The 144,179-nt window shown below is 42.8% G+C and overlaps 5 protein-coding genes across 14 annotated transcripts in view; 3 read left to right on the top strand and 2 right to left on the bottom strand.

The window, feature by feature from the left end:
- LOC120032057 overlaps positions 1–932 on the top strand; it is a 2,896-nt gene extending 1,964 nt beyond the window's left edge. For all 3 annotated transcript variants that reach the window (XM_038978000.1, XM_038977998.1, XM_038977999.1), the window contains exons 5-6: positions 1–116; positions 604–932. The exon at positions 1–116 is cut by the window's left edge and continues 133 nt beyond it. In XM_038978000.1, coding sequence (XP_038833928.1) covers positions 1–116; positions 604–698 — 211 coding nt within the window. In that variant the 3' untranslated portion in view covers positions 699–932. The remainder of the gene's footprint in view (positions 117–603) is intronic.
- A 4,946-nt stretch (positions 933–5,878) lies between these two features.
- Positions 5,879–11,445, bottom strand: LOC120031917 (RNA polymerase II-associated protein 3-like). Of its 7 annotated transcripts, none has more exons than XM_038977772.1 (17): positions 11,374–11,445; positions 10,761–10,916; positions 10,520–10,663; positions 10,234–10,353; positions 9,680–9,807; positions 9,469–9,590; positions 9,258–9,328; positions 9,057–9,173; positions 8,745–8,872; positions 8,532–8,653; positions 8,302–8,372; positions 8,108–8,200; positions 7,772–8,001; positions 7,448–7,637; positions 6,980–7,077; positions 6,790–6,890; positions 5,879–6,685 (listed from the first exon to the last, which is right to left on the bottom strand). In XM_038977772.1, exons 2-17 carry the CDS (start codon positions 10,908–10,910, stop codon positions 6,600–6,602), a joined length of 1,971 nt encoding a protein of 656 aa, XP_038833700.1. In that variant the 5' UTR covers positions 10,911–10,916; positions 11,374–11,445; the 3' UTR covers positions 5,879–6,599. The 7 variants fall into 7 exon arrangements, with proteins under 7 accessions (XP_038833700.1, XP_038833699.1, XP_038833698.1 ...); XM_038977771.1 differs by having other exon boundaries at positions 11,339–11,416; XM_038977770.1 differs by having other exon boundaries at positions 11,282–11,415.
- A 2,574-nt stretch (positions 11,446–14,019) lies between these two features.
- LOC120032003 (mitochondrial inner membrane protease ATP23 homolog) lies at positions 14,020–21,518 on the top strand. 2 transcript variants are annotated; one of them, XM_038977909.1, is made up of 6 exons: positions 14,020–14,256; positions 14,510–14,555; positions 19,980–20,061; positions 20,170–20,307; positions 20,419–20,502; positions 20,785–21,518. In XM_038977909.1, exons 1-6 carry the CDS (start codon positions 14,106–14,108, stop codon positions 20,986–20,988), a joined length of 705 nt encoding a protein of 234 aa, XP_038833837.1. In that variant the 5' UTR covers positions 14,020–14,105; the 3' UTR covers positions 20,989–21,518. The 2 variants fall into 2 exon arrangements, with proteins under 2 accessions (XP_038833837.1, XP_038833838.1); XM_038977910.1 differs by lacking the exon at positions 19,980–20,061 and having other exon boundaries at positions 14,104–14,256.
- A 32,767-nt stretch (positions 21,519–54,285) lies between these two features.
- Positions 54,286–75,093, bottom strand: LOC120031898 (leucine-rich repeats and immunoglobulin-like domains protein 3). Its single transcript, XM_038977726.1, has 19 exons — positions 74,636–75,093; positions 70,952–71,023; positions 70,758–70,832; positions 64,385–64,519; positions 64,070–64,213; positions 63,576–63,719; positions 63,157–63,300; positions 62,109–62,252; positions 60,427–60,507; positions 60,181–60,252; positions 59,508–59,579; positions 59,096–59,259; positions 58,249–58,587; positions 57,045–57,326; positions 56,392–56,850; positions 55,939–56,100; positions 55,610–55,750; positions 55,198–55,470; positions 54,286–55,030 (listed from the first exon to the last, which is right to left on the bottom strand). Exons 1-19 carry the CDS (start codon positions 74,836–74,838, stop codon positions 54,765–54,767), a joined length of 3,372 nt encoding a protein of 1,123 aa, XP_038833654.1. The 5' UTR covers positions 74,839–75,093; the 3' UTR covers positions 54,286–54,764.
- Positions 75,094–111,874: 36,781 nt separating this feature from the next.
- On the top strand, positions 111,875–122,403 carry LOC120032291 (monocarboxylate transporter 2-like). Its single transcript, XM_038978307.1, has 4 exons — positions 111,875–112,095; positions 120,380–120,523; positions 120,844–121,653; positions 122,129–122,403. Exons 1-4 carry the CDS (start codon positions 111,879–111,881, stop codon positions 122,401–122,403), a joined length of 1,446 nt encoding a protein of 481 aa, XP_038834235.1. The 5' UTR covers positions 111,875–111,878.
- Positions 122,404–144,179: the final 21,776 nt, after the last annotated feature.

Below are 144,179 nucleotides of genomic sequence, written 5' to 3'. Positions count from 1 at the left end.
CAATGAGATGGAGATGACGGTTGAGCGACATGTAAAGTCAGAGAAGATTAAGTGCTACGCTCAGAATACGGTCTCAAAGAATTTTGACTTGGTAACCAAGACCGTACGGGTGGAAGGTACAGCACAAATCTCATGATTATATATTTGAGTAACTACAGTCATAAAAAAAATATGTCAGACAAATCAAATCCAAATCAAATGTATTTATAAAACCCTTTTTACATCAGCAGATGCCACAAAGTGCTATACAGAAACCCAGCCTAAAACTCCAAACAGCAAGCAATGCAAATGTAGAAGCATGGTGGCTAGGAAAAAACTCACTAGAAAGGCAGAAACCTACTGTAGGAAGAAGCCTAGGGAGGAACCAGGCTCTGAGGGGTGGCCAGTCCTCTTCTAGCTGTGCCAGGTGGAGATTATAAGAGTACATGGCCATTAAGGCCAGATTGTTCTTCAAGATGTTCAAACATTCATAGATGACCAGCAGGTTCAAATAATAATCACAGTGGTTGTACAGGATGCAGCAGGTCAGCACCTCAGGAGTAAATGTCAGTTGACTATTTGGTGTTCCTTTTGTAATGTTTTTGTTGTTGTTGTGTGTTACAGATGATGGAAAATCCATGGCCACACAGGCTAAACAGACTATAGACCTGCTACTGTTTGCCTTTACACTTTCACTCTACACTGTAATATCACCATGATCCAGGAGAGGGCAGTTTTGTACAAGGCAGTAAACTGTTCTCCACATGCACATTGAATAATTTGAAAACATGTCAGCATTATTACAAACAGTGCCTTCCATATCAGGATGTTAACCATATTTGCTGATGATAAGTGAAGTGGAAAGGCTTGGCTGAATCTTTCAATGTGTGCAAGCATCATCACGTGTATACCCTATTTGGATTAAATATTTAATAAAGACAAATTTACATTAATTTAGTAGCATGTCTTTTTTGCAATGTGTAACTTTTTTCCAGACTTAAGATGGAGTTGAAACCTGCAAGCATGCCATCTTCATGGAAGGCACAGACTTTGAAGTAATGTATTTTAAATGGCGTGCTGATGTGGACAGGCTCAAGACAGGCCAGGTCCAGCTCAACACGCCAATTAAAATACATTACTTCAAAGTCTGTGCCGTTGGGGGGAAAAAATATGTAATATAGATCTTGTTTGCTAAAATAATTTACACTCCCAATATTTATCTAGAAACTGCAAAACTGCAATAAAATACATGAAAACTGTTTTAGAAATGTTTTGTGTTTTCTCTCAAATAAGTTCTGAAACAATTATCTTAATCAATTACCATCATAGTGAATTAAATATTTGAAATGTGAAATAGTTCCGTATTGTTAGTTGAAGTGCTATTTTCACATATCGTCTGACTGATGATTAGCATTAACTTCACAACAGATGAGGGGCCCACCCTGCATCTACATGTACATTTTGATCTTGAATGTAATCAACATGCGTAAATATTAAAACACACTTGATGATGGAGTGCGATTAGTCCGCTTTTGATTATCACTGATTATATATCAGAAGTTTCTTTTATGGTACATAAGAACAATCAATGTTCCAGAGAGGCAATGGTATCACCTATACACACACCCTCTCTATCTTTTCAAGTTTTTCCATGCATAACCCTTTTATCATCTTGAATTATAGTTACATTGGTTATGATCAAAGTGAAATAATGCGTTTTAAATGTTAAAATAATAAGTGTCCTTTACTAATATAAATATTATACCAACAACCTCTGTATCTACATAAGAGCTATTCTACATAATAGGATAAACAGATTAAAACATGTTTGCACACTTTCTTTTGTCTGTAACCTTCACCTGTCTGAATGGATGAGAAGCAAACAAAGTGAATGCTCCCTAGCTCAGGGACATGTCACTTGGCAGTAACAAAAGGCTCAACCGCAGCAGATAAATGCCTATGAACACAAGAAACTAGCACGCACGCCCTTACCAGAACACAATGCCGTGAAGCTGATTACCCACATAAAGGTCCAAACACTAGCGGCGCTTTGCTGGCACTGTTGGATAATGTCTTGTTTTTGAATTGGTTCCTGATAAGATTGTCAGACAGTTCTTTTTCGGAGGTATAAGGGGAGGACAGCTCTTGTGTGGACATTTCAGCCACTTAGTCGCCCGGATCTCGGCAGCAGAACCATGGTTCTCCTCTGCACATTTAGTCTGCCTCTGCTGCTCACCTGCCTGGCAGGTAAGATACCACATTCAGCTGAATCTGTTAGTGTTGAGGTCAAATCTACTTCAAGTCAGGAATGACATTTTCTCATGCAAAATTGTAATGTAAAAAAAAATCTGAATTTTTCTGAATTGTCAAAGTAGCGAATAAGAAATAGTTTTGTAATGAAAATCCAAATGTTTTAAACAGAGAAGTGCCTGCATGTAACGTGTATCTAGGGCCTAGGCCATATAAATGTGTTATTAATGCTTTATAAGATAGTTCATGTAAAGTGAACCATTGTGATGGCATGGGATTCTTTGACTTTCTGTGTTTCTGTAGGAACACTTGCCAGTGAGAGAGAGCAGGGCAGGACATCGGAGGAAACCACACCATGTAAGATACATTAGGTTTCTGGCATCATTTCTAAGTATACAAAATAAATGTATGCCAAAAGGCTATATGCATTAATCACCCATTGTTTATCCTTACACTAACATTATAACATTACGGTGAACAATAAAACATGTAAATCCACTTCGTCCTAATTTTTGCACATTATATTTATGACTCAGGGGCTTGTTTTCCGTTTTGTTAGATGGGCCGTCCTTTGTGGAGATCAGTGGGGTGAACACAGTGACGGTGGAGGTTCCCTATGGCTTCCAGTGTTCAGCCAATTGCTTCCCAATTTGCACCTTCACCTGGACCAGAGGAGGGCTCACCACCCAGGGCCCAGAGCTCAACCTCCAGCTGAAGGAGCAGGTTCCTCCACAGGTCCTGATCTGTATGGCTATAAACCCCACCACTGGGAAGTCAGTGACGGTCAGCAAAACAGTCAACGTGACGTGTAGGCTACTTATAATCAGTTTTTATCAATCTAAACAAATATATAGAAATCATACTATGCCAACAGATGTTATGCTTTTGTGTCTCTGTACTGCACATCCAAAGCTTGTGGAGCTCTGTTCTACACTCTCCAACCTAATTCAACCGACAATTATTATACGACAATTATTTATTTTCTAGCTGGACCGTCCAATATAAAGATCACAGGTCCTGATATACTGTCCAGTGGAGTGACGTCCAACTTTTCCTGCTCTGCTGATTGCTACCCGTCCTGCTCCTACACCTGGACAATTAGTTCTGAAGCGCAAAGCACAGTGACCACCAAATATGGTCAAACCATCTCTGTCACACCTGACTCCTGGGAGATTGCAGAGGAATTGATCTGTGATGCTCAGGACACTGTCTCACTCCTCTACATCTCAACCTATGTCACACCTTACGTGGCCCGTGAGTGGAATTTTTGTCCTTTTTTTTCAACTTTGGAGTGGTCCATTGATTATACAGCTGTTTATACAGCCATTGGATAATTATTACTATATTATGTTAATCATATATTCCGTGTACACTGAATTTTTAGAAAGTTCTAAGAGTTTATAATCAATTAAACACATAATCAAGTGTTTACTTCCACCTCTTCCCAGGTGGACCGGGGGCCATTTTGATCACGGGTGCCAGCTCAGTGACAGTAGGAGACACTTACAACTTTGTGTGCTTTGTTGACTGCACCCCGTCCTGTAACTTTACCTGGACATTCAATGGAAAGATCTTCAATGGCGACGAGATCCAGTTGCCCATCTTCCATAAGGGCGATAAGCCCATGGTTGGCAGTAAACTGGTGGTTACTGTTGATGAGTACAGGCACAATGAGGTACTGACGTGTGAGGCCAAGAATGTTGCCTCAGGGGTCACTGCTGTTAGCAGCAAGATCCTGAGCGTCACTGGTAAGTCATAGTTTTTGTGACAAAAGATTTGTCACAAGTCAATATTTAGAATCAGATGTTTAGAGGTGAAAGCCCACCATTTTGTAAAAGCCAACTCAAAGTATTTAACTTGGTATCTCTCTGAAAATAAAATGTTCCTCGTTCTTTCTGTCCTCTTCACCTCTTTTCCACTCCCGTCTTCCAGATCCAATCTCTGTACAGCCGGTGTCCAAGGACAAGCCCTTGGCACACCAGCCCTTCTCACTGCAGTGTGTGGGCTCTCAGAATCCAGCCTCCATTTTGTGGTTAAAAAATGGCCTCCCTGTAGCTGTGTCCGGCAGGGTCAGTCTCTCCCCCAACAATATCACTATGTCTTTTAGTCCTCTGCTCCAGTCTGATGGTGGGCTGTACCAATGCATCGTTTCTCAGGGGGGAGCACCCATCAAAGGGGTTGGGTACCAACTGAATGTAAATTGTGAGTATGCAGAGAAAAATTCTGTTTATACAGCCATTTTTGCTCACCATACACCAGTATTTCAAGAAAGATCATAAAAGAGATCCAGTTAGTATGTATATATATATATGTGTGTTTACAAGCTAATCATAAAGACATTTCATGACATTTTCCAGATGGACCACTTCAAGCTGTTATCATCCAATCTGGCAAAGGCCCAGTAGGTAAAGTCCTGTATCTCCTGCCTGGATCAAAGACAGCCCTTCAGTGTTCGTCCCTGTGCTACCCCACCTGTACCTACACCTGGATATACAAGGGGAGGCTGGCAGAGATGAACGCCTCCTTCTCCCTCACACCTGAGACCACCATGGACGGAGGACCCCTCAGCTGTGTGGCTTACAACTCAGTGACCAATGACAACAGCACTGCCAATACCTCAGTTGTGTTACTTGGTGAGCAACAGTTAGATTGTATTTGTCAAAACATATTTCTATGCAGACCTTGAAACTGAGTGGTCTTGTCACTGTCGTATGAAGCATAAAAAGAGGTAGTGCAGAACGAACAAGCCATTCTAGGTCTAATGTTGACCTTTCAGATGGACCATCTAACACGACCATCTCAGGACCAGGTGCCCTAGAGGTAGGGGTCACGGCCAGCTTCAAGTGTATTGCCCAGTGCTCTCCCTCTTGCAGCTACACCTGGAGTGTATATGGTCGGACCATGCACGGCAGCGTGGTCGATATAACCATCAACCGTTACGTGGCCACTGAGTCTTTCAGCTGCGAGGCACACAACACGATCACCGGGAAGACAGCCACAGCCAATGAGACACTCAGTGTCACAGGTATGGTCACTACTATGATCCATCAATTTAATTGTTGGTCTTATAACACTTCCTACTACTCTATTCAACTGGGGACGGCGTCTTCGGTAATAATTGTCATGCAACCGGTCAGTTATTGCCATAATTGTCATTTTAGTAGAAAAATGTTTTGAGCTTGTAATGTATCATTATGCACGTTTGAAAATTAGCTACAACAAATCTAGTGAATACAACACAGCTTTGGTGAAACCCGCATCTCAATAATAGTTGACCGCTTGGAACTTTTGAAAATGAAGCTTCTCTCGACCGTGCCGTCCTGCTCGTAAAATGATTACCAACTTCACCCAGTTCATGAAAAACTGCTATTGGGTAAACTATTAACTGAGAAAAAAGTTGAATCCCCTGTGCTAAAATATAGGTATTAAGACAATTGACACTTTGCTTATAGTTCACGGTTATTCTCCATAATTGTCAGTTACACGCAAATACAATTATTGTGCCAGCCCTACATCATGTGTAGTAGACATGCCACAAAGTTCAGTCAGCTATTAACATTTTTCCCCTTATTCCCAAAGATTCTCACTGGTGTGGATGTTGAGAACAGTCAAGACAAGAATTCCATTCAATGGCGGTGGGGCAACAATGCAATCTAACAGTGTCTTTATTATCTTGTACTGCTGTCTGGAAAACGTGTGCTTTGTTAATGCAGTTTGACAGACTTCCTGTCATTTGTTTATTTTCCACATATTGTGTATACTTTGCCAACCTTAGTCCATGTGTAGATGACACCAAAAACCTATATTTTACAGTTAACATGTGAAAACACTATTTGCTGAAAAGTATCTTCTCTGTAATCTGCACTTTCAGTGATCATCAATAAAGATTGTCAATTTATTAAGTATTCACTCATTTACTGCAATTCATGTCTTGGAGATGTACGGTCCTGGACAGAAGAATTGAAAATAACAAAAATGTTTTGCCTTTATTCATATTTCAGTTCTCATGGCTTTCTAAGAGTGGCAGATGCATATTTGAACTATTACCCATATGGTTCTGTTGGGCCGCAGTCAGATAGAACATTCTTGTTTTGGCCATGCATAGTAACTACTGCTCTCATATAAGGATGAAACTTATACATGTTGAGCCATAGGAGAAAAATTAAAATAAAACAGTATTACATCAAATGTTACAGACCTTCCAACACGGCAGCCGAAATTAAGTGATGCATTGTTGCGTACACACAGCAATGTTTCGATTAGTAACAAGTACAGGAGCATTGAAAAACTCCTTCAATCGACCGCTTGCTGAAGTAAAAAACAATTTTGCTCTCCGTGGTGATGTCCATTTTTAGGGTTCTGCACTCACGTCACACTCCATACTTCTTTTGCAGGGCTCCTACTGAAGCGTCCTCAAGTCCAGCTTGACGAAGAAAGTCAAACAATTCTTGTAGAACTAGAAATAATAAAAAAGGTTGCCGTTATCAATGTCAAATATTAATTTTGCATTGGGGTTAAATAATGTAACAAACTGTGCCAGATCAACAACCAAATCAGTACCTTTCTTCTCAGGGTTGGACATGAACATGACAGCCATGTCGAACCGCCTCACACCGGCCAGATTCCTGAGGATCTCCAGCATGACAGGTGGCTCTTCATTCCTTAATTTGATAAGGACAATGTGACAACAGTCACATTTCTTGTAAGAGCCATAACATTCGTAATGGCATGGTATTTGTACAGTACTCACTTGATGTAGAAGCTTTGTAACGTCCTTAGAATCTGATTGAGCATGTCTGGTTCAAGAGAGCTCTGGAAGATCTTTGCGTAAGCCTGAGGCTGGATTTGCTAAAACAACACAAACATCAGTCCTTGGTGGCATCTACATGTTTTTCTCAGCAGAAAAGACAAATCTCGTTGTATGATTTGTTAACTGTACAAATAGAACCCCAAACAAGAGATGAGGTCTCTGTTGAAGAATAGATGATCACAATAAGACAGGCATCCAAGATAAAATATAGCCTATTAGGTCACATCATTAGCAACCATTTTGTATAGGCTATAACTAAAATGTTAAATAAAAAAGGACATTAATAACCCATATTGTTTATTTATTTTCCCCTTTGAACTTTAACTATTTGCACATATGACATTTGAAATGTCTATTCTTTTGGATGTGTAATATTATGTTTTCATCATATTTTAATTCCACACCCACCTTCAAATACTTGTAGATAACTTCAGGGCCATTTCCAATCTTCCTTAGGTCTGCCTCTAGCTGGAAGCTGTTGGTGGGGGCAGGAGGTATGAGCTCAGTTGAGGGTGTAGCAGGCGGTTCTGTCGGTTCACTGACAGTTGCCTCCCTGTGCTGCTGTGTCTGTGCTCTCACAGCATACCCCTCAGGCCCTCTGAAATAAGAAAACAGCCTCAGTGGGGCTATTGTCAAAAGCCTAACTGTTGACAAAAGTTCTATTCAAAACTAACTAAAAACATGCATCAACAAAATCCTCAAGCCGTTCGGCAATTAAACAATATCTCTTACTTGACAGGGGAATGTGAGGGGACGTTTGATGTTTCTTCAATCTTCAGGATCTTAGCACTGGGGGAGGTAGAGGGGGGTGAGGCCTGACCCTCTCTCATGGTGTCTGCAATGGAGGTGGTCTTCTGGGGCCTAACACGGGGGGCTGTGGTTGAAGTCAACACAGCCGAGGACTCCTCCTGGACCAGGATCTTTCCACAAACCTCTTCAATGTCCACTCTACTCAATGGCTTCTGGGATAAGGAAATCCAATAGGAACATTGTCGTGTGTCAATCTTTCAAGCCAAGTTTAGAAACAGCCTACCAAAAATATTTTCCTGTTTTATCTGAGTGACTCACGGTTGACTGCAGGTGAGGTGGTTTGTTAATTGGCTGTACTGTTCTCCGCTGTGCATGCTCTTCTGTTGCCAGCAGACCACTGGTGCCCATGTCCTAAGAGCAGAGACAGGCTATGTCAATGATTTGTCAACAAAGACAACAGGTGTAAGAACATTAACACAAAAACCATAGTGAGCATGGAACCACATACGTACAATTGCAATCTTCTTCATCTCATGAAATGCCTGCTTGTTTCCTGGTTCCAGCTTCAGGACCTCCTCAAAATCTACAATAAAAATACATGACATAATAAACAGTTCCATGACTACTGCTACCATTCACACAAAGACTTCAACCTGCTCAAGGTAGTTACATAGAAACATGCCTAGCCTATACAAAATGGTTGCTAATGACCTACTAATAAGATAAACTGTATCTACTGTACCTTCTTTAGCTTGTTTGAGCAGTCCCAGAGCAGCCCTGGCTGTCCCTCTGCGGGCAAAGGCCTTTGAATAGGTGCCATCCAGGGCTATTGCTTTACTGCCGTCCTCCTCAGCCTCTTTATATCTAAGGAGAGAATTAAGCTTAATCAATGCACAGCTTTGACAGAATTTACACTTATCCAATACTCTCTTATCCTGCCTTCCCTGCTGCTTACCTCTGCAGCTTTAAGTAAGCCATGGCCCGGTTGGCAGGCAGGAGGACGTTGGTGCTGTCCGCTTTCATGCCCTTGGTGTAGTACTCTACTGCTGCCTCATACTTCCCCTCTTTGAAGTATGCATTCCCCTGAAAGAGTCAAGGTTTAGTGTCGTGGTAACGATTTAGAAAGCAATGCACTTAAAAACAGGCAAATAGCATGCTGTAGTACACCTGTGGTATGTCTTCTGCACTGCAGTGTCTGAGTCACTGGTACCCAATACGTAGCGGGCCTACTCAAACATCAAAAGGTAAGTGTAGCTGGTGGCTCTACCCTGTCTTTCTGCACCACCGCCTCCTGTCTCCTCTGCTGTTCCTCCATGAGCTGCTGTTGCTTGACATCCACCGCAGCCTCTGGGCTTTCTGCCTTTCCACCCAGTTTAGCAATGACCTACCGATAAAGGAGAGGTTAGAGTGGATCAGGGAGGGGGATACAGAGGTACAGTAATAGATCCAACACCAGATAATGTCTCACCTCTTTGCATTTCATCACTTCATTCTGTGCCTCCAGGTTTCCAGGATCCAGCTTGAGAACCATTACATAATCTAGTTATGTAGAGGAAGGAAGCACAAATTGTTTTTAAGTGACCTATTATAAGATAATACTCCATATAAAAACTATACATCCTCTGCTGGCATTCTACCCATTTGAAAACGTGTGTTGTTGTGTTACTATTACTCCTCACCTTCTAGGGCAGATTCATAATTTTGCAGGGCGAATCGAGACGCTCCTCTTCGTGCAAATGCTTTGAAGTAGTTACTGTCCAGAGCGATGGACAAGTTGCAGTCAGACTCGGCAACAGCAAACCTGACGGACAGAGAAATATGAATTCTCACATTAATGTTGTCATTTAAAATGTTATATATATATTGCTTATTTCCTTACATGTTGCTTACTTTTTGAGTCTGAAGAAGCAGGCAGCTCGGTTTGTAGGCAGAACAGGGTTATAAGGGTCTGCACCCATGCCTCTGGTGTAACACTCAATGGCATCATCATACTTCCCTTCTTTGAACAGCTGACTACCCTGAAAAACAATTGTCAAACTCAGTACAGCAAATATAAGATTTTGCAATCTATACATACAATAAAGTAGTAACATTTACTGACTACAGGTGACTGCTGACTGAGTATTATTGACTACTACCATCAATGACTGGTGATAGTTGCTAACGAGGCCCCGATGGTGGTATACTGTATGGGTAATTGTCTAGGATTTCAGAGGCAACTTTCTAGTCCTACAGACATCTAAATCACAGCATACTGCAAACAAATGCCCAGTTTGCAAGTCTGTTCCTTGAATTGACCTTCAAATGGTGGTCATTGTGTCATCATAATAATAATAAGTCATATTTTAAAATGACAACATTTACATGAGAAATCATATTTCGGTATGCCTGTCAGGTTTGCTGTGGCTGAGTCTGACTACAATACTATAAGTGTGAAGCCATACTTTCTCCTTCTCAGCAAGCACCTTGTCTTGGTCAGTAGCCGGAACCCCAGAATCCTCAGACTCAGAGTCATTGGACTCAGCAGCACTGTCCTCTTTATCCATGGACTCCAATACCTTGTCCTACCAGAAGACAAAAAAACATCCCAAAAAATGTTTAGTGTAACAGCAAGCAGTACATTCTGTTTAGCAGGGTGCACTGCTGCCATTCAGTTTAAAACCATAGACTTAGTTTAAACTCACTATTGAAATCAAACGAGAAACAGGCAAGATCCACCTAATCTATTACCACATCAAATTTGTCCCATGACTGATAGTCATGAGACTTTATCCTGCGTGCTTGTTTTGGTTCAGTCTTTGCATTGTTGTCTGATGCCTTCTTTTTCTCCCTCTTCTTTTTGTAGCCCTTGTTTCGCACTGGTGGGAGGCTTTTCTAAGGCAGGAATACATAGGTCAGGATCTTTCTAACATAGCTAGAGAGTTGAGATTGTGCTAAATATAAAATATACAAATTTTCAAGTGTTACATACTTGAGACTCGCCAACGCTCCCAGTTCTTAGTTGCTCATCCTTCCTCTTTATGTCAGTTTCCCAGCTGTCAAGATCTTTCATGAAGTTATGCAGGTCCTCTGCATTTTGTCGCATTTGCAGTTGGAGTTCAATGGATTTGTTTTCAGACATGCCTACCTGTCAAATACATTGAATATACTAGGTTGACAAAACAGGAGATAGGATCACTTTCATATGCAAGTCAGCTAGCTATATATCTAGTCAACGGGGACAAATAAACAATAAAAACACTAACTTAGTTAGCTAACAGTCAGTTATTTATTGACGTTAATCAAACTGTGGCGCTAGTAACATCACGCTACTGTTGACTAACTACTATAACATCAAGGAGCTAGCTACAGTTGAGTAATTAGCTAGTCACGGCTGTCTCGCAAAAGCAGCAATTTATAGCTGGTAGCTAGCTAGTTGCCTAAGCTAACGCAACGCTTTTAACGAGTTTCGACCTGCATATAAGAGCTGATTACATTATAATATTTGAGTACCTGTCCCTTGCGTCCCAAATTGATTGTAATTTATCAGTTTAAGTTTAAGAGGCTTACTAGTATTTAATGTTAGCTACAAACTATCACCATACTGTCGTTTTCTGTTTGTGTTCGGCGCCATGACATCATGTCTTCTTCTTCGACGACGAGGTTTAACGGCGGTTGGCATCCAATAAATGTTGCATTACTGCCACCTACTAGACTGGAGTACTCCCCTAAACTTTGCTTAAAAAATTTACACTACACTCACAAAAAAATAAAACCACGCTACTCCAGTATTTAAATCTATTTAGTCCTTCCTCAGGCCAACAACCTGAAAGGATTGGACACCACCACGTAACACACCCTGTAACTCTTCTGATGTCAAGTCTCGCACACCCAAATACCTCTCTGCAGCTGCCACCAGAACCTACATTTTCTACGACTTACGTTCCATCCCTGCAGTACAGTTGATAACCATTGATATAAATGCAACACATCTAAATCATACAGAATAATATATCACTTGTTGGCCTATCCCTCTGTACTGGTACAGATCTACTACTCACACCACTCATCTCAGGATCTGTCCCCCTTGACCAATCTTCCTCTACTTTCTTTACTGCCTCAGCATATGACAACTTCTCCACTACTCTAAACCTGGAAACCTAAACCTGTCTTTCTCGCACGGGAAATTTCTGATCCACAGCCCCATGGGCACCCCTACAATTAACGCATACCACTACATTCCCCAATGCTACACATTCCTTTGTCTCATGCTCTTCTGCACACTTCTCACACTTAGGAACCTCCCTTCTACACACTGCTGCCACATTTTTACTTATTTTTATTTCATCTTTATTTAACCAGGTAGGCGACCTGGTAGTTCTCATTTACAAGTGCGACCTGGCCAAGATAAAGTAAAGTAGAGCGACAAAAACAACAGAGTTACATATAAACAAACGTACAGTCAAAAACACAAAAGAAAATAAAAATAGAAAGATTTATGTACATTGTGTGCAAATGTAGAAGAGGAGGTAGGCAATAAATAGGCAGAGGTGAAAAATAATTTGCATGCCCATAAGCTTGACACCGGTAACAACATAATGCATTTGGCACAAAAGCTAGTACAGGATAACGTATATATCCTAACATCACTGTCGGGCAAAGACTCAAAATCAGAACTCAAAATAACAGACAATGACTTCTATTTAAACCACTCACGACACCCTGTCTGTGTCGCACCAAACGACGAGCATCACAAACATCGGGAATCTTCCCCTTCAGCTGGTCAACTTTTACATTTACTGCTACTCCAGCAATCACTCCTTTCAATGGCACCCATTTCTTGAGAGCAAAACAATTTGCATGTCTTGCCCCTGTAACGGATGTGAAATGGCTAGCTAGTTAGCGGGTACGCGCTAATAGCGTTTCAATCAGTTACGTCACTTGCTCTGAAACCTAGAAGTAGTGGTTCCCCTTGCTCTGCAAGGGCCGCGGCTTTTGTGGAGCGATGGGTAACGATGCTTCGTGGGTGACTGTTGTTGATGTGTGCAGAGGGTCCCTGATTCGCGCCCGAGGTCGGGGCGAGTGGACGTACTAAAGTTATACTGTTACACCCCCATTCCTTTTAACGCGGAGCGCCTTCTCCCTCTGACCAGCAGAAACAAACAATTATCACAAGACAACTTCTGGTTACCTTCACCGATTCCACAGCACTCAACTCTGTTTTCACCCACCCTGAAACCACAAATGGATCAGCGAAAAGGCAAGGGTCCCCCTTTCCCAAGAACTTCACTCCTACTGTCAGACTCATCTTTATCCTGACCCTCGGTGCAAGCCTCGGCTCCGAGAACTTCAGCTCTGATACTTCAACCTCATTCACTTCCATTTCTCCTCAGCTTACTCTGCTTACACTTTCTACCATTCTTCTTTAACAAACCATCTCCCTTTTCCCCACCATTTTTAACTATCTCTCTCTCTCTCAGTATTCCAAGTATACATCTCCTTGTGATAATACTGCACTTCTCCTGACATACATATTGTTCTTGCCTTCTCAAGGGACGCCATTTAACCGGCTGTCACAATCTCCATACAATCAGCACGAACCCCTCGGGATGTAGTGCTCAATTTATAAAGCGGCTGCTTCATCTTGAGGTTCTTCTTCATCAAAAGCTACCGCGACGCTTTTCCATTTCAAATAAGCGCGCTCTTCCAACCACCATCTCGCTTCATCCGACTCTCCCTTTGACAGCATCTCCCAGCAGCCTTTGCGTTTTCTTCTACACCGAACGTGCACGCAGTCAATGTCACTTGCCAATGCATGGAGTGATGTGTTTCAATAAACCTTGTTCGTAATTATATTAGAAAAAGCTAATGTATTTTCTGTAACTAGCTTGCTACAATGTTGTTGCAGACATTAATTTAATCTTTCACCTCTGGCTTACAAGGTCAATTTAGTTTATACTGGATATTCTGTTTTCTCTTGTCAATGGCTATTGATCCAAGCGTGCCTTGACTATGAAAATGGTATATTCTGAATCAGCATGGGTGCATAGAAAAAAGGTGTGGATTCTTCTCCATACATCTCTCATATATATATATATATATATATATATATATATATATATATATATATATATTATTATTAAAAAAACAGTATATCATAGTCATGACACACCGTGTAAGAGCTATTGATGATTGAAATACGAATATCCAATATTAAACTAAGTTGACCTCGGTCTGGTTTACCACGTGATTTGAAAAACAGAGAACGACCTCTCGTTGCTAGGCTGTGCTTGTTCCTAGAAACAAAAGTAGCTATTTTAGAAACAATTTTCATGCAATGGGTCAAACTGAACAGCAAGAAGATGACTATGGATATAACCTATTCCCGGAGAGGAATTCGGGAAAGTTCCAAAAGAGATCGATAGCAGAAAGCTTGTTCACTTTCAATCACAAATGTCAGGTCATGCTACAATTCGCAATGGAAACAAGTAAGCTAACAGGCTAGCAAGCTGATATGTCTGTCATCCTCAAATTATATCGCATGGCAATAGTTAGCTAGATGACCGTGTAACCATTGATGCCATGTTTACATTTGTCATATACGTCATAGCCATGTTTCTAGCTAGCCAACTAGCTAGCTATCGTTGAACAGTAAAGAGACTGTCATGAGTAAGCCAGACACCTGATTGCTGTCAAGGTGCATAACCGATTAGGCCTAATCTCATTCTATATCCCTTTCAGGTCCATATGCAAAGCTTCTCCTTGGAGCCATGAAAAGCTCAGGATGGTAAGTGTCAGCCAGCCACTATCCTCAACAATCACAACTCAACACAGCTGTCAGCTGCCATAATTCTTCTTCTTCCTCCTATCAGTTACCTGCAGACTATAGACACCGTAATGCGTATTGCTGCCTTTCTCAGGCTGGAGAGTGAAAACACACTTCATTATATAAATAGCCTAGGTGCAAACCGATGGAATAAAGAAACCACAACAGCTTCCTTTCTATTTTGCTCCGCCTGTCATTTGAGCCCAAAATAGTTACAAGCGAAAATGTGGTTACACCCAATTTAGTCAGCTCACAGAAAAATATCCTCCTATCCTCAGAATACTGTCTGCTATAACAGAACATGTGTCACAGTAGTACAGTCTCTACCTCCCCACATTCCTCACACTTGCTATCTGAGTGTTTCTCCACTAACAATAACACACTTCCCAATCCAAAATGCCCCAACCTCAGCCTCGTCACCAGAACCCCATCCCTCCTTTCCCTCCCCAGATACCTACTGCCCTTCCTCTTACACAGCCCTTCCTCAGACAAAAACTTCCTACCCCGCTCCTCTCTCTCATACTCACGTTGCCACTCCTGGTCAACACCTCTGCTATGATGCTCCTACATTCCATCCCCCCTAATGGGACCACCACCTCTCCCTCCTGAATGCGGCCTTTGCCACCATATCGGCTGCCTCATTTCCCCCTACCCCAACATGAGTTGGGACCCACAGAAAACCTACCTTGCAGCCTTTCTGCCCCACCTTATAAAGAGCCATCATCAGCTCTATTATCAGGTCTGGGCGTGCCTTTGACTTCCCTTCTCTCAGCGCAACCAGGCTGGCAGCAGAGTCTGAACACAAAATGACAGTTTTAGGCCCCACTTCTTCCACCCATCCCAATGCTCACACTAGTGCTAGCATTTCAGCAGAGAAGACTGAAACTCCATCAGACAGCTGCCCCCCCTGATGTATCTGAAACCGGGAACATGTATCCCAAACTCTGCTCTCCCACTGCCTGGTTTCTTTGATCCATCTGTGAATAAGTGTAAGTAGGGACCCCCAGGCCCACGGCAGATGGGCCTCAACCACCGGAGAAGGCTCTCTACAGTCCTTATTACATCAAGAATGGTCATGTCAACATCAGGCTCTGGCAACAGCCTCCGAGGAACACACAGCCAGCAGACAGGGACCCCCACTTCCAGACCTCCCATTCCTGCACTTGGGTCAGATAGCTTGGCCTACCTCTTCTCACTCCAGTTCCCTCTCCCAATTCCCATGCCTCTCCCAACAGACACCTTGCAGGGTGAGATGATACATTCCCCTGCACTTTCATCCCCATAGCGCATGGCCAGCTTAGCTAGTTGTAGCCTCAACGGAACCTCCTCCATTTCAGTCAACAACGCAGGGATAGGGGTAGTTTGAAATGCCCCACAGCACAACCGCAGCGCAATTGCCTGTACCACATCTGTAGTGTTGTAGCTGCCGCCGACCCAAATGCCATAGTCCCATAGTCCAGCACTGAGCAGATCATTGCTTGGTAAATCATTTGTATGGAGCTTATGTCTGCTCCCCAAGATATCCCGGACAGGCACCATATTATATTAATAACTTTACCACACCTTTCAAAAAAAATAATTCCCCACATGGATCCTCTAGGTCAGGGGTGTCAAACTCATTCCACGGAGGGCCTAGTGTCTGCAGGTTTTTGGTTTTTCCTTTCAATAAAGCCCTAGACAACCAGGTGTGGGGAGTTCCTAACTAATTAGTGATGTTAATTCATCAATCAAGTACAAGGGAGGAGCGAAAACCCGCAGACACTCGGCCCCCCGTGGAATGAGTTTGACACCTGTGCTCTAGGTCATTCACTTCCAACCAAACCTCCATGAATTTGAATGCATTGACCCGTTCCAGCAGTCAACCACACATTTCAAGCCCTGGCACCACCTTCTTTCTTTTAAATCCCAAAATTACAAACTTGGTCTTTGCTGCTTAAATTCTAAATCCCCACTTATCTGCCCAATCCACCACCTTTTCCATTGCCTCTTGCACCTTCTGGACCACAAACAGGATATTCCTTCCTCTTTTCCAGAGCGCCCCATAATCGGAAAACAGGGAAAGGCCAAACCCAGGCCCAACATCCTGGAACATGGCATTCACCATTTATGTTAAACAAAACTGGACTAATTACACTTACCTGCGGTGTCCCATTCTCTATCCCCACTAACTCAGAATAAGCTCCACCAACTTCGACCTGTGTGGTCCGGTTCTTGAAGAAATCCTGGATCCAATTAAACAGCAACCACTCACCCCAGCAGAATATAGCTCCAGCAGCAGTCCCCCTTTACAGAGCATGTCGTATGCCATTTCAATGTCCAGAAACAACACCACCACTCCCTCCTTGTTGGCCAGCGCCTTCTTTATATCACAGTCCAGTACTAGCACTGAGTCCATAGTACACCGTCCTAACCTAAAACTACTCTGGTACGAGGAAAACATACATTTACTCTCAAACATATGTACTAATCTGTCTGTGACCATTCTTTCCATTACTTAACACAGTACAGAGGTCAACGCTATAGGTCTGTATGAACCCGGGTGTGATGCTTCTTTTCACGGTTTTACAATTGGTACCACTAAGGCATGTTTCCACAGTGCTGGTAACGCCCCTTCTCATACTGTATTCATTAACGCCAGTACCTCCTCCAGTACCAAATCATCCAGGTGTTTAAGTTGCTCATAGCATAGCCCATCCAATCCCGGGGCTGTGTTTCCTCCTTGTATCACCCGGTGCAGCTCATTCATTGCAAAAAACACGTTACTCGGGTCTAGCTGCCATAATGCTCGGGTCTAGCTGCCATGACACTGATTTATTGTACACTGAACAAAAATATAAACGCAACATGTAACAATTTCAGATTTTGCTGAGTTACAGGAAATCAGTCAATTTAAATGCATTCATTAAGCCCTAATCTACAAATTTCACATGACCGGGAATACAGATATGCATGCATCTGTTGGTCACAGATACCTTTAAAAAAAAGGTAGGGACGTGGATCAGAAAACCAGTCAGTATCTGGTGTGACCACCATTTGCCTCATGAGGCGCGACACATCTCCTTTGCATAGAGTTGATCAGGCTGTATATTGTGGCCTGTGGAATGTTGTCCGACTCCTCTTCAATGGCTGTGCGAAGTTGCTGGATATAGGCGAGAACTGGAGCACGCTTTTGTACATGTCGATCCAGAGCATTCCAAACATGCTCAATGGGCATCATGTCTGGTGAGTATGCAGGCCGTGGAAGAACTAGGACATTTTCAGCTTCCAGGAATTGTGTACAGATCCTTGCGACACAGGCCATGCATTATCATGCTGAAACATGAGGTGATGGCAGCGGATTAATTGCTTGACAATGGGCCTCAGAATCTCGTCATGGTATCTCTGTGCATTCAAATTGCCATCGATAAAATGCAATTGTGTTCATTGTCTGTAGTTTATGCCTGCCCATACCATAACCCCACTGACACCATGGGGCACTCTGTTCACAACGTTGACATCATCAGCAAACCACACGGCACTACACACGCTGTCTGCCATCTGCCCAGGAACAGCTGAAGCTGGGATTCATCTGTGAAGAACACACTTCTCCAGCGTGCCAGTGACCATCGAGGTGAGCATTTACCCATTGAAGTCAGTTATGACGATGAACTTCAAAACCCTAATGAGGACGACGAGCACACAGATGAGCTTCCCTGAGATGGTTTTTGACAGTTTGTGCAGAAATTCTTCGGTTGTGCAAAACCCATGTTTCGTCAGCTGTCCAGGTGGCTGGTCTCTGACGATCCCGCAGGTGAAGAAGCCGGATGTGGAGGGCCTGGGCTGGTGTGTTTACACATGATCTGTGGTTGTGAGGCCAGTTGGACGTACTGCCAAATTCTCTAAAATGATGTTTGAGGCGACTTATGGTAGAGAAATTAAAATTGTATTCTCTGGCAACAGCTCTGGTTGACATTCCTGCAGTCAACATGCCAATTGCACGCTCCCTCAACTTGAGACATCTGTGGCATTGTATTTTGTGACAAAACTGCACATTTTAGTGGCCTTTTATTGTCCCCAACACAAGGTGCACCTGTGTAATGATCATGCTGTTTAATCAGCTTCTTGATATGCCACACCTGTAAGATGGATGGATTTTCACTAGTGCTCACTAACAGGGATGTAAACAAACACCTTCCTAATATTGAGTTGCACCCCCTTTTGCCCTCAGTACAGCCTCAATTAGTCGGCGCATGGACTCCACAAAGGTGTCAAGTGTTCCACAGGGATGCTGGCCCATGTTGACTTCCAATTCTTCCCAAAGTCGTCAAGTTGGCTGGATATCCTTTGGGTGGTGGACCATTGTTAATACACACGGAAACTGTTGAGCTTGAGAAACCCAGCAGCGTTGCAGTTCTTGACCCAATCAAACCGATGTGCCTGGCTCTTACTATCAAAGGCACTTAATTATTTTTTTGCACATTCACCCTCTGAATGGCACACATACACAATCCATGTCTCCTCCCATTCATCTACACCAATGGTATTCAAACTTTTTCAGCGGGACCCCGTTTTTTTTCGCCAGAATTTCTGAGGACCCCATTTTCCCCCCAAGAAAATTCTGATTTTTTTACATTAACAAATAACCTTAAATTCATTGCATTTTCATCTCTTACCAAAATAAACCAATAAATATATTTACTCTGTAAAATGTCCCATACAATAATCTGTACTCTTAATGTTTTATATAAATTATTTATTTTTAATTGGCGACGCCAGTGCAGTTCCCTAGTGGGGTTGCGACCCCGATTTTGAATCCCACTGATCTACACTGACGTGGATTTAGTGACATCAAAAAGGGATCATAGCTTTCACCTGGTCAGTTTGTCATGGAAAGAGCAGGTGTTCCTAATGTTTTTTTCTCTTTCTATTGTGTTATTGACTGTACGCTTGTTTATTCCATGTGTAACTCTGTGTTGTTGTTTGTGTCGCACTGCTTTGTTTTATCTTGGCCAGGTCGCAGTTGTAAACGAGAACTTGTTCTCAACTAGCTTACCTGGTTAAATAAAGGTGAACTAAAAATGTTTTGTACACTCACTGTAGGTATTACAGGGGTGTCAAACTAATTCTACGGAGGGCCAAGTGCCTGTTTTTTAGTTTTTTTCCTTTCGATTAAGACCTAGACAACCAGGTGAGGGGAGTTCCTTACTAATTACTGACCTTAATTCATCAGTCATGTACAGGGGTGGAGCGAAAACCTGCAGACAGTCTGCCCTCTGTGGAATGAGTTTGACACGTGATGTAATAGATATATCATGCAGGGGGTTTCTTCTTCTTTTTCTTCCATGCTAATGTACATTTGACATCATTATTATTACCCCTTTGTCAAGTATTATTTTGTCTCTTCAGTGCAGTGTACAAAGATAGACATTTCTCCTGTGAAGACTGTGATGGGACTGTCAGTGGTGGTTTTGATGCAACATCATCACAAGTAAGAAAGCTAGAACCGTTACCTTTGTGTACAGGTTCACATGCTACACTGTGTACTTTGTATCTCATCTGTAAGATACCAATTGTCTTTCCCCCTTCCCATTTCTAGATTGTTTTGTGTCAGAATAATATTCACCAGCAGTCCCACATGAACCGAGTGGTTACACATGAGCTCATCCATGCCTTTGACCACTGCCGGGCGCATGTGGATTGGTTTAACAACTTCAAGCACTTGGCCTGCTCAGAGGTGAGACCAAGAGTTGAACGTGCATGTCATGGGGAAATGAATTGTGTTTGTGCTCAGTTTTAATTGTGTTTTAAAGGAAGTCATGTTAATTGTTCAGCTCTTATTTTTCAGATTCGAGCAGCCAATCTCAGTGGGGATTGCTCTTTCCACAATGAAGTATCCAGGTTCAACTTTGGCCTCAAGAAGCACCATCAGGTAATATCTGGAGATCATGTGAATTCACTCCAAACAAAATTATTCTTACTTGTATGTATTTCAGTCAACTAGTATCCTTCATGGTATAGCATAACATGATTTTTCCCATCCCGTGAATTGGTATGTCTGAATTGACAACCGGTTTAGTTGAAACTGTAGTACAATGTAATGGCAAGTATAGCACTGCCTTTTTCAGGGCTTAGCGATTAACAAGAAGTGCTTATGATGGCCAATATTCACTTGAAGAATTCCCTACTTAACCCATTCACTACTACCTATCAGGAATGTGTTCGTGGACGTGCCTTGCGCTCCATCCTTGCTGTTAGGAAGGTGAGCCGAGAGGAGGCAGAGAAAGTGGTGGACGAGGTATTCGACACCTGCTTCAATGACCACGCCCCTTTCGGCCGCATCCCACATGACAAGAAGGACGCCAAGTTTGCCAACAGAGATTTTGAGAACCGAGATCGGTATTACGCAAACCTTTAATGTGTTATTACGTGTACAATTACGTGTAATTTCCATGGGTGCTATTGTGAGGATCCTTTCATAAACCTGGGCAACCTACCACTGCCCTCAGCAGAATGGCTGTGTCAAAAATGGTATGAAATTACCTCCTGAAGGGAAATATTCAGAGTTCTTTCTCTCTGTCATTTAAGTCAAAGGATATAATAAATTATATGTTTTTATGGCACACTTTTGTGGACTCTAATGCTATAACTAAAGAATGTGATGGAGTGGTTTCCTTTTGGACATTGATAAATGTGGCCCAAATATTTTTTGGTCGTCCTTTTTGAGCGGTTCCAAAGTTGGTGTTTGTGAAGGGTATATGATGCCTGTAAAAGTTATTTCAAGACTGAAAGGTGGGGACACATTTCCAAGGGGGACTGTCCACCCCTCTACTCAGCCATGTGGACATACAATGACTGAGAACTGGGAGTTCACTGTAAATAGATTTTATTGTACTGTACTGAATAAGTCAACTTGTTGAAATAAATATTTGATTATTATGAAAATGATATTGAGCCTTGATTATTATCGCATTTATGAATTGACAAAGAAGTTTTAAAAAACGAATTCTACGAAGTGCTCAGTTAATACCCAAGTTACATTAAACAGACACAGCATTCCCTGAGGACAGTATGAAATCTAAATAAGCATGTTTCCTGTTATCAAGAAGCATGCATTAATCCATGTCAGCATCATTCCTTTATCCATCAGATGAGCAAATCATTTATCCATCAGATGAGCAAATCATGTATCCATCAGATGAGCGAATCATTTATCCATCAGATGAGCAAATCATTTATCCATCAGATGAGCAAATCATGTATCCATCAGATGAGCGAATCATTTATCCATCAGATGAGCAAATCATTTCTTGAACAAGTTGGACAAGTGATGTTACTTCTCAAGACCATATAGTGCCTTCTGAAAGTATACACACCCTTTGACTTTTTATACATTTTGTTGTGTTCCAAAGTGGGATTAAAATATCAAAAATAAAACATCTTCATTACATATGTATTTATTAACCCCCTGAGTCAATACATGTTAGAATCACCTTAAGCAGCGATGAAAGCTGTGAGTCTTTCTGGGTGAAAGACGCTGCATGTTCAATCTGACATCTGCATTGGCCGTGCAGCATTTATGGTGATATGGCTTCCGCAGAAATCATGGCATTCATACTTCTTGCGCTTCGCCGAGCAGCTCAGAGCTGTTGTAAAGGAAGTGCGTTTGTGTCCAGTGTCTGTTGGAAAGCTGACGGTACCAGATTCTCCTCTTGGGTTTTGCCTCTTAGCTTTATTCAGTTTTCTTCATTTATTTATTTTTTACTCCCAAATCCTTGCAGATGACAAGTATGCCCATAACACGATGCAGCCCCCACCATGCTTGAGAATATGAAGAGTGGTACTCAGTGATGTGTTGTGTTGGATTTGCCCCAAACATAACACTTTGTATTCAGGACATACATTTTTATGAAATTCACTGAGGAGGCTGGTCCTCACCTTCCTCCTCTGCGGAGCCTCCACTGATTCTCACCTATATTTTAAGGTACACTGTTGCCCTCTGAATGTCAGTGCAGCTGAGGCCTCTCTTTCTCAGTGTGTGGGGGGAAAACAAAAAACGTATTCCCTAGACACATGATGGCAAACACTACCTCTACATCTTATAAACTTCCTCTGTAAAATATAACTGGGGACATTTTTATAGGACATTAGCATTTTGAGAATCCGTTGTCCTTCTTTGGATTAATGAGGAACGGTTACGCGGGAATTAGCCCCATAATCTTCCCCCACCATTTGCTGCATATGGTGACTCTCAGGCTATCGCAAAGAGTCCAGACCTCGACTACGACATTTGAATTGTAATTAGGAATAGTGTGGTGAAAGTTACACTGTACTTGTCTTTAATGTACACTCCACCAACAGGCACTACAGAGGGCATACATCTTACACGGGATCAAACAGCAAGAGGAGTTAGTTGAATAAGACAAAGAAAAGAAGATTAGGTTCATTTGAGTAGTTTGCAAATAATTGCGCCCTCATAGGCAAGCAGGGGATTAGTGTTAACTGCATAATAACTAGTAAACAACAGCAGTTAGAGGATATTAGCCAAAGGACTATGGGAATACCACACAAGAAAATATACTGGCATTCATATAAAACAATACAATTACTTGTAGAATTATTAATTTAACTATGTTAATTGCCATATTGAACAACACTGTGCTTTGTGACATTATCCTTTTCTCCCCCATACATACACCTGAGTATGTGGATTTATGACTTTTATACTTGTTTGAATGGCTGGTGTAATCTAATTCAATAGGTCCTTCCTTTATGGTATTTTCCCCAAATCTGCCTCATGTAAAACAACTTTAGCAACATGATTTTGGAATTGGAACTGACTGACTTGGTTCACACAGGACCAAGCAGTTGACTCCTGTACATATTGGGTGATTTCCCACATCTCAGTTGAAGTGCAGAACCAATGCCGAATATATAAACGCTCCGCACATCTGCATGCTCAATTTTGATCCTTGCATTCAAGACCTATGACACATCAGGAGTCATCTTATCTGTAGTACCATCATTGTCCTTAGGATGGCAGTCTTGATGTACCAAACTTCAGGCTACAGTGGTCGATTAGACTCCATAAAGAAGACAGAAGAAAGTGCAATCACAGTTTTAGTGATACAGATGATTTAATCCATTTCAATGAGCCCTGGTTCAGGTGAATGCCAGGCCTTTGTAGGGTAAAATAGAGCATAGTGATTAAGTTACCACTGAGAGAATGACTTATCTCATTACTCCATCCATTTAAACGGGCAGCTCCCACTGAGTTCTAATTAGAATTTTCCAGCATCATTTAAGTCCCCTGCCTTCTCTAATCTACTCTAGGACAACACATTAACCCAGACCTCACTGATGAACTAATGTGTTTAATTTGAATAATTCCAGATTTAGTTGTGAGGAGTAACACTATCAACATGAACTTGTGTTTGGTATAATGTTTTTGGAATTCATCTTTAAACTTGAAAAACAGAAGGAATCCGGTTTGTGCCAAAATTCCACAAATAGGTTCCCAGCATTTTGAAAGCATGGCTCGTTAGTAATGTTGCCACTGGATTGTTCTTGACTTTTTTTGGCAGGGACAGCCCTGGGTATATGCTTTGTGCCACGGTACAGTTTTGAAGAGGCAGGTGTGAAACCAAGCTTATTACGCCACGACTGGAGCAGGTACTCGTTCTAATTGGATGGCTCTTCCAGTCCAGAGAGTGAGCTAAGTAGCATGCTGAAGTGTAATACACTGAAGTGTAAACATGAAACATGGGTAAAAACCAGCTGGAGAGAGACTAGTCCAGTAGAATTTACAGTATATGGATCTTGCCAATGTTATCTGTCTTTCAAAACACCCTGGCATGTGTCCACCATTATGTTAAAGGTGTATTTTAGCCAATTATTGCCTGTTTCTCCATATCTGTTGTGTATGGTGATTACCATAACAATTTAAAAGACACTACATTCTCACACTTTTTTCGGATGTTAAATGAGGTTTCATTTAAGCCCAAATTAAGAGTTCTGAGGAGTGATATAAAAGGTTAGGTCATTTGTTTTGCTAAGATGGTCATGCACTGCCCCATCTGCCTCACTCTTGGGTAATGCTATAACAAAAGAAAAATATTGGGTCCATCAGTGCCTGTTCTTTAGCCTGAAGTGGACAATGACTTTCAGCTTATTGAGGACAAGGTTGCTTCTCTAAAGATGGATTCCCGAATCATTTAATGTCCTTGTTAACCACTCAATACATCAAAATAATAATAACCATGATGCACTAAAACTAAACAAATATCAGCTGGTTTACTACCGCCTTTAAGGATGTTAAATGATCACTTATGTTATTAATGATAAAATTGAAATATGTGTGATATGTAGGCATACTGTAAATTAAGAAGTGCCCACATTGTGGCATTATGGGTATTAATATGATTAGGAAAACTGTTATCAGCTCACTCTGACGAAATTGAAACGACTAGCTATCATTATAATTCACAGCACAAAGCCACCTCAGGCTAAACATCTAACCTGACGATTAACTTGCCCAGCAGGTAACTGCTGTAAGAGGTGCTCAGCATGGCGGTTGGAAATCAATTAATTATGTGTGTAGGGAATTTAATTAAGAAGGTGTTTATAGGTTGGCACAGACCCAATGGCCATCATCATCTTCTTTATATATATTTTAAAATGTAATGGATTGGTACTGAGTCTCGGGCTAGTTTTAAAGGCGAACTGCACATATTAGCAAATCAATTACCTGGCTAAACAGTTCTTATGTGAACACATAGTTGACTCAAAATACTGTGATCAATTTATAATTTAAAACACCTATATATTCAACCTCCCCCACAGAAAAATGTGTTCATTACCATGCTTCTGCAATGAATGATCCAATGAAACACTGTAGGCTTAATATTCTTGCGAAACGATTTTAATGAGTGAAATATATAATTAGGCTAGTCCCCTCTCAATTTAGTGTCCCTACTTTGACTTGATCACTATGAAGTCATCACTGTATCTACATCACCACAGTATAATAAACGTGTAACTGTGTAACATATTCAACAACAATTGTTTAAATCTCTGCTCTCAGACATACATAGCATGTAAGGTCAGGGCAGAACAACAGGTGGTTTAGTGATACGAAGCATCTTAACACTGCACCTCATTGTGTCTGCTAGATGACAGAGATGAAACGAATGTTCATAAATGACTCTTGGCAGATTGTTAGCATTCATGGCAGAAATGCTCGACAAGTTCTTCAGCGGTAATTAATGTCTGCTGGCATTTGAATCTTAATTTTCCACTAATGATATGCATGGTATTAATTAAGTGTTTAGCATAACAACCATTGGACAATGTCTTGGGGGAAGAGCAGGGGGGCTGCTTTTACTCTCTGTGAGCCATGTGCTCATTAATTAATACTTTCAGCTAACTCCAATAACCTTAACAAACTTTCCTCCACAAACATAGTGTTTTTGTCATTAATATTGGCTAATTCATTAATATTCCCTTTCCATGAATCCAGAGGCAGATTTGATGTGCCTCACTCCTCCACCTTGAGGCAACACTCAAGCACATAATTGCAAAACAACACAGTTTGGCCTCGAATTACTGATGTATTGATTAAAATACATTTGAATTAAAGCAAGGTTTTTCAAGCATCAATGAAGATGGAATTTTGTTCATCATTATGTGTATGTGTGCAGTGTCAAAAGGAAGACGATGATTCAATCCATGTACGTTCAAGGCAAGGGGAAATGACTCAATGCCTTTTCATATTTAACAAATGTTCAAATATAGACATCAACAGCAGGAGCAAGAATTAGGTAGAGTTACAGTGGGGGAAGGGGAGTGTAATCCATATTTACTATGTAGACTAATATGCCACAAGGATCAACATTCTGAGAAACTGAGAGAAACTGAGAAAAAGATAATCAGCGTTTGCTCCCCTCTGCTGTGCACAACATGACTGTCCCAGAGCTCCACTGAGGAGGCATTGCACCCCAGTAACCACCACAGCCCACGGCTCTGCTTTGTCTCACTGCTCTGAGAGGGAGGGAGAGATCCCCCCCTGTTACTGGGAGGCAATTAGTTTGAAGTTTGTGCAGCAGAGCCTTTGCATACACTTGACTCTGAAACAGTGAAGAAAACTTTCTCCCTGATCCCGCTGTGTAGTGTCTGTGAGTAAGATGCAAGACAAGAAAGTCACTATGACCATGGCTTTGATAGCCTGAGGTCAGAGCTTACTCTAGTGGCTATGATGTGAAATATCTTGAAACATACTGTCAATATGAAGGCCAAACCTACCATCAAACGTGATATAACATAACAGTATGGTGGTGTTAAACTCTCTATGACGTTGAGCTCTTTGTCAGTCTCTGCTCCAAGGACACAGAGGAGAATCACTCCATTCTTCTAGCTATCGCTCCATTTGCAAGACAGCGGTCGGCCTTCTCTGCGCCACAGTGGCCAGGGGCGTTACACATCATTGAAGGGAGGAGCAGGACTCAGATTGCCTTGAGGTGGTGGACAGATCTCTCTCGTGAGCCAATTTAGAGTGACCTTGAGTTGTCCCCTGCGTTTGGAAGTCTTGATAAGTGTCCCCTCAATCTGGGGGCTTTGTCACACCCCTGTGCGTGTGGTCCTGCAGCAATGAGAAGGAAGTGAACCCAAACAACTCTGACCAACAGGGATTTACCTTGACTTCACTGAGCCGCAGAGCTAGGGAAACAGTTAAGAACAGATTTGATGCCTTTCACTGAAAATGTTCAGCACTTTGTTGAGGGAAAATGGATTCTAAAACACATACTGCCTAGCACACAGTTACAGTAGGAATGTGTTCTATTTTGATGAAAGGTCAAACATTTGATCAATTTAGGATCAGAAGTGTACTTAGCTACTACTAAGGTGATTAGAGAGACTACAAGAAGTGGTGGATGAAAAACCCTCAGAATTATCTTTGAGCAATCCATAGAATGGAACTCTCCTGTCTACGTCAACATTATTGATTTTGAAAAGGTGTTTCACAGTATAGACCGAGAGATGCTGAGGAAGCGTATGGCACACTATGGATTCCCATCCAAATTCAGGATATCATTAAGCACACCTATCAAGGAACGCAGTGTCAAGTCCATCATGAGGGAAGTCCATCAGAAAAGTTCAAAGTTCTTACCGGGGTTCGGCAGAGCTGCCTGCTCTGTCCCTTCCTCTTCCATCTTTGCGTCGACTGGATCTTGAAACAAACAACCAACAATAACCAAAACCCGTATTCAGAGGAGCCTGACCGAGCAGCTAGAGGATCTCTGCTGATGATTTGGCACTATTAGCACACACTCACAAGCAGATACAACACGACTCTCATACTGTAGAAACAATAGCAGCTATGCTTGGACTTAAAATCAACCCCCCGAAAATAAAAGTCGTGAGGATCAACAATAAAGACAATGCACCAATAACCATGGAAACAACCACCTAGAGGAGGTAGTCAGATTAACCTACCTAGGTAGTGTGATAACTGTGGATGGAGGAAGATGTGAAATAAATCATTGGTAAAGCAAGAATAGCATTCAACACTACATTTCTTTTTAAATGTAACCTTTATTTAACTAGGCAAGTCGGTTAAGAACAAATTATTATTTACAATGACGGCCTACCAAAAGGAAAAAGGCCTCCTGCGGTGATGGGATTAAAACATTTATTTTTTAAATAAAATATAAATATAGGACAAAACACACATCACGACAAGATAGACAACACAACACTACATAAAGAGAGACATAAGACAACAACATAGCAAGGCAGCAACACATGACAACACAGCATGGTAGAAACACAACACAACAACAACATGGTAGCAACACAACATGGTAGCAGCACAAAACATGGTACAAACATTACTGGGCACAGACAACACCACAAAGGGCAAGAAAGTAGAGACGACAATACATCACGGAAAGCAGCCACAAGTGTCAGTAAGAGTGTCCATGAGAGTGTCCATGATTGAGTCTTTGAATGAAGAGATTGAGATAAAACTGTCCAGTTTGAGTATTTGTTGCAGCTCTTTCCAGTCGCTAGTTGCAGCGAACTGAAAAGACGAGTGACCCAGGGATGTGTGTGCTTTGGGGACCTTTAAACACTGTTATTGCATCCATGCAACTTATTGTGAAACTTGTTAAGCAAATGTTTACTAATGAACGTATTTAAACTTGCCATAACAAAGGCGTTGAATAGTTATTAAGACATTTCAGATTTTAACAGAGTATGACTGGCAGAACGGGTGTTATGTGGAGGATGAGGGCTGCAGTAGAAATCTCAGATAGGGGGGAGTGAGGCCTAAGAGGGTTTTATAAATAAGCATCAACCAGTGGGTCTTGCGACGGGTATACAGAGATGACCAGTTTACAGAGGAGTATAGAGTACAGTGATGCGTCCTATAAGGAGCATTGGTGTCAAATCTGATGGCCGAATGGTAAAGAACATCTAGCCACTCGAGAACACCCTTACCTGCCGATTTATAAATTATGTCTCCGCAATCTAGCATGGGTGGATGGTCATCTGAATCGGGGTTAGTTTGGCAGCTGGGGTGAAAGAGGAGCAATTACGATAGAGGAAACCAAGTCTAGATTTAGCTTTAGCCTGCAGCTTTGATATGTGCTGAGAGAAGGACAGTGTACTGTCTAGCCATACTCCCAAGTACTTGTTTGAGGTGACTACCTCAAGCTCTAAACCCTCAGAGGTAGTAATCACACCTGTGGGGGAGAGGGGCATTCTTCTTACCAAACCACATGACCTTTGTTTTGGAGATGTTCAGAACAACTTCTTAGCGCTAATGCCCAACGTAAACGGACATTTTCTCTGGCCCAGATCGTAGAATATGCATATAATTTACAGATTAGGATAGAAAACACTCCAAAGTTTCCAAAACTGTCAAAATATTGTCTGTGAGTATAACAATACTTATTCTGCAGGCGAAAACGTGAGAAAATGTAACCCGGAAGTGATATATTTTTTTTTAAATATGTGTTTCCTGGCCCGTCTATCCTCCATTTAAAGTCGTATCAACCAGATTCCTTTTCCAATGGCTTCCTCAGGCTGTGACCAGGCTTTAGACATAGTTTCAGGCTTTTATTTTGAAAAATGAGTGAGATGTTTCATAAGTAGTCAGGTGTCCTCTGAATGTTTCCTGCGCGCGAGAGAGGGGCTCCCCATTTTCCTTTTCTCTCTTAAAGAATAGGTTATGGTCCGGTTGAAATATTATCGATTACGTTTGTTAAAAACAACCTGAGGATTGATTATAAAAAACATTTGACATGTTTCTACGACCATTACGGATACTTTTTGGAATTTGTCGAACGGAACACAGCTTTGGTTTTCTCATCATAATGCGCAACCCAAATGGCGTTTTTTTGTGATAAAAGTAATATTTATTGAACAAAAAGAACATTTGTTGTGTAACTGGGAGTCTCGTGAGTGGAAACATCTGAAGATTATCAAAGGTAAGCGATTAATTTTATTGCTTTTCTGACTTTCGTGACCAAGCTAACCAAGCTAATATAAGGCTAGCTGTTGTAGCATCGAAAGCTACACTCACAAAAGCTTGGATTTCTTTCGCTGTAAAGTATATTTTCAAAATCTGACACGATAGGTGGATTAACAACAAGCTAAGCTGTGTTTTGGTATATTTCACTTGTGATTGCATGATTATAAATATTTTTAGTAATATTTTTTAATCTGATACGTTTGGAAATTTTCATCTTCCTTTCAGGACCGGAACGAGGCTGTAGTTTTCTCAACATAACGCGCAACCCAAATGGCGTTTTTTGTTATAAAAGTAATATTTATCGAACAAAAAAAACATTTATTGTGTAACTGGGAGTCTCGTGAGTGCAAACATCCGAAGATTATCTAAGGTAAGCGATTAATTTTATTGCTTTTCTGACTTTCGTGACCATGCTAATTTGGGGCTAGCTGTTGTAGCATTGAAAGCTACACTCACAAAAGCTTGGATTTCTTTCGCTGTAAAATATATTTTCAAAATCTGACACGATAGGTGGATTAACAACAAGCTAAGCTGTGTTTTGGTATATTTCACTTGTGATTGCATGATTATAAATATTTTTTGTAATATTTTTGCATTTGACGCCCTGCAATTCTTGCGGTTGTTTAGGAAAGTGATCCCGTAAAAAGAATCCGTATCGCAGAGAAGTTAAGGGTAGAGAAAGCTTGTTGGACACTAAGAAAGCTTTGTTGTAGAACATTTAACACAAATTCCGGGGAGGGGCCAGCTGAGTATAAGACTGTATCATCTGCATATAAATGGATGAGAGAGATTCCTACTGCCTGAGCTATGATGTTGATGTAAATGGAGAAGAGCGTGGGGCCTAGGATTGAGCCTCGGGGTACTCCCTTGGTGACAGGCAGTGGCTGAGACAGCAGATGTTCTGACTTTATACACTGCACTCTTCGAGAGAGGTAGTTAGCAAACCATGCCAAAGACCCCTCAGAGACACCAATACTCCTTAGCTGGCCTACAAGATTGGAATGGTCTACCGTATCAAAAGCTTTGGCCAAGTCAATAAAAATAGCTGCACAACATTGCTTAGAGTCAAGAGCAATGGTGACATCCTTGAGGACCTTTAAGGTTGCAGTGAGACATCCATAACCTGAGCGGAAACCAGATTGCATACCAGAGAGAATACTATAGACATCAAGAAAGACAGTCAGTTGATTATTGACACGTTTTCCCAACACTTTTGATAAACAGGGCAAAATAGAAATAGGCCTATTTTTTAAATTTTTTAATTTCACCTTTATTTAACCAGGTAGGCTAGTTGAGAACAAGTTCTCATTTACAACTGCGACCTGGCCAAGATAAAGCATAGCAGTGTGAACAGACAACAACACAGAGTTACACATGGAGTAAACAATAAACAAGTCAATAACACAGTAGGGGAAAAAAAAAAAAAAGATTCTATATACATTGTGTGCAAAAGGCATGAGGAGGTAGGCAATAAATAGGCCATAGGAGCGAATAATTACAATTTAGCAGATTAACACTGGAGTGATAAATCATCAGATGATCATGTGCAAGTAGAGATACTGGTGTGCAAAAGAGCAGAAAAGTAAATAAATAAAAACAGTAAGGGGATGAGGTAGTTAAATTGGGTGGGCTGTTTAAAGATGGACTATGTACAGCTGCAGCGATCGGTTAGCTGCTCAGATAGCAGATGTTTAAAGTTGGTGAGGGAAATAAAAGTCTCCAACTTCAGCGATTTTTGCAATTCGTTCCAGTCACAGGCAGCAGAGAACTAGAAGGAAAGGCGGCCAAATGAGGTGTTGGCTTTTGGGATGATCAGTGAGATATACCTGCTGGAGTGCGTGCTACGGGTGGGTGTTGTTATCGTGACCAGTGAACTGAGATAAGGCGGAGCTTTACCTAGCATGGACTTATAAATGACCTGGAGCCAGTGGGTCTGGCGACGAATATGCAGCGAGGGCCAGCCGACTAGAGCATACAGGTCGCAGTGGTGGGTGGTATAAGGTGTTTTAGTAACAAAACGGATGGCACTATGATAAACTGCATCTAGTTTGCTGAGTAGAGTATTGGAAGCTATTTTGTAGATGACATTGCCGAAGTCGAGGATCAGTAGGATAGTCAGTTTTACTAGGGTAAGTTTGGCGGCGTGAGTGAAGGAGGCTTTGTTGCGAAATAGAAAGCCGATTCTTGATTTGATTTTGGATTGGAGATGTTTAATATGAGTCTGGAAGGAGAGTTTACAGTCTAGCCAGACACCTAGGTATTTATAGATGTCCACATATTCTAGGTCGGAACCGTCCAGGGTGGTGATGCTAGTCGGGCGGGCGGGTGCAGGCAGCGAACGGTTGAAAAGCATGCATTTGGTTTTACTAGCGTTTAAGAGCAGTTGGAGGCCACGGAAGGAGTATTGTATGGCATTGAAGCTCGTTTGGAGGTTAGATAGCACAGTGTCCAAGGAAGGGCCAGAAGTATACAGAATGGTGTCGTCTGCGTAGAGGTGGATCAGGGAATCGCCCGCAGCAAGAGCAACATCAACACAGTTAGGATCAGCTTGATCTCCCCCTTTAAATAAAGGACGAACCGTGGCTGCCTTCTAAGAAATGGGAACCTCCCCAGAAAGGAGAGACAGGTTAAAAAGGTCAGAGATAGGCTTGGCGATGATAGGGGCAGCAACCTTAAAGAAGAAAGGGTCTAAACCATCTGACCCAGATGTTTATTTTGGGCCAAGTTTCAGGAGCTCCTTTAGCACCTCGGACTCAGTGACTGCCTGCAGGGAGAAACTTTGTAGCGGGGCAGGAGAAAAAGAGGGAGAAGCATCGGGGATAGTTGCATTAGAAGGGGTGGGAGATGAGGAAATGTTGAATGAGCAAGGAGGCATGGCTGAGTCAAATAGGAATCCTGACTTAATGAAGTGGTGATTAAAGAGCTCAGCCATGTGCTTCTTGTCAGTAACAAACACATCATCAACTTTAAGGGACACGGGCAGCTGTGAGGAGGAGGGTTTATTCTCCAGGTCTTTACCCGTTTTACAGAACTTCTTGGGGTTAGACCCACAGAGAACAAGAACTGCTTGTTAAAGTAACTAACTTTGGCCTTCCAGATAGCCTGAGAGCACTTATTTCTAATTTGCCTAAACGAGAGCCAGTCAGCCTGAGTATGCGTGTGCCGAGCCTTTCGCCAAATGCAATTCTTGAGGTGGAGTAACTGTCACGCCCTGGCAATAGAGGCTTTTATTCTCTATTTTGGTTAGGCCAGGGTGTGACTAGGGTGGGAATTCTAGTTTCTTTATTTCTATGTTTTCTATTTCTTTGTGTTTGGCCGGGTGTGGTTCTCAGAGGCAGCTGTCTATCGTTGTCTCTGATTGAGAACCATACTTAGGTACCGTAATTTCCGGACTATAAGCCGCTACCTTTTTACCACGCTATGAACCTCGCGGTTTATACAATGACGCGGCTAATTTATGATAATTTTTTTTCACAAGATTCACGCCGCCAAAAAACTGAGCACCGTCACATAATGTGACATAAATCGAGCGCGCTCAAACTTCCCATCATTCTGATTACGGTAGTCATTTTGTCATCCTCATCATGGCAAAGACACGGAGAAATGCATATGATGCAGCTTTCAAGTTGAAGGCGGTCGATCTGGCTGTTGGAAAAGGAAATAGAGCTGCTGCACGGGAGCTTGGCCTTAATGAGTCGATGATAAGAGTTTGGAAACAGCAGCGCGAGGAACTGACTCATTGCAAAAAGACAACAAAAGCCTTCAGTGAAGAAAAGCAGATGGCCCGAACTAGAAAATGAGCTTGAAGACTGGGTCAACACACAGAGAGCAGACGGCCGAGGTGTTTCAACTGTGCAGATCCGACTGAAAGCCAAAACAATCGCCACCGCAATGAAGTTTGACTTTCTTGGTAGGCTACTGTTTACTGCTATTTTTTAAATTTTTGTTACAAGCCGTGTTTCGTTAAAGCCTATTTATTTTGTTACAAGCCGTGTTTCGTTTAAAAGCCTATTTATTTTTGTTACAAGCCGTGTTTCGTTTAAAGGCTGTGTAAAGTTCATTTGTTTCAATGTACCGGTAGGCACTTGCGGCTTATAGACATGTGCGGTTTATTTATGTACAAAATACATATTTTTTTTTAAATTCAGTGGGTACGGCTTATATTCAGGTGCGCTTAATAGTCCAGCAATTACGGTAGCCCTTTTTTCCACCTGTCTTGGTGGGAAGTTGACTTTGTTTAGGGCACATAGCCTTCAGCTTCAAGGTTTGTTTTTGTAGTGTTTATTGTTTTGTTCGGCGTCATTTTTATTAATAAAAGTAAAAGGTACTCTCACCACGCTGCACCTTGGTCCTCTTCTTTTAACGGCCGTGACAGTAACTCTGCAAGGTCACGTTCGAACCAGGGGCTGAACCTGTTTTAATTATCATTTTATTAATGGGAGCGTGTTTGTTAACAATACCACTGAAAATATCAAAAAAAGAAGGTCCAAGCGTCTTCAACAGAGTGGATCAAGCTGATTCTATACCACTACACAGAGGCCAGGTCATGAAGGAAGGCTTGCTCATTAAAGTTTTTTACGAAGCGTCTATGACAAATCAGGACAGGTTGTTTCACTGAGCAGCCATTACGAACACAGGCTGTAAAACTGTTTTAACTAAGGTCATTACAGAAAACACCAGACTGATACCTATCAGGATTATTTGTGAGGATAACATCAAGAAGAGTAGCCTTTCTGGGTGTTTGGAGTCATACCTTGTGGGATTGGTAATAATCTGAGTGTCACGTGTGCTCCCTCTCTGGCCTCTAGGTCACCAGGCTGCTCGTTAGGGCGCACACCTGTCATCAGCGTTAGGCACATAATGACATTCACCTGGACTCCATCACCTCCTTGATTACCTGCCCTATATATGTCACTCCCTTTGGTTTCTTACCTAGTCGTCATTGTTTCTGTTCCATGGCGGTGTGCTGTTTGTGTTACGTGTTTGTTTCATTTATTTATTAAATGTATTCACTCCCTGAACTTGCTTCCTGACTCTCAGCGTACAAGGTTAGAATGGGATGGGAGACCAAAAGTCTGTGTAACCAATAGAGAGTCAGAGTCCCGAGTGTGGGAACAAACATAGTCTGCCACACAGTTGGGTAAAGAAAGTTCGAAGTCAACAAAGCATGCAGGAGTTATGAGGCAAATAGCAAAATGCACAAGGAAAAAAACTAAATATATAACAACTTCAGAGTCAGAGTCACTCACACCAACAGTGCCTGTGTGCTTTTTCTTCTTGGCTTTTGAAAGTAAAAAAAATAGCTTCAGACTAAGCATTACTCACTCAGTTCCTGGTTGGATGGTGTTTTGTTTGTTTGTGTGCCAGAGCATTTGCTGTATAGCTTGGGAATAATAACCATTGGGTGTAGGAAGCATTCCAGGTAATTCTGTCCAAAATCAGGTTGTAGGTTTGGAGTTTTGATTTGGAGTGAAGATTATGTTGTTTATGGTAGCATCCTGTATATATATCTCTGCCAAAAAAATCAAAGTTCTAAATATATCTTTTTTTTTTTAAACATGCTGAAAAACATGGGAGCTCATCTGCTCATGACCTCTCTCTCTCTCTCTCTCTCTCTCTCTCTCTCTCTCTCTCTCTTTTTTTTTTTGAATCTAAATAAGATCTGGAACACCAAAAACATCTCACTTTATACAAAATGGAAAATCTTCAACTAAAATGTGAAATCCATTCCTCTGTACGGATCTGAAACACCACTAACGTACTGATAAATTACAATAACCACTGTCTCAGACACCTTCTGGGAGTCCACTGGCCAGATACCAACAGCAACATCAAGCTGTGGGAAACTACTAAACAATAACCATTTGAAGAACAACTCAAGAGGAGGGTGAAGTTGGACAGGTCACACACTCTAAAGAAACAATAATTAAATCACAAAACAGGCCCTAACATGGAACCCACAAGGCAAACGCATAAGAGGAAGACCTTGAACAACCCGGAGACAAAGCACGGAGCAGGAGATGAAGGCTGAGGGTCTGACATGGCAACGCCTGGAGCGGAGGGCAAAAGACCGAAAGGGATGGAGGCGATTCATCGATGGCCTATGTTCCGCAAGGAATACAAAGTTCTAAGTAAGGACATCATAAAAAACACAAAAACAATCACAACTCTCTCGCTCATCCAAACAACCATCCAATGTTTTGATCCAAAGTCAAAGCAGAAAGACTTCTCACCCACATCACTCCTCATCAACCTCTTTAGGGTGCCCCGGTCAAACGAGTCTCTAATTGCACTTTGCATGTTCGTTAACCTGCGCTGGCCCACAATCCACAGGGGGTTCATTATCCGGGAGGATGGACCTCCACGGTTCGTCTCTGACCCAGTCTTTGACCTGGCCCACGTCGACGTTGCATCTCACTCTCATTAGTAACAGCTAGGCGAGCGAGTCAGCCGAGCCACGAGTCCAGTGCTACAATGCAACCCACTGTAATTGATCAGCCTTTGTATTAAATGTTGTGGTCGCCCCGAGGCAGTGAGCAATTAAAAAGCAAAAAGCTGTGAAACCATACACACTTAGCGGGACATAATGAATGCATGCTAATTATTTATTTTGAGAGTAGGAAAGAAACTCTGTGCACTCTCAGTGGTGTTGAGGAGAAAGAGTGAAAACAAAGTACAGATGTAGGATCTTAATTTGATCACACTTTTTGTTATTGAGAATCTTCCTGTGCTGCAGAAAATACAGATGAGCTTTGTGATATACATTTTAAAAAATGAGTTACAGTTCATATACTGAAATCAGTCAATTGGAATAAATTCATTAGGCCCTAATCTATGGATTTAACATGACTGGGCAGGGGCCCACCAACTGGGGAGCCAGACCTACACACTGGGGAGCCAGGTCCAGCCAATCAGAATTTGTTTTTCTCCACTAAAGGGCTTTATTACAGACTGAAATACTTCTCAGTTTCATCAGCTGTCCAGGTGGCTGGTCTCAAATGATTCCGCAGGTAAACAGGCCGGATGTGGAGGTCCTGGGCTGGTGTAGTTACACGTGGTCTGCGGTTGTGAGGCCGGTTGGACGTACTGCCAAATTCTCTAAAATGATGTTGGAAGTGGTTCATGGTAGAGAAATTAACATTAAATTATCTGGCAACACCTCTGGTGGACATTCCTGCAGTCAGCATGCCAAATGCACACTTCCTCAAAACTTGAGACATCTGTGGCATTGTATTGTGTGAAAAAATTGCACATTTTAGAGTGGCCTTTTATTGTCCCCAGCACAAGGTGCACCTGTGTAATGATCATGCTGTTTAATCATCTTCTTGATATGCCACACCTGTCAGGTGGATGGATTATCTTGGCAGAGGAGAAATGATCACTGACAGGGATGTAAACAAATTTGTGCACATTTCTGGGATCTTTTATTTCAGGTCATGAAACACTTTACATGTTGAGTTTACATGTTATATTTTTATTCAGTATACATTAACAGTATTGTACTTTTCATGTAGCTTACTTTTGTCCAGCTCACCACTGATCAAGCAACATTAAGGACTAAACAGTCAAATCCTGGTGCTGCAGGATTATTTTTCTACTACAATACTGGTCAAATTAAGATCCTATATATGTATGTAATCATTATAGCATGTCTTGAAGAAAGTGAATCAAATATTTCCAGTGTAAATGATAACCATGTTATGATAAGATGAGACAGATATTCTCAAACCAAAGATGAGATTCATTTTGTCTTGAAAAAGGTTCTGGCAGTAGTTTTCTCAAAGCCACCAAATGTTGCTATGGTGACACTTTACCAACAGTGGTAAAGCGTCCTCACATCTTGTCCTCAAAGCAACACAACCTTTCACTGTAAAGACCGACGCTGGAGTAGAGAAGCAGGTACTGGGAGTCAACATTTAATAAGGAGCAGACATGGACCAGCGTCAGCACACGGGTAACACAACGACATACGACAATTAATGCTGAAGCGGGGAACAGAGCGGGGGAACAGACAGATATAGGGGAGGTAATGACAGAGGTGATTAAGTCCAGGTGAGTCCAATTATCGCTGACTCGTGTGACGGGGGTAGGGAGGTGTGAGTTATGATGGCGGTAGGTGTGCGTAATGCTGGGGAGCATGGCGCCCTTGAGCGCAAGGGGGAAAGAGCGGGAGCAGGCGTGACATTCACAGTGTCATGGCTGTTCTCACCTTTACCCATAGTAACTGACTTTGTTCCTTAGACCTCCTAAATGTCATTCCATTGTATGACCAAGTGCAGTAATTATACAATCATTATGGTCAACCGTACTGTCTGTCAAAGAGGTTTTGAATGGCAAAGGCACTGAGGATTTGTGAATATTCAGAGGTGACGGAACTACATCTATGCCAAAGAGGAGACCTTTCTCAACCTGCAAATGTCTTGTTTGACACTTCCATTTTCTAGAAAGTTCACAGAATTGACAATGGCGATTCGTGTTTCTTTTCTACCAGCCAATTAGATTGGGAGAGAATTAGAAGACCAGGTGCTGTTGAGAATAGTCCAATGCACAAGACACTGCATTAACAAGTAATATGTTTGCATAAGAGAGTGGGGAAAGTCTTCCAGCTGTAAAATGAAAAACAGAGAGAATGGAAGCATGAGCAAGTTATGAGAGGCCTTCCCTGAATACCAACCTACCTAGTACTGTACCTCCTGCATATGTTCATGCCAGAGGTTGCTGGTGGGAGGAGCTTTAGAAGGACGGGCTCATTGTACAGACTGGAATGGAATATATGGAATGGTATCAAACACATCAAACATATGGAAACCAAATGTTTGACTCCGTTCCATTGATTCCATTACAGTCTTTAAAATGAGCCCGCCCTCCAATAGCTCCTCCCACCATTCTCCTTTGCTTCCTGCCTACCTATTCGTTATTCGTTACCTTTATTTAACTAGGCAAATATTATTTACAATGACGGCCTACACCGCCCAAACTCGGACGACGCTGGGCCAATTGGATGGTATATGCCAGGATCAGTTCATGGATATTGGCTACCTGAATGGTGGTCAGGATTCACAATCCTACCTACCTAACTACCTACTTGTCTTTTCACATGTCTGCCCATCCATCCGTCCATCTGTGTCTGTCTGTCTGTCTGTCATAACATGTTTCACCAAGGCTATGTTTTGCTGATAAAGGAAGGCAGGAACCATGCAGCTGACCAACCGCCACATGTTTCCTCACTTAAACTCTCTAGACTTCTCTGGCTTTCATCTACACCCCTGCCTCCCATTCTCCTTATTCCCTCGCTCCGCTCCGCCTCCGAAATAAAAAAAACACTTTCTAACCACTTCTAAAGGAAAATGCAGCTGTTTGCAAGTTTTCTCTGTGAGAGTGAATGGAAATGGTTTCTGAGGCACGTTCCATCAGACAAGAGCACTGTACACGAGGGTGGAGAGAGCAGGGTGGGGGGGAAAGGGTTGAAGGAACGTACACAAGGGCACAGACCTGCGGTTGGCCATGGGGTTGTGAGTCATTGACCAGAAACATGACTCTTCTCACATAGAATGGTGGGGTGTATCAACCCAAAATATTGCTGGACACAAAATAATAGGATCATGTTCAAGAGGTGTCTTGCTATCTACCCAGGGGTACATGAGAGTTTCAATCAGACAACATATAACACTCATTATCAGGATTTGTGTCAATGTTAACACAATCGGAGTCAAGTTGCTTGAAGAAAAAGTGAATTGAGTGAAATTAATTTGAGCTAAAAAAAACTTCTTGTGGTGAAGTCAGCTGCTAGTCTGGGAATGCATTCTCCCCCCAAGCAGTATTTGCCACAAAAAGTGAGAAAACATTTAGTTTTTGTTCTACGTGGTGAATAACAATAGGTTTTCATGTTGTTTATCCAAGGCCATACAAGTTCATAACAACACAACCACTGATCTGAAGAACTGTGAACTTGGTGGATATGATCTGGTTATAGGGCCTACACAGAAATGAACTGTGTCACCTTTTCTGGTTATAGATCCTAAAAACATTTCATGCCAGATATACAACATAGTTCCCCTCTCTTTCTTTCTTATCTCAAAAGATACGTTTGAACCACGTTGTGGGTGTCAGAATGATCATTGCAACCGTGGCGAAGTGATTAAACTCGGACGTTCTCCTTTGATTGATTGATGCAATATGGCCCACATATGTGCTCTTGCACTCTGGTAATTACAACACTTTGAAAGCCGTGGAATTCGCCTTTTGATGTGCGTCCGTCTGCGCCGACTTTGAAGAGTCCAACTTAAGGCCATCTGGGTTTGAAAAGAAAGACGTTCGTCAGGAAAAGAAAGGGAAAAAAGCCACCCGGTGACATTCATGTCTGAAAACGCAGTGCAACAAGTCGTTTAAATAGAGCCAAGAGTTCTCGGCTCTTGACTTTGGAGAGAGCTGTGACGTGTCCAGGATTTACATGACGTAGAGGACCATATGGTGGTTTTTAAGACTCATGGGTAGTTTGAGGCGGCTAGAGGGAGGTTTTCATGTGGGTTATATGGAGCGTGGAGGTTTAAAGGGGTCAGTACATGCGGGTATAGTGCATGGTTGGAACACAAGTAGTATGTCTATGTGGAAATGGTAGGGCTGTTTCCCTATAACCACATAAATGTGTGATTTAGTTGTAGTACACAGAAGTCTGGATGAAGCAAGATACCTAGTCAGTTGTACAACTGAATGCATTCAACTGAAATGTGTCTTCTGCATTTAACTCAACCTGAATCAGAGAGGTGCAGGGGGCTGCCTTAATCGACATCCACGTCATCAGCACCCGGGGAACAGTGGGTTAACTGCCTTGCTCAGGGGCAGAACGATAGATTTTTTACCTTGTCAGCTTGGGGATTCGATGCTCCTACCCACCAGGCTACAGATGAGGGATGTCACTTTACGCCAAGAGTGCGTGTCTTCCCACTTGATTTTAGTAGGGAGTAGGAAGGACATTGATCAAAAGTCTATTAGCAGTACTTTTCAGCCTTTATTGTACAAAGGAACGGCATGCCCAAATGCATTCAGAACTGAGTGCTGTTGTGGTGTCTGCTAGCTAACCGAGGGGGCATATCAAAGACAATAGTGCTGGGCAATGGAGGGAGGTTGAAAAACAGTTTCATACACACGGGGTACATAACCTAGAATAATTGTAGGATATAACAGTAGGGATGGAAAGGAACAAACAGTACAAGGAAAGGATCTCCTCAGGGAGATAATCAGACAATTCTGCCACCAAACTGTGCATGTTTTCTCCCCAGCTACCTCCTCCATTGTGGACATGATTAGTTTAACTGCAGCGAAGCAAGTTCCACCCACTACCATGGAAAGTAATGCTGTTTTTTTCTGTAGGGAGTAATTTGTCCACCTGCACTTCTGAACACTAGGTTTGGTATCAATTACTGGCCCCAGGAGAGAAAACATTACAGAGCCATTACAATAATGATAGTAATTCAAGCCAGGATTGATGTAGGGCTCTGCAGGCTTTCTCTCTACCTCCTTCCCTCCACCTCTCTCTCTCTCTTTCTCTCTCCCTCTTGTCTGTTCACTTTTTCTCTCCCTCCTGTCCACTTTTAATTCCTTTGTCTGTGTTTCACTTTGTGTCCTAATACTTCTAACTCACTGTGAACACACACATTGGCATCTAAAATAGCACAGGTTAGCCCCACTCAAAAGCTGACTGAGGCCTTTGACTGAAGTGAATTCATCTGAATGCAGAATTGGAATCAAGGCAGGGTATTCACACCACATATGAATACAATCTGAGAAAAGCCTTAGGGATCAAATGTTATTTTACATGTGCATTGAGTTTTCCAGCAGGGGGCACAAGGCAGCAGAGACAGAGAGCTGCTGGACTCATTCTGCAATCACCACCACCATCTTTTATAATAATCTTATTTATGTTTCAGAAAGCTAGCAGTGCCAAGACATTATCTAACACACTGATGGAGCCACCACAGTGCTTGCTGCCGCTGCTTTCCCCCCCTTCGCTGGTCTGGAAAACATTAGAAAATCTTTGTTATGAAAAGAGTGTGATGCTCACCAAAATGAACTCCACGTTTGAGCTCCTCTGCCTCAGTCTTCATGTCGTAGAGAGAGTCTTGAAGAAGAAGAAGGAAAACATCTCTATTTCCATTTGGATCGTACTAAATTGATGAGGGGAGGAGGGGGTAATGTATACAAGACTTTGGCACCATACCCAGAAAGTCAACCTATGGAGAGGAGGGTTGTGTAACTTAATAAACATTTATTGTAATATTCTTCTGGGTGGGCTTGGAGATGTACATCTCAGAAGATGTCTCCAGGGGCTTAACTGTACTTCTCCTTCATTTTGGGGTGAGAGAGAGCCATCAGCTACAAAATGACCCTGGCTAAGGTAGACCTATCCATCAACGGAGAGCCCCTCTGGACAAATCCACCTGATATGGAAACTCTTCATCTATCAACTGGAGTTGGTGTTATGTCTTAAACAGAACCAACAGACTGCTAGCCAAATGGCACACTATTCCCTATTTACTACACTACTTTTGACCAGGATCCATAGCGCTCTGGTCCCAGGGCCCTTGAGGCGCTGGTGAAAAGTAGTGCACTACATAGGGAATACGGTGCCATTTGGGATGTACAAGTCTGGGCTGGGAAAGTGGGAAATCCCCCTCTCTCTGTCTCCACTGTGGGCATTGTTGCTGCTCAAGTCCAGTGTCATAATTCAGTGCTGTAACCCAAAACCAAACAATAAATATTAGACAGTTTAGTTGTTTTAAAAGCAGCCGTGTTTCTACAACAGTGCATGCCTGAACATGTTGGCTTTATTGCGATGTGGAGGCTTTTTCTATTGTCAACCACAAACCTCAAAACAAACTGTAGCCTACTATACACAACTCAAATGAGGTTTCACACAGGCTCTTACATAACTTTACTGCAAGTTCTCCAACAGCACAGATCTTTCTATTTTTACATATAATATTTTATCAGTTCAATTGTCTTCAGGCACATGGTATATGTCAAGTGTGTCCATTTTCAGATTGACTGCACATATCATGATTAGCCTGGAAAACACACAAGTTATGTGTTTCAATGGCCTTTTTTGATGTCAGCAGAGCATCAGGGCTCCCCAGACAGCACCTTTAGACCACGAGGCAAACAAATACACCATGGAGCCAAGAGTGGATTCTTTGCATGTGAAGGTATCGAACAGATTGTTTCCATTAATCACTGGCAAAACCCAGAAAAACACAAGATAATTGCCTTAACATACCACCCAAGACTTGAAATCAACATATCTGCAGCGCTCTCTGATGTTCCACAGAGAAACTCTTGGAGCTGAATACTTATAATACTGTATATGGGAATATAGAAGTACTCCCTATAATGAAACGTCTCTGGCACATTCAGGTAATCTCCATAGCACAGTACTGGCTAGCTATCTTCCCTACACTGTATGTAGCCATATCCCTCCCCAATGTCCTTCCTGGTCCACCTTCTGTTTGGCTGAGTCATTTGGAGTATTCTAAAACAGCAGCCATTTGGTGGCTTTGGCTCTCAGTGGATTGGTGGATTGGTTACCGTGGTAAAAGACCAACCCAAACACCCTCGCTACTCTAAACCTCTTCCCCTGTTTGTTTTCTGTCATCAGAGCTGGTTTCTACATAGAGCACTTTAAATCAATGAATGAGTCATTTTGGGGGGTGAGGGGTCGATGTCTGTGTGCCCTCCTCCTGCCTTCCTCCCCCCTCACCCCTCCTCTCATTCAGGTGTTGTTTGAGCTGATGACAGGGGGCTTGGCTTCACATCACAGGCCTTTGGTGTTTGCTTGCTCACAGTCAACAAAAGGGCCTCTTCCATCCATTTATGGAGGAGCATCACTCACACCTTTTCAAAGCACATCCATTGACTTGTCCCAGGCCATCCATTGCAGTGCCGTAGGTAGACTCCCAATTGTGGAATTGAAGATATGGCATGTCATCACTTGACAAGGACTCATCTGCACCTCAGTTCCAGGACAGCATCTTTATTTGAGGAAAGCTCTCTTTATTTAAGAAATTAAGCAAATAAGTGAAAGACCCTTGAGGTCAGGTCTTTGCCCATTTTTGCAGAGTGTGTGGTTTGAACATTTGTGTGTGCGTATGGTGAGGTTCTCCTGAGTTGTTGTGTCAGCATGTTTGACCCTGGAGTGTCTGAAGTGGCGGTACTCCAACAGGTCAAGGGTCATAATCAGTCAATACCTCGTGTGGGAGTGTCACCGTCGCCTACATGATCAGACACTGTGTGGCACCCCGAGTTTTGCTCCATTTCACCTGTCAGTTACTCCAAGGATTTATGACTTAATAACCCCCTCTCAACCTCTCTTTGAGCAAATCTCCTATTTGCATTGATGTACAATACTATCTCAATTTCGAGCATGTGCCTCAAGTTAGCATTCATCTTTAGGTTTCTTGTAATTGTAAATAAATACTGAATTTCTTGAATCGGACGAAAATTAGCATGGCACTTCAACAACGCAGACTCAGCCGCATTATTCGCTTCACTATGGATAGATGGGGGGAGGGGTATCTTACATGGAATAGCCTTGGGGTCAAGCCAATCAGGCCCTTCTCACGAGTGAATGACCCTCTCTCCATCGTCAAGCGTGCAAGGCAGATCCCCTATAGATAAGAGAATTGGCCCTCTGGCCAGTCACACATTTCTAAGGGGGGTACTAGCCACATGATCTTAGAAGTTTCATGTGGCTGGTGAAAGCACCACAAAAGGGCAATATTCGTGCATATTTTAGTTTATTCTCCATCTTTGCTGTTTTCTACAGCTTTAATACGGAACATTGTAATACTGAATATATTGTTTTAATATGAAGTTGTAATATGAAGGGAGTGGAAGAACTATCAGTGCCTAGGGGCATCTTCTATCTACAGAGAGCATGGGACACCCTTGATTGATTGATATTTGTGCCGGTGCCCTCCAAGGTCCTTCACTAAGGGAAGTAAGCCATGAAGTGTGGGTTTGTGTCAATGACCGATAATGTCATAGTTGCCGAGGTCAAAGCGGTTAACTCATGACACAATTTACCAGGCTTGACAAATAGCATGCTGTAGCTATACAAAACATTATGTTCTCACCTGCCTTGCTAAGACTGTCATTGCCATCATCGTGGCATCACGGAATCGTGGTTGAATGAAGAATGATGAATGATGACATGTATATTCAGTTAGCAGGATAAACGCTGCACCGACAAGATAGAACAGCACACTCCGGTAAGACGAGGGGAGGGCGGTCTGTGCATATTTGTTAACAACAGCTGGTGCACGAAATCTAAGGAAGTCTCTAGACTTTGCTCGCCTGAAGTAGAGTATCTTGTGATAAATTACAGACCACACAACTTGCCTAGAGAGTTTTCAGCTATACTTTTCGTGGCTGTTTATTTACCACCACCGATGGATGCTGGCACTAAAACCGCACTCAGTCAGCTGTATAAGGAAATAAGCAAACAGGAAACCGCTCACCCAGAGGCAGTGCTCCTAGAGGCCGGAGACTTTAATGCAGGGAAACTTAAATCAGTTCTACCTAATTTCTATCAACATGTTAAATGTGCAACCAGAGAAAAAAACTCCACACACAGAGACGTGGACAAAGCTCTCCCTCGCCCTCCATTTGGTAAATCCGACCACAATTCTATCCTCCTGATTCCTGCTTACAAGCAAAAATTAAAGAAGGAAGCACCAGTGACTTGGTCTATAAAAAAGTGATCAGATGAAGCAGATGCTAATCTACAGGACTGTTTTGCTATCACAGACTGGAACATGTTCCAGTATTCTTCCGATGGCATTGAGGAGTACACCACATCAGTCACTGGCTTTGTCAATAAGTGCATCGAGGACGTCGTCCCCACAGTGACTGTACGTACATACCCCAACCAGAAGTCATGGATTACAGGCAACATTCGCACTGAGCTAAAGGGTAGAGCTGCCTCTTAAAAGGTGCGGGACTCTAACCTGGAAGCTTATAAGAAATCCTGCTATGCCCTACGACAAACCATCAAACAGGCAAAGCATCAATTCAGGGCTAAGACTGAATCATACTACACTGGCTCCAACGCTCATCTTATGTGGCAGGGCTTGCAAACTATTACAGACTACAAGGGAAGCACAGCCGCGAGCTGCCCAGTGACACGAGCCTACCAGACAAGCTAAATCACTTCTATGCTCGCTTCGAGGCAAGCAACATCGAGGCATGTATGAGAGAATCAGCTGTTCCGGACGACTGCGGGATCACACCCTCAAAGTAACCAAGACTAAGGAGATGATTGTGGACTACAGGAAAATGAGGACCGAGCACGCCCCCATTCTCATCGACGGGGCTGTAGTGGAGCAGGTTGAGAGCTTCAAGTTCCTTGGTGTCCACATCGCCAACAAACTAGAATGGTCCAAAAACACCAAGACAGTCATGAAGAGAGCACGACAACGCCTATTTCCCCTCAGGAAACTAAAAGATTTGGCATGGGTCCTCAGATCCTCAAAAGGTTCTACAGCTGCAACATCGAGAGCATCCTGACTGGTTGCATCACTGCATAGTACGGCAATTGCTCGGCCTCCGACCGCAAGGCACTACAGAGGGTAGTGCGTACGGCCCAGTACATCACTGGGGCCAAGCTTCCTGCCATCCAGGACCTCTACACCAGGCGGTGTCAGAGGAAGGCCCTAAAAATTGTCTGACCCCAGCCACCCCAGTCATAGACTGTTCTCTCTACTACCGCATGGCAAGCGGTACCAGAGTGCCAAGTCTAGGACAAAAAGGCTTCTCAACAGTTTTTACCCGCAAGTCATAAGATTCCTGAACAGGTAATCAAATGGCTACCCAGACTATTTGCATTGTGTGCCCCCACCCTAACCCCTCTTTTACGCTGCTGCTATTCACTATTTATCATATAAGCATAGTCACTTTAACTATACATTCATGTACATACTACCTCAATTGGCCCGACTAACCAGTTCCCCCACACATTGGCTAACCGGGCTATCTGCATTGTGTCCTGCCACCCACTACCCGCCAACCCCTCTTTTACGCTAATGCTCCTCACTGTTTATCACATATGCATAGTCACTTTAGCCATATCTACATGTACATACTACCTCAATCAGCCCGACTAACCGGTGCCTGTATGTAGCCTCGCTAGTGTTATAGCCTCGCTACTGTTTTTTTCGCTGTCCTTTTACTGTTGTTTTATTTCTCTACTTACCTATTGTTCACCTAATACATTTTTTGCACTGTTGGTTAAAGCCTGTAAGTAAGCATTTCATTGTAAGGTCTACACCTGTTGTATTCAGTCCACGTGACAAATACACTTTGATTTGATTTGAATGATGGTTCAGTTTCTGCCACACTGAAATCTGTTGATTACTCTGAAATTAAACCTGTAAATACATTTTTTGTTGTTGTAGTTTGTAAGTTTGCCTTACTCTTCCTTTAAATCTACAAACACCTGTCCCCCTCTCCATCTTACGATATGAGTTTCTTCACAACAAAATTACTTTTAACAAGAATTTTAACACAGAATTTCTATTTTTCACACAGTTTATTTGAAGGCTTTTGAAACAACGTTTCAAGAGGGATCAGACGAGCCCAAACAAATTAATATGATAATGATAGCCTGCCAATTACAGTGCCCACTGGGCACAAAGAGCATTGTTTGCTCCCTGCAGTGGCTCTTTGCATGCAGTGAAAGAATGCAGAGGCTGGAACGTTGATTGTGTTGGCAGAACCAGCGGAAACCACCTGGAGTTAAATTAAACAGGCAAGGTCACCTTTCTTTAAAAAAAATATTTAAAAAGTATCTCTCCGCTCACAAAAGATGCCCCGAAGACATACACTTAACCAGTCTGGGTTTATCCAGGGCTATAATTTCAGTCAGGCTAAACATAGACAACATTTAGGTCCTTATTGGCCATTTGTTAAGGGATTATTTCTGGAGTGTTTGACACCACCAATATTGTAACACTATGTTTAGATTTGGATATCCATTAGCTACTGTTATTTTATTGATACACTAACTGTTCTATTCTTGTTTTTACTATGATAATGACTATCCCTTTCCAACAAAACAAAGTAATGAATCCTTCTTTTTTTAATCAAGGGGAATATGCCATGGAATTAATATAACTGTTCCCTCTGACAACACAAATAAATTGACTGAAACGTACTACTTCTGAAACAAGAAAGAACGCCTCGCAGTCAGTCTTCAAAGCAGCTGTAAACCAAAACAAAAACCTTAATAGGGTCTGAGGTAACCCCGTTTCAGGCGAGACTGATGGCCTCTAGTGGGTTGCTGTCACCATCACCTCCATAAATCCTGACACTTAGCCTCTCGTCGCTGTACTCCCCCATTCTTCTCTCACCCCTATCCCTCACTACACTACTCCCCCAGTCCACTACACTCAGAGCAAAATGTCACAAACCCCTATTACAAGGTCAGGAAATGGAGAATGAAAGGGGGCACACCACTATGAGTTAGTTAGACTATATTTCACCTGCAGGGTTTGTGTCAACTATAATGGGGTCATGTAACTGTACACTAAAGCACAGAAAGGTTAAACAATGATGAATAAGACACATCTTGCTTTAAATGATGGGGAGAACTGGAATGTAAATCCATCTAGAGTTTGAAGGTCTGAAGACAATATTTTTTTCCTGTATCTTAGTCTAATTAACAGTAGATTAGTTGGGTAGACAGTACAGTGGTAGTCACTATTCTTGTATTTGTGTCTGCATAGCAAGATGTCTTCTCCCCTGGGTTATAAACATAAAATCCTCTGGGACCCTGTCCTAATCCACCATTATCAGTGTGAAATGCAATGGGATGGGAGTAGTCAGTAGTGTGGCTTTGAGGCTATGGTGAGACAGCATCTTTTTCGAAGCCGTCAAGGGACTGATTCATGGCCTTGGCCGTCGCCTCAGCAATTAATGCTTTTTTTAATGGGGTGGGGGTATTAGCTAACACCATCCATGGCGGCTTAGGCAGTCTGGCTGGTTCAGCCGCCATCGTTTTGTGTGGAATTAGTCACAGTGGAGACTGCATTGGAGACAAGGGAGTTTAAGACCGTAGCCTCCATGGTGAAAATAAACCAGTGTGAGAGAAAGAGAAAGCCGGCTGTGGGCGTTGTTTCCTTCCTTTATGGTTCCTTCAGGTTTTCACCTGTGCTGACATGGCTGGGAGTTTACAATTGTCCCGAAAGAGTTACAAGCAACCTGGCAGAAATTCCAGACTTTTTTCTTCAAATAGTTTTTACGGGAAGGGTGGTGTGGGGGGCTTAGTTATTGTGGAACATTTGTCAGACAGCCAGTTGCCTAGGCAGGGCCAACTAGTGATTTATTACAACATCTGCAAGATGAAAAATGCTTCTATCTGCTTTTAATCATATGAGCCCCTATGGTTCGATGGGAGAGCCAAAGGAGAGCTTTTTAGAGGCGGAGAGGGTGGGATTCACTGATGGTTAACTTAAAGAGACGTTCCAGAACTTTGGCGACTATGTAAGTATTTTTTAAACCTCACAATTTGGGCTTGATTTGTCCATTTTTAGTTCATACATGGATCATCTATGAGCATTATTACTGGCTTACAGTGGCACGTCAATCAAGGTAGGTGGGGCAAAAACAAAAAATAATAATTGAGTTAATAAAACCGCATACAAACACGGTCTCAGCAACTTTCTGTGCCAACGGAAAATACAGAGCATAGGGATTGGTAATGTTCTTTAGTTGCACCGTGATTGGCTCAGTGTTCTGTCACTCATGGGGACACTACATCACCGCAAAATCTACGGGTAGAGCTCGAAATTCAAGCCCTTTGGGTGCTGCCATAAACTTACATTAGAAGTGCCCATCCAAGAAGCCTCAAGGTCATTGGCCACAGATAAAATGACGTCAAATCAAGTTATATCTACCTTAGCTTTGATTGGACTGAGCATGTCAACATCATACTTTCAAAATCTTAGCTAGCAAGCTAGACAAGCAGTCATCATCATGCATCAAGCCGGCAATCTACTGGCAAATCCTTTTCAATCCTTGTCATATGAAGAGAAATTATAGATAAAACGTATCGGTTCTCATCGGCCATTGGACATAAACATTACACAACAAGTTGGAAATCGCAAATTCAACAATGAGTGCCAAGGCGCCACTGCAGCCCCGGGTTCGATCCCAGCTTGTGTCACAGCCGGCCGTGATCGGGAGACCCATGGGACGGCGCACAATTGGTCCAGCGTCATCCGGGTTAGGGGAGGGTTTGGCCGGCCGGGATGTTCTTGTTTCATCGTGCTCTAGCGACTCCTTGTGGCGGGCCGGTCGGTTGACTTTGGTCGTCAGTTCGACAGTGTTTCCTCCGACACATTTGTGCCGCTGGCTTCCGGGTTAAGCGAGCAGTGTGTCAAGAAGCAGTACGGCTTGGCTCTCGGCCTTCTCCGAGTCCATAAGGGAGTTGCAGTGATGAGACAAAATCGTAACTACCAATTGGATATCACGAAAAAGGGGGTTATGCCATGAGCCATAAAAGTTTGAATACATTGGCTGTCAATCAAGCATGACTTCTGCCATGTTCAAAACAACTGGAAACTCAGATCTAGGAAATCTCAGATTTCAGTGAGTTCAAAATACGGAAAATAATGTTGAACGGTCATCCAACTCTGAATTCCAAGTCGGGATTTCAGGCCTCTTTCTAGAGCCCACAAGAAGGACCGTCGTGCCACCTTCCTGTTCAAGTGAGCACAGCACAACAAGGTGAGGGCAAAAATGTCTTGTATGCTGCTGCATAATTGATCAAATCAAATTGTATTTGTCATATGTGCCGAATACAACAGGTGTACCTTACCGTGAAATGCTTACTTACAAGCCCTTAACCAACAATGCAGTTTTAGGAAAATATAGTTAAGAAAATATTTACTAAATAAACTAAAGTAAAAAATGCAATAAAAAACGTTACACAATAACATAACAATAATGAGGATATATACAGGGGGTACCGAGTTAATGTGCGGCTTTCAGGTTAGTCGAGGTAATTTGTACATGTAGGTCGGAGTAAAGTGACTATACATACATAATAAACAGCGAGTAGCAGCAGTGTAAAAACAAAGGGGAGTTTTGGTCCTAGACTTGGTGCCCCGGTACCGCTTGCGGTGCGGTAGCAGAGAGAACAGTCAAAGTCATTGGTCAGGAGGTAACTTTCACTGGCCACACTACTCCAGTGTTACCAGTCAACTCTCAAGACGCTACAGCTAGCTCCCCGCTTGTGGAAGATCTAAACATTTTATCATGCGGTTAATGACAATCAGCCAAAACAAAGAACGTCCTTCAGGCAAAACCAGCAGTGGGTTTGAGTTACTTGAGAAGGGTAAACTGTGACTGCATGAACAAACTTGCAAACAAAGTCAAATTTGCATTGGTTTGGGGGTGGTACTGTTTTTTAGAAATGACATGATGCGTGGAAGAAGCAAGCGCTCACCATTTTGTTTTCCCCCAGAAGTTGCATCAACCAAAAAGTTGTGAACTAGTCGTCTAGAAGGGCTTGAAAGAATATCCACAAGAAAGAAATCTCCACTGACCAGTGAATGTAAGTCTCACCATGTTCAGAAGCAGATAAAGGAAAACATGTTTTTTAAGAGAATCATTATGAATAATTATAATTATTCATGTCAGTGAATAAACATGATTTTCTCTATGCACGGTCTGAAAACTTCTCGCCGACAGAGTTTGAAAGCAGAACATAGGGATGTGGAGGTAGGTAGTAAGAGTTAGACTCCATTCCCCCAGCAGATTTTCTGAGCTTCACAACAAAAGAATACAATTTCAGCGAGCCGCCCGTGGCCATTTAATATAATAAACATCTGTATCCATGTCGCCACATCTGGCAACAATGAAGACAAATTAGATACGAATTTCAGAGTGCCTGGCAATGAGATAAGGCTCTGGCATGCTAAATTCATTTTCTGGGCTTATTCACAGGGTTGGGGAGTCCAATGCTGGCCTAAGGAACTGATCCAAGATCAGTGTTTGATTGCTCCCAGTAAACTGGTGTGGGTCAATGTGTGGGGCTCAGAAGCTGATCCAGGACCAGGGGTTGGGGGGGGACTCACTAACCCTTACTGTCAGTCATTGATAGTCTGAGGAATAGTCGACTTCCTGTCTCGTTTCTCTGGAGCCGAAATCAAAGAGGGGAAATTATTCTGCAATCTGGCCAGTGTTTTCTTTTTTCCCCCGGCTGGAAACGTGAAGGTTCTCGCTGCCTGCAGTCTCTGCAGGAGTTTACTGGCTCTAAATCATTTCTTTTTTTCTCTCAAGTAAACCTTTTAAAGCCCCCTCAGCCCCTTGTTATGGCACAAATTGTTTCTCGATTGCAGTTGTTTTCGAAACTTTCCCAGAGGAATAAATAAACCATTTTGGCCTCACCCAAATGTGTGGAGGTCAATTACATCCACACAGGTAATTGCTACATGCATAGTAGTTTGGTGTATAGTTATAGTAATACATAGTAATAGTTAAGTGCAAAACTATGTCTGCTAGTGAGAAGTCTCATCTGAACAACATTGTGGGGAAATCAGCAAGGTATAATCTTAACTTAAAGAAACCCTTGGTGATAGTTCATGAACTATGGTTTTTTATTTACATGGGCAGCTAACTAACTCAGTAATGGGAACAACATATACATTTCCTAGATCCTTGAAAAAGACGAGTTGAAGTTTGGTTTTACTGACTAATAACATGAACTTCAGCATTCTTTGTGTTCATCAAACAACAATTATCTAGCCATAAATTCACTACACTGTTTAAATTCAGAAAGGTTTGAAGTGAATGCTTGCAGGCTTTGGTAATTCTCCAAGTTGATCAAACATCACATCTTTCTGCACCACCTCATCTGTATCGGGTCATGTTTGTTAGACCCCACAAGTTTCTCTAAACCAATGGGAAGTCTTCGGTTTGAGGACTAGCTTCAGCAGCTGTCTTCCAGGTGTTAAAATGTGTGTGGTTCTGGTTCCACCATCTTGTGCTTTTCCCAAGTTCCTCAAAGAGCTGGCAAGACTTCCAACAGATTGTTTCATTCCTTCACACTAGGGTGAATGCATACTCCCCAATAAGCACTCAGTGAATAACAAAGTTTGTCGCTGAGGCTCAAGGACATGGATGGGTTTTCAAACAAACCACTCTGAATATGATTCCATAAAACAAAAGGTTTAAACAAAACATTTGAATACATCTAGAAAATGTGTTACAACTCAATGAGGTCTTTATAAGCTCTTGTAATATATTCCACATTGGAGGATTGGCACATGAAGTGGAAGGCTGAATTGAATCCCCTTAGTAAGGCATCTTTCTATAAGCCCACCTCAAAATACTGGCACCATCATCCCCTCTCAGTGAATCAGCCATTTTATACACACATCTCCAGTGAGAGCCCGCAAGACACTTTCCAAGGGCAAGTTTCGACAGCTAGCGGACAAGCACACCTTTTTCCTCCATGTTGAAAAGGAGAGGCCTGAAAAAACAAACCCAAGATGTGAAAAAGCCAGAAGGGGACAGACTTGGGGAGTGACTCATCTGGTGAAAAGCTTCCATATGCTGGATACAGCAAGAGCAGCAACCCCCACCCTCCTTCCCTCCTTCCCAGAGACGAAGGCCCAAAGAGGGGAGAGGGGAGCCCTGTGACTGGCTAGTTGGGAGAGAGCAGGACCAGACCAGACGGCCGGCTCCAACAGTTCCAGAGACCTCATGTGACTGTTCCTTTCCTTGACATGTCTTCACTAATTTAGCCTTCCATCGATTGTCTCCAGGGTACTGAGTCTACACTGAGCCAAAGACTGAAGAAGCTAGCCCTGAACTTCCCACACACACAAATGCCAAACGTACACACACAGACACACAGACACACAGACACACAGACTTTCTCAGCATACACTTGTTGAATTCTATTTGGACAGCATGGTGGGGGGCCTCATGGCAGGCGCAAGCCGCCCTTGGTGGTCTGTGGTTCTGCTCGGAAAAGCCACGCTCTATGTCAACCCCCCCTTCTCATCCCCGGCTTCAGCAATACTCTCTTATACCTCGATTCTCTCCGTCCTCCATTACAGAACAGTGGTGTCTGTGCATGGTACAGCCATTTAAAGATTGGAAGGAGTCACAGTACTTTTAATGTACGTAGCAGCACATGTTATGGTGTTTTATTATGTATAGGTATGTGCAAAGGGGTGCTTAACTCAAAGCAAAAAAATTGCTAGAATAACTGAACAGGCATGGTCGGTCGCACAACTCAAAATACTTATTTACAGGAAAAAGGACAGCAAAAATAATGGATTCTATTTTTACACTTAATTTACAAAATATAATAAACTTTGTATAAAAACGTATATATATTCAATATCTATCTTCAATTGAAGATGTTTCCCATTTTTCTTTCTTAAAAAAAAGAACAGTCCTCACTGTTAATATCTCCTCATATAATTTTTCTGCATTTTGTAGGCACAATGCATTATCCCTTTACATTCAAGCGTTGCACATTTGCAGTGTCCATCATTGAGAAAGTGTTCATTCACTGAGGTAGTATTTTTTTTGGTAATCCTCATTGTGAAGAAAAACTCAAAGGAATGTCAGTTTGTTTGAACGCACATATTCAGCTATGTGCTCGCTCGACCTTGCTGACTAGTAGCAGTCCTGTTGAGATTATATGGTTTTTCATAGATATTATTGCCGCTCTTTTCCGATTCCGATGTAGAATTCTTTGACTGGACGCTGTTCTTGTCTTCCTCGCGGTCCGAGTCTGTGTCCAGGGCTGCGTAGGGATTCTCGTGTAGCATCATGCTGTTGTGCAGGGCCAGTGGCGGTGGTCCAAATCCGGGATAGAATTCCTGTTGAGGCCTCCAGGGGGCTTTCCCAAACGTTCCTGTGAGAGGGAAGGACGGAGGGAGATACAGGGCAAGGCCTGAGACATTCACATGTTGTGCTAGTTGTCAAGAAAATTAATATTCAATAAATCACTTAGTAATTGAGTGAATTTAAAATGGGCTTGACTTGACCCAAATCCATACTGAGAAATTTCCTCAGACGTACCCATGAATGTGTTGGAGGAGGAGAGCCTCGTCTCCCGAGGTCGGCCGTACTCGCTTCCATCTCCCTCGTCCATGGAGGGGGGGCCCTCGCCCAGTAGGTGGTGTGGCCCGTGGAAGCTGCTGCCGTTGGGCATCTGCATCAGCACACTGGGGCTCCCGTGGTCAAATGGGTCCTGGAGGGCCCCACCACATGGATAGTAGTTCCTCCTCTTGGAGCTGGTCAGGCTGCCACTGTAGGAATCTATGCAGATGGGCCGTTGGTCAATAGCACAGCCTGTACGGGGGGGGGGGGGGGGGGGGGGGAAGTTACAGTGAGCCATGGGAAATCAGATCAGTATGACAGCAACACATTATTGTTATTGTTTAATTTAGGGAAAAATACTTATAATGCTACAAAAAAACCTGTGACCAACCTGTGAAAGCCTCTGAGGGTTCTTCGGTGTACATGTTGCCTCTCCTGAGGAGAGAGCTGATGGGTCCTTGGTAATGGCAGAGCAGGGGATCTATGGCCGCCTCCATGTCCGCTTCACTTCCCGTGTCCAGCTGACACAGACCTGTATGAGTCACATGACATATTAGTAACGCATTGGTACTTGCCTCAAATGACTTACACTATTCCAATATGTATTCAGGTGAAACAATACATATAGAAAAATGCTCAGAGTACAGTTGACTGATATAATGCACATATTCATGACATAAAAGTCCCCATGCATTTCCAATGAAAGAGCTGCTCTCCTACCATTCATGTCTTTAGGCTGCATGTAGAATCCACTCATGGAGGAAGCCATGAACTGGTGGTTGCCACTGCCACTCTCTGAGGGGACATAGCCATCTTGTCTGTCGGCCAGTGTGCCCTGAGAGGACAGGTAGCTGGGGATGTCTGCAGGCAGGTTGGTCTCGTCTGCAGGGAAAACACCAGGGAGGGAAAATTCACAGAAATGTTTTCATAGAGAAATACAATAATAATAATCTGTTCAAGGCAATGGTCTGTCACTGATTCATTTCAAAGCATTCGTAAAAGGTGTGGTTTTAACAACATGCCAGCCAAAGTATGTGGAGCTGGAGCCCAAAACTCAAGCTCCCCCAAAAATGTAATTTTATGTTTGAAGAAGGAGGCAACATGGGCATGCAAGTACTGAACTCTTCAAAACCAGTTTCGTGCTGACAAAATAAAATGGCACCCTCTCCTCACCTGTGTTGGTGACGCTGCAGTCCTCGTTGCGCCGACGCGTATGGTAGATGATGACCACCCAGACCAGCGAGGTGCCCACCACGCAGCACACCACCGCGATGATGACGATGCCCACCGTGGTCCAGCCATCCTCGTCCGAGCCTACACCTCCCGAGGCGCCCACCCCCACGTCACAGTTAGGGTTGGGCAGTACGGCTAGGCGCACGTTGCCCCGCTGGGTGCCCAGCGTGTTGGACATCTCGCATGTGTACTTCCCGGCATCGCCCTCCGCTGCGTCCACGATTATGAGCAGCTGGTTGCCGGCGGCGAAAAAGTGACGCTCTGTGACCACAAGGGGGCTGTCGTCTTTGGTCCAGTTGAGCCTGGGGGAAGGGCTGCCGCCGGCGATACACTGGAGGACCGCAGTCTCCCCTTTGGCCACGGTGCGGTCCATGAGAGGGCGCAGGAAGGAGGGCGTTTCTGGAGGAGAATGGGGTAAGGGGGAGTGTTAGTTGCCTTATAGTCTCAAAACGCCTGATTTATATGTCAATTTGTGGGGGGAGAACTTATGGAATACCATGAAATTAAATTGATCTGTGACAAAATGAAGAAGCACATACAGACAAATGCAAAGTTCTTTGACAGCTGGTGAAAATAGAAAGAACAATTCTCACCTAGCACAATTAGCGTAGCGTTAGCTGATATGGCTCCGGCGGTGTTCTGGGCGGTGCAGCTGTACAACCCGATGTCCTCTGTCTTCACATCCACGATGAAGAACACATCGTCCTCAGGCATCACGTGCATACGACGCTCACGGGCGGCGGGGAAGTCTGTGCCCCCGTCTTTCTGCCAGGCGATCTGTGGAGACGGGTGACCCACGGCGGCACACTCCAGTCTGGCCGTGGCACCGGCCCGAATACTCAGGTCCATGGGCATCTTGGTGAAGGAGGGAAGCACTGGAGGGACAAAAGGGATGGACGTTTTATTTGACATCTAACTGCACCACCACTTCAAGAGCAACATGATAGTTACAAGGTTTTGCAATGTCAGTCATAATGAGATTCCTTATATGTTCTTAGGGCACTCCAAGATGATACTTGCAGTGTACTTGTGCACTGGTTCGTCATAGTTTATCATGCTGAGAGTTATACTAAGAAAGACAAAACTCTTGAAATAACCAGTGTATAACCAGGGAATTACAGGGAATAACCAGGGAATTCCGCCCTATGTGCACACAAGTGACCCCAGGAAACTTCTTTGATCAGAGGTTAGTTTGTTTAATAATGATTGCAACCTGGAGTATTCACCCCCCTACTGAGGATCACCCCACCCAGGGTGATGTCCCTTAACTTTAATACCATATAAGCTCATAATTAATAGTTGCTAACACAAAGATGTCTCTGCTAGGAGGAGTTCAGCTTATTGTTATTTGCAGTTAGTTTCCAAATCCTTCTTCCTCCTATTGCTACCATGTGCTAGAAGTAAGACTGGAACATAGTATCAACAGAAACCGAAAGTATAGTTTCAACACACATGAGGCAGCGCACAATTGGCCCAGCATCGTGAGGGTTTGGCCGGCCAGGATGTCCTTGACCCATTGCGCTCTAGCGACTCCTTGTGGCAGGCCTGGCGCATGCACGCTGAGTTCGGTTGCCAGCTGTACGGTGTTTCCTCCGACACATTGGTGCGGCTGAGTCCGACTTTTGTACAGTTGACCTCTTCATGCACTTACAAAGTCTCTACCACTGATTCTTAATCTCAAGCTAAAGCAAAACATGAATCATTGTACTTTTGTAATTACAGGTGTTCCTATAATGTACAGATATTATACAATTCATTTCACTAGTCAATTCAATACCAGTAGGTTATTTAACTTACTGTTGACAGTGAGCTTGGCCTTGGTGGAGTAGGAGGAACCAAAGTGGTTTGAGATGACACACTGGTACTTCCCCTCGCTGGTGAACTCTACACTGCGTAGCTGCAGTGTGGTGGTGTACTCTGTAACCTCTGTTTCACGGCCCTGGCCTCCCCCTTGGGCTCTGAGGTGTGCCTGGTTGTGGATTTCAGCGTCATTCAGGACCTCATTGTCCTTCTTCCAGGCAAAGGTCATGGGTGAGTCGCTGGAGCTGGCCGCCGAGCACACGAAGGTGACGTTGGTGCTTTTGATGGCCGACTGGGTCTCAGGTTGCACCGTGATCTGAGGTTTGGGGAAGTCGTCTGGTTGGAAGACAAGAGGGGAAAAACATTAGTTTCCATTTGATGTGAATGGGGCTAACTCAAACTGACATTCTTTTTGGGGCTAACCAGTTTTTGTTTAAACCGTGATGGTCCACAAACAGCTTAAATATGGAAATTATACTATTTTATGCGCCAAGATTCAAACTACCTGACTGGAGAAATGTTGAAAGCTTTGAAGGCAAAGCACCTCAGCTCTAATAGTAGTCATTACTTAAAGAAACTGATCCCAGAAATTCCTCAACAATTATTTATTTTCTCCCTGCTCTCTCTGACTCCACCCGGCCAAGCTGTTAACTCACTGAGTTTCCACATGGTTCCATTACTACGCTGGCTCCATCAGAGTGTCCATGAGTTGAAGGAAAAGATGGAACAATCTGGGTCAGTTCATAAAATGGAAAACCTGTCACGGCTAAATGGCTGTTTTTAACAAGGGCTACATTAAGAGGCTTTGTGTGTGTGTGTGTGTGTGTGTGTCAGTCACACTCACCACACACAAAGTCCTCCTGTCTGACGGTGAACACGCTCTTGCCCTTCAGCATCAGGGGATGAGCACAGCTGGCGTTCACGTAGGGCAGGAAGGCCTGCTCCGCCACCCACAGAGGAAACCACTTGAGCTGGCAGTCACACAGCAGGCTGGATGTGTTCAGGTGCCTGGGAGGGAGAAGGTACTGCATTAGAGCCAGGAATCACAAGAGAGACCCAGCACAAAGATTATCCATAATACTTGAGCAAATTTATAGTCGTTACATTTTAAGATAATCACTTTTATGAGTATAGGTGCTTTTGAAGTAATTGTCTATGAAAGATTCTTCCTTTCCTCAGTTAGTCCAGAACAGTGACTCTGGTCTATTGGCATTGCAGAATATGAATGCAGTGTGACTGAACCCAGAGATACTTACAGTTCCTCAAGCTTCTTCATCTGCACAAAGGCGTTCCCTTGGACCGACATGATCGCATTGTTACTCAAATCTCTGAGAAGGGGGGGGGGAAAGAGGGGAGAACGGATGGATCTTTACACAGAAAGATGGCAAACTTTCCCCTCCATCTAGGCCTATCTGGAGGAAGACTGCTAACACTTCAATCATCAGAGAGAGGGAGGGAAGAAAAGGTCTTGAGAACAATAGAAATCTGGGCAGCACCGTGCTTTGTTAATCAAGAGGGGCCCGACTTCGGCTCCTTTGAGCTCAGACACGACTGGGGGAAAAAGTTAATTACAATCAAATGCAGCTGTTTCACAGATAGAAATACACACACAGATGTACACATACACACACACACTTGTACACACAGAAACCAGCACACATGCAAGCAGGAACACACAGGCGCACACAAACACTCCTCTCGCAATGCCTAAGCAGTTAGTGATCAATAGTCTCCCCACATATGGAGACGGTGAATACCAGACAGCTCTGTTTTTCATCAAAGTATGGACAAGAAGCAGAGACAATAAGGTCATGTGGTTCTCACTAACAGGCTTTGTTTCTCATGGTTATGAATTCTCCCATATTTAGTTTACAGCTTTAGGACAGTTGAGACAGACGTATGAGGATATTGATTCGAAGGTCAACTCACAGGTGCTCCAGTGTGTCCAGGCCAGAGAATGACTTCTTGGTCACCGAGCGGATTTGATTTCCTTGAAGGAACCTGAGAAAGGGATATTTGAGTTTTCATTCAAATACAGCAATTTATATTATGATAACAAGAAAATACTTCCAGTTAAAATCTGTTCTCATGGTCCATTTTATAGTTTCTAATCTATCTTCTGGAAACTAACAGGTTAGAAGACAACGGTAAAGTGGTAAAGTCAAGCCTACTCACAGTTTCCTCAGTTTGTCCAGAGCAGAAAATGGTCCGTTCATGTCTTCAATGGTCCAGGAGATTTCGTTGTTCTGCAGATCTCTATTTCCAGAGAAACAAAAACAAACCACATTGTAAAAATCCACACCCAGAAAACATCTGCACTTATTATAGTCTTAACAAACCTTGGTGCGGCTTTGCGTTTCGTCTGAAGGACGAGAAAGAAGTCAAAGGCTTTACATTTGTATTCAAAGTGGTCCCGTCACTGGAGGATATTTCTCGCTAACTTTGGGGCTTTTTAAATGTTTGCGATGGTTTCTCCGTGTCTCGCAGCATAACACTGCTTCACATGCAATGCAGCGTGTTTAACAGGGAGGAACTCAAACCCACACGTTGGTTCTTCTTAATTTAGTGAAAAATTATACGTTTTTAGTCATGGGTTTTATGGCTGGGGTAAATAACATTTTAACTATATATCAAAGGGTTTTGAAAAATCCCAAAAATCTTTTAACCTAACTGAATGTTACACAGCAGTACATCATGTCTGCTAAAGAGATTTGCTGGACGTCTTCGCCCTTCCCCCGCTCCTTCTCTCTCAAGTCTCTAAATAATTTCAAACAGCTAGTTTCCTCCTCTGCATGCCTGGTTACAAATTATTGGGGTTGAGGAGGGGTGAAGGGGGTAGAGGAGCAGGTTGTGGAGAGAGGCTGGGGGGTAAAGCCCTCTAAGCCACCCCAACTCCCCGTCCACCTACCTACATACCTGCCCTCTGCTGACCTTTCACGCACAGTTAACATTTGGTTCCATTTAAGAGAGGGACCAGGGCAATGTTATGGAGCCGGTGTGGAGATGGGGGGGATGGAGCGGTGGACTCAGTCTCACTCTGCTGACTTGTTGAGGTTATGTCTGTGGAGAAACCACAGGCAGTACGTTCATCTATTCCACATACTGATAACAAACAAGGCGGAATATTTCCACTCACGCCTCGATGAGTGTGGAGAGGGACAACAAGCAGGCAGCATCTGAGAAGTTAGCTAGCTGCTAATGTACTCTCATAGTGAGATAGGTCTTCTCTTATAGAACACAAAGCAATGATAAAGTGTAGGCTGATGGGGCCTCCCGAGTGGCGCAGCAGTCTAAGGCACTGCATCGCAGCGCCAGAGACATCACTACAGACCTGGGTTCGATCCCAGGCTGTGTTGCAGCTGGCCGCGACCGGGAGGCCCATGAGGCAGTGCACGTCCTGTGCATGTCCCATTGTGCTCTAGCGACTCCTTGTGGCAGGCATGGCACATGCATGCTGAGTTCAGTTTCCAGCTGTACGGTGTTTCCTCCGACACATTGGTGCAGCTGAGTCCGTACGGGAGTTGCAGCAATGGGACAAGTGTAACTACCAATTGGATATCATGAAAAAAGGGTCAAATATATATTTTTTTAAGTGTAGGCTGATGACTGTTATAACCATGTCACTGAGGAGTTTAAATCGAGTTCATCCCTAAACTCTCATGAGCCTTGAGGCTTCTCAAACAACATCAGGGAAAACTCTAACCAGGATTAGTGATATTAGCCATGGCTAATGCACTCACTGCCAGTGGGACGTTGAAAATAATAATTTAATGCTTCGTTTGGCGCCATTATACAATAGAGCTGTCATCTCTGACAATTCACTGAAATTGAGTTTAATCATCCTTATTCAAACTTACAGCATCTGTAGGTGGGAGAGTCCTCGGAAGGCTCCGTCTGCGATGAAGCTCACACGGTTGTTCCCAATGTGGAGTTCGTCAAGCAGGCTGAGGCCCACAAAGCTGGACTCCTCCAGTCTTGTCAGGTGGTTGGACGAGATGTCCCTGTCGGGTGGAGAGAGAAGGAACATCAGCATCACACAGTTCATACCCCCAGGGCAAATGGAAAGGTGGGGGTAGAAAGAAACAGTTGAGGTAGAGGATAAACTAGCCTCAGATCACTAGGAACGTGCACCAAATATAGCCAGATTAGTCTATGAATTACCAATAAGGTAAAAACCTTTCGGTATAGACTATTTTAAGTTAAGTTTTGAAAGTTAGATTGTACCTTGCACAGCTGGTCTACTTTGTTTAACCGTATGCAGACAGTATAAAAGTATTAACTTTGTACTAGAAATCCTCAAATGCAAACATCAGATGAAAAAACGAACAAACCAGGAAGAAGGCTATTTACCAGAGCGGTTGAAAAAAGATCAGTCAACTGCCAATTTGTTTAACGCTCAGCCTCACTTGATAAGAGAAAAGGAAAAAACAACAACTCTCCTTTCAGAAACAACCTAGTCGCTAGTAAAAAAAAAACACGGCGGACTTAGTAATTGGCCAGTGCCATAAACAAAGTTAACAACAAAGGAAACAATACGTTGCTGCCGCCACTTGTCGCAGCAGACACTCTGGTTGTGAAATCCCTCCCTCCTTATCCCCCCCCTTCTCCCCTATAGACGTGGCGAGGCATTAAAGGAAGGGGGCTATAGTGGCGGGGGTGAAGTGGGGGAGTAATATTTTGTCAGGAGCCCTGCATTGGTGTTGGCACTGGGCACTAGGGGTGGAGGAAGAGAGGGTGTGTGTGTGGGTGGGGGGTGGAGAGTTGGAGACTGCGAGGAAGGTGGGGGAGAGCAAAGGAGAGAGCGAAAGAGAGAGGTGTTTGGAGTTCACAGTGTGAGTAGGAGAGAAAGCGAGAGGGAAAAAGAGAGGGAGGGAGAAGAAGAAGAAGAAGAAAAGGGTCACTCACAGCTCGCTGAGTTTCTGGCAGAACTCCCAGGCGTCGGGCTGGATCCGGCTGATGGCGTTGTGGCCCAGGTGGAGCTGCTGCAGAGTCAGCAGGCCGTACAGCCAGCCCTTACTCACCTCCGTCAGGTTGTTGTAGTCCAGCTGCCTGCAGGGACACACAGAGACATACTAACAGAGGTCAGTCATCAACATATAGACATATAGGCACACACAGACAGACAGAGATGAAGACGTATGTTAGCCTGGACTGATACCACACTGTATAGGCTATAGTCAACTATCGTTGTCTAGACATATGGCTGCAAATATGTATCCAAAGACGATATGCAGACACTTGCAACCAGACATATGCTGTTAAATCCACCAATGTACACTAGTAAAGGAAGACACATGTTCTTGTCACAGAGGACAGTTACTTACAGGACCTCCATGTTACTGAGGCCCCAGAAGGCTCCGTCCATCAGGCGGCTGATACCGTTCCTCTGGATCTTCAGCGAACGCAGCGCATGTAGGCCGTGGAACGTCAGGCCCTCCACCCTGCGCACTCGGTTCCTGTTCAGCTCCCTGCAGGTTGGACCACAACCAGACCGTAAGAGAACCGCAGCATCATATATGCAGGGAAGGAATAAGAGTTCACTCAACTCAAGAAGTGAGGCTGAAAAGGAATCTAATTCATCCAAGAGAAGCCAAGAAGATGTCAATGACTGTTGGAAGAGTGGTCAAAGAGTGGTTGGAGATGTCAACACACTGTCAATAAGTGCAGTAACAATGCGTTTTCAGGAAGTTCACAGAGCAGTCAGAGAAACATCAAAGAGTAGTGAAAAGTCGTGGACCGTTACACATGCGTTCAAAGAGCGGTCATAGTATAGTTTGTGGTCAACCCCAACAGTGCTCAAAGTGCAATTGTCACTTACAGGTGCTGGAGGTTGGGGAGCTGGAAGATCTTGGCAGGGATGGTCGAGAGGCGGTTGCGGTTGAGCCTGAGGACCTGCAGGGTGCTGGACAGGTTGACAAAACAACCCATCTCCAGGGTGGAAACGCGGTTGTTGTTCATGATACTAGAGGAGAAGAAAATACATAATGAGATATTGATCATATAACTAATTCCAAAGAGGAAACATGTTGTACTTCCACCAAAATGTTACTATTTGATCCAAACACTTATATAGTATTCTTGGACGGAGTTTAACCATGCATTTTAGTTAAAAAGTCCAAACGGACAGACTCACAGGTTCTTGAGAGGCAGCGCAGGGAAGGAGTCAGCCTTGATATCCACTATGCTGTTATTGCTGAGGTCCAGGGTCTCCAGGCGTTGCAGGGGCCTCAGCTGCTCCAGAGAGATCTGCGTGATTCTGTTGTTTGCTCTGAAAACACAAATAGAACGGCTCCAATGAACGACAGAAAATACAGTGTATTTTAACAACGCGGGTCACCAGTCTAACGTTTCCAGACATACAAACACCCAGAGCAGTCAATTAGCGGGCGGTATTAAATAAATGACCAACCTCGCCCGAGCATTCCCTTCGACCCTCACTACCCGTTTTCCCATTATTATTATGTTATTAGACATTTTTCCTAGAACATTGAGTCTCTCCCTGAACCATGAAAAAGACCACCGTTGTCTAGGAAAGGGGGGAGGACGGGGCAATACTAAGGCTAACCAATGTCACTACTCATCTCAACAGGTCAAAACAGCCGTTTGGTTTAGTGCTGTGTTATTTTGTTTATAAGGTAATTACTAACAAGGTATTTAAAAAAATAACCTGCCAATTACTTGGCTGATGAATACCATTCCCTCAGTTAAAGCATGCCTCAGCAGAGGCTGGCAATTTCCTGAGCTGCACGCCTCCTAAATTGCAGTGCAGGGACTGCTTAGTTATAAACAGTGTCTGTACAGAGCCGTCTTTGTGTATGGGCCTCGACGGGTAGAGAAAGAGAGAGCGAGGGAAAGGGAGAGTGAGGGAAAATAGTAGGAATTCCCTCTAATACACCAGACTGCAGGCCCCGTTTCAGTATTAATTGCTAGGCTAACATAACAACAAGCCCCCTCCCCCCCCCCCCCCCCCCCCCCCCCCAAAAAAAATATAACTTGTATTAATGCATCAGTTCTTAATTTTATCTTCTTTATGATACGTATTTTTTGTGCATTTTCCTGATACTGACCAAAGTGAATGTTAACGTTTTCCCTATACTGTGCATGCATGCAATACACACGTCAACATACAACCCTCTGGAGAAATGGATGAACATTGACATGGCTGAGAAGTACTGGTTTATGTGAACACTAGTACCCTTCAAGAAGCTGCCAATAAGAAAACAACAATGAAACGAACACACTGAACCAGACACAAAGTCTCAAACTGACTCAGCTCCTCTGTACGCCTGGCCAAAGCGAGACTAAAACAGCACTGAAGATACAATCAAGCGAGAAATTGAGCACAGTGGCAACGTAGCTTCTCAGACCATCATAAAGCCTCAGAAAGTGGGATCTTTGACTTGGACAGAGCAGTCATTTTCCACACATTTCCCTAAATCTGCCATCCATACCTCTCTTATGACTAGGCTCCCCACGTTGAGACAGTGACACCCCTTGGCAGCCTTACCACCAAAACATACAGAGGAAAACAGACGAGTGTGTCTGTCAGTCAGTCCAACCTGGAACAAAGGCAATACCAGGAGGATATATGGATAGAGGCCCAGAAAGGAGAGGCTGATGGGGTGTCTGGGGCACGTAGGAGTAGAACCTGCCACAGCACGTCCCTCTGCCTAGCCTTAGGCAAGGCCAAGACTCAACGCTTGGTTCTATGCCAACCGACTGTAAGAGTGTGGGGCTGAGGGTGGGGGTAGAGTGTGGGGCTGAGGGTGGGGGTAGAGTGTGGGGCTGAGGGTGGGGGTAGAGGGTAGGTTCTGGGAGGCTGAAACTAAATCCCCCTTTTTTCTTCTTAAACACTCAGTCACTGCCTAAAAATGGTTTTATTTCATTTTTTAACACAGTTTAGGCAACAGCCACAGGCTGAGCTAGGTGCAGTGCAGCACACCACACCACCCGCAGTAAAAAGGGTACAAGCCAGCCTTTTGTGTGCAGATTTGCAGGGGGGGGGCTTTCCAAGGGCTTTCCACGCACCACGGCCTCTGTGGTACCAAACAAAGGGGGCACACACCACCTGGCCCTGGGTTTTCATGTTCCCCTGACTGGTCGCTGAGAGAAGAGGAGAAGAGAGGCTGGCGAGAAAAATAGAAAAAACCTGTATTTCCAGTTTTGTGGAGCCCCGGATATTTTGAGGGGAGGGGGCAGTTGGAAAGCAACTGTCAACGCTGGCTGCTCAGTCCATGTTCCTCTACAAAAGACGGACTGACCCTGGGGCCTGTCAACTGGAGGGAGGTGTGATGTGGTGGTGATGATGATGATGATGATGATGAGTCCCTGGTCTTTGTACCCCAACACCCTCTCCCTTCCCCCCACAGTAAACATCTGGCCAGCTGTGGAGACCAGACAACTCATATATGAACAAACCTTGTTTGTTTGAGTGCAAATGGGCCAGATACATCAAGGATTCCGTTCAGCTGCTTGTGATGCTAACCCTCAGCTAAGTTGTGGAGAATGAGCAGCCCCTCCATCGGAGAAGCCCCAAATACAACATGGTGTCCCAAGCTGATGTTGTTAATGCTTACTCTCTGACACACTTCCCACTTGAACCAAAACAGTGCTGCTACAAATGAGCCTCTCCATGAAAACTTGACATGACCCATGCGGAGCATAAGAATCCATACAAGAGTCATGTCATGGAAGTACAAAGACCACACAAGTCAATGCCTTTTATAACCCTCATGAGGACCCCTATTTTGAAGGAAGCGGTCAAGACCATCTGGCAAAACATGGACTACACACAGCAGAGGCCAGCCCTCTCCAGATAGACAGAGAGATAGGCTAGGTGAGGACCTACAGGAGCTGTTATGGCTTCACTTGCTTGAATCTCAGAGACCACTGAGAAATTAATTGAACCCGGTTGTATTAACCTGTAAGTACAACATACTACAGCATCTCAACACCCAACCTACTCTAACTTTAAACATTGTGGCAGATGAGGTCTGTGATATCAACTGAGACTGTGCAGTTGAAGCCTACAGGGAGAGACGTGAAGGAGAATTGTCTACGGTCCACTCAACAAAACAGTTTCTCTCCGTCTCTCTCTACTCCCCAACATCTGCCCAGAGATCTAATGGGAGCTTTTGAAAGGCCAACCTAAATGCTGTGTACAAGAGAGTTCCAAGTGCTTATCTGTTGATCTCCACCCGTCGGGCCAACTCCACGGACAAACAAGCGGGAGCATTGTCCATTCGGACGGCACACACTTCAAATTTGTTTAACCAATTTTCTCGCAAATAAGGTTACTATGCACCGTTGTGTTAATAGTTTCAAGATCTGCCTGTCATTCTCGTTTGGGTCTCTTCAGGTTTTAGCTTCTCCTTTTAACACACATTGAAACGTATGACCAGGGAAATTTAAAGCATCTATAAAACTGTGCTTTGTTTATTCATTAAATGAATCAGGTAGCACATGCATGTGTCCCAATTTGAGGAAACTCCAAGCCTTTGGGTATAGTAGGCAACTTAATAACTATTTGAATAGAAGGCGGTGTACCCTACATTAATGCTGAGCTGATCCTAGATCAGCTGAAATGTGCTGCCCATTAAAGTGTACTCTAAGGAATTTGATTGATATCAGTCAAAAAAAGCTAACATAAAAAAAACAAGACCACACAAGCAGCACATCTAAATTTGAATTACACTTGGGTCTAATTTGTCAGTTTTCGAGCAAATCTACTCCATATTTTTGGACTGTATTGCCTTCACACGCTGAATGTGTTATTCTGAAGAAATATGACCTACATAAACAAGACCACAGTGTCAGACTATTATAGACAGCTAACGCTGCAACAGAAATATTCCTTTTTGAATTAAAGAATTTTAAAAATCCACATAAATTATAGCTAAACAGCAGAATACGCTGTCAGTCAGATACACACATACGCAAACAAGTTACCCCAAAGGCAGCAACACTCCACTTTTTAATAACGCAATAAGATGGAATCAACAACAGATGCCTGATAATCCTGAAACCCCCTTTTTTTCTCCATTTAGTACAGTCTGATTTTTCCCTTCCATTCGCACATACTGGAGATTTTCTTCCCCTTCCTCCATTTCTCTGGCCTGGGAGGGGAGTAATGAAAAAAAAGCCCCGGGGTATCGAATGCCACTTATTCAAACAGCCAGGCAGACATAGCGGCAGCTCTCGTCAACTTCCTTGACCCCACAGCCCAGAATAAAAACAAACAGCAATAACCCTGCAGCTGGTAGTAATTGAGTTGTGATCATCTTAATTAATTGAACAATTTCCCAGGAATTTATGGTAGGGGATGGGGGCTTTAACCAGATTGCTGTGAAACCACCTCTTGTTGAGTTTGGTGGGCTCTACAAATTATCTGGTGATTCCAGGGCTGATTAGGTATTTGGAGAAGACGGTTTGATGGAATCTCTGTGTATGGAAAAGGTAACTGAGTTGGAACTGGAAAGAGCTTCATATTCTGCTTATCTACCAATTCATTCTTTCTTATAAAGGGTTAGGTCTGTGGCTAACTACGCTGACAGATATACTTGGATGTCTTGCTTACAAAGCTCTTGGCAACAAACATTGTAACTTTGTAACTCAATACTGTAATAACCTAATATCTACTAAACCAGTGTTTCCCAACCCTGGACCTCAAGTACACCCAACAGTACACATTTTTATTGTAACCCTGGACAAACACACCTGATTCAACTGGTCAACTAATCATCAAGCCCTCAATTAGCAAGAAGCAGGTGTGTAGGTACAGGGCTACAACAAAAATGTGTACTGTTACGGGGTACTCGAGGATCAGGGTTTGGAAACACTGTACGAAACCAACAATATAACTCTTTCTCTCATCGTTCAACCATGTTTCCCTTCAGACAGACATTGTGTATTATGTATCAGTTATAGCACTGTAGTTGATGCGGTCCTACTGCAACCTGACAATGTACAGGAACAATGTCGTGATGATGTGTTAACTGTGCTATTAGCCATTTGGGTCAGATGCTGGTGTAGTGTTTAATATAGTGTCTGGTGTGTGCCTGAGCCGGCCCAGCTAACGCAGCAGCCCTGCTTCTCATTACAGGCGCCAGTCTGAAAAATAAGTCATCTGATGGCTTCTCAAAACTCAGTTCTTTTTCCAATAGGAAATACCACACACATATTCTCCATCAATGATGCCAATACCAGCAACAAAAAGAAAGAGAGCGCGGGGGGAGAGGGATTGTGTATTTAAATCCCCCCCTCAGAGATTTGAGTTGCCGAGTAGACACTAAGCAGTGCAACTGGGAATACTATGCACGCACTCACAGACACAAATGAACACACGTTGTGGTAAGAAAGTATGAATTGATCATTCCCAAATGCACATTGAGGATGACAACTAGGCTGGCTGACATACTTTGGAACATTCAATGGTGAAATCTATTGGAATTGTTCTCCTATTCATACATTATATGTTTTAATAAGAAGCATCAACCAAATATGCATATTGAGTGGAGAATTGAGAGTAGAGGGGAATACTATTGAACAACTCCTAAAACCTCTGAATGTTGTCAAAACGATAATGTTCACATTATCATAAATTAATCAGCCCTATTGGAAATCAAACATACCCTGGTGCACTGTATTTTGCTTTAGTTCCAGGTAATACCGCCAGCCGCATCTGTGGCCTATAGGCTATACACCTAAAAGTCTGAAGACAAATTGACTAATAGCCGACGTCTGAAACCCCTTAGGCTTCTTTCTCTGGTGTTACTGCTTGTCAAGTTCAGGCTTGATGAGGAATATGCCTCTTCTAGTTTTTGAGATGGATGCATTCTTGTTGGGGGAAAAAACGTCCTATCCATTGATTTTGTGAGACATTGTGCCGGGGGAAAAGTTGGAAATCAATGCCTTTGAAACCTCTGACATTGACGGGTCTATTTGTCTTTGAAAACACATGAAAGCCCCACATTGCTCCATCATGTTCTGGGGCCATCCTACTAGGAGTGTATACAAACACTCAACCTCCAGATGGATGAAATACCACACTACTCGTACAATCAATCAATCAAAATAATTTATAAAGCCCTTCTTACATCAGCTGATGTCACAAAGTGCTGTACAGAAACCCAGCCTAAAACCCCAAACAGCAAGCAATGCAGGTGTAGAAGCACCTAAGTAGATACAGACTATCTATAACGGAAATGAGATGGACGGACAGAGAACTCCAATCTTACAGATCCTGGATCAACACTTATGGAAACTCTGGAACCACCTCTGGCGATTCCATTTTTAACAATGACATTTATTTTCAGACATGTGACTGACTTGTCTCAAACTGGCTGCCATGCCTGGGACAACCCCGTCTGGGAACCAACTCAGCCAAAAGGGGTTCCACCAAGGAGGGAGGAGCAGGGCTTAGCAGCTCTACACTGTTAACTAGCCCTGACAACTCTGATGGGTGGGTTGGTGGGGGGAGGGTTGTTTCAAAAGTAATTCATACTTACAGAATGAGGGTGGTGATGTTTGCGGCATGAGGGCCCAAATCAGGTACCGTCTCGAATTCATTGTTGTTAAGCTTTCTGTAAACACACAGGCACAAAGGTTGTTTGTCACATGTGGTGTGAAGGGGCGGTGGAGGGAGAGTGTTTGTGACTGACGTTGTTTACTCTAGGAAGTACAGAGCACAGAGTATACTTACATCTCACTTAGGTGCCGCAGTTTCCTAAACACAGTGCTGTCGAGCGACTGCAATTTATTATGGCTCAGGTCCCTGTGAAGAAAGACGTTTGTTAGAGGAAAGTTACACAACATGGAGGGCCGTTCACTTCACAACCAATCATATACTGGCCTTTCTGTTTTTAAACAGGAGACATAACTTGTCTGAGTGAGCCTAGCCTATACAGCTTCAACTGAAGTAATGTGGGAAAGCAACTGAGTAATTTTCAAAACAAACCACTGTATGCAAAAAAAGTAAAGCTAACCAGCTATAGACCTAGTTTTGGCATAGCAGCCTTTTTTAAAACATTGAGAGAAAATCCAGCCAGACAAGCTCACGCATCCAATCCGCTCTTGATTCACCGAGCCAAAACAGACAACCAGATAAGTCATGGAAGGGAGAGATTCCATTTTTTTCCCTTTTTAAGAGGGGGTGGAAAACAGGCCTAGAGAAGCCTGCCTTGCCCAGAGTGTTATAAAGCTGTGGAGTTATTGACGCTGCTGCGCACGATCAACATTGTGGTGCCAGACCCTTTTTTTGGCTTGCCCCCATCTGGAATCCATCAACTGGAGCTGAGAGGAGGGAGGGAAAAAACTAACAACTGGTAATCTATTCACAATGCCGGGGAAGTGAGTTTCCAAGCCCAAACACTCCTGTTGCATTTTTCTAGATCTGGCCCTGGTTTTATTCTTCAGCTAATAGTTTTTTCAACTCTTCAACAAGAGTTTTACTTCTCTCTCTGAAACTTTTTTCCCTTCCCAACATGCAGCTGTATGTTTTTGTTCCACTAATCGGGCCATATGGGAGAGGTGGAGAGGTGTAGTATCAAAAATGTCCAGATAAGCCCTGAGGGTTTCTGACACTTACACTTCCTTCAGAAATCCAGGTCCAGAAGTGGACCAGATTAAATCAGTACAGCTATATATGCTTTGGCCTGTATATATTAGACTGTGCGCCACACATTTATCCGTGTCTGAAGAGTGAATGAAACCAAGCTATCCATCCTCTTAGTAATGAGATAAGATAGACCTGCTGGTTCTTTGATGTGGTTCTTAAAGCACTTGGACTAATATAGATCACAAGGGAAAATAGGTAATTGACTTCCAAGCTGACAAAAGGCATTCCCTTCCCCACCAGCTAAAACTCTTACGTTATAATCCAGAGAGCTTTCTCTCCTTATCTTTGAAGTGCCATAACATAATGGCTTGATCTCACACTTTAACTGGGATTTTTCAGTAGACACTGAAGCCTGTCTCGCTCATGTAAATCTGTGAAAACGTAAAGTTATTTTATAGGTGAGAACTGGCTGTGGATGGGATGGTCTGGTAATACAGCAATGTTGAGTGAGTCTCCTGAGAGAGCTTACCTCCTCAAATGCATACTACGCTACATTCCAGGCTATAAATCCGAAAAAACTCGGAAAAACGAAAACTTGTCTAAATTTGAATCGTAAAATCTTTACCCCTCACTCTCACTGAGAAATGTGAAGCTCAAACTAAATGCCTCTCCCTCCTTCCCTCCTACATTCACTCCCTCCCTCCCTCCATCCCTCCCACATTCACTCCCTCCATCCCTCCTTCACTCCCTCCCTCCCACATTCACTTCCTCCCTACCTCCATCCATCCCTCCTTCCCTCCCACATTCACTCCCTCCATCCATCCCTCCTTCCCTCGCTTTCTCTCTCTTTCAGAGAGTTTGTACGAACTAATCCAAGAGTGACTCCTTAATCAGTACCATCGGTGGCTCTGGAGATGCTAATTCAGCAGAAATAACCGGGTGCTGGAAAACAAAGGGCCGGGCAGTTTAAGATGTGCTGGAGAGACACTCATAAATTAGCATGCCGGAGTGCAAAGAATTTTCCCCCTGTGCGGAACTTTTTTTCTCCCCTTTTGGCCGGCTTGCCTTGGTTATGAGGCTGTGCCTGTGTTTTCTGGCAATGTGAAATTTCCAGAGCAGGCAGCACACATTTTGGAAATGCCAAACAAACATTGTAACGGGGGACTAACTAGCCTAGCTGTGTTGTGAAATATGAACTAAAAAAAACACAAGCTAGTAGTGAGGATACATCAACATGGTGCAGTCTGAATGGAAGCCAGGCAGGCAGACCTATGAACATCTGCTTATTAATACATGTTAAACAATTATTTGAGGCGTTACCATGGAAGATTGGCCTGGAGTGTCTATGACTTCATTTGACATTATGCATTTATTGTCTTAATAGCCCTGGGGCCTGAAAAGCTACTGAGTTCACAGAATATGGAAAGGCCCAATGATGGTATCACCTCATAAACAAAAGGCAAACAATTGTCATTCAGCAGTTGGTCTCATCTAGGGCCTAGTGTAATGGACATCTGTATTCTGCATTAGCTCCTTATCATGATGTCACCTGATATTTACATGCTGAAAAAGGTTCAACAAGTTGTCAAAATGAATTGTAATCAATTGTTTATGATGGCATTTTAGGCTCTTCATTCATGGGAATTGTGATAGCACCAAAATCCCAAAAGTCTGTTGAAAGGTCTCCATGAACTATATAACATTGGGAAATGATTGTACCTCACTGCACTGACAACAAACTCAAAAGCAAACAGTACTACCAACTCACTAGCCTACTGATGTTGGCATGTCTTGTTGGGCCTACTGGGTGATTGGAATAATCCTAATATAAAAACGCTATGCAGTAGGTAGGCCAACTAATGATTCACTAGTGTAGAAAGACTGACAATGGGACGTTGATGTGTAAAGGTCATTCGTGTTATATCTTCTAAAACGGTCTGCTTTATTATTCACAAGACTGCGCTTTCCTGCTGTTCCTGAGGAGTATGGCTCACATGTCCTAAAGGTATTGACATGGAAGAATTGTAGGCAGTGTGACATTGCAAGAAATACGTTTGATTTAAATTACAGTGTTGTTCCGAGTGCAAAATATCAATTTCCTTGATGTTTAGAGTAATTTTCTATATCTTAAATAACACCATATGTTGCTAAGGAATGATAAACAATAGAGTATTTGAAATTTGAATTTGAAATCACAATAAAAAAATACAATAATATAATTCTAAATGTGACAAACACAACTTTTATTCAGAAAATATCTCTATGCCTCCGTTGGTAGAACATGGCGCTTGCAACGCCAGGGTTGTGTGTTCGATTCTCACGGGGGACCAGTACGGAAAAAAGTACAAAAATGTATCAAGTCGCACTGGATGAGAGCGTCTTCTAAATTACAAAAAAAAAAATCTGTTCTGGCCCTCGCACCTTGTAAAATGGAGAGGCCTATCATGCGTTATTGCGAAATACTTTCTAAATAAACAGCAAATCAGCCCTTGGGAATCAAAAAGTACGGTTTTAGGACTAATTTCCCTTTCTTGTTGATGTGAAGTGAAATAAACTTTGTTTCCAAACGGTTTCATTCTCTTCGAATCGTCAGTAAGCAACAGCGTAAAAAAGTTGGCAACAATGTAACAAATCACGTCGTTAATTCTCTGCATAAATGTATCTATTCGAGTATTCCATTTATACACTTGTTGTAACTATGTTAAAACCTATATCTATCAAACTACTAATTTCAAACATAGGTGTGAAAAGTAATTAAGATAGCTGTTCGTATCTATGGGCAGTGAAGATTAAATGGCAAGTAAACAAACGCTCTCTAAATTGACTTACAATTGTATCGTCCATTCGGGAAGATTTTCAGGAATTCCACGCCTTTTCAACCGACTGCAGTCCAAAAGGTCTCCAACACATGTGCATGGAGACGGACACGTCCTTGTGTTTTCATCATATCCAAGTATAAGTTCTATTCGGGAAAACAGTAAGAAAACGACCGCATATCTCGCAGCGTTGAGAGGCTGCATAGATGCGGACATTTTAGCCACACCGAAATTCCCCCCAAGTTTTAGAGAAAAGCACGAGAAAATCCGATATAGTAAAAGTTCCAACCCAAGGACAATGTTGTACGGTTTAGTCAGAGGTTAGTCCTTAAATCCAATTCCTCGACCGTATTCCTTTGAAACTACGAACAATTAAAATATTTTTACGGGACCCAAACTTCTCCATACTTCCGTAAAAGTTTTAGCCTGTACTAGCATACTTTTCGCCTTGCACTCGCAGCAGCTACTACTTTCAAGGCTCCCAACAGCGCGCCTCTCTATTGGTTGTTGTAGTGATGCGCACGGGGGGGGGGGGGGGGGGGGGGGGGTGTAAATAGTAGGCCTATTTTACAACTGCTCCAGTTTCATTTTATTCAAATTTTACACAACTTTGTTTACACCATAATGTTGATGACACAAACAGGCTGCTTATTCTAGTCTAATGTAGACATTTCACATAAATATTTGCTAATGTGTGTCAAAGACTTAACACAGATAAAACCAAGGTTTTTGAGAATGCCTGGCCAAAGGTCATTTGTTTTATGACTTATTACTGGTTGTAAATTCTCGAAAGCTTAACAATGTGTAGTCTCTGATAAATGATTACATTAGCAAGATAAAGGCTACTTTCCCCTATCTTTGCTTATTACCATGTGAAATACAACAGGTGTAAAACAGTACAGTGAAATTCTCGCCTTGAGAGCTCTTTCCAACAATACAATGACAATAACATAGATAACAGAAAATAGAATAAAAAATGTAAGTAAGAATAAAAACCAAACAATAACTACTATTAGAATTTAAGAAACTCCCGTCTCATTGTTTATTACCATGTGAAATACACATCATGACACTTCATGGCCCATTTCAATGTATTGAGCCTTCCCGTAGGCAGAGTGTGAAAGAGCAGTTTCCTGTAAATTCTCTTTTCTGTTGTTTCTCCTCGTCTTATCATTCAATCTCCCATATTATTAGGTGTGACTGTGGACATACTGTAGGTGTACTTTGGCCAGGGTCTGATACCAGTTGGTTACATTTCCATAAATTGCAGTTCACTCCGTGAGATCCTTCAGGCAAACAACCTGAATAATGCATGCTTCTAATAAGTCCTGATTGCTTGCAGCATAACTGACTCTATTTCCTCCCCCATTTTGTCCAATTACAACAACAAAAAAATCACCCCAATTTCGTCTGAAAACTGCACGTCCTCTGGCTATCCCAAACGGGCTCAATCTGTCCTTTTCCCCCAAAGTACCTCTTGTTTGGACAGACATTGTATTAGTTTTTCCACTCCAACTCACAATGAAGGTCATTTAGTTGAGGCATGTGTATTGTTGTCTTTAAGCAGTCTCTTGACTGCTTTATTGCATCAATAATTGAAACAGCAAGGTGTGAGACTTGTCCTTCGGCCCAGTTGCCCCAATTATCTTTGTCATTTGTATTCAAAATGGGCCACCTGGTCAATTGAAAATGAGATTGGGCCTCTAGAATCAGAATACAAGCAAACTGGGGCACAGGAGAATCAATTCTCATTGCCGCCAGTACAGCCAGAGAGCAACTTCATTATTTTATTCTGTGCTAAAACTTCAGCAACAAATTAGGAGCTATCTTATTGGACTGTCCTGTTAATTATCTTTATAAGTATAGCTCTCTGTGCTCCAAATTCAGAATTATGTCTGAGGCACATCAGAGGTGTGGGTTGCCATTATGTAAGGTGCTTATATTCTGAATGGTTTGCAGTCAAATTGCTCAAAATAAATGCTGCAATTTACGTGAGTATCTTTTTGTAAGGTATTAAGGTATGCACCTTAAATAAGGTAGGATATACATCTAAAACACCAACATGGTGTGTTGGCAATTTAGAACGTGAGAAGCACAGATAAGACAGTATTGGTATACCAATCATACCAGTCAATCCAATGCATAGTCAAATTTTCCATTAAAAACGATTGATCAATGATAATTATTGTATTGTACTAGAACTAGGTAGAATTATGGTCCCCTTTAACATATAATTAGAGACTCAACTAGGTTTCAATCATCTGTAAAAGTTTATTTGAGATCAGTATCGAACAATTATGAAATAACCTGAAAAAAACGGTCCTTTGTCTTTCGTAGCCTAGAACCATTAGTTGTTTTTCATCAATCTGTTATAGACAATGCTCAAATAAGGACAGCAAAAGTATTGTTGTTCTGTGTCTATGTGTTATCTGCTATTTTACCAGCAGCAAAAACAGTCTTCAACACTTCATTCCAATACATTGAATTGGACTAAATCCACAGACAACAACACATTTTCTAGAACGTCTGACTTAGTAATAGCACCCTGGAACAATCACAGTGTGGGAATGCATGGGGAGTTTGGGGGTGGAAAGGCATGCCTATGCATCTGCATGACCGCCGTGATTGATTAGGTCCCTGGGGACCCCTGCTGGATTAGGGGAAAGGGGGCGGAGGGAGCGTGTAGGCCAGCCAGGCCTGGATGGTGGGTGAAATGCCCTAAAGGCCCTAGGAAGTCCAATCCCTGATCAGTTGATTGCTTCCTCATGCTTCACCACTCTGCAGTGGTCTCACTCTCAGACGGAGAGCAGGGAGACGAGAGCAACAACAGCAGTTGTTTAACCAACCAACCCACACTCTTTAACATATAAACCACTGGGTGAACACGAACCGACACATGTCTTTGCATGTCTCCACAAACCTTTATGAAAATCACCTGCCAGTGATAGAGAGAAAGCACATTACAAAGACAGAACTTTGTTTGTAATCTGACTGTGTGTAATGCGAGTGACATTTATTGTGACACGTTCCCAAACAAACATTCGAGACACATTCAACAAAGACACACATTTTTCTGCTGTCTGGAGAAGCACTGAAGCAGACCCTCGTTCAGCTAAAACATATGCCAGCTAAAGCATTCCCTACTTGGTGAAATCATATTTTCTCTTCTTGGCTGCCGAGTTGTTTGGCGCCTAGATGATGGATGCTTCACTGGCCACGGAACATCCACCGCACCCCACACAGAGGATAGCTTGAGGTACTTTTCTCTTACATGAGAACTACAGGTCCATCAAGTGTGGTTTAATAAGACAAGTGTCTGGAATGTAAGAAAATAAAGGCGTTGAAGACCTGGTGAAGTCCTCAGAAGCACGTACAGAGGTTGGCAGTGGACTGCTTTCACCCGATAACTCTCTCCAAGTGGCTAGGTGCCAGTCATTATACTAAAAATAGTAACAGAATTAAAACATGTCTACCCAGCATGCCTAGCTCCAGGTATCAACGTTGGCCAGTAAAAACATTGAGGAGGGTTGACGGGTGTGTATGTTTGTGTGTGTGCATGGGAGGGAGGGGTCTCGCTACAAGCAACAGAAGGCAGATACTGTTTATTCACGTTTCTTTACCCAGAGTCAGAATGAGGTACTGTGTCTGTATAAACCTGCAGTCTACTCCATCTAAAATGTCAGACACAGTTGCACTTGATAAAATTTTAATTTGGGTTGGGGGAGGACATGGAAAATAGTTGATAGTATCCAATGGAAATATAATAAACCACAGTTAAAAACAGTCATTGGAAAATAAAACATTTTAGTAACAGTTTCACCTCATAATGTGACTGAGTGACTAAAATGTGACTGCATATGTTTGTGTCACATTGAAAACGGATCTTTAGCAAATGAGATTCTAACTGCAAACTGATGCATCATGCTTCTGAGAGTGAAACCAGCTATTGGAATGTGGAGCATCTAGACACACATCTTGACACATACCAGGTTTATGAGACCTCGTCTCACCTCAAAAGTCTTGACTACCAAAACACACAAGCAACATCACTTTTCCCAGACTCCTCGGCTCATCGACTCGCTACCACAGGAAAGTGTCAGAACAGAGTGGCCGCTGTCAAGGTTACACACACAAGCCTCCTATCCCCATGACTGTGTGAGGTTTCTGTTGATGGGTGGCTGAGTGGGTGCAAAAGTGGTCTGTGTTCGGGTCTGAGTTGTGTGGCCTTCGCCAATTACAGGTCGGAGACCCCTAAACAAAATAAACTTTGTGCTGACTGGGACGTGGCATAAAGAGGGCAGTGTGCGGATGCATATTTCATGGTCAGGGATACATGCCGCTTATAATTAATGAGATGACAGCCGTGGGCATTGAGTGTGGTCGCCAGTCGATCACCCAGCAATTTGTCAACAAGCCCTCACTCACCCTATAACCCATAAAGCCATAGTACCACTTTCTCTGCATGCATAGAGGGGATCCACGTTTTTAGCAGACAGAATTCCCACAACCTTCTCCCTGTCCAATTTGGGACTCTAAAAAGAAGTGTACTACTGTTAAATTGTGGGTCCTAGTAGGCTAATGTCTGTACATTGAAAGAACACTAGTGGAACATTGTATTCGTGTTTTATGGTTGAACGCTAAAAGTTTACATTCTCATGTCACTATTGGTTATAGATATGTAATTATCTAGTTGTCCTCTGAAGCAGTATTTCAGTAATTTATAACAACTTATACAGGTGATATTACAGCAGTGAGTAAACACAAGTCATGTTGTTTGATATGGGGGACAGCTGTACTAAAAGTAGATATTGTCCAAATGTAGTCACTACTACACTGGGATTGCAGGATATAAGGCAATCACAGACACTGGGTGCGAGTACACATTATGACTACAGTATTGCTGGTGAAAGACTGTCCTAATTCCTGCCTCAATCAATACCTCACACTGTGGGAGACAAAATGTAATGACATTTCAACAGCTCACAATATGATGGTCATGACACTCAGTGCCTGTGGCAATGTCCAAACTAACCCGTTGTAATCACTCTTACTTGTGTGTGTGTGTGTGTGTGTGTGTGTGTGTGTGTGTGTGTGTGTGTGTGTGTGCGTGTGTGTGCACGTGTGAGAGTTGTGTAAGGGAATTCTGCCCTATGTGCACACAAGTGACCCCAGGAAACTTTGATCAGAGGTTAGTTTGTTTAATAATGATTGCAATCCGGAGTATACACTTACAGTAATTTGCAAGTAACACACTCAGTACAAAAGATGGTGTTTTCCCTTTTTATCCCTACTGAGGATCACCCCACCCAGGGTGATGTCCTTTAACTTTAATACCAAATAAGCTCATAATTAATAGTTGCTAATACAAAGATGTCTCTGCTAGGAGGAGTTCAGCTTATTGTTATTTGCAGTTAGTTTCCCAATCCTTCTTCCTCCTATTGCTACCATGTGCTAGAAGTAAGACTGGAACATAGTATCAACAGAAACTGAAAGTATAGTTTCAACACACAGACATCTGATTTTGTACAGTTGACCTCTTCATGCACTTACAAAGTCTCTACCACTGATTCTTAATCTCAAGCTAAAGCAAAACATGAATCATTGTACTTTTGTAATTACAGGTGTTCCTATAATGTACAGATATTATACAATTCATTTCTGTTGACAGAGCCGGGGTTCATATTAATTGCTCAAAAAGGTAACGAGAAGAACAGTGGAGACATGAGTTCCCCAGATGCTGAGTTTTCCCTCTTGAAAAACTGCGGAGCTGAAAAAAGAGCCAAAGGACCCTGACTGAACCTCTGCCAACGATGTTAACACTGAACGTCTGAATGGAATCCAGCAATATTAAAAGATGACTAGTGACATCATCTGAAGGAAAACGATGACACATCGCTGATGCCTTCTCAGATAGATGGGAAGAGCAGAGCCAGTTTTACAGTGGGGCTCGGCATCTGCACCATTCATCACAAAACCATCTGTGTGTGAGTCCCTCACCATGACAGACAGGGCTGTGTGACGGTTGTCAGGCAGGATGTGGCTGTGTCTCGTATCTCATTTGAATGTCCCCATAAGGCTTACTGTCCACACGAACAAAAACTGTCCCCACAAGTCAGTGTGAAATGTCCCACAGAGGTCATCTGTCCTGTTTACTGCCACATATGAGAGTACTGTTTTTCATAGTACCATGTAGACTATGGTTGTATACCTCTCCATGCTCTGGCAGCCCTACCTCTTATAACCACTGAACCCAGTAATAGGGGTTGTCTCAAATTACCTATAATTACTCCAATAAAACATACCAAATGATATAACATTTTTGACGGTCATGACTTGTATTTCTTATAAATCCAGACCAGAGGCAGCAAACTTCCATGTTGACAACTCAAACAAGGACATTGATAGCCTAGATGGATGAAGACCCCATAGGAGTGTCTGATTTTGTTTGCAGCTTATCTTAAATTACATTCCCTTGGTGTTGTTTATCTCCAAGTTAATAATTGTTTCACTCTCCCACTCACCAGTACAATGCAGTGGGTCATAGAATCACAATGATTTTAATACAGACTCAGGTCCCTGACAGTTCATCCATCTTATAATGACGGGTAAGGCATTATTTTCAGTCCCAGGAAATGAGCCTGTTTTTCTGACAAATAGCTTCTGGGACACTCAGTGGCTGGAGACTATACATTTATCATGTTTCAGACTAATACTTTTAGTGTGTAAACATGTATCCATCACCATGAGAACATAGTCTTCAGTGGTGGTGATCCATAAAATCTGTCCTACTGTAGTTTGTTAAGTCTCCTGACAGATATGAAGTGAAAAGGTCCAACCTTTTTTGTTTGTTGGTCAAATAAAGATAGAAGAACGGCTACAGCAATTATGAGCATTTTACAATATATAGGGGCTTACCCATAAACGAGAAAACGGTGGTGGTTTGTTGGTCGCGGCTGCACTTGGCCGAACAAGGAGGCGTCAGTCAAGTCAGACAAGATCTCTCTCCTGCTGGGCCCTTCGCACATGAGGAACCCTCCCCTACCAGGAGAAATCAGTAGTGGAGTCAAACTCAATGATAAAGAAACACTAGCTGTTCCAACAGTACAGATTAACCCCCACAGGAGATCTGAGCCACACATGGAAGAAAAAAGGGGGTTGATTTGAATTGCAAATAGACAGCTAGTATTTTTGTGTTTACAAATAAATAAAATAAATACAAATGCAGCCTCAACAGCTCAGGACAGACTCAAGAAACTACACACCAGCACCCATTCATGTTACTTTTTTTTAAGCAAAACACCTTTAATTATCCATTTTATTGTTCATTTATTTAAGTGAATGCTTTTAACATTAACAGTATGACAAGAAAAAACTATCTAAAATTAACCGAAAATAAATAATTTGGTGAAGGATAGTAAGATCCTGACATGCAAAACTAAATGCAACTGGCTAAATGCTGAAGAGCAACAAACAAATAAACGTTGATAGTTAGACCATTTAATAGGTATTTGATTAAAACCTGCATTACCATTGTAGATTCCAGTATCATCGAAGACAACCCTGGTAGCCCATAGCTATATGTAAACACTGTCTCCCACCTCCAGCTTCACTACTGCTGTGTTACTGTTGTTGTCACGATCTTTGGTGCTGTACCAGGTAGACGCAGGTAGCCTCTCTTCATCATAGACACGACAGACGGTTAACTTCCTTGGTTGTACATGGTGTAATGCTGCGTTTCCCAAATTTGGTCCTGGGGACACGAAGGGGTGCACGTTTAGTTTTTTGCCCTAGCTCTACACAGCTGATTCAAATAATCAAAGCTTGATGATGAGTTAATTATTTAAATCAACTGTGTAGTGCTAGGGCAAAAACAAAACGTACACCCCTTGCGGTCCCCAGGACGGAGTTTGGGAAACGCTGGTGTAACGAAAGAAATATACGCCTTTCACCATGGCTGTGAAGACGCCTTTAGCAGAGTTGTAGCCACTGCCAACGTTGGAGAATACTCACTTGTACTGTAAATGGATGTCGGTGGAGATCGGTCCAAAGGCCCAGAACCAGACACTTTAAACCCTCCTTTCAAAGTCTTCAGTTCTTCCTCTTGAGCTTTGTTCACACTCCTCAGCTCCTCCACAGCTCTGAGTTTCTGGTCCGTGGTTCCCAGTTTCTCCTTCAGCACAGCCAGCTCTCTGATCAAAGAGCAGGGGTCAGGCTGGCAGACAGGCAAACTGGTTCCAGGCCTCTAGTGAGGCAAAGAGAAAGCATTAGTAGGACTAAAACTTCCTTCAATCTTACAATGGGTGGCAGGTAGCCTAGCGGTAGCGTGTGGGCCAGTGTCGATCAAATCAAATCTAATCAAAATCTAATTTTATTGGTCACATACACATGGTTAGCAGATGTTAATGCGAGTGTAGCGAAATGCTTGTGCTTCTAGTTCTGACCATGCAGTAATATCTAACAAGTAATCTAACAATTTCACAACAACTACCTTTTACACACAAGTGTAAAGGAATGAATAAGAATATGTACATATAAATATATGGATGAGCGATGGCCGAACGGCATAGGCAAGATGCAGTAGATGGTATAGAGTACAGTATATACATATGAGATGAGTAATGTAGGGTATGTAAACATTATATAAAGTGGCATTGTTTAAAGTGACTAGTGATACATTTATTACATACAATTTTTAATTATTAAGGTGGCTAGAGATTTGAGTCAGTATGTTGGCAGCAGCCACTCAATGTTAGTGATGGCTGTTTAACAGTCTGATGGCCTTGAGATAGAAGCTGTTTTTCAGTCTCTCGGTCCCAGCTTTGATGCACCTGTGAACAGGCAGTGGCTCGGGTGGTTGTTGTCGTTGATGATCTTTTTGGCCTTCCTGTGACATCGGGTGGTGTAGGTGTCCTGGAGGGCAGGTAGTTTGCCCGTGGTGATGCGTTGCGCAGACCTCACAGCCCTCTGGAGAGCCTTACGGTTGTGGGCGGAGCAGTTGCCGCACCAGGCGGTGATACAGCCCGACAGGATGTTCTCGATTGTGCATCTGTAAAAGTTTGTGAGTGTTTTTGGTGACAAGCCAAATTTATTCAGCCTCCTGAGGTTGAGGCGGCGTTGTTGCGTCTACTTCACCACGCTGTCTGTGTGGGTGGACAATTTCAGTTTGTCCGTGATGTGTACGCCGAGGAACTTAAAACTTTCCACCTTCTCCACTACTGTCCCGTCGATGTGGATTGGGGAGTGCTCCCTCTGCTGTTTCCTGAAGTTCACGATCATCTCCTTTGTTTTGTTGATGTTGAGTGTGAGGTTATTTTCCTGACACCACACTCCGAGGGCTCTCACCTCCTCCCTGTAGGCTGTCTCGTCGTTGTTGGTAATCAAGCCTACCACTGTAGAGTCGTCTGCAAACTTGATGATTGAGTTGGAGGCGTGCATGGCCACGCAGTCATGGGTGAATAGGGAAGGACTGACCTACATAGTAATAATAAAGGTTATACCCTATGGGTTTCACTTTACATGAAGTTACATGCTCCTGGGTAAGTACATGATAATTAAGCAAGAAGGCCCTCGGGGGTGTTGTATATGGCCAATATTCCACGGCTCAGAGCTGTTCTTATGGGAGTGCTTGGATACAAACTTTAGCCGTGGTATATTGGCCATATACCACAAACCCCCGAGATGCCTTATTGCTATTATAAACTGGTTACCAATGTAATTAGAGCAGTAAAAATACATGTATTGTCATATCCTTGGTATACGGTCTGATATACCATGGCTGTCAGCCAATCAGCATTCAGGACTCGAACCACCCAGTTTATAATTACAATTATATCCTACGTAACTACATTGTTCTTACTTTACACCTTGACTAGGTATAGCCTTTGAGCCAGGTCATAACATAGAAATAAACTAATTGAAAATGACTGGAATTTAATGACAAGGTGTGCCTTGTTAAAATTGTTGTTGACAGGTAGTTGCACTTTGTAGTTACATGTAACGAAGGTCAGATTTTGGTTTGAGTTATTAACATGATACATTACATACATTAAAACGTTAATTACATAGTGGAAAAAGAACATGTGTAATAACATCAGTAATTACACATGCGGAGTAACCTTCACCAAGTGGATGTGAATTACACTTGTTCCAATTGTCTAACAACCCATAGCCCTACAACCTTATTACCATGTAATTACATAGTAACACCTATGTAATTAGTATGTCGTCATTACAGTAATTACTGTGTAGTTACATAGTAATAGGGCAAACTTAATGGAAAGTGTTTTTTTCTTTTCTTACGAAGTTACACTACCCAAAGGATACTCATTTGGCGGAATTACCCAGTGATCAGTGAATTTTCAAAGTGTGTTGCATTATGGTTATAAAAGCCGCAAGTCAACTGCATGAACTTTACAAGAACCGATGGAAGGCCACACAGTTTTTGATAGTCACAGCAAGTCCCTGCAGCCATCAAATGCATTGTGGGAGGCAGAGTTGTATCATTCGGGTGTTTTTGTTGACCCACGTGAACGTGACTGAAACAGGAGAAGACTTTCTGCCACAAACTTCAAGCTATGGTGGATTCAAATGAACAGGATATTTGAGAAACCTTTCTAATCTTAGTGATTTGCCATAATCCATCCATCCGGGTCACTATTTCACCCATGCATGCTAGGTTTCTGGAATATTGTTCCACTACCTAGTATAGAAAATAATGTAACTGCATCTATGTGAGTCAGATTATATTAACATGACAACCAAGATTTACATGAAATCATCCCTTTAGTGCTCTAACCAACCTGTATAGTCATGCATTGTTCCAAACCGTAGGTCTAGGAGGAATTATATCAAATTTTCCATTGTGAGCACTTATGTCCAATGGCGCAAACATGTGGCAAAGATGCCTGTGGTCAAAACAGGATGTGTGCCTCTGTAGAAAATGTGATTCTTCATGTGCTGCTATAGATGGCATCGGGTCTAGAAAATCTTTAATGTGAAGTAAAGTACAGTTCCTCAGGGAACCTGACAGCCATGATGGATCTACCAAATCTCCAGCTAGCTGTCACTGCTGAGAAGGTGAATATTAGTCCATGACAGAGGTTGATCCTGATATATTGTACATCCCTGTCTCAGTCCAGACTGATTCCAGTTCTGCCTATACGGTGGACCATTGGAGAACGTTCTTCAAAATAATTGGTCTCTAAGGTTTTAAAAAAAAATATATCACCCTGGTAAATTTGATAATATCTCCAGGTTTTCGAGACAAAATTAGTTAGATATTCGCTGTTTAGTTGAATTTGCATTTCAAAGACTTGAAAACAGGCATGCAACCCCCTAACACTCAGGTCAGCATTGTTAAGGGTGATCAGCAGTGTTAAGGGTGATCAGCAGTGTTAAGGGATGTCAAGGAAAACAATGTAGTGTTAATAACATGTAACTGATTTCTAATTTGCAAGAGGACCTACAATAGGCCTAGCTGATGCATTTCCTGTGAATCACAAGGTGACACATCAGCAATGTGTTATCAATTACAATACATCATTAAATGCAAAGGGACAAAAATAACCATGCATAACTCTTTTCACAGCGTCAGTTCCCTGTGTAGGTTGAATACAAAGAAGATGCAGGGAACGTGGTGAATTGGTGGCAGGGAAAAAGACAAAAGGCATTACCACCTCTGGAAAGCAAGGGGAGAGGGGGTGAACTCCACAGCGACAGCACCTATAGGGTTCCCTGTGGAGTGCTGATTATGCACCTACCTCCCCCTCCTCTCTTCCTACCTCTCCTATCCCTCCCTCCTTCCTGTGCTTTTGTTTGTAGGCCAACCGTGCAAGGCTGGTGTTGTATATTCAGGGACAGCATGGGATACCTCAGTAGCAACTGCACTACCCTTTGTGTGAGGTACAAGGAACTTTAGCAAATGGGAAATAGATTGAAGTTTGTCCGTAGAAGGACATAAACTGTTTGTGTGTGTATGTGTGCATGAAAGTGTGTGTGCCTGCCAGTTCCTGTGTGTGTACTGTGAAAGCATGGAAAGGCCCTGGTCAGAGGGCTTGGTAGAATACAGCTGCTGGTTGTCTCCTCTCTCCCCCCACCATGTTACAGGGGGAGGCGGTAAGGTGAGAATGGGGGAAGGGGGAAGCCCTCCATATCTCCATTCCACATATCAACACTATACTACCTCCAGCTGCAGCTTCTCAAAACACCCAAGGTCTTTTGCACAGGTACGCCTGCCTTTGTGGAAACAACGTGACAGCAGAAGTAAACACTAAGGTGTTGAGAGAACCGCTTCCTACGGTGGTCTTATCAGTCACTGGATCAAATGGTGTCTAAATGAAGCTTGAATTAGAAGTACAGTGCACTTAAGCAGTACTCTAGCAGGCTTGCATATTTTGAGTTGATACAGTAGATGGTACAGGATGAGAACATTTGTCATGAGTAGCACAGTTGCTTTAATACCAAGTAAAGTTGTCAGCAACAATTGAACAGAAGATGACGCAGATAGACATGGCAGCTCTGCATCTAGCTCCCTAGGAACTTTGCAGTATTACATTTTTTTTGTGTGTGTTATATTTTTTACAAGCATTTTACTTCACCCGCAATAACATCTGCTAAATATGTGTATGCGACCAATAAAATTTGATTTGATTGGGATCTTGATTTTCTTCCTGGTTAGTTGAAGCCCCAATGGGATGTTTCTAGTGACTAGTGACCTCTAGGGGCAGAAGTTAGAGATGAATTGACATTACAGAGACTTGAAAGCCTTGGGACAGTAGTACGCTACCATGAAATCAACCAAGAGCAATATCATCTAACACTGCAATCTGAAATACTGAAGAATGAACTGATTAGTAGATCGAAAGATAGAATGGATTGGGTAAGTAAAAAGAGAAGTTACCTACAGTCAATATGAAGCACAGCCATTAAGTATTTTCTTCAGGGGTATGTGCCTAGCACAGAAAGTACTGTGGTTCAGCAATCAATTTTCTAAAAAGCAGCACAGACCAACTTGCAAAAACATCTTGGGTTGATAACCTCAAGACAGAAAAACTGCAAGAGAAAAGTATGAATATGGATATATAGTATGAATTCTACGGGCCAAAACCAATATAAATACAACCAACGCAATAAAACTCACATATTACATATTGACCTTCTCACAAATCCTGCTCCTTTAATAATAGGTCTTCAGTTAGCACAGAACCCAAGTTGGTAACTTACTATAATTTACTCTTATACATTTGTTATTACATGGTTATTACTAGTAACAACATTGTATTCAAGCATTTACTACACATCAAGCTGTCCCTTCATGTGCTGGGCAACACCCATATTCATTGACAATATTGCCACCTGGTGGTGATCAGTTGGCGTCAGTCATACAAAGAACAGTGCCCATGGCAACAGTGCCCATGGCGATACATTGATAGATTAGCCAATATTGATTATTTCAATAATTCAATTCAGTGTGTCTTTAGTCTATTTTCACACGCTCTTTGAATATACACTGAACAAAAATATAAACGCAACATGTAAAAAGTGTTGATACCACATTTCTTGAGCTGAAATAAAAGATCCCAGAAATGTTCCATAAGCACAAAAGCTTATTTCTCTCAAGTTTTGAGGGAGCATGCAATTGGCATGCTGACAGCGGGGTTATGGCATGGGCAGGCATAAGCTACGGACAACAAACACAATTGCATTTTATCGATTACAATTTAAATGCACAGAGATACCGTGACAAGATCTTGAGGCCCATTGTCGTGCCATTCATTCGCCACCATCACCTCATGTTTCAGCATGATAACGCACGGCCCCATGTTGCAAGGATCTGTACACAATTACTGGAAGCTGAAAATGTCAGCTTTCTCACCAGACATGTCACCCATTGAGCATGTTTGGGATACTCTGGATCGACGTGTACGACAGCGTGTTCCAGATCCAGACAATATACAGCAACTTCGCACAGCCATTGAAGAGGAGTGGGGCAACATTTCACAGGCCACAATCAACAATAGCCTGATCAACTCTATGTGAAGGAGATGTGTTGCGCTGCATGAGGCAAATGGTGGTCACACCAGATACTGACTGGTTTTCTGATCCACACCCCTACTTTTTTTACGGTATCTGTCATATCTGTATTCCCAGTCATGTGAAATCCATAGGTTAGGGCCTAATTCATTTACTTAATTTTCTTATATGAACTGTAACTCAGCAAAATCTTTGAAATTGTTGCATGTTGTGTTTACATGTTTGTTCAGTGAATTTAAATTTCTGTTTATTTTCTGATTACATCCACCATGGCGACTAGCTAACTGTATATTATGATGGTGTTTTACCATCAAAGAAGGTGCTTATCTTTAACTTTTTATGGTATTTTTCTCTCTTGGTCCAGTTTAAAATACACACAGCCCTTTGTTGTAACTATACATACTACAGCAGTGAAAAGCTCATTTATTTTTCTTGGCTTTCACTTGAAACTTCACCTATACTTCATAGAAAACACACACTAGTTGGATGTTTTTGTTTGGCTTTTGGGAGCGCCAAGCTTCCTTAAATTCTACTCCCATGTTTGGGTGGGGAATTATTTTCGAACATGGAAAAGGGAACTGAGGTTTTCAAAGCATGTTCATGTGGAGGGAGATGATAGCTTATTGTTTTGTCCATTATTTGAAGCAGGTAGGGGGCATCTTCTGAAGAAGTGTATATCACATATGGATCACATGCTTTCATATAAACTATTGAGCAACAGTTACTAACTGGGTATGAAGGATCGGGAGACAGACGCAGGAATGCGTAATAGTTTTTTTTATTAAGCCCCAAATTACGGCGTGCCGTGTAAAGGCACAGGGACAAAGACCAAATAAACACATACACAAAACACAGGGTTGAAACCCAAACATAAGAGCGAGGAGTACCTCAAATAAATACATACGCACACAATGATTATCATACGGGACGAGACCTGTAATCATCTGCACAATCCACAAGGACACAAATGCGCAAAACACACAGCACAGGTACTCACAGGCACCAACGAACATTGCAACAATAATCGACAGACTACGGAAACCAAAGGGCACACTTATACAAGTACTTATCAGTGGGAATAGGGGCCAGGTGTGCGCAATGAAAGTTCCAGAGGGATCCCTGACACTAGGCTACTTCAGTTAATCAACAAAATGTTGATGAATTTATTGAGCAACTACAGTACGTGATATACTACCTGATTATCCATGACTTATTTCTTGCAGCTGTTAATTAATACACCATATATACAAAAGTATGTGGACACCTTCAAATGAATGCATTAGGCTATTTCAGCCACACCCGTTGCTGACAGGTATATCAAATTGAGCAAAGAGCCTTGCACTCTCCATAGACATAACATTGGCAGTAGAATGACCTTACTGAAGAGCTCTGTGACTTTCAATGTGGCACCGTCATAGGATGTCACATTTCCAACAAGTCAGTTTGTCAAATTTCTGCCCTGCTAGAGCTGCCCCGGTCAACTGTAAGTGCTATTATTGTGAAGTGGAAACGTCTATGAGCAACAACAGCTCAGCCTTGAAGTGGTAGGCCACACAAGCTCACAGAACGGGACCGCCGAGTGCTGAAGCGCGTATCGCATAAAAATCATCTGTCCTAGGTTGCAACACTCACTACCGAGTTCCAAACTGCCTCTGGAAGCAATGTCAGCACAATAACTGTTCGTCGGGAGCTTCATGAAATGGGTTTCTATGGCCGAGCAGCCGCACACAAGCCTAAGATCACCATGTGCAATGCCAAGCGCCGGCTGGAGTGGTGTAAAGCTGGCCGCCATTGGACTCTGGAGCAGTAGAAACGCGTTGTCTGGGGTGATGAATCATGCTTCACCATCTGGCAGTTCTACGGACCAATCTGGATTTGGCGGATGCCAGGAGAACTCTACCTTCCCCAATGCATAGTGTCAACTGTAAAGTTTGGTGGAGGAGGAATAATGGTCTGGGGCTGTTTTTTATGGTTATTAGGCCCCTTAGTTCCAGTGAAGAGAAATCTTAATGCTACAGCATACAATTACATTCAAGACAATTCTGTTCTTCTAACTTTGTGGCAACAGTTTAGGGAAGGCCCTTTCCTGTTTCAGCATGACAATGACCCTGTGCACAGTGTGAAGTCCATACAGAAATGGTTTGTTGAGGTCAGTGTGGAAGAACTTGACTGGCCTGCACAGAGCCCTGACCTCAACCCCATCAAACACCTTTGGGATGAATTGGTACGCCGACTGAGAGCCAGGCCTAATCGCCCAACATCAGTTCCCGACCTCACTAATGCTCTTGTGGCTGAATGGATGCAAGCCCCCACAGCAATGTTCCAACATCAAGTGGAATGCCTTCCCAGAAGAGTGGAGGCTGTTATAGTAGCAACCTCCAAAAGTGATGTGTGATGGACTGTCGTGAAAGACAATATGGATGACTGAAAATAATAATTATGTAACAATATTGATTATAGAAACATTGGGTCTAATACAAGACAAGGTGTGCAAATCTTTGTTTTCTAATACATTGAAACACATTTAAACTGCTGTGAAGAAACAATGTTTTGTGGTATTTACCATCTATCATGAAATTGGGAACCAAACTAATAATTGCTGGCTGGCTTATGGCACTTGAGAGACTGGTTTCAGTTCAAGATACAGAATAAGAAAAGATATCTGTGACAAAGAAGAATGATATCACATAGATTTGTATCACTGACTGCAATGTTTCCTGCCTGTTCGTACTCCTCGCAATTTTACCACTGTCTATGTAGCCTAACGTATAGCTCCAGTGATGATGGAAGCAATGCACTCAATGAATTTAATCTATCCTGCCATGACACTGGTGCTACAGAGAGCAAACATCAATCACCTTAAGATGCCAGGCTATTTATATCACCCACCACCACCAACTGTAACTCTCTCTCTCCCCACACGCAGTGACACCTGGGCCTGTGCAGGCAGCATCTCTGTGTCACTGACATGTCATGCACCAGTAGCTCTCTATTCCAGTGAATACATTACTCAGTTTGTGTGATACTTCTGTAATAACCAGCCTTGTTATTACTAGAATAAACTAGAGTTCATTGCCTTCAGAAATGTATCCTGCTCAGAGAGAATTAACTCATGCATAAGCCCACAGGCTAAGCTATAGTACTGGGAATGTTTCTATGTCTAATATAATAGTGGGAACAAAGACAATACATTTTGGTTGGATGGACATTTGAGAGTGATTATGAGGCCTAAGGGGATTCCCCAAGTCAGAGACAGAAAGAAAGATCATTGATAGATTCTGGATAAGCCCAAAGGGTCTATCAGAGTACCAGAGTACACACAGCAGTGTTCTAGAATATTGGACCATTGGATTTCATATTTTTCTAATTCTCAGCGCAGCTCAAGCAATTTCTCCAACTGTCAACAGATTCAAATGAATTGAGGATGTGTACCAGAGACATGTTGGTTGGGAATTGTAGGGAGGTGCTCGTCCGTCTGTGTGTCCCCTGGGGATGGTGCTCTCAGAGCCGCTTAACTATGTCACAAGGGGACGCAGGACTATCGCTTCTCAGGATGGATGAATAAAATGTACTTTTATGTCCATGTGCACAGTGTAAAATTTGTGTTTGGATTAATGTAGGCCTAATTACAGTTTGAGACAGACCATTTTACAGGACTGGGAAAAATGTTTTGGGTGGGTGTAGTTTCTCTTTAATTCAGTTGTGTAGATGTTAGGTGTTTATGTACTGTACAATGTGGTCCTACAGTGTACATGTGATAGCAGAGTTTGCAAAGCAAATGCCCTCACGATTGATACAAATCATCATGATATCATTCTGATAGGTAGACTTTGCAGTCAACATTTAATTGGGAAGGTTTTTTGGAATAGCCTTCAAACGTGCATGATGACTGAATTGCGCATGGCAAAGATCAACCAAGACTTCAGACCAAAGTTTTTCAATACCTGGTTAGCATCAGAGGCAAATTTGATGTGTTTTATTGACTCCTGACTGTTACATTTTTTTGAAAAGGCAATGGAGGTTCCTGGGATCTAATTGGTTGATCAAACATGCCTACTAGCTGGATAACTGTGTGCAAAGTGTTTTGACCGTCTGCAATTATTTCCTAATGTCAATGGCAGCCCATGAGGAGATTAGCATGGCTACTACTTCGACTTCCACAGCCAAGCAAGCTCAGCATCGCCTGGCCCCACCTCATCACGGTGAGCATGTCATCACGAGTCCATGACATGCGAGTGTTCCCCACTACAGTGATCGATGGAAAGTGCAGTGTTTCTCATGGAAGTGGTATGGACAGTTTTATTTGCAGTTTGAAAAGGGATGCTGTTTTCTGTAAAATGTGTAGACATTTCCCAGAGGCCACTATGGAAGGCTAATTTGTTTGAGACAGATATAAGGATTGGAAGTACCTTTGCAAGGCATGCTTCAAGCACCAGGCTAGCCAACTCCACTCTTTTGTACTGGATCAATTTGAAGGCTACAGTGCAAATCATCGCAATTTAACCAGGAGTAAATCAACTTTTAAATCAACTTAACCGCGAGGCCATGGACTATTCATTTGTAGAAAGGAATCGTGATCATGCCAAAGTAAACAGGACATAGCACTATGTGGACATAAGGAGAGTGAAGAAGCCCTTAATTAATAAGGGCAGCAACTTTTGAAATGAAAAAATGTTATATCTAAATATGATCCAAAAATTATTAATCGTCTGACTGAGCTGCAGACCCGGTTCCAGGAGGATAAATATGGAGTAATGAGAGCAGCAACTGCCTGTCTGCCAGGGTCTAGGACTTTTGCACTGAAATAATCACTGTTGGCTCCATGTAATCACTATCATATATCCTCTGCTGAGGATGCTGAATTAAAGGTGTTTATTCAGCAACTGCGTCAGAATGTAGAGGGAGGCCAGGAATTCCCAACCGAAGTTATGGACAGCTGCAGCCCTGACATTTTCCCTAGCATCAATAGACTACTATAGTATTATATACAGTATATACTGTATACAGTGCCATCAGAAAGTCTTCTTACCCCTTGACTTATTCCAAATGTAGAGTTACAGGCTGAATTCAAATTGATTCAATATTTATTTTTCACCCATCTACACACAAACCCCCGGAATGACAATTTGAAAACATGTTTTCAGAAAAGTTTGCAAGTTTATTGAAAATGAAAATGAAATACAGAAATATCAAATTTACATAAGTATTCACACCCCTGAGTCAAAATTTTATAGAAGCACCTTTGGAAGTGATTACAGCTGTGAGTCTCTAAGAGCTTTCCACACCTGGATTATAAAACATTTCCCCATTTATTATTTTCAAAATTCTTCAAGGTCTGTCAAATTGGTTGTTGATCATTGCTAGACAACCATTTTCAGGTCTTGTCATATATTTTCAAGTAGATTTAAGTCAAAACTAACTCGGCCTCTCAGGAACAGTCATTGTCTTCTTGGTAATCAACTCCAATGTAGATATGGCCTTGTTTTTTAGGTTATTATCCTGCTCAAAGGTGAATTCATCTCCCAGTGTTTGGTGCAAAGTAGACAAACATGTTTTCCTCTAGTATTTTGCCTGAAACATAATACTTTGTATTCAGTACAAAAAGTATTTTTTTTATAGTATTGTAACGGCTTTCTTCCTGGGATGAAGGAGAGGACCAAAATGCAGCGCGGTTAGTGTTCAACATGTTTAATTTGACGATAAACTGTGAAACATTAACAAAATAACAAAATAACAAACGTGAAAACCGAGACAGTCCTATCTGGTGCAGAACACAAAGACAGGAAACAACCACCCACAAATCCCCAACACAAAACAAGCCACCTATATATGATTCTCAATCAGGGACAACGATTGACAGCTGCCTCTGATTGAGAACCATATTAGGCTGAACACAGAAACAGACAAACTAGACACACAACATAGAATGCCCACCCAGCTCACGTCCTGACCAACACTAAAACAAGCAAAACACATAAGCACTATGGTCAGGACGTGACAAGTATTACTTTAGTGCCTTGTTGCAAACGGGATGCATGTTTTTGGAATATCTTTCTTTTCACTGTGTCAATTCGGTTATTATTGTGGATTAACTACAATGTTGCTGATCCATCCTCAGTTTTCTCCTAATACAGCCATTCAATTCTGTAACTGTTTTAAAGTCCCCATTGGCTAGGATTGAATATTTCCCAGGTATTTTACAAATGTTCCACGGCGAGAATAAATCACAAGTCATTCAAAAGCATTATAATACATATACAGTGGGGAGAACAAGTATTTGATACACTGCCAATTTTGCAGGTTTTCCTACTTACAAAGCATGTAGAGGTCTGTAATTTTTATCATAGGTACACTTCAACTGTGAGAGACGGAATCTAAAACAAAAATCCAGAAAATCACATTGTATGATTTTTAAGTAATTAATTTGCATTTTATTGCATGACATAAGTATTTCATCACCTACCAACCAGTAAGAATTCCTTTTTCTTTAAGAAGCCCTCCTGTTCTCCACTCATTAGCTGTATTAACTGCACCTGTTTGAACTCGTTACCTGTATAAAAGACACCTGTCCACACACTCAATCAAACAGACTCCAACCTCTCCACAATGGCCAAGACCAGAGAGCTGTGTAAGGACATCAGGGATAACATTGTAGACCTGCACAAGGCTGGGATGGGCTACAGGACAATAGGCAAGCAGCTTGGTGAGAAGGCAACAACTGTTGGCGCAATTATTAGAAAATGGAAGAAGTTCAAGATGACGGTCAATCACCCTCGGTCTGGGGTTCCATGCAAGATCTCACCTCGTGGGGCATCAATGATCATGAGGATGGTGAGGGATCAGCCCAGAACTACACGGCAGGACCTGGTCAATGACCTGAAGAGAGCTGGGACCACAGTCTCAAAGAAAACCATTAGTAACACACTACGCCGTCATGGATTAAAATCCTGCAGCGCACGCAAGGTCCCCCTGCTCAAGCCAGCGCATGTCCAGGCCCGTCTGAAGTTTGCCAATGACCATCTGGATGATCCAGAGGAGGAATGGGAGAAGGTCATGTGGTCTGATGAGACAAAAATTGAGCTTTTTGGTCTAAACTCCAGTTGCCGTGTTTGGAGGAAGAAGAAGGATGAGTACAACCCCAAGAACACCATCCCAACCGTGAAGCATGGAGGTGGAAACATCATTCTTTGGGGATGCTTTTCTGCAAAGGGTATAGGACGACTGCACCGTATTGAGGGGAGGATGGATGGGGCCATGTATCGCGAGATCTTGGCCAGCAACCTCCTTCCCTCAGTAAGAGCATTGAAGATGGGTCGTGGCTGGGTCTTCCAGCATGTCAACGACCCGAAACACACAGCCAGGGCAACTAAGGAGTTGCTCCGTAAGAAGCATCTCAAGGTCCTGGAGTGCCCTAGCCAGTCTCCAGACCTGAACCCAATAGAAAATCTTTGGAGGGAGCTGAAAGTCCTTATTGCCCAGCGACAGCCCCGAAACCTGAGGATCTGGAGAAGGTCTGTATGGAGGAGTGGGCCAAAATCCCTGCTGCAGTGTGGGCAAACCTGGTCAAGAACTACAGGAAACGTATGATCTCTGTAATTGCATACAAAGGTTTCTGTACCAAATATTAAGTTCTGCTTTTCTGATGTATCAAATACTTATGTCATGCAATAAAATGCAAATTATTTCCTTAAAAATCATACAATGTGATTATCTGGATTTTTGTTTTAGATTCCGTCTCTCACAGTTGAAGTGTACCTATGATACAAATTACAGACCTCTACATGCTTTGTAAGTAGGAAAACCTGCAAAATCGGCAGTGTATCAAATACTTGTTCTCCCCACTGTAAATGTCTGGATTTGAGAGCTTTGATCAGCATGAAAACTCAAACCTGATGCTACCTTAGCCCGATGAGCCCCATATTAAATACATTTCATGAGCCCTACGTTAACAACATTTAATAAACCCAAGCCCAAAAAATCCCAAATGATTGTATCAGGAATCAAGGTAAGACCCAGACACAGACCGTGTCGAAGTAACAATGTTTATTACAGCAACAGGGGCAAAGGTACAGGACGGCAGGCAGGCTCAAGGTCAGGTCAGGCAGAGGTTGGTAATCCAGAGGTGGGGCAAAGGTACAGGACGGCAGGCAGGTTCAGGGTCAGGCAGAGTGGTCATGCTGGTGGGCGGGCTCGGGGTCAGGACAGGCAAGGATCAAAACCAGGAGGAAGATAAAAGAGAGACTGGGGAAAAGCAGGAGCTGATACAAAAAACACTGGTTGACTTGTCAAAACAGGAAACAAAGGGCTGTGAGACATGAGTTTAACTCAGGACACATGAAAGGTGTGGTGTATACAAAGGGTACGGGGCAACAGACGACGAACAGCAGAGGGACAAATCATTTTAGAGATGGGAGAGCTTGCGGGATTCCACCCGGAGCGGCAGATCCCGGGTGGATAGACATACCTTCTGCCAGAGACGATACCGGAGAGCAGGGTTCTGATGGCAATCTGCTTGTCATCGATACCCGGAGGTGGTCTTGAGGAGGGCCGACCGGGCTCTCCTCCGGGTACGACGACAGCGGCGGACAAACATCTGGGCAGAAGGTACGCCGACCTTTTCCTCCTACTTGGGGAAGAGCGGGGGCTGATACCCCAGAGAACATTCAAAGGGTGATACTCCCATGGCAGTAGGGAAGGGTGTTGCATGCGTATTCCACCCACACAAGCTGCTGGCTCCAGGTGGTGGGGTTGGCAGAGACCAGGCAGCGCAGAGTTGTCTCAAGATCGTGGTTGGCTCGCTCTGACTGGCCATTGGACTGGGGGTGGAACCCAGAGGACAGGCTGGCCGACGACCCAATGAGGGTGCAAAACGCCTTCCAGAACCGGGACGAGAACTGAGGGCCCCGGTCGGAGACCATGTCCACGGGCAGTTCATGGATCCGGAAGGAGTGCTGCACCATGAGCTGGGATGTCTCCTTGGCCAAAGGTAGTTTGGGGAGAGGAATGAAGTGGGCGGCCTTGGAAAACCGGTCGACCACCGTCAGGATGGCACTGTTGCCCTCAGATGGGGGGAGACCCGTGACAAAATCCAGGGATATGTGGGACCAGGGACGGTGAGGGACAGGCAGAGGTTGCAGAAGGCTAGCCGGAGCTTGCCGAGGAGTCTTGTTCTGAGCATACACTGTGTAAGCGGAGACGAATGCGAAGACGTCAGGAACCATGGTGGGCCACCAAAAGCGTTGTCGCACAAACGCCAGGGTCCGGCGGGAACCCGGGTGGCAGGCCAGTCTGGAGGAGTGGGCCAACTCCAGGACCGCGGAGTGGACCGCGTCAGGCACGAACATCCGGTTATCAGGACCCCCCCGGGGTTCAGCTGCGAACGATGTGCCTCCCGGACCTGTTTCCCTATACCACATCTGAGTGGTGTTGCCAGGCACGAGGTGGGAAGGATGGTCTCGGGCTCCGGGGTAATAGCTGTGGGACTATAATGGTGAGAGTGCATCCGGCTTGACATTCTTGGATCCCGGCCGATATGAGAGGGAGAAGTTGAACCATGTGAACAGCAGGGCACATCTAGCTTGCCTGGAGTTGAGACGTTTGGCGGTGCGGAGATACTCCAGATTTTTATGGTCGGTACATACGATGAACGGATGTTCTGCCCCTTCCAGCCAATGCCTCCATTCCTCCATCTCCATCTTCACTGCGAGAAGCTCACGATTTCCAACATCATAGTTTCTCTCCGTGGCATTGACGCGATGGGAGAAGAAGGCGCAGGGAAGGCTTCAGGTCCAGGGCAGAACACTTGGACAGGACCGCCTCCACTCCTACATCCAACACATCGGCCTCCACCACGAACTGACGGGAAGGGTCAAGATGAACAAGGATGGGAGCAGTGGTGAAGCCGTGTTTGAGGTCCTGGAACGCCTGGTCAGCAGCAGGGGACCACGTGAACGGAACCTTGGATGAAGTGAGTGCTGACAGGGGGGAAGCCAGGGTACTGTAACCCGAGATTAAGCGGCGATAGGAGTTGGTGAACACCAGGAAACGTTGCAGCTGCATCCTGGACGAAGGCTGGGGCCAATCCACCACCACTCTCACCTTCCTAGGATCCATCTGGACACTCCCAGCGGAGATGATGTACCCCAGAAAGGGGATGGCGGAGCGATGGAACTCGCACTTCTCTGCCTTAATTAACAAACAGCTGGTTTTCTAGAAGGCGTTGAAGAACCTGTCGGATGTGGAGCACATGTTCTTGGGGGGAGCGGGAGAAGACGAGGATGTCATCAATGTAGACGAAGACGAATCTGTTCAACATGTCGCAGAGAACAGAATTTACCAGAGCCTGGAACACAGCAGGGGCGTTGGTCAGGCCAAATTGCATGACCAAATATTCGTAGTGGTTTTCCATTCATCCTCCTCCCGCATCTGCACCAGGTGGTAGGCGTTCCATGGATCCAGCTTGGAAAACACGGTTGCCCCCTGGAGCGGCTCAAAGGCCGAGGAGATGAGTGGTAGCGGGTAGCGGTTCTTCACCGTTATGTCATTGAGTCCCCGGTAGTCGATGCACAGGCGCAGGGTCTTGTCCTTCTTCTCCATAAAGAAGAACCGCTGCGCCGGCAGGAGAGGACGAAGGACGTATAAATCCTGCAGCTAGGGAGTCCCCAATGTAGGTGTCCATAGCCTTGGTCTCCGGTCCCGACAACGAGTACAGTTGTCCCCGGAGCGGAGTGGTGCTAGGGAGAAGGTCAATCCCGCATTCATAAGGTCGGTGCGGCGGAAGCGAAGTGGCCTGGGCCTTGTTGAACACCTTCCGAAGGTCCTGGTACTTCACAGGAATGGCGGAGAGGTCCGGGGAACCTGATGATAGCAGCATGATAATGCACATCCCAATGTCACAAGGATTTGTACACAATTCCTGGAAGTTGAAAATGTCCCAGTTCTTCCATGACCTGCATACTGACCAGAAATCTCACCCATTGAGCATGTTTGGGATGCTCTGGATTGACGTGTACGACAGCATGTTCCAATTCCCGCCAATACCCAGCAACTTCGCACAGCCATTGAAGAGGAGTGGGACAACATTCCATAGGCCACAATCAAAAACCTGATCAACTCTATGCAAATGAAATGGGTGGCGCTGCATGAGGCAAATGATGGTCACACCAAATACTGACTGGTTTTCTGATCCATGACCCTACTTTTTTTTTAAAGGTAAATGTATCTGTGACCAACAGCTTCCTATGTGTATACCCAGTCCATAGATTAGGGCCTAATGAACTCATTTTGATTGACTGATTTTCTTTTATGAACTGTAACTCAGTAAAACCTTTGAAATTGTTGCATGTTGCGTTTATATTTTTGCTCTGTGTATATATACAAAATGTGTATCACAAGTTGGACGCTGCGCCTAACGCCTTTATGGGCGATTCAATTGCTCATCAAACAGGTAAACTGGTCAAATTGGCCAACATAAGTGATGTGAAATTATATTCGCTACAATATTTTTGATGCATAGTTTGCTAGCATGAAACAAGCGTTTAGACAACTCTCTCGTTACATGACTCTTTAAATGAATCCCTGTGATAAATCGGATGACCTACTTTGAGTTTGTTTTGAAGTGTTGAATGGGGCACAACACGCGGAGCGTTCTTCCAGTGGAAGCAGACGCTAAACCACATAAGGTTTCAATAACAAAAGAATGAGAAACTCCCTCAAACAAATTATCGAACGCCCCCCTCTCCTCCCTATCGGTATTGGAGCGCAAGCCGGCTGGTTTTACATGATGCTCTGGCCGGTCTCTTGTCTCCAGCGCTATGCTTCCCGTGGTCCAGAATAACAGCAGGTTGGGCCGCCTTCTTTCAACGCTCTACGTCACATTCAGCTTCCTAGTAAGCGAATTCAAATAGAATACAGCCCCATCTTCCCGCAACACTGACAAGGTCAGCGACCAAGGACCACATACCACATTTGGGGATAGACCGCGCCTATATTCGCAAAAGGTAATATGCGTTTCCTGAAAGTTATCCGTGATGGAATAATGCTTACTAAACTCCAAACAGCTGCCCGTGCGTTCACAATTATTATTTTTGTCCTACAATGATACGCTTTGCTTCGGCATTTAGAGAGCTGCTTGGTCATCGGGACAACAATAGCCTACACCACGTAGGCTACATGCTTTATAAAACAAACAATAGGCTGGATTTTGAATTACATTATGTTTCAGCTTGAAATGTACGTATATTGTGCGTAATCACGGAGTTAACCAAATGTGGCACCGACAGACATGTTATTCGTTACTCTTATTACTCCCAGTATTGTGCGAATGATGCTTATAGACTACATTAGCCTAGAGAATTATGAATACTTTTTTTATGTAGGCCCAGTGTAGACTATGATATGCATATTTGGCTGGTTCCATCCGGTTTCTATCAGCAGCACACGCACACAGAGTATCTGACTACACGGATTAGGATCTACACGCGGGTATTGCATCATAGTTTGAGGCATCACTGATCAGTAGGTCTACTGTACATCTCTCTTCTCATCCCGTGCGTCTCGATGCCTAATATGATGTAGCCATTTTCCCACTAAGATGACACAGTTACCAAATCATACTAGTCTATTATTATCTAAGGATCTGATCTGAAGGTTTTTCGTAAACAGGTTTGGGCCAAGCAGAGGATGTTTCACTCTCCGGGTCAGCTGGTGCGCTTTAAATATAACATCGGTCAGTCACGTTTGGTCTGTCTTTTTTCCACCTTGACTTGATATAGCACGAGATAAAAATGTTTTTTTTTTTAACAAAATGAACAGCGAAGTCTGCCTGGTTCTTGGGTAATGCAAGATGTTATGGGAAATTGGGCAATATATGGCTTGCATTGTTGAAAGAAATGTAGACAAATAACAATGGGCCATAGAGTTGGCTATGTGCACATATTGATTATGAATTAATAATGCTTTCGTGTTCCTCCCCAGGTCATGACTTTGCTCTATGGTAGGCCTACTGGATACGTTTTGGTACTGGCGTAGGCTGGTTCTGTCTCTGGTACTGGACTACTTTTTTGGGGTTACTAATGGCAGGGTAATATGTAGACATTGCAGACATGAGAAACCTTTGTACATTGTTGTATTGTAACCTAGATAGGGGCCTCCACTTTATTGAGCCACCACTTCATAGTTGACCTGACAGATGGCTAGGAAACATTAAAATCTCAATATAAATGGTGCATTCTAGTGCGCTAGTCTATGTAGCTAAATAATACATGGATGGTTAGCTTCAAGCTTAGCTGACTCATCTCCACAACCCTTTGTCATCTGCCTCTTAGCCTCACCATCCATCTGGCTTCCCAACCCCTCTGGAGATAAATCAGTTTTATAGACTGCCATCTCACAGGGGAAAGGGTTTCTCATCGTGACTAAAACAAGCAGTGACCAGCCAACCATCGTCAGCAGCCCGTAGGCCATCTTTCACTGTTGTGATTTGGGTAACATGACCTCTGACTCGATCCTAAGTACTGGAAGGTTGTCATAGCCCTCAAGCCACATTCATTTTCCTCTGCTCTAATGTGTTTCACTGTTTTCATGTAAACTAAAGCAGTGTTCCCCCTGAGCATGTGGGTAGAAAATCAAACCTTAGGGCTGCTGAGTTGCTGAGGTTTTAACACTTAGGTGTTACAATAATTCCCAAACAAGTTTGTGGTGTTGACATAGTATTTACAAAGCTGTAGTTATGATTATTGTTGTGTACACAATAGTGATGGGGGAAAAATCAATACAGTTACATTTAGCAATATTATTTTGGACAAATATATAGATATAGTAATGATTTTCGAATCAGCGTTAGCTAGTGCTAGTCAGTTGTACCTGTGCCAAAACTCTGGTATTGTTCATTCTTAAGCTTGTTCTCCATCTTCTTTTTAAATATTGAGCCAACATGTTTCCAGCACTTTTATTTCCATGACTAATCAAAACTCATTTTCTCATGCTCTCTCTTGTCTCTTTGCAGTAGATATAGTGAGCAATATGTTCCCATATGTTTGCAAATTTGGAACATCAAATTGCAATAAAATCTCAGTATCGAATCGCAATACATATAGAATTGTGAGAATCGCAATACATACCGTATTATATGTATATCGAGCAGCTTAAATATCGTGATAATATCATGACGTGAGCTCCCTGGCAATTTCCGGCCCTAGTATACAATCTATTATGCCACCGTGCTTCTACACCTGCATTGCTTGCTGTTTGGGGTTTTAGGCTGGGTTTCTGTACAGCACTTTGATATATCAGCTGATGTAAGAAGGGCTATATAAATACATTTGATTTGATATTATGCTGTTCCCGTTGTCCAGTTTTGGTGCTTTTGATGTTTAATAAGTGCTTGCACGATTCAATATGAAACAATTTCCGGTGTCCTACACCACAGTATATTAGGCATAGAAATGCCTTAGATGTATACCGTGTAATATGTCAACTGGAGTCAGGTATGTATTAGGTTGCATACCTTCAGTAAGTCCCTAGCCTGGCACAAGAACCCTTGATCAACAACGAGGCTTAGGTGCTGCGTCCAGCACTCCAGTCCCATGGTGCTGTAGTAGAAAACAGGAAGTGGAGCTCAGAATAATCCCCTGTGAGTAGTTGAGCGGTCCTCTACAGCCGTAGCTTATCAAAAGAAGTTGTAAGAGACAGTTCATGTTCGGTCAGAGCCCAGTTTGTTTATGCTTTTTCTCCAGTTATGGATGTCCTGTTTGGCGTTTACGTAGCCTAACCCTTACTCAGTGGTCCCCTTTGACCCCCCCCCCCAAACAAATACTTGGATTAAATGTCCCTCAAATCAATGTAAGCTAATGAAAAAATGTTTGTTGTACAAGAATTTAGAAGAATCATCTACACACTGTTATCAAACTACTAAAACTTTACACTTAAAATGTGTGGTGTAATATGTAATGTTTTCCCATACCATTACTTAGGTATTGACGCTGCAGAACATATTGGCATGGTTCTTGGCAGGTTGGTTCTTGGCACTGGCAGTACTGGATGTTGCTCCGGGGCCATGACACTCTGCCTAGACAGAAATCACCACTTGTTTTAGCGCACCCTGTGCACCAGGAGGGCAGAGTTGGCACTTAAGGACCAATGGAACGGTTCCAAAAGTTAACACCACCTACCTGGCACGCTGGGTGAGCTAAATCAATCGCACCTGCTGACTACGCACAGGCACCGCTCAAGGCCTTCCATGGTAATTAAAGGTACTTACTTAGCAGCTGAAGACATGTCTAATAAGTAGTCTAAGTGGGTGTGGTTAGCTGGTAGATGGTAGATACGTCACCACCTATGCATTTGAACAAAATCAGCTCGGTAATGGGTTAAGAGAACCTTTAGTAAAAGGCATCCGGTAAGACTTTACACCAAGTTGTTCTCATACCTGTGTAGTAACTTGGTATTTACTCTTGTAATGCCATTATATTAACAGGTCTATTGTTGCTCAAAATATCTCCTTATAGCCCTAAATATGGTAGATAGACTTATTGTGTGCTTTGCCATTACCAGTTGTAAGACTACTTTCTGGGTGTGTTGCCATAGAAGTTAGAAAGCAGAAACTACAATAATAGGGTATCAAACACCTATTGATTATTTTCATGGAAAGACCCCTGACTGCTGGGCAGGGTGTGTCTACTCTGGCTGTCAATGGGCCCATTGTCTCTCAGTAGTCTTTCTTCTATTGAGAAACCATGGAGGTTGTTGTTTCTGTTGCGTCTTTACTATACAGGTCTTCAAAGAGGAAACTTTATACTGGATCACTGTTTCTGGTAGATTACTTTCCATCTTGATGAATGTTTATGTCAACGTTGAATCGTTTTGTGTGAAGTGAGAGATGGCAGTTGTGGTTAATGATGAGCTAGTTGTACGGATACACGTTTGCTACAGTACATACATTACTTTAAGGTGACCTTGAGGTCAGGTGCCTGCTTTCGAAAAGGCTACAAGCCCCTTCAACACCACCCTGGCTTACACTTTTGACATGCCAAGTCCTAGAATTAATGTATTGAGAGAATGAGAGTTCATTTGTTTCAACAGTTTGCTTTCGTGCGTAGCCTATATCATTAAAACTGCAATATGCAACTTTTTGGGCCACCTGACCAAATTCACATAGAAATGTGCATTATAGGTCTGTCATTCCTTCTGGGCTCCCGAGTGGCGCAGTGGTCTAAGACTCTGTATTCCAGTGCAGGAGGCGTCACTGCAGTATCTGGTTCGAATCCAGGCTGCATCACATCTGGCCATGATTGGGAGTTCCATAGGACGGTGCACAATTGGCCCAGCATTGTCCGGGTTTGACTGGGGTAGTTCGTCATTGTAAATAACAATTTGTTCTTAACTGACTTGCCTAGTTAATTAAAGGTTCAATTGTTGGCCTCATAGTACAACTTGCAGACTTTTCCTTTTTCAAGAAGAGGCTCCAAAATGTTAATATTACCACCGTGTTTATATGTTTTCCCAAAACAAAGACTGTTTCTGGAATTCCTGATTTGTTCTTCTCAAGTAGAAAACCAACCAATTCTGGTTCGACGCCCAAAACATGCTTTGGTTGAGGTCAAAGTGGCAGTGGAAAATGGTGACATAGGATTTAAAATTCCACCCAGCAGAGTATAATTTCTTAGACCCTCGGGTCTATTCACTGTACCACTACCACATAGTGAGCTCTTTTAATAATGAGCATAGAAATAGCACACCTAGAACAGATCTACCACTTCTTAGACTTGCTTCAATGTGAATTGTATATATTTTTATAACCTTTATTTAACTAGGCAAGTCAGTTAAGAACAAATTCTTATTAACAATGATAGCCTACCGGGGAACAGTGGGTTAACTACCTTGTTCAGGAGCAGAATGACAGATTTTTACCTTGTCATCTTGGGGATTTAATCCAGCAACCTTTTGGTTACTGGCCCAACGCTCAAACCATTAGGCTACCTGCCGCCCCAATAAGCCAACAGGTATGGAAAGCATGTTGTATAGGAAAATGTTTTGATTGGGGCCGGGGATGGGCACCTGCAGTATGGCCGGACATATGGCAATGGTCAATGAAAATTGCTTCTGAAAGACAACACAGAGTTGTATAGAGCACTGTAATAGGGAATATTTCAGATGGATAAAGTTAATATTCAGTTAAGAGTAATTAACACAATACTTAGCATATTTATGAACTTTCTCTTTATTGTATACACATGATTTCCAGTGTTCTATTTGTGACACTCATTTGTGTCACAGGTTGATGGTCACTAAACTCCTTGCTGTATGTTATGTATTAAACTCATCTGTTGATAGTGAAGGACGTCAGACTCGAGGTACACTGAGCCGAGGGCACACTGATATTGTATTGATGACCTTATGAGCTTTGTGTGAATTCATCACCCAGTGTCTGGTGGAAAGCAGAAACTTACTATCTTTTGTCGTGACTTTGTACAAGACTCTCTGGCTGTTGTTTAGAGAACATTGGTACTGTGAGTTAAAACAAAAAGGGGGTGGGGGAAATATGTTTAATTGTCACATACAGTGAAATGTGTTGCTTTAACATGGTCAGCCATAGTAGTACGGCGCCCCTGGAGCAAATTATGCTTAAGTGCCTGCTCAAGATCACATCGACACGTTTTACACCTTTGTCAGCTCAGGTATTCGAACCAGCAACATTCAGAGAAGGCGGATTAGACATTTATCTTGGCTTCTGCTCTGGAGATGTTCTCCCTGAATTCTTATAATCAATCAACATGATTTTGATTGATGTGATCAATAACTGCTCTCCATTTTGTTCACCTGGAAAGTCCCTTTTACAAGCACTAATTTTCTCCCTCTCAATTGATTTGCTCTCTATCTCTTCCTCATGTCTTCCTCTCCCACAGGCTAGTCAGACCTACTTAATCAGGTAGTGTATGATGCTAATGAAAACACTTGGCTCAAATCTTCTTGTCAGTTTCATCCAAGGTGACACAAGATTCCCTGAGGACTAGACTGTCACAGGAGTGGCCTGTACCTGCCTGAAGGTCTGTGGATACACAAACCAGACTACAGCATGGTGACGTTATTGACCTCGCAATGCCTGAATGCCATTCATACCTCTGAGCAAGGGCCCAACAAGAAACTTCTATACTGCCTGTTTTACATTTAGGCAGAAGTCAAATGCATGTTTTACATTTAGGCAGAAGTCAAATGCAGTTACAAGATATGAGAAAAATTGTTTTGTATCATTGTTCTACTTCACCTCTATGACCGTGGCAATTGGCGTAGCTGCTATTTATAAAACCAAAATTATAACACGTCAATGAAAAAAAGTGTGATTATCCCGTAATTTGCAAAGCTCAAAACCGCAACCAGCCTCAGAGTGGCTCTATATTTACTCAAATCGTTCTGTCAACGTGGTGCCAAGATAACTCTGAGTAGGTTACCTATCCATTTTCATTTTCGCTCTGCACACTCTATGCCACATAATCCTGTTGGGTGTACCAAGAGACACAAAGCCACCAATCCTGCTCATCATGTGGCTCATGGGCAGTCAGTCGTGTTGCTGCAGGTGGTACATTGTGTCCGTTAACTCAGTTACACGGCTTCTCTGTTTCTGGCTTCATTGTTACTCAACGTAGCTCACCTGAAACAGAACACAGACAGGCTCAGAAGTTGTACCCCTTAGTCAGCACAGGTCTAGGATCAGTTTACCTTGGCCATGAATGTCAGAGGGCAGACTTTAGGCAGCCTGTCAAGCTATCCCTCAGGTTCGACCTTGGAGGAAGTAGCCTTGTGATTTACAAAGGAAAATGCAGACCTACCAGCTTGACAAACTGCCAAACCAAAGACACACACACACTATTGTGTTACATGCTCTGATCAGCTTGTCATTGAGATAATTTGATTAGAGGAATGCTGTTGTAGTGGTTGGCTACCTGCCTCTGCATTCTAATTCTAAGGCTCCATTGTCCATTTAACCTTCCCTGAAGTTTACGGTAACAGGAGAGTTTCGAGCACAGGTAGACCTAAGGTAGGCACACTGTTTGCTCAGTTCAACAACGGGCAAGGACAGGCATCTGAAGTGTCTTGTGATTGGCTTAGATGGGACACATCCCTCTGGTTGGACGGGACTGGGGTTGGTTGTCTCTGGCTGTGAAAGCGTCTGCCCATCCCTCTGTGTCAGCTGCTATTCTGAGACACCAAACAGAGGAAAGACACATTACAGAGGACACATGACATCATGGGGAGAGGGGAGAAACTTCTGTGGAGCACAAAGAATGAATAAACTTATCTTGAAAAACACAAGTAGGCTCATGTAAGTCAAACAGCCTAAACAAACTTGTTTTGTATACTCACAGAAAGTTTTTTTGTGTGACTGTTATCATCGCTTACACTGTGTGTTTTGGTATGTTCACTATACTATTCAGACTTATAAACCTAAGCAGCTTGAGTCCGGAGACCCCGTTATGCATTGTCGTCACGTTCAATCAACCAACCCCACTATCAACCCCAGCCAATAATCAGATTAGACTTTAATACCATATGGATGTTTGAAAAATAGATAATCTCTGAGTTTAATTAAAAGAGCAACACATGGGAATATGCACAGAGGATTATATATTTGAGTGATAAGCAAAAAATTTAGCTTAAGTTAGAAATGTAAAAATTATTGTAAGTCAAACACCTGAAAAGAGTGACGTGAAGATGCCCGGAACGCCTGTAGGAATACATGTTCTGTACCACTTCACCCTCCGTTAAGCCCACATAATACAGGTCACAAATACTCATGGTGTCTGTTAAATAAGAACTGTGTTTACATAGTTGTGATGAAACAACGTCTTTATTTAGAAAAGCTAGGCTGGAGATATTCCTTACCTAAACAATGTTGTGTTTGTGTGTGTGTGTGTGTCAGAAGTCGTGTAGTGTAGTGTAGAGGTCGACCTCTAGTGTAGTGTAGTAGCTATAAACCAGCTGATAAAATCTCGAATTTCAACTACTATCAGTTTTAGCATAAGATATAAATAGGCTTTCTAATGTCTTTATAGTGACGTTGAGTCACTGTCTTCATTCACGTTTTCCTTTTTTCTTCTGAAAGGTCAACCTAGCGACTAGTTTAGCTAATTACCTGCCGTTGTCAGCTGAGATGGGACTGAATATGAATGAGGCTCCACAGCAGTGCAATCTGATCTGGCCACGACTTGATGAGAGACAGAGACCGATATAATTTATTGATGCCACTGCACCATGTTGTTGCCATGGAGCCCGTTTTACAGCCACTCTTGAGATTGAAATGGTAGGTTCTAGTTTTAGTGCTTTTGTGCCCTTCTGGTTTGGTTGGAACTTCAACCACTTTCCTCAACTCTTTACCTTGAATAGAGGTAATGTGCTATGGGTCTTCCTTCATGCTTCTAACCCACCTAATCAAAGCCATGCCATACCCCTGTTAAGCTGTATCGTCTAGAGTATGGCTGAGCACGTTTTACTAAACTAGGATAATCCCATTTAAATAAGCTTTTACTTGTGATGTTGAAATGCCTTCATAAGCCAGTGGTTGGTTGTGTTATGTCAACGTATGTGAGATCAGAAAAAAAATAGAATGTTAATTAAGCTCATTGGATCACGAAGGCACATATTAATATCACTCATCAGTTGTTGTAGATTGTGTGTCTGGAACTAAGCAGCTGCCTCTTACCCATGATATCTCTTGAACAATTTAGAAAGTGTGTATGTGTGGTGTATGTGTGTATATACGATCAGAGACATGTTTGCTTTGTCAATAAAGACACGTGATCTTGGTCACTGCTGCCCGTACACCACTCCCCTGTCACTCCACTCTCCACCCATTCTGGTTTCCATTACTCCATTACCTTCTGGAAATGGGAGGGCAGAATGGGGGGTGGGGGTGGAGGGGGCTACCCTCAAGGTGAAAAGTGGGTGGGCCAAGAGCTGATCTGGTTTCAGGTAGAAACTCAACCTTGTGACAAGGGTGATTAACTCTGTCAGTGTGCTCACGTGCTTTCTGGAGCTGAGATCTGGTCTTATGACCCAGCAGTCAAGAGTTTAAATGACAGGGACATGGCCTCAACCTGTGGGAAACTGATTTTCAGTAGGGCGTACACTTAAAACATGCCATTGTCAATGTGGTATTGGTGTTAGCTACAATTGTCTCCAAACAACCTTTAACCTCTGAATATTGTGCCTAATGGTCCACATAAGTAGTCCACCTTATGTGGGAGAGAATTGTCCACAAGTAGTCCACATATGAGAGTTTTTTTATTATAAATTTTTTATAACTTACATTTTTTATTCGTTTTTCAAGCCTAAATTTACAGTACAGAAATTAATCTTAGAGGGAGTGGAGACGTCATTATCATCATTATTGTCCAGCTCCCCTACCCAGAGAGCTTTTCAACGGTTTCTCCCCCTGTTCCTCTTCATATCTCCCCTGTACCGATACTCTCTTTCCTCTTCCTCTTCATATTTCCCCTGTACCGACCCTCTCTTTCCTCTTCCTCTTCATATCTCCCCTGTACCGATACTCTCTTTCCTCTTCTTCTTCATATTTCCCCTGTACCGACTCTCTCTTTCCTCTTCCTCTTCATATCTCCCCTGTACCGACCCTCTCTTTCCTCTTCCTCTTCATATTTCCCCTGTACCGACCCTCTCTATCCTCTTCATATCTCCCCTGTACCGATACTCTCTTTCCTCTTCCCCTTCATATCTCCCCTGTACCGACCCTCTCTTTCCTCTTCCTCTTCATATCTCCCCTGTACCGATACTCTCTTTCCTCTTCTTCTTCATATTTCCCCTGTACCGACTCTCTCTTTCCTCTTCCTCTTCATATTTCCCCTGTACCGACCCTCTCTTTCCTCTTCCTCTTCATATGTCCCCTGTACCGACCCTCTCTTTCCTCTTCCTCTTCATATTTCCCCTGTACCGACCCTCTCTTTCCTCTTCCTCTTCATATCTCCCCTGTACCGACCCTCTCTTTCCTCTGCCTCTTCATATCTCCCCTGTACCGACCCTCTCTTTCCTCTTCCTCTTCATATCTCCCCTGTACCGACCCTCTCTTTCCTCTTCCTCTTCATATTTCCCCTGTACTGACTCTCTCTTTCCTCTTCCTCTTCATATTTCCCCTGTACCGACCCTCTCTTTCCTCTGCCTCTTCATATCTCCCCTGTACCGACCCTCTCTTTCCTCTTCCTCTTCATACCTCCCCTGTACCGACCCTCTCTTTCCTCTTCCCCTTCATATTTCCCCTGTACCGACCCTCTCTTTCCTCTTCCTCTTCATATTTCCCCTGTACCGACCCTCTCTTTCCTCTTCCTCTTCATATCTCCCCTGTACCGACCCTCTCTTTCCTCTTCCCCTTCATATTTCCCCTGTACTGACTCTCTTTCCTCTGCCTCTTCATATCTCCCCTGTACTGACACTCTCTTTCCTCTTCCCCTTCATATTTCCCCTGTACTGACCCTCTCTTTCCTCTGCCTCTTCATATCTCCCCTGTACCGACCCTCTCTTTCCTCTTCTTCTTCATATTTCCCCTGTACTGACTCTCTCTTTCCTCTGCCTCTTCATATCTCCCCTGTACCGACCCTCTCTTTCCTCTTCCTCTTCATATCTCCCCTGTACCGACTCTCTCTTTCCTCTGCCTCTTCATATCTCCCCTGTACCGACCCTCTCTTTCCTCTGCCTCTTCATATCTCCCCTGTACCGACCCTCTCTTTCCTCTGCCTCTTCATATCTCCCCTGTACCGACCCTCTCTTTCCTCTGCCTCTTCATATTTCCCCTGTACCGACCCTCTCTTTCCTCTGCCTCTTCATATCTCCCCTGTACCGACCCTCTCTTTCCTCTTCCTCTTCATATCTCCCCTGTACTGACTCTCTCTTTCCTCTTCCTCTTCATATCTCCCCTGTACCGACCCTCTCTTTCCTCTTCCTCTTCATATCTCCCCTGTACTGGCTCTCTTTCCTCTTCCTCTTCATATCTCCCCTGTACCGACCCTCTCTTTCCTCTTCCTCTTCATATCTCCCCTGTACCGACCCGCTCTTCCTCTTCATATTTCCCCTGTACTGACCCTCTCTTTCCTCTTCCTCTTCATATTTCCCCTGTACTGACTCTCTCTTTCCTCTGCCTCTTCATATCTCCCCTGTACTGACCCCTGTTCTTCCTCTTTCCCCCTCCAGTAAACAGTGAGCGCTGAGAGCCAGCCGGGTCAGAGATGCCACCCCCTGCCGCAGGCCCCCCAGCAGTGACCCCTCCGGACGGGGGCTGGGGCTGGGCCGTGGTGCTGGGATCCTTCATCTCCATCGGCTTCTCCTACGCCTTCCCCAAGGCCATCACCGTCTACTTCAAGGACATCCAGAAGATCTTTGATTGCTCCTACAGCCAGATAGCATGGATCTCCTCCATCATGCTGGCCGTCATGTACGCAGGAGGTAAGACCAAGACAAGAAGTTGGTGTCCAGGTAGTCTCTTGTTGAAGTCGTCTATCTGATTTGTTAAGAAGGTTGGGGTTCTGTATATGTAGTGCCCTGAGTTTATCTTCACCATGTGACCTGTCCAGGGAAAACTCAGGCCCTAAGTATGGGACAAGGTACCTGTACTGATCTTATTGTGTGTCTCCTATGAGAACCTATGACCATCTTTAAATTGACATTCAAGAGGAACACATGGTTTCTGTGACTAGTCATCAGCATATTGTAGTAGTCATGCATCACATTTTCTCCTTCTCAGCATGACTTTACCCCTCACTAGGTTACCCAGTAGGCACCTTGCTTGGCAGTGCCATGCTGGCCATCTGTTAGCGTATGCCATCCTATCCAGTCATTTCTAATTGTTGCTGTCAACAGGGTTTGTTGTATCCTAGACCGTTGTTGTGATGGCGGTGACAGTGATGGCCAATTGGCCATAGAGAGCCAAGGACACCCAATACCATCCTCTATATGTGACAAGCCTGTACAAGGCACTTGTCCCTCATTAAAATGTTTAGTGTAATTCATTCATATTGATCTCTGAGCAAAAGGGGAGAACAGAGCCTCATCAGCTATTCATTAAACACCTGCTCTCTTGTCCTATGTGTTTGCACCAGCTGTAGGCTGATAAAGCAATTGTCCTTTTAGTGTTTAATGAATTCTTCATTTCTACAAGCAACGGACAGCCCAGTGCGGTATATGCTGCTCTCTGGAATAACATGGCAGAAAAACAAATCACGCATCACCAAATATTTACCCCAATCAGAGAGCTGCTTATTGAGGGTGTTTGTCCTCTTGGAAGAGGAAGGAGACTTGTGGCTGCTTTACAACGCACCTGTTGTTTTTCACACCGCCTGCCGTCTGTGCTTTTGACGCAACTGCCACCTCAACCACGAGTTCAGAGGTCAGACACATACTGAATTCTCCAGGGCAGTCATCAGGCAGACTCCCTAACTGATAAGATAGCAGTGCCACTTATGATGCTGATTGGATGTCAATCACAGAGCAAACAAACTGGAAATGCTTGCCATATCCTCAAACATCAGGATAAGACAATGTGTGTGTAACGATCATTGTCCTCGTCTGATGAGGAATATGAAGGATCGGACCAAAATGCAGCGTGGTACGTGTCCATGATAAATTTATTAAACAGAACACTGAATACAAAATAACAAAGGTGAAACAACGAAAAAGTCCTATCAGGTGACACAACACAAAACAGGAAACAACTACCCACAAACACAGGTGGGAACAGGCTACCTAAGTATGGTTCTCAATCAGAGACAACGATTGACAGCTGCCTCTGATTGGGAACCATACCAGGCCAAACACAGAAATACAAAACATAGAACAAAACATAGAATGGCCACCCCAACTCACGCCCTGACCAAACCAAAATAGAGACATAAAAAAGGAACTAAGGTCAGAACGTGACACTGTGGCTCTTGCTGATTTCAAACAACAGCAGCCAACCTATTTTTATGATGTATGGCCACACACACATATTAGATACAGTTGTTGTGCATTTGTGGTCGTAAGTGAAGGCAACTATTTCATATCTTCCTGGATGTTGTGTGTCTCCATAACCCAGGGTGTAACACAGATACTGAGATGAATGATTAGTAATGATGTTGATGGGTGCAGAAAAGAGCCCAAAGGGAATTTATTGTGAAATATTGCACACTATTACATCAGCTATATGGACGCCTACTGCAGATCTCCCGTCCCTCCTCCCTTCTAGCCTGGCTGAGTGTCGCTCTGCAGTGACGTGCTAAAATGGAGGCTGTGTGTGTGTCAGTGTTGGATCAATGTCACTAATCCACACAGAGAGAGGGACAGTTGACCTTGGCTAGGCTAGGCAGCATGGCTACGTACAGTACCATCCTCTGTTGACGGTCTGCACAGCAGAGCTCTCTCACTGCCAGGCACATTAGCCTCAATGCTAACTGAACTGTCCAGAAGAAATATGGCTAGCTAAGCTGTGTTATTAGTCGATCAACCACTTATAGAATTCATGTTTGCGTCCTTGCATAACTGTTCTGGAAAACAACTCTAAGTTTCATATATCAGCGCTTTATTCCGTAATGAGAGAGACATTAATAGTATGATGGATTGCAAACATCAGTTTCCTGCATAGTCAGCTATCTTGACGGTTTATCAACCTTTTCTTTTCCAACCTCACAAATCAGGGAGTGGTAGAAAAATGTGTTACACAAACTTCCATCTTTCCATCTAGCTTTTAGGTCCTGTGAAATAAATCACAGCTGGAAGGGTAACTGACGGGTGTACCCATTGTCAGGGTTGTGTGCGGAGAATTATCGGAGTCAAGCGCAGGACACAGGTGTTGAGCGAAACCACAGTGTTTTGCTCAAAATATAGGCAAAAGTTCCACAAATGGAAATAATCAAAAAACACACACGTATAAACCACAACCACTAACGCACAAACAATCACGGACTAAACAGAAATGAAAGCCAGAGGGTTAAATAGGGAACATGATGGGGGAATTGAAACCAGGTGTGTATAATACAGACAAAACAAAACGAAACTGAAAAATGGATCGATGGTGACTAGAAAGCCGGTGACGTCGACCGCCGAACACCACCCGAACAAGGAGAAGGGCCGACTTCGGCGGAAGTCGTGACACCCATGCTCTTGTAGGTATTTGTTTCCATGATTGAGTCCATATTTTGCCTCAAGTCTGGACACAAGCAACATTAAGTTATGGTATCTGATCATGCTTCATTAAAATGTATTATTATTGATCCCAATCATATTGGTAGGGCCTGAGATACAGTATGTTCAAATATAGCGTGTTCAATGTCAATAATAGTCTAATTTATTGTCCTTAAAGTTACTGTCAAAACAAACTCCTAATTTGCTTTTGGTAACCTGGAAAGTGTGTCCAGCTATTGCAGCAATTAAACTTCACTTATGAATTCCTTTTTAAAAGGAGCTAATATGAAACCTCAAGGGCTCCCTCCACTTGGCCTATCCAGGTTCCACCACCAGACTCAGGAGAATACTGACAAGTGCTCTGTATGCAAACGAGGATGGCTCCTCTCATCAAGGTCGAAAAAAGATTCAAGCATAGCAAATGAAGTCAGGCGACTTCTTCCCCAAACTCCTTTTTAAAAAGCACCGCTCCCCGAGTCCAACACAGATACGGCACATCTTCTGCTTGCTAATAGGGGCATTATTCAAAAAAAGGGAAAAATCTTTCATTACTCTTATCGTTTCTTATTCAATTTACTCTTCCTTTTGTTTAACGTCTGTCATGAAAGGGGACATTGTGACATGCCATAGAATCAGAGTCATTCCTCACCCTATCAAGTAATGGAGACCAGACGTTCAAACATAACAGGACTTTAGAAATACAAAGGACAAAGTTTCCCTCAACAACAACTTTTAGAAATTTGACAAGGACACAATTTAAAAGGAATTGTTTGGACCTGTCAGTTTGATGTACTATCAATGACCATAGAGAGGGTTGAATAACGGGTTGACCCACTAAAACCAACATCTGCTAAGATTCACTTGCTGCCAGTTGTCTTGTGTTGTATGCCTCTAAGAAGTTGTGTGGCAAGCCCTTATTGAAGGTAACAAGGAAATGGAAAGTGCAGTGTGGCATAGTAGCGTGATGCTGGTCGGCCCCACTCAATTCAACTGCGTGTGTACTACCAATATCAAGTGCTTACTGTTACTCATGGAAAATTGTGAATGAAAAAGAAACGGCGCTCAGGGACAAATGGGCCATGGAGCCAAGGTCTTCTGATCACTTCAAGGTGTGTGTCATAGTTCCTGACCCCCCCCTCCCCTCACCCCTCTTTTTAGATACGAAAACATTACATTGCAGTGCACTTTCAGAAAATACATCTGGTAATCCTTTAATCCAGTGTAACCAGACCAATTCAGAGGAGTCCATTTACGTTAACCAGTGTTGTCTCACTGTTACATCTGAAACCTATCTATGCCCATACAGTGTGTATTCACACAGTCAGTGCCTATTATCCATTTCATAAGATAACTGGTTGCCACATTGGGTCTCTGTTTTGCATTAGCATGGCAGCTGTGCCTTGAAAGCTTATGAAACAGAGAGACCCATTGCGTGTCCAACCAGAGCTCAGTTCATTGACTTCACTCAGCATGTCGATGGTGCTTGACGGGCGTGATCGATTCTGACTCATTCTGTTGGACTAACGCTCTATTAGTTTGGCCCTCAGCTCTCAGTGCAGCCTGTCCAAGGCTGACAGGCACCCATTGGTTAATTGTCTAGGTGCTGAGTTATGTCCAAGACCTCACCTGCACTCTGTGTCATTGGTCTTGCTGGTCCAACAGTACATTTATTGCTTGTCATGATGGGATCTCTGATACATATGTAGCAAAGTTGGAAAATAACAGATGTTTTGTCAATGTGCTCTGTACTTATTGGCAATAAGGCATTTTTTTGTTTGACTACTAAGATAATGCTGTGTTATACCCATGCCTGTTTGTTACTGATCTCTAAATACAGTCCTCGCCCCCTTAATTAAGAATACATGCAGAACACTCAACACGATGTTGTACATTGTTTACCAGTATCAACAAGGTCTTGTTACAGTACTTCTATTTCCAGAGCCGGGAAGTTTCACGCTGTCTTTCAACGCTAACAAGCTTAAATCATTAAGTAATCATTACATGATTACCCTACTTCTAAAAATTCACCTTTCCAGAAACAAGTCTCTCACTGTTGCCGCTTGCTATAGACCTCCCTCCTCCCTCTGCCCCCAGCTGTGCCCTCGATACCATATGTGAATTGATTGCCCCTCATATATCTTCTGAGCTCGTGCTACTAGGTGACCTAAACTGGGACATGCTTAACACCCCGGCCATCCTACAATCTAAGCTTGATTTCCTCAATCTCACACAAATTATCAATGAACCTACCAGGTACAACCCCAAATCCGTAAACACGGGCACCCTCATAGATGTCATCCTAACTAACTCGCCCTCCAAATACACCTCTGCTGTTTTCAATCAAGATCTCAGCGATCACTGCCTCATTGCCTGCATCCGTAATGGGTCTGCGACCAAACGACCACCCCTCATCACTGTCAAACGCTCCCTAAAACACTTCTGCGAGCAGGCCTTTCTAATCGACCTGGCCGGGGTATCCTGGAATGACATTGACCTCATCCCGTCAGTAGATGATGCCTGGCTATTCTTTAAAAGTGCCTTCCTGGCCTCCCGGGTGGCGCAGTGGTCTAGAGCACTGCATCGCAGTGCTAACTGCGCCACCAGAGTCTCTGGGTTCGCGCCCAGGCTCTGTCGCAGCCGGCCGCGACCGGGAGGTCCGTGGGGCGACGCACAATTGGCATAGCGTCGTCCGGGTTAGGGAGGGTTTGGCCGGTAGGGATATCCTTGTCTCATCGCGCTCCAGCGACTCCTGTGGCGGGCCGGGCGCAGTGCGCGCTAACCAAGGGGGCCAGGTACACGGTGTTTCCTCCGACACATTGGTGCGGCTGGCTTCCGGGTTGGAGGCGCGCTGTGTTAAGAAGCAGTGCGGCTTGGTTGGGTTGTGCTTCGGAGGACGCATGGCTTTCAACCTTCGTCTCTCCCGAGCCCGTACGGGAGTTGTAGCGATGAGACAAGATAGTAATTACTAGCGATTGGATACCACGAACATTGGGGAGAAAATGGGATAAAAAATTTTAAAAAAAAATTTAATTTTTTTTTTTTTTTAAAGTGCCTTCCTCACCATCTTAAATAAGCATGCCCCATTCAAAAAAAAATGAACTAGGAATAGATATAGTCCTTTGTTCACTCCAGACCTGTCTGCCCTTGACCAGCACAAAAACATCCTGTGGCATTCTGCATTAGCATCAAATAGCCCCTGTGATATGCAACTTTTCAGGGAAGTTAGGATCAAATATACACAGGCAGTTAGGAAAACTAAGGCTAGCTTTTTCAAACAGAAATTTGCATCCTGTAGTACTAACTCAAAAAAGTTCTGGGACAATGTAAAGTCCATGGAGAATAAGAACACCTCCTCCCAGCTGCCCACTGCTCTGAGGCTAGGAAACACTGTCACCACCGATAAATCCACTACAATTGAGAATTTCAATAAGCATTTCTCTACGGCTGGCCATGCTTTCCACCTGGCTACCCCTACCTCGGTCAACTGCCCGGCACCTTCCACAGCAACCCGCCAAAGCCCCCACCATTTCTCCTTCACCCAAATCCAGATAGCTGATGTTCTGAAAGAGCTGCAAAATCTGGACCCCTACAAATCAGCCGGGCTAGACAATCTGGACCCTCTCTTTCTAAAATTATCTGCCGAAATTGTTGCAACCCCTATTACTAGCCTGTTCAACCTCTCTTTCTTATCGTCTGAGATTCCCAAAGATTGGAAAGCTGCCGCGGTCATCCCCCTCTTCAAAGGGGGTGACACTCTAGACCCAAACTGCTACAGACCTATATCTATCCTACTCTGTCTTTCTAAGGTCTTCGAATGCCAAGTTAACAAACAGATTACCGACCATTTCGAATCCCACCGTACCTTCTCCGCTATGCAATCTGGTTTCAGAGCTGGTCATGGGTGCACCTCAGCCACGCTCAAGGTCCGAAACGACATCATAACCGCCATCGATAAGAGACATTACTGCGCAGCCGTATTCATCAACCTGGCCAAGGAGTTCGACTCTGTCAATCACCACATTCTTATTGGCAGACTCGACAGCCTTGGTTTCGCAAATGATTGCCTCGCCTGGTTTACCAACTACTTCTCTGATAGAGTTCAGTGTGTCAAATCGGAGGGCCTGTTGTCCGGACCTCTGGCAGTCTCTATGGGGGTGCCACAGGGTTCAATCCTCGGGCCGACTCTCTTCTCTGTATACATTAATGATGTTACTCTTGCTGCTGGTGATTCTCTGATACACCTCTACGCAGACGACACCATTCTGTATACTTCTGGCCCCTCTTTGGACACTGTGTTAACTAACCTCCAGACGAGCTTCAATGCCATACAACTCTCCTTCCGTGACCTCCAACTGCTCTTAAAAGCAAGTAAACTAAGTGCATGGTATTCAACCGATCACTGCCCGCACCTGCTCGCCCGTCCAGCATCACTACTCTGGACGGCTCTGACTTAGAATACGTGGACAACTACAAATACCTAGGTGTCTGGTTAGACTGTAAACTCTCCTTCCAGACTCACATTAAGCATCTCCAATCCAAAATTAAATATAGAATCGGCTTCCTATATCGCAACAAAGCATCCTTCACTCATGCTGCCAAACATACCCTCGTAAAACTGACCATCCTACCGATCCTCGACTTTGGTGATGTCATCTATAAAATAGCCTCCAACACTCTACTCAACAAACTGGATGCAGTCTATCACAGTGCCATCCGTTTTGTCACCAAAGCCCCATACACTACCCACCATTGCGACCTGTACACTCTCGTTGGTTGGCCCTCGCTTCATACTCGTCGCCAAACCCACTGGCTCCAGGTCATCTACAAGTCTCTGCTAGGTAAAGCCCCGCCTTATCTCAGCTCACTGGTCACCATAGCAGCACCCACTCGTAGCACGCGCTCCAGCAGGTATATCTCACTGGTCACCCCCAAAGCCAATTCCTCCTTTGGTCGTCTTTCCTTCCAGTTCTCTTCTGCCAATGACTGGAACGAACTGCAAAAATCTCTGAAGCTGGAAACACTTATCTCCCTCACTAGCTTTAAGAACCAGCTGTCAGAGCAGCTCACAGATTACTGCACCTGTTCATAGCCCATCTATAATTTAGCCAAAACAACTACCGCTTCCCCTACTGTATTTATTTATTTATTTATTTTGCTAATTTGCACCCCATTATTTCTATTTCTACTTTTCACATTCTTCCACTGCAAATCTACCATTCCAGTGTTTTACTTCCTATATTGTATTTACCTCGCCACCATGGCCTTTTTGTTGCCTTTAACTCCCTTATCTCACCTCATTTGCTCACATTGTATATAGACTTATTCTTCTACTGTATTATTGACTGTATGTTTTGTTTATTCCATGTGTAACTCTGTGTTGTTGTATGTGTCAAATTGCTATGCTTTATCTTGGCCAGGTCGCAGTTGCAAATGAGAACTTGTTCTCAACTAGCCTACCTGGTTAAATAAAGGTGACATTTTTTTTTTATTTTTTTTAATAGTCTATTACAGGCTGAATGTATGAGTTGGATGAAAGACCATGTTTTTAGTATCTCATTTGTTTCTCTTCCAGGTCCCATAAGCAGTGTACTGGTAAACACATATGGCTGCAGACCTGTCATGATCATGGGGGGAGTACTGTCTTCTATTGGGTTGATATCCGCTTCCTTCTGCAACAGCGTGGTGGAGCTTTATGTTTGCATCGGTCTTATAGGAGGTAATTCCGATGAAATCCATTTCAACTCATTCAGAGTTATTTAATTATAGTGTCAAACTCCTTAAGTGACTGGTTGAAAATAGGCCTACAACTGATTTGGAGTTTTCCATTCTGTCTTTCATAGTAACATACTATAGATACATTACAAGAGTACAGTTAAGCTTGATTTGTCAAATCATTTAATGACCACAGTCTGGCTACTTGAAGAAAATGTATATTATTCCGAATGTGTACTTATCAGATAATTATCAGATAATTATCTTGTTAGAAATGTATGATATTTTTAACTCTAAATCATATTATCCTCTCTCCTCACAAAGGCCTGGGCCTAGCCTTTAACCTTCAGCCAGCCCTGACTATGATTGGCAAGTACTTCTATAAGAAGCGTCCCATCGCTAACGGAATAGCCATGGCCGGTAGCCCAGTGTTCCTGAGCAGCCTAGCCCCTTTCAACCAGTACCTGTTCAACTCCTTCGGCTGGAGGGGCAGCTTCCTCATCCTGGGGGGCATACTGCTCAATTGCTGTGTGGCTGGCTCCCTGATGAGGCCCCTGGGGCCACCGCTGGGCAAGATCAAGAAGGATGAGGAGTTGGTTGTTGCCAAAACCGCCACCAAGAAGAAGGAGACGACCACTTGTTTGGGGACTGTCAACAAGTTCATTGACCTGTCGCTTTTCAAGCACCGCGGTTTCCTCATCTACCTGTCAGGCAACGTCATCATGTTCTTGGGCTTTTTCTCGCCAATCGTCTTCCTGACGGCCTATGCCAAGGACATAGGCGTGGACGAGTACTCGGCCGCCTTCCTGCTCTCCATCCTGGCCTTCGTGGACATGTTTGCCCGGCCCTCCATGGGGCTCCTGGCCAACTCCAAGTGGATCCGGCCCAGGATCCAGTACTTCTTCAGCTTCGCCGTGCTCTACAACGGGGTGTGCCACATCCTCTGCCCCCTGGTGGAGAGCTACACAGGCCTGGTGGTGTACGCCGTGTTCTTTGGCTTTGCCTTCGGCATGGTCAGCTCGGTGCTGTTTGAGACCCTGATGGACCTGGTGGGGGCTCAGAGGTTCTCCAGCGCTGTGGGGCTCACCACCATTGTGGAGTGCTGCCCTGTCCTCATTGGTCCACCCCTGGCAGGTATGTCACTGATCTCTCAAGTCATTACTACTTAATTCAGTTGTGAGACATTGTTTACTTTTTAAGCAGTTGATATGCCAAAGGAATAAATTAAAGTCACCCAATTATTGTTTTATGGAGTGCTATTGCTTAGTAATCATTCACTTGGTTTGATCTTGATTATAGAGTTTGCTGATTTAGAGTGGAAAAGCCATATTATGTTTTGGCATTCTTATAATATGTGCTTATTTGTCTAATTACAATAACAACAAATGGAAAGTTCATTCTGTGATTATTGGTCCTTGACAAAATGCTTCATTTACTTGACATAATGTCCTCATTAAAGATCAGTAGACATGAAGAAACTGATAAAGGCATATTTGGAAATGCAGAACATAACAATATGACAGACCTTCACTCAAAAAAATTCAATAAAACATTAAAAAACTTTTACAAAATGTATTAACATTTACCCTTTCTATGCTCTTATTTACAGGTAAACTGGTGGACATCACCAAAAACTACAAGTACATGTATTTCTGCTGTGGGGCTGTGGTGATCATGGCCAGTATTTGGCTGTTCATCGGCAACTTCATCAACTACAGACTCCTGGCCAAGGAGCGCAAGCAGGAGGAGATGTACAAACGGACTGAAACCGAGGACCCTGACAGGGACCATGACCAAAAGGAGACAGATGGGGACGCCCAGGCATTGGAGGACATGGTAGACCCCAAAGATGAGGACGCCATGCAGAGGGAGACCAACATCTAGAGCCCCTGCCTCCAGCCAACCACACCACTCTCCACCACCACCCTCACGTCCCCCTCTGCCACTATCAAACTGCAGACTGAGCTCAAGTGGGGTGCCTCCTGGTCTTTCACTCTCCAGGGTTCTGCTCAGGGGCCTCCCCGCAGGGGCCCCTCTGTTTCAGAGACACTCAAACTGCCAGAGTAACAACGACAACCATGTCGTGGGATACTGCAAGGTGTATTGCTGGAGGAAGGGGTGACTGCCCTGACTACTACTCAAACATCAGACTAGCCAGAGATAATGGTGTAAGATACAGAACGCATGTTAGGAGGCCACAAGGCTTGGAATTTGAGAAAGAAGCTTTTGTCGCGTATCTAGGAATCTGTGAAATGCGACCTGTCGACAGAAATCTAGTACTGCTCATGTATTTAGCCTGTGCCACTAAACCTACCACACCAGCAACCCAATTCAACTGTTCTGATTGAAATCAATACAGGTTAATATCCCAGCTTCCTATGCTGGGAGCTGACATGCGAGAACACATAAAGTCTGTTAGTACCAGGGTTATGGTGAGAGACATATCATTGCAACACAGGAACAGAGATGAGTTCATGGTTTGGTGGCTCCAGTGACCATGTATTATACTGTCCTTTAGCGCACTGTGTCCGTTGTGTTCGTTAGCTAAACCTGCACAACTGCCAAGCTTCTAATCTAACGATATCACACCCGCTATTTTATTCACTATTGCATATTGCACATGGAGTCTGTATACGCTGCACTACTTCTAAACTGGCCATGTTTAGGCCTTATCCAAAACAACAATGAAACAAATGCAATTTAATCATATTTAATGAGGTTGAATGTAAATTCGTTTTATTGGCTGTGTTTCCAAGGGCCTTATTAAGAATACTTGATATTCACAATCAAAATCATCTAGAAATGTGCATATTGCTGGTTTATACCAAATAAAGAATCCATGAGCAATATAACCTATTCCTAGCCATTGTTTTGATGTACGTATAAACAGGGATATTCATTTGTGTAGTCAATGGTCATTTCTGGGAGTAGCTGTTTAACTTTCACCAATGATACATTGCCTTATGTAAAGAATGCAACTAAGTTGTGTCATATATACAGTACCAGTCAAAAGCTACTCATTCAAGTGTTTTTCTTTATTTTTACTATTTTCTACATTGTAGAATAAGAGTGAAGACATCAAAACGATGAAATAACACATATGGAATAATGTAGTAACCAAAAAAGGGTTAAGCAAATCAAAAAATATTTTATATTTGAGATTCTTCAAAGTAGCCACCCTTTGCCTTGATGACAGGTTTGCACACTCTTGGCATTCTCTCAACCAGCTTCACCTGGAATGCTTTTCAAACAGTCTTGATGGAGTTCCCACATATGCTGACCACTTGTTGGCTGCTTTTCCTTCACTCTACTGTCCACTCTACTGTCCGACCAAACCATCTCAATTGGGTTGAGATCAGGTGATTGTGGAGGCCAGGTCATCTGATGCAGATGACCTCTCCTTCTTGGTCAAATAGCCCTTACACAGCCTGGAGGTGTGCTGGGTCATTGTCCTGTTGAAAAACAAATGATATTCCCACTAAGCGCAAACTAGATGGGTTGGAGTATCGCTGCAGAATGCTGTGGTAGCCATGCTGGTTAAGTGTGCCTTGAACTCTAAATAAATAATTGACAGTGTCACCAGCAAAGCCTACTCTACATCTCACAAAGACACTGTGGTTGGAAAGAAAACATCTCAAATTTGGACTCGTCAGACGAAAGGACAGATTTCAACCGGTCTGATGTCCATTGCTCGTGTTTCTTGGCCCAAGCAAGTCTCTTCTTATTGGTGTCCTTTAGTAGTGGTTTCTTTGCAGCAATTCGGCCTAATTCACGCAGTCTCCTCTGAACAGTTGATGTTGAGATGTGTCTGTTACTTGAACTCTGTGAAGCATTTATTTTGGGCTGCAATTTCTGAGGCTGGTAACTCCAATGAACTTATCCTCTGCAGCAGAGGTAACTCTGCGTCTTCCTTTCCTGTGGCGGTCCTCATGAGAGACAGTTTCATTATAGCGCTTGATGGTTTTTGCAACTGCACTTGAAGAAACGTTCAAAGTTCTTGACATTTTCGGAATTGACTGACCTTCATGTCTTAAAGTAATGATAGATTGTCGTTTCTCCTTGCCTCTTTCAGCTGTTCTTGCCATAATATGGACTCGGTCTTTTACCAAATAGGGATATCTTCTGTATACCACCCCTACCTTGTGACAACAACTGATTGGCTTAAAAGCATTAAGAAGGAAAGAAATTCCACAAATTAACTTTTAACAAGGCACACCTGTTAATTAAAATGCATTCCAGGTGACTACCTCATGAAGCTGGTTAAGAGAATGCCAAGTGTGTGCAAAGCTGTCATTAAGTCAAAGGGTGGCTACTTTGAAGAACCTCAAATATAAAGTATATTTTGATTTGTTTAACACTTTTTTGGTTACTACATGATTCCATATGTGTTATTTCATAGTTTTGATGTCTTCACTATTATTCTACAATGTAGGAAATATAAAAAATATAGAGAAACACTGTAATGAGTAGGTATGTCCAAACTTTTGACTGGTACTGTGTATATATATATATATATATATTTATATATAATATATATATATACATTAGAAAGTATTTATTGAAGTGTTATAGAAATTACCAAATTAACATGCCTATTGTGAAACGGTTAAACAGCTTCTTGTGTGACCTTAATTTTTAAGTACAGTATTTCTTCCTTTCAACTCTAACTCTATGAAATGACTTTTTGTGGGAAATTTTGTCAGCAATTTCTATTAACATAATAATGAACATCGTTTAACCAACTATGTACAGTACCATATGTACACAATTCAAAGTATAGCTTCACTTAATTAATAATATCTGTTTCATTGCACCACAAAATTTATACATGTTAATATGATTTAATATATGTTTAATAATAATTTGTACAGATAATATGCAAATAATGACCTAAATTAACAATAATTAACTAAATTATGTTATATGCAATATATTTTAATGTGCAATATACCATAACATTGTTTGACATTGATTCTAAATCCTCCATTGGCTGGATGCCATCCACAGAGAAAATCATTCATATTTTTTAAGAATTCTTAATACCCATCACTTCTTGTGTTCTAGTCAAATAGCTCAACACAGCTTGAAACAGACTTAGGCACTTGTTAGATTGCGGTAGTTTGCTTACCGTCCCAATTTGTGTGTAGCCTACCAGCATTTCATATTTAGATATATATTTTTTTTATATCATTATGATTATGTGATTTATGGTAGTTTTTAACTTGACTGTGGGCTGGATTACATTGGCAAGTGTCTACTTTTTGCTTGCAGCTGCAGTGTCTCTATTCCCAGTCACTGACAACAGGGGTCAGTCAGTATGCAGTAGTTCTTATTAAAGGATGAATGTACTGTACAATCACTTTTATATATCAAATAGCACTGCCCCCTACTGGTTTCAAAAGACCTAGACCAAATGTAACAATCTGAGCTGCCCTCAAATAGCAAAACGACACATTGTTCTCAGTGGCTGCTCTTGTGTGATGTCAAAAGATAAGAAATTCCTAAATTAAATAAGTAAAAAAAAAAAAAAAAGGTTTTCTCTTTAGTTTCAATTTTCTGTATTTTAATTTTTAATTTTTTTATTGCATTTTTTTATGGCCATTGAATATATTTTCTTTGTACTTTTATTTCCCTTCTATAGCTTCAACAGGTGTGTATATACTAGTATTTCACAGGGTGTACATTAACGGTAGATTGACTTAATAAACACACTGCATTCATGTGCTGCTGTGGCAAAGCCATTTGTAGACAATTATGTTTGTTCTGGAGCAAAATCATGTTCATTTCCATTTTCAACCATGTGTAGTATGTGTATGATTTGAGTTTGTGTTTTGTATAATCAGAAGCATTATTTCTCAAATAATGAAATCATAGTGTTGCTTTTCCCTTTAGTTACCATATCAATTGCTTATTGTCATTCCATAGACAATGTGGATGAGCTAAACTGAAGGATTTGTTGTGCTGTTTTTGGAATGATTTAACTCTTCAGTATTCAACAGTTTCTTTCCTTTTCTTATAAGTTATATTCTGCTTTTATTGTGAAGGAAACATAATCATATAAGGTTGTAACACTTTCACTTAAATAGTCTATTCTTTATTCCAATGCAACGCAGTATAACGATCAGGCTGTAACTTTGATTTGTGCCACAATTAAGTATAATATATATGACTTATATTGAAAAAAGTAATACTTCACTATACTCATTATATACAATGAATCTACAGTATTCAGATTGTTCTGTACATAGTAATGTGAAGGCGATGTGATGCGTTTTTAAATGTGTCATGCTGAAATTATTTGCGTATTATTTAAGGAGCAAAAGGAAATTGTATTGATTCAGACTATTATTAATGTGAACATTTAAATTTGGGTCAATTGAATAACAATTATGCACCATTAGCCTTATCAAATACACTTGGCTCCTATGTATGAAGGATTCTGTATTATAATGTTGTATTTTGGGCATGTTTGGTATGTCTGTAGGCTTATCATAATACCAACACTTTTTGATTTATAAATATATATTTTTTCTGTAAAGGTTAATCTGAACAAAATGCTAAGCCTAAATAGGTATACATGGAATCAGATGATCAAACAGCATCTAATACATCACAAGGAATTTCAAAGAATGTTTATACTTTTTCTTTTTGTTAATGCGTTTTTTGTTTTTATCTCTTATACGCACATGTTTATTATCCTATTGTAGCTAATGAAAATGTTGCCTACTATGATAAGGCTGTAACTCTAGTAATGATGCATTTAAAGATGGAGTTCTCTTGATTTGCTGACTGTGGACATAATGTAATTGACTCGGGTTGTGTCATAGCGTAATGTAAATTGTTTTTGGAAGTAAAACAATCCTCTTCTGATTAATTCACAGCTTAGACTGTATCTCAATTATGACTCCTACAAGACTTGTGACAAAACACTTTAATTGTCATTCTTTTTTAATCAGAAGGGCTGAAAAGCCCTTAGAAGCTTAACCGTGCAATGGACAGTGTTGGTGTGGCAAGGAAAACACTCTAAGTATGCAAATACATATTTAGCCGCAATACATTTTTATTTCACACATCTGTTTTCCCAGATGGATCTGGATATCAACATGGGGATTAAAAACTTAAAGGAAGTGCAGATGATTTGCAGTTGCAGGAATGTCTTGCTGTACTAAGAGGCTAAAGCTGTCATTCATTTCATACTATTGAAAAGGTATTGTCAGTAAATGTTTAAGTTAACAAGTTACTGTGCCTTATTAGACCCTGATGAATATTGTATTTAAATATTATCCATTCATAAGCAAGTAAGGGTTTGCCTATAAACAACATTGTTTAATTGGTGTTGACACTGCATTTTGTGAGAGAGTCAACTGTGACAGTATTTTGGGGGGAATTTGTGTAATTTTTTCTCAGTTTACTCCTTGATGTTTACAAATCCTATTCCATCATCTGATCTCATGTGAGTAATTCATTTGGACATCTGAATGTGACATTTATTTTCCTTTTCAGTCTTCCACAGTTGTTATATTCATCACATTTTGAGAACATACTCTTGGATTTATGTGGTAGGGAACCCAGGCACAGTGACAAACAAAAATCCTAACCTTTCAGTACCTGTATGTCTGCCTTACATCAGAACACACAGAAGTCAATGGGCATAACACCTTGGTGATAACGACTCTTAAACTGGAATATAAAAGGTCATGTTTTCAACTACGTTGGTTGTATGTATAACAACACATACATTACCATACAGGAAAGTTTCATGCACCGATTCTGAGCGAATTATGTATATTATATGGATTTGTGTACTCCAACGATTTCACTTAAGGAGTACATAGATTAGCTCCTGTCAGTAGTTGAGTCCTAGTGTTGTAATAGCATAGACAATCATACTATATGTCAGATCGTGTCAATAATTCCACTACCTCTGCAATTGTCATTTTAGAGCAAGTATAAGTGTCACACGGGTACGCAGACGACCAATTACATTTTTGTAATTGTAATATAAAGAAGTTGCATCACAATAGTCCAATAAAAGATCATGCGAACACATCCTCTGTTCACTGCACTTTTTTAAATGTATTATCTTTGCATAATTGGTGTGAATCTCTGATTGATCGTTTGGGCATGAATTGATTAATGGACATGCTAATATTGGCTACATTGACTTTCATTGTTTGTTGTTCAGAAATGCTCATGTTAGCGACGTGACGTGTTGAAGCGGCTAGATGTACAAAACGAAAGCAGGGATTACTGCTTCTCCTTTCAGGGTAAGAAAATAAATAAGTAATTAGGAAATGTTGATGAACTATCCCTTTAAACCTATAGTTTTGACAGACACCTTATGATGATCCCAATATCAAAATGTGAAGTGGTCTTTTTGAGAGAGGCAAATCACTTTTTCCCAGCAAGGTACTGAAACATTCTAAACCATCAACCACCTGATAACCCTATCAGTAAACAGTGTGTTTGTTCCCTCCCTAACATTCACCATACAGGAAACTTTACATTTGTATTCGATCAATAGTCAATGTGAAAGTGCATAGCAGCTTTAAGAACGCCAGTCCCCAGTTCTGATTCCGCATTTGCCTATAAATATGAGAGATCATTTCTATTGTCACATTTTAGGATGCAAGCCACAGTCTCCTTCAACTCTGTGCATGCCCTCTCGTTAGTATGCAACGCTGTTTACCAAGGCATGCGTGCCGATGATGGCTGAAGACCCCCAGGCTGGGTTTCAGGCTAGATTTTAATGGGGCGGTAAGGGTCAACAGGAGAGGGGAGAAGAATGAGCCTCTCTAGTTTCCTGTGATAGGCATTTTAACAGGGCACGGGACCCCAAGGGAATGGTATGGGGTTTGAATGCAGGACGAATTGACCTTCAAAACAGTGGTAAACTGCAGAGCCTCAGTTCAACACCATTCCCCCACGGCTTCATTTAGTCCTCATAGTTTGCAATTAATTGTCCCCATTGTGTTTCGACGTAGACACAGAACCTATTTTCTTGACATTGTTGTGATAAGTTGATGTACTAAAGGGGGACCCCTGGCACTATAGGGCCAAGATACACATTTCTTTCATGTAGAATTGACTTGGTAATAATAACATTAGGCTAGTTGTATCAGCACAGAAACAATGACATGTGAGCATATGTGTGACAGACAGGACAGGCTTTTTACAATGACTCGGCTCCACGTATCTCATGTAGCTATTGTGTAGCAGTCAATTGTGCCGCATTCCCAAGCAAAACAATTAATTTCATTCTATATGTGCCTAATATATAGCAAGAGCATGAAATGGACCCATCTGTCCATGTCTTAATTATCAATAAGAAATACACAGATCATTGAAGTACATCCACCTAATACTCTACACCACTACATCTACCTAATACCCCTACACCACTACATCTACCTAATACCCCTACACCACTACATCTACCTAATACCCCTACACCACTACATCTACCTAATACCCCTACATCTACCTAATACCACTACATCTACCTAATACCCCTACCTCTACCTAATACCCCTACACCACTACACCACTACATCTACCTAATACCCCTATACTACTACATCTACCTAATACCCCTACCTCTACCTAATACCCCTACACCACTACATCTACCTAATTCCTCTATACCCCTACATCTACCTAATACCCCTACACCCCTACATCTACCTAATACCCCTACACCACTACATCTACCTAATACCCCTACCTCTACCTAATACCCCTACACCACTACATCTACCTAATACCCCTATACTACTACATCTACCTAATACCCCTACCTCTACCTAATACCCCTACACCCCTACCTCTACCTAATACCCCCACACCCCTACATCTACCTAATACCCCTACATCCCAACATCTACCTAATACCCCTACACCACTACATCTACCTTATACCCCTATACCACTACATCTACCTAATACCCCTACACCCCTACATCTACCTAATACCCCTACACCACTACATCTACCTAATAACACTACATCTACCTATTCCCCCTATACCCCTACATCTACCTAATACCCCTACACCAGTACATCTACCTAATACCCCTACACCAGTACAGCTACCCAATACCCCTACACCACTACATCTACCCAATACCCCTACACCCCTACATCTACCTAATACCCCTACATCTACCTAATACCCCTACATCTACCTAATACCACTACATCTACCTAATACCCCTACACCACTACATCTACCTAATACCCCTACTCCCCTACATCTACCTAATAGACCTACACTTCTACATCTACCTAATACCCCTACACCACTACATCTACCTTAAACCCCTACACCCCTACCTAATACCCCCACACCAGTACATTTTCCTAATACCCCTATACCACTTCATCTACCTAATACCCCCACACCACACCACTACATCTACCTAATACCCCTACACCACTACATCTACCTAATACCCCTACATCTACCTAATACCCCTACATCCCAACATCTACCTAATACCCCTACATCCCAACATCTACCTAATACCCCTACACCACTACATCTACCTAATACCCCTACACCACTACATCTACCTAATACCCCTACACCACTACATCTACCTAATACCCCTACACCACTACATCTACCTAATACCCCTACATCTACCTAATACCCCTACACCACTACATCTACCTAATACCCCTACTCCCCTACATCTACCTAATACCCCTACACCACTACATCTACCTAATACCCCTACATCTACCTAATACCCCTACACCACTACATCTACCTAATACCCCTACACCACTACATCTACCTAATACCCCTACCTCTACCTAATACCCCTACACCACTACATCTACCTAATACCCCTATACTACTACATCTACCTAATACCCCTACCTCTACCTAATACCCCTACACCCCTACCTCTACCTAATACCCCCACACCCCTACATCTACCTAATACCCCTACATCCCAACATCTACCTAATACCCCTACACCACTACATCTACCTTATACCCCTATACCACTACATCTACCTAATACCCCTACACCCCTACATCTACCTAATACCCCTACATCTACCTAATACCCCTACACCACTACATCTACCTAATAACACTACATCTACCTATTCCCCCTATACCCCTACATCTACCTAATACCCCTACACCAGTGCATCTACCTAATACCCCTACACCAGTACAGCTACCCAATACCCCTACACCACTACATCTACCCAATACCCCTACACCCCTACATCTACCTAATACCCCTACATCTACCTAATACCCCTACATCTACCTAATACCCCTACTCCCCTACATCTACCTAATAGACCTACACTTCTACATCTACCTAATACCCCTACACCACTACATCTACCTTAAATCCCTACACCCCTACCTAATACCCCCACACCAGTACATTTTCCTAATACCCCTATACCACTTCATCTACCTAATACCCCCACACCACTACATCTACCTAATACCCCTACACCACTACATCTACCTAATACCCCTACACCACTACATCTACCTAATACCCCTACATCCCAACATCTACCTAATACCCCTACATCCCAACATCTACCTAATACCCCTACACCACTACATCTACCTAATACCCCTACACCACTACATCTACCTAATACCCCTACATCCCAACATCTACCTAATACCCCTACATCCCAACATCTACCTAATACCCCTACACCACTACATCTACCTAATACCCCTACATCCCAACATCTACCTAATACCCCTACATCCCAACATCTACCTAATACCCCTACACCACTACATCTACCTAATACCCCTACACCACTACATCTACCTAATACCCCTACACCACTACATCTACCTAATACCCCTACATCTACCTAATACCCCTACACCACTACATCTACCTAATACCCCTACATCTACCTAATACCCCTACACCACTATATCTACCTAATACCCCTACTCCCCTACATCTACCTAATACCCCTACACCACTACATCTACCTAATACCCCTACATCCCAACATCTACCTAATACCCATACACCAGTGCATATACCTAATACCCCTACTCCCCTACATCTACCTTACACCACTACATGTACATGTTGGATACGTAAGGTAGAGCAGGTTGTGTGACCATCCCGCCATGCTGCTGACTTTTCATCCCAGGTGTTGAGGCATTGAAGTAGTTGCGGCATCAACCAAGAGGGGATTGGGTGAAAACGGACGTTTCAAGTCATTTTAGGAAAACCCTATTTGTGTGCTAGTCGTCGTTGTTACTGGGTAAATGAAACCTGTACTGCCAGGCCCTGAGGCAGTCGGCTCAAACTGGACCTCAGACTTGCCATACCCAAAAGCTACAAGCTGCTGGGCTGTCTCAACAAAACACACATTAACCTTTTTTGTTATTTTTCTGTGGAGGATCTCCCACTTTGAAGTGCTTCCATTTAACCTTCATTTAACTTTTGTGTTGTGCGCTCCCCGGTGCTTCGTTTCTGACAGTGGAAGCCTTTAGAACTGTTGAAAATGCCTGGGGGCAATCGATGGCATATTCCGCTGCACATCTGTCTCCTCTGCGGCGTCAGGTTCCAACTCGGAACTGGAAGCACCACATTATTCTGCTATTGGTCGACCCTCCTGATCCTTTTATTAATCTCAATCCTGTTCTTGAGTCAAACTGTTGAAGTCTTTTCTCTTTCCGTAGGATGTTTACTGCATGCCTGGGGTTCACCTACATTTGAACAGATGCTAATTCCTCAGCTTTAAATGCAAATGCTTACAGTGTTCTTTGTTTGCTTGATCAGGTTTTGTGCATCATGTGCTCCCTACTAGTATCAACTACACAATGTGCATTTTAATTTGTCTCATTCTCTTCTTGTGCAAAAGGGAATGTTTAAAGGTGATACGTGTATTTGGAGCCGTTTGATAGCCCTCCAGAGAGCACATGACAAAAGCTGTGTATAACACAACACAGACCATATGTTCTAAGCAAACCATTATTCCCTTATCATGATCATTATGCTTTTCAAGAAGATCCCTGGTATTACTATATAACCCAAGAAGATCCCTGGTATTACTATATAACCCAAGAAGATCCCTGGTATTACTATATAACCCAAGAAGATCCCTGGTATTACTATATAACCCAAGAAGATCCCTGGTATTACTATATAACCCAAGAAGATCCCTGGTATTACTATATAACCCAAGAAGATCCCTGGTATTACTATATAACCCAAGAAGATCCCTGGTATTACTATATAACCCAAGAAGATCCCTGGTATTACTATATAACTCAAGAAGATCCCTGGTATTACTATATAACCCAAGAAGATCCCTGGTATTACTATATAACCCAAGAAGATCCCTGGTTATACTGTATGTCTAATGATGTTCTGTATTATGTCATTCTGTATTATGTTTCATGTTTTGTGTCGACCACAGGAAGAGTAGCTGCTGCTTTTGCAACAGCTAATGGGGATCCTAATAAAATACCAAAATACCAAATACCAAATAACCCAAGAAGATCCCTGGTAATACTGCATAACCCGGTTTGGGAATCCACTTATGTGCCTCATTGGATACACCTGACTGGTTTCTTTGATATGTTTTTGTCAGCCATTTGTTGAATTATTGTTCATTCTACTGTATTATATAAACATATATAAAATAGTCTGCATGCGATGGGACTATGTATATTTGGGTTACTCAGGCATGATATAAAATGCAATAATATTAATTAAGCATTTCTTACACAGATAATAAGGGCACCTATTGTGGACTATCTGAATGGTTGACGAGTTCATTTCTAATCTATGTTAGGAATATGTGATTTATCTTAGCAGGCAGGTCGTCGGATGAGGTCTTGACAGGGTCTCTCTTGGTTTAGTGGATAAGACAGTGGAGATCTGCTGGCGGAGCTCTCTGATCTGACCTGTCTCTTCATTTACCTCCATTTGACACTGCACATAGAAAGGGCATTTTGAATGGGAACGTTTCTGATGTATCTTTCACCTTAGATACACCCTTATCTCTGAGGGAAGACAAAAATATGTTTCATTTAAAACGGAGTGTCTGGGCTATTGGTTATTGGCTGTTGGTTTAAGCAAGAAATGTCTGGAAATGTATCAAATGAAAAGCCTTGTCTGAATAAAAGTGATTGTGTTGTTATTTGATCATCTAGAATAAATTGTAATAGGATGTATGAAACCAGTTTGATTATTGCAGAACTAAATACCAATCAGAAATACAACCGAGGAGGAAAACATAGCCTGCATACAGGGGGCACTCTTCTCTTGTTTATACAGTCTGTCTGTAAACTCAGCCTGCAGATGCTCAGGATGTCATCCAGAGAGTCCACGTTTAGCTTTGAAAGGATAAAAAGTAAATATATATATATATTTGCGGAGGTGAGTTTTCTTCATGTCAGCAGAGCTACAAAGCATTTCTTATAGTTCCCCTGAGTACAGTCTTACATTATAAACTTCATCAGCACAGATTACTATAAATAGCCCCTGTGATGAGAAACTAATGGTGTTCATACTGATCAGTGGAAAGACAGAGTATTTAAAGTGTTTGAAGTTCTGTAAAAGGATTTCAAAGGCTGTCTGGGAGAGATGTTCTGAAAGTGCAAACAACTTTTCTCTTGTTAAACTGTTGCATGGGGATAATTTAAATTTGCGATAACAAACGGTCAATCAAAGTATGTACCTGGGAAAATAATAAATGGGTACAGGAATGCTAGTTATATTTGGAGAATGAGCTGTTCTTTGTGACTAGTTGGTACAGTTCATCTGGGAAATGAATAATTTAGACAACACTCCCATAACAATACACTATTCTCATGCAGATAGATGACATATATTTGTATTTACATTTCCATATCATTAATTATGTCCTTCAACTCAACTGTGCACTGATTATTCACCGGCTGCCAAAGTTGGATAAAACTGTGACACCTCCGTTCAGTTCTGCAATTTAATTACAATCAAACTGCTGACTTCAAACTAACATGCTGCAAGTCGCAGCACATTCTGTGATATTTCTGCACCATCCAAAAGAGAGACAAAAAAAACCTTACTGTTGTTTGCACTTGGTCATTTGTAATTCTACCCTATTTTACCCACATAGGAATTATCCACATACATGTGTTATGCAAGCTACCTACCCAGAGAACAGATTTGTCTAATCATACATTTTATTTCCTGTAGATATGCTTGTTAGAGGTCTGCAATTCTAATTATGAAGATGCATGCAGAACTTAAAAAGCTACAGTATTAGTTGTGAATAGTTATAACCTGGCAGATTTGAATAGAAACCGAAACCAAGATTTTGGCAATGTGAGGCTTGTTGGAAGCTCTGAGCTGAATTTTGATCTTCAATCAAACGCTCCCTGGTAATTATCTATGGCTGCACTGTAGGGGGCGTTACCCAGGGCGAGCAGAATCCACAGGATAGGGTCACTCCAGACTCAAGTGCCAGCGTGTCTCCACCCCATCTCTTGATGCAAGGTAAAAAGGCTATCGCTAGTGCTGAGCCTCTCTAAACAGTCTCAACTAAGTTAATGATGGTTGGTTCACTCCTTCCAAGCTATAACAGATATTCCTCCTAAAATATTTCAGCCTTATTCAATAGCTGCATTTGGCAACTTAATATATTCCAAGGTAGGAGCTCTGAATTAAATTGGGGAGAACCTTCAGATGTTCCAGGCATTCTCCAAGTTAAACATAGTAAGGGAACCTTGTGTATGCAAACTCGGTTCAGCAGAATTGACCCTCTGGTGACTACTTGATAGCACACTAGGCTATAACACTTTGTCATCATCCCTAGGGTGAGAGACAAGACGGCACATCATTAGCTCAATGTCATCATGCCTAATCAAAATTCTGTGATATGTACAGTGTCTGTCTATACAGTATATATCTACATTTAGTGATATTAGTGATATGCAGTTTATATGGTATATCTTATGAACGAACACAGAGAGAGAAGCTAGTCCTCTCCACCTCCAGCACATGCCATGCTACCTCATCATTAAAACAGCTGAAGGATCTCGACCATTTTAGCTACGAGCCATCAGTTAGTCTTAAGTGTCTGTAAAAGCCCTTTGCCAATCGAGGCATGAGAGTTGCACTGTTCCTCATTGTCACACCCTGACCTTAGAGATCCTTATTTATTCTCTATGTTTGGTTGGGTCAGGGTGTGACTCGGGTGGGAAAATGTATGCTTTCTATTTCTTTGTTGTTTTGCCGAGTGTGGTTCCCAATCAGAGGCAGCTGTCTATTGTTGTATCTGATTGGGGATCATATATCAATTGTGATTCTCCATTTGGGTTTTGTGGGGTGTTATTTTCTGTTTAGTGTCTGTGCCTGACGGAACTGTTCGCTTTCGTTTTTTGGAGCTGAACCGTTGCCTGTCTTCAGCAGTGTAATAACAACTTGCGAGTAGCGATTAAGGGATGTCTGGAAGGATATACAAGTATACTGTACATCCTTCAAAAGTCAAACTTTTGTTTTCTGGAAATACATGTTTCTCAGATGGTGCTCAATTCTTGTCCATTTGGAATGTCTACAGCTACATCTTCTTAAGAAATGTATTTAACTTCCATTTAGCACTAGTTTCCACTAGGCACAGGTTCTCGGTTTAACGTTTGTTATCTGAACACTTGGACTTTGCTTACACTGTGACCAATGTGTTGATAGCCTCTCCTTGAAGGGGAGCTGAACTGACAGTGAGGTAAATCTGGTGTGACCAGAGACCATGGAAGGGAGTCTTGTTAGTGCCATTGCCCTAGGACGTGAGACAGACCCAAAGGAGAGGCAAACACGGAAGGTGAAGACAGTACAGAGAAGACATTTAATGTATGCTGTTTGAAAAGCCTCTCTCTCCTCCTCGACTCTCTTTCTCTTCTTGTTGAGGCAGAACTTGATGTGTCCACAGGCCAAAATAAAGTTGCACTCCAAACAGGTTCCCTGGAGCGAGTAGAGCAGAGGCCTCCACTCTATTCCACAAGGAAAATTGGACTTCCACTCAAAGACTCGGGACTTGGGAGTACGGGAGTATGGCATGGAAATAACTTCTTCCCTTGCACTTTCCGTATTCCGTCTTTTTCCCTTCAGTGTTCAGAGTGGTTTGTTGATTTTGGGGGAACATATACTGTTATGTACGGTGGTCCACTAGGGATTCAATGTTTTCTGTTTGTCTGGGCTTGTCATCCCAAATCTGCTGCCATCTAAGTGAAACATTCAGAGGCTCATGTAAATTCTGCCATTACTGTGTTGCATTGGTCAGCTAAAAGGGTCATGTCATCTATTGTTCACAGTTCAATGACTTTGCCTAGCTCAGTGCTAAATATCAGGGTAAATGCTATCGTATCCTTTCTAGTCCCTATTTCTGCCTTAAATAACATTTATACGTTATATTTGCTGAACATTTTTAATGTGTACTTGAGAGGCATGCTCAGTATTACCTAGGCCTACACAAGATTGTTTTCGTGCAGCTATGTAAGACAAATGGCTCACCATATTTCAAAGCTAATTCATGCTAATGTTATTCTTATGAGCTAGTCATGCTAGATTAGCTTTTGTTTGCTATCGCAGGGGCATGCTTATATCCTAAATGTACAATCATTTCAGGTCAAAATAAATGTATGCTATTATCAATATGTGAGACATATAGGCCTACGCTCAGCTCATATGTCGTATGTTATGCATTAGCTAATGAATGATCATTTACAAGCTAATAACATATGATAATTACAGGGAGCATGATGTATATGGTATTATGTGTGTAGAATAGCAAGTGAACGCTGTGTTTGTGTTTTGATGTCACATAAAGCCATTCCACTAGTCTGAGGCTTCCAGTTCTTCATTGTTGGTCTGTGTGTTCAGCTATTCATCTCCCGAAAAGAGCTAGACAGAGTCAGGGAAAATGTACTGCATTTATTAAAGCTTATGGGAGTGTAACCGACTGGCATTGAACCCTGGTTTTCAGTGTTCCACTTGTCAGAATTGACTGTACATAACAATAGAGTGTAAAGCTAGCTTTGCGTTGGATCAGGTATTCCCAAACAGGGGTACGCGCAATGCCGTCAGGGGTACGCCAAATAAAAATGTGATACACATTTATTTATTTTTAATTTTAAAAAGTTTTTTGTTATGTTTCGAAAAAGAAGTCTTCACATTTTCAAACAGTCCATTTATATTTTCCAACTGGGCTAAACATTTGGGTGAGGCTTTTTCTCCCCTGAGTAGCCTCATTTCACTGCCAAAAATACAATTAACCATCAAGTGTTCAGTGAAATAACCACACAATGTCAAATACAGGTAGCCGAGTCAAATAATTAACATTCAGTCCCATTAACCGTTACTCTCTGGAATTCCACTAACGGTCCGTATGTAGCCAAACGTAGCTGCTGCTCATTCCGTTTGCTCGACAATTGATAAATGGTTCAAAAAAAGTAAGGCCCTTGTCCATAGAGACACATACCAGCTCTACTGGTAGTACTGCTACTACCAGCAGTACTACACCTGCACCTGTTGACGACACAAGTTGTTCTGCTTCCAGGAGCACATCCAATGCTAGCATCAGTAATTCTACATTTGTTGTTAGCCCAGCTAGCATGGACACAGACAGTTGTGAAGCTGATGTAGCCGAAGAGCTACTACCCCATTACCCGGCAAGGCACCGAACAACAGACAGGGACGTTTGACCATCGAAAAAGCGCAAATATGATGAGAACTACATTGATTTGGGGTTCACTTATATTGGGAGTAGTGCCTTTCCTCAGCCACAGTGTGTTATATGTGCAAAAGTACTATCTCACAACTCAATGAAAACTTCACTCTTGCGCAGACATTTAGAAACAAAACATGCCAATTTGAAAAACAAGCCACAGGAGTTTTTTTGAGCGAGAATTAAGACGACTTTCGAGTAGTAAAACATATATAACATGTCTTACAAGCAACAGATACCATTAATACAAGCAACAGATACCATTAATAAGAAAGGGCTAGAAGCGTCTTATATGGTGAGCTACCGAGTGGCTAGGACAGGCAAGCCTATTGTGGAGGACTTAATTCTTCCTGCTGCCGCGGATATGGCTGGGACAATGCTTGGGGAAAAGGCCAAAAAAACTATACAGACAATGGCTTCATCAAACAACACTGTTTCACAACGCATCAGTGACAAGGCAGGAGATGTTTTGAAACAATTACTGCTTTGCATACAAGCCAGTGAATTCTAGGCTTTACAGCTGGATGAGTCAACAGACGTGGCGGGCCTGGCACAGCTCCTGATATATGTCCGTTATGTTTATGGGGAGTCAATTAAGGAAGACATCTTCTTCTGCAAACCACTGGAAACCAGGACAACAGGAGAGTATATTTTTAAAGTACTGGACAGCTTTGTAACATCAATGGATTTTGGTGGTCAATATGTGTTGGTATCTGTACTGATGGCGCAAAAGCCATGAGAGGTAGACATAGTGGAATGGTAGCGCGCGTGCAAGCAGTTGCTCCCAACGCCACTTGGGTACACCGCAGCATCCACCGAGAGGCTCTTGCTGCCAATGGAATGCCTGACAGCTTGAAAGACGTTTTGGACATTACAGTGAAAATGGTTAACTTTGTTAAAGCAAGGCCCCTGAACTCTCGTGTATTTTCTGCACTATGCAATGATATGGGCAGCGACCATGTCACGCTTTTACAATATACAGAAGTGCGCTGGTTATCAAGGGGCAAAGTATTGACTAGCTTTTTTTAATTGAGAGATGAGCTTAAAGTTTTCTTTACTGACCATAATTTTCACTAGTCTGATCATTTTCACTAGTCTGACCGCTTGCATGATGACAAGTTTCTCACACGACTGGCCTATCTGGGTGATGTTTTTTCTCACCTGAATGATCTGAATCTAGGATTACAGGGACTCTCCGCAACTATATTCAATGAGCGGGACAAAATTGAGGCTATGATTAAGAAGTTGGAGCTCTTCTCTGTCTGCATTAACAAGGGCAACACACAGGTCTTTCCATCATTGTAGGATTTTTTTGTGTGCAAATGAACTAAAACTTAGGGACAATGTCAAATGTGATATAGCGTAGCACCTGAGTGAGTTGAGTGCAAAATTACGCAGGTACTTTCCCGAAACAGATGACACAAACAACTGAATTCGTTATCCCTTTCATGCCCTGCCACCAGTATGCTTACCGATATCTGAACAAGAGAGCCACATCAAAATTGCGACAAGCGGTTCTGTGAAAATTTAATTTAATCAGAAGCCACCGCCAGATTTCTGGATTGGGATGTGCTCAGAGTATCCTGCCTTGGCAAATCGCGCTGTTAAGACACTGATGCCCTTTGCAACCACGTACCTATGTGAGAGTGAATTCTCGTCCCTCGCTAGCATGAAAACGAAATACAGGCACAGACTGTGTGTGGAAAAAGACTGAGACTCTCTCCAATACAACCCAACATTGCAGAGTTATGTGCATCTTTCAAACACCCTTCTCATTAACCTGTGGCGAGTTATTGTCCTTCCGGAACTTTCATTACACACACCTGTCCCCTATTCCCACTGATTAGTACTTGTATAAGTGTGCCCTTTGGTTTCCATTGGGCTGTCGATTATTGTTACTATGTCCGTTGGTGCGTGTGAGTACCTGTGCTGTGTGTTTTGGCTTTCGTGCCATTGTGGATTGCGCAGATGATTACGGGTCTCGTCCCGTGTGTTAATCATTGTGTGTGTGTGTTATTTATTCGAGGTACTCCTCGCTCTTTTGTTTGGGTTTCTACCCTGTGTTTTGTTACGTGTTTGTTTGGTCTTCGTCCACGTGCCTTTACACGGCACTCCGTAATTTGGGCTTAATAAAAAAATTCCTGCGCTTGTCTCCCGAATCTCTTCATACCAACGTGACAGTTATTCACAATTTTTGATGAACAAATAAGGTTTAATATGTAAGATTTTTAAATAAAGGGCACAATTATTGATTATTATTATTTGTGCCCTGGTCCTATAAGAGCTCTTTGTCACTTCCCATGAGCCGGGTTGTGACAAAAACTCACACTCATTCTTATGTTTAATAAATGTATCGTATAGTGTGTGCGTGGCAGGCTTACAATGATGGCAAAAACAACATTTGAGAGCGCACTGACCCTGGTGCTAGAGAAGGTACGCAGCTGGAGGTTGAATGTTTGAAGGGGTACGGGACAATAAAAAGTTTGGGAACCACTGCGTTGGAGGATGCTTCTTGACATCCTAGTAGCCTACAGTACCACCTCAGGTCGGCTACATCCTCTAAAGCCCAATAGCAGTAGGAGAGAGAGAGGGGGAAGTTCTCTTATCAATTCAGAGTGCATATGATATCACACCACTGGCCATTAATCAAATATTACCCTCTCCTTTCTATTACAGTAATATAATGAAGTTCTGGACTGTGTCAGATAAATGGGGACAATAACTTTTTCCACATGAAGACTGTCTGTCCACCAGCTCATTTCAACTCTTTCAGGCTCCTTTTCCAAGTTGAATTTCTAAGTGAATGACATCTCATATTTAGATAGTGGCGTGTGATCCTGATCCCTAATGAACATATGATAAGACAGTCTCTGCAGTAGGTCTCTCTGGATCATTTCTTCAGAGTGTGTGATGAGTGTACAGAGGTTGAGCCATGACCTATACACCAGTCCATCATTCAATAAAAAACCAATTGTTCCCAACTAAATCCGTATTGAAATCATTTAAAATCATTTCAAATAATTGTGTTTTCTCGAAAATAGCGCTTTAAGGAAAACTGACTGCAGGTAATGATATCTGTAGGTCTACAGTACATTCACTTGGGTGAATTTTCCAAAGGCTAATGTTAACATTGGCCTGTGGAAACCCTTGCCTTAATGACTCACAAATAGGAATATATTAGCCTGGTTGCTTCAGCAATTTGTTTTCCAAACAGAGATCGTCTGAAAATTGCGCCCATGCATGAAAAAATTTACATAAATAAAACGTACTGTAGGCTGTGGATAATTATTACTCAAGCCAAATTAATCTACATGCATTCATAATCTGTACAAGCCGTGACGATGCTGATGAATTCTGAAACACAGATTTGTAAGACCTCTGGTTATTATTGTCCATTTGTGTGTGCGTATATAACTGTTAATTTGCAAAACACTGTCATAGTCATGAAGACGGAATGTTCCAGAGAGACTTCAATATGTACAGCATAATATCAAACTGGATGTTGTGTTGCCTGTGTGCCTCCAAATATAGATCTATAACTCCTCTTTGTCCCTCCACTCAAGGATGGCGAGGAAACAACCTGTCAAGGTCATGTAGAGTATGAACGTGTTAGACAGAGGGATACTCTGTCACACACACACACACACACACAGACCACACACACTGAGACCTCACACACACTCACACTAGTGGCGGTGCAACTTAATTTCATCTCTCACTTTGTCCTGTCTGCTGCAGTATCCATTTTTCATATTTGCTGCCCCCCCCCCCCGATTGCTATATTAGGCATCAATCAATGAGAGCCAAGGGCTGCTGTTACATGGAGCGGTCCTCTCTTCATTAAGGGATGCAATTGAAACCATGAACATTTATTTAATCGAATGGCCCGAGAAGCAATCAGATAAACAAGGTGACTTATTCTTGTAATTGTTGTACTTAGTTTTGTTCAGAGCCCCTCATAACACATATGAACCTGATCAGAGAGTAAGGATTCTCCTCTACACCTCCTGTCTCTAAAAAGCCAATTGTCCAGAATATTGTCATGCACTTGTTAATCTCAGACCTATTTGTCCACTGTAATCCCAGGACAACGTGGTATGATCAACCAAAATGGCAGTGTTGACTTCGTTCTTAGTTACTGTGAGACAGTTTTGTGACTGCCTTGGAATGTACAATGTGTACTGGTTGAATTGCTCAGCTTTTACTGTGGTCATGAAACATAATTTGTGTCCGTGTTGTTTATAGGAACTCACTCCTGTCGCTCTAGAACTAGCCCAAAGTGAAGTGTGTATGAGTGTGTGTGTGTTCCCATCCTTGGAATTACCTGGCGTGACAGAAATACTTGCTAAGATCAACTGCAAGAGTATGGAGGCCACAGTCACCCAACACCAACTGCGCTGGCTCGGGCATGTCTTCAGGATGTCTCAGGAGCGCCTGCTGCAGAAGATCGTGTATGGCCAGTTACACCGTGACCGGCTGTCTACAGGGGGCGGACGAAGCGCCACGAGGACCAGCTGAAAACGTGGCTGAAGAAGTGCAATCATCAAACCCACAGACCTGGAGGACGCCGCTGCCGAACATCCCACCTGAAGGCAGCTCTGTCAGAGCGGTGTACAGAGTTGGGAGGAGGAGAGGAACACAAAGAGACAGCAAAAACAACCATGCCTTCCCCCACCAACACAGAATACACATGCCCCACCTGCAATAAAGCTTGTGGATCACGGATTGGACTCTACAGCCACCAAAGACTCACCGTTACCTCAGAAGTGGAAGTCATCATGGACTACCATAAGCAAGTAAGTGTGTGTGTGTGTGTGTGTGTGTGTGTGTGTGTGTGTGTGTGTGTGTGTGTGTGTGTGTGTGTGTGTGTGTGTGTGTGTGTGTGTGTGTGTATATATGTGTGTGAGCATGCCCTTGACTAGCTTTGGGAA

This window comes from Salvelinus namaycush, chromosome 38 (assembly GCF_016432855.1).
Source record: "Salvelinus namaycush isolate Seneca chromosome 38, SaNama_1.0, whole genome shotgun sequence".
In the NCBI taxonomy this organism is placed as follows: Eukaryota; Metazoa; Chordata; class Actinopteri; order Salmoniformes; family Salmonidae; genus Salvelinus; species Salvelinus namaycush.
The sequence above is the reverse complement of the archived record's forward strand: the minus strand, read 5'-3'. Positions and strand labels throughout refer to the sequence as shown.

Coding starts and splice junctions, on each gene's coding strand:
- LOC120031917 (XM_038977772.1), bottom strand. CDS start 10,910: ATGTCTGAAAACAAATCCATTGAACTCCAACTGCAAATGCGACAAAAT. Junction 9,591..9,679: donor TGCTTCTTCAGACTCAAAAA/GTAAGCAACATG, acceptor TCTGTCCGTCAG/GTTTGCTGTTGCCGAGTCTG. Junction 9,329..9,468: donor TTATGAATCTGCCCTAGAAG/GTGAGGAGTAAT, acceptor CTACATAACTAG/ATTATGTAATGGTTCTCAAG.
- LOC120032003 (XM_038977909.1), top strand. CDS start 14,106: ATGGGTCAAACTGAACAGCAAGAAGATGACTATGGATATAACCTATTC. Junction 14,257..14,509: donor ACAATTCGCAATGGAAACAA/GTAAGCTAACAG, acceptor TATCCCTTTCAG/GTCCATATGCAAAGCTTCTC. Junction 20,308..20,418: donor AGCACTTGGCCTGCTCAGAG/GTGAGACCAAGA, acceptor CTTATTTTTCAG/ATTCGAGCAGCCAATCTCAG.
- LOC120031898 (XM_038977726.1), bottom strand. CDS start 74,838: ATGTCCGCATCTATGCAGCCTCTCAACGCTGCGAGATATGCGGTCGTT. Junction 59,260..59,507: donor ATGAAGAAGCTTGAGGAACT/GTAAGTATCTCT, acceptor TCTCCCTCCCAG/GCACCTGAACACATCCAGCC. Junction 56,851..57,044: donor CGCTACGCTAATTGTGCTAG/GTGAGAATTGTT, acceptor ATTCTCCTCCAG/AAACGCCCTCCTTCCTGCGC.
- LOC120032291 (XM_038978307.1), top strand. CDS start 111,879: ATGCCACCCCCTGCCGCAGGCCCCCCAGCAGTGACCCCTCCGGACGGG. Junction 112,096..120,379: donor GGCCGTCATGTACGCAGGAG/GTAAGACCAAGA, acceptor TTTCTCTTCCAG/GTCCCATAAGCAGTGTACTG. Junction 121,654..122,128: donor CATTGGTCCACCCCTGGCAG/GTATGTCACTGA, acceptor TCTTATTTACAG/GTAAACTGGTGGACATCACC.